Below are 129182 nucleotides of genomic sequence, written 5' to 3' on the forward strand. Positions count from 1 at the left end.
CTGGAAAGGTGTACTTTACCTTGCCTGGGAGTTGGCTGAGCCCCTGACCTGGAGGACATGGCACCGAAACGGGCATCTGTGTGCACCAGACTGTGAGTAAAGCCTTGGAACTACATGCCCTTGTGTCCTCCACTTATTCTTGCGCCTTACACCCGGCTCTGCTACATCTACTTCTTTACACCATCTCCCCACTTGCCAACCTCATCTACACTGCCCTGGGACTACAGCTCCACCTGTGGGGAGCTTCAACATCATTGCTGCACCACACCATCTGTCCCAGAGAAGCAACCCTGCAGCGCTGGTCAAACTGACCAGAAACCACAGGTGGCGTCACGAGTCATCTCAACAACTTTATCCCCATCACTCTACCCTTTTACATTGACTGCCTGAGGCCACTGACCGGGTCACTGCCACTGTGACATCTCCCATTGAAATCAACGGGCCCGGCGCAGAGTACCCCACGGCCTCTGGGGGCGAGTCACAAGCTCAGGCCACTCTTCCATTTTTGAAAACCAAAATGCAAAACGGTCCAAATTTCCCCTGATGCCATGGATACGGAGCTTTAGATACTCCAGCATCATCCTCTCAAGTCGATCACAATGTGTCAGTGTGAACTCTGTTCTGCTGGTTCATGGGCTGCTCTAAAGAAAAAAAAAGTGTGAAATGACTCACAGAAATTGCTTATGCCACTTACACTACTGATACGCCTTATAATGGTGGCAGTTGGGTACTTATTCCTCTGCACCGCTTTTTAAGGCTGTGTGCCCAGGTTGCATTTTTTAAGCGTTTCCGCTGAGCTTTTGTCGCTGCGCAAACGCTTAAAAAACGCTAGTAAAACCGCATCCCATGCAATCCTATGGGATTCCGCAATTCCTGTGCCAATGCTGCGGATTTTTCCATCAGGATATGGTTGGGCTTATAGTGTAAAAGTGTGTGCACACGCTGCAGATTCTGCTGCGGATCCACAGCCATTTTGGTCCTGCGAATCCGCAGCAGTTTCTGCTGCGGTGTACAGTACCATTAAAATCAATGGAAATTAAAAACCGCAGTGCAGACGGTGCAGATTTTTCCGTGCGGATTTGCTGTGGTTTCAGAACCGCAGCATGTCAATTCTTTGTGCGGATTCCGCTGTGGTTTTGGCACCTGCTCCATGCCAGGTGTCAAACCGCAGGCCTTTTGACCTGCGGATTTAACTGCGGTTTTTGACAAATCCACGCGGAAAAATCCACAGGACATTCGCAGCGTGTGCACACACCCTTATGGTTGGGGCTAAGGTTATGGTTGAGGTTATAGCTAGGGATAAGTTTGGGCTAGGGCAAAGGTTAGAGTTGGGGTTATAGCTAGGGTTAGGGTTATAGCTAGGGTTAGGGTTGGGGCTAGGTTGATGTTAGGGTTGTAGTTAAGGCTGGAGTTAGAATGGGGGGGGTTTCCACTGTTTAGGTATATCAGGGGGTCCCCAAACGCGACATGGCGCCCGCCACTGATTCCAGACAATTTTGGGTTCAAAAAGTCAAACGGAGCTCCCTCCCTTCTGAGCCCTGCCATGCGCCCAAAACAGGCGCTTTCCCCTACATACAAGGGTATCGGCGTACTCAGGAGAAATTGCACAACAAATTTTATGGTCTATTTTCTCTTGATACCCTTGTAAAAATAAACAAGTTTAGTTCCAAAGTAAATTTGTGAAAAAAGTAAAATGTTCTTTTTTCCTTCCACATTTCTTTAGTTCTCGTGAAGAATCTGAACGGTTAATAAACTCTTGAATGTGGTTTTGCGCACTTTGCGGGGTGCAGTTTTTAGAATGGTGTCACTTTTGGGTATTTTCTGTAATATTGACCCCCAAAACTCACTTCAAGTGTGATGTGGTGCCTAAAAAATGGTTTTGCAAATTTTGTTGGAAGAATGAGAAATTGCTGGTCAAATCTTAACCCTTATAACATCCTAACAAAAAAAATTACTGCATGTTTCCAAAATTGTGTGCGATATGACCTTGATTTAACCCGTTTCTGACATGAGACGTACTATCCCGTCCATGGGACCCGGGCCCCTATGCCCATGGACGGGATAGTACGTCTATCGCGATCAGCGGCGCCCACGTGGTGAGTGCCGCTGATCGCGGCCGGGTGTCAGCTGATTATCACAGCTGACACCCGGCACAATGTGTCAGGGGCGGTCACGGACCGCCCCCGACACGTTAACACCTTGCACACCGCGATCAAACATGATCGCGGTGTACCGGGGGTTAAAGGGAAGCATCGGCAGGGAGGGGGCTCCCTCCGTACTTCCCTGAGCCCCCCACGGCAGCACAATGTGCAGCGCTGCTGCGGGGGACTCCTTTCCTGCAGGCCCCCGAATCCAAGATGGCGACGGGGCCCTTCGGGGGCCTGTAGGAAGCTGGCTTCCTCAGTGCCTGCAAAGCGCAGGCATGAGGAAGCCTTCTGCAGTGCCTGTGACAGATTGCTGATCTGTCACAGTGATCTGTGATGTGACAGATCAGCGATCTGTCACAGGACAGTGATGTCCCACCTGGGACTATTTAATAAAGTAAAAAAAAAATAAAAAAAAAATGTTAAAATAAATTAAAAAAAATCGCCAAATAAATTAGAAAAAAAAAAAAAATATTCCCCCAAATAAATTCATTTTTTAGAAATAAAAAAAAACAATAAAAGTACACATATTAGGTATCGCCGCGTCCGTAACGACCCACCCTATAAAACTGTCCCATTAGTTAACCCCATTAGTTAACCCCTTTAGCGAACCCCTTAAAAAATAAAAATAAAAAATGAAGCAAAAAATAATGATTTATTATCATACCGCCAAACAAAAAGTGTAATAACGCGCGATCAAAAAGACGCATATAAATATCCATGGTACCGCTGAAAACGTCATCTTGTCCCGCAAAAAACGAGCTGCCACACAGCATCATCAGCAAAAAAATAAAAAAGTTATAGCTCGCAGAATAAAGCGATGCAAAAATAATTATTTTTTATATAAAATAGTTTTCATTGCATAAAACCGACAAAACATAAAAAAACGACCTAAATAAGGTATCTCTGTAAGCGTACTGACCCGAAGAATAAAACCGCTTTATCAATTTTATCGCACGCGAAACGGTGTAAACGCATCCCCCCAAAAGAAATTCATGAAACGCTGGATTTTGTTCATTCTGCGTCCCAAAAATCGGAATAAAAAGTGATCAAAAAATGTCACGTGCTCGAAAATGGTACCAATAAAAACGTCAAATCGTCCCGCAAAAAATAAGACCTCACATGACTCGGTGGGTCAAAATACAGAAAAATTAGAGCTCTCAATATGTGGTGATGCAAAAACTATTTTTACAATAAAAAGCGTCTTTTAGCGTGTGACAGCTGCCAAACATAAAAACCGCCATAAATAGTAAATCAAACCCCCCGTTATCACCCCCTTAGTTAGGGAAAAATAATAAAATAAAAAAAATGTATTTATTTCCATTTTCCCATTAGGGTTAGGGCTAGGGTTAGGGCTAGGGTAGGGTTAGGGTTAGGGCTGAGATTAGGGTTAGGGGTGTTTTGGGGTTCGGGTTGGAGTTAGAATTGGGGGTTTCCACTGTTTGGGCAGATCAGGGGCTCTCCAAATGCAACATGGTGTCTGATGTTAATTCCAGCCAATTCTGAGTTGAAAAAGTGAAATGGTGCTCCTTCCCTTCCAAGCTCTGCCATGCGCCCAAACAGTGTTTTACCCCCACATGTATCAGCTTACTCAGGTCAAATTGCAAAACAATTTTTGGGGTCCAATTTCTCCTGTTACCCTTAGGAAAATAAAAAAATGGGGGCAAAAATATCATTTTTGTGGAAAAAAATGATTTTTTTATTTTCACGTCCGAGCGTTATAAACTTCTGTGAAGCACTTGGGGGTTCAAAGTGCTCACCACACATCTAGATAAGTTCCGTGGGGGGCCTAGTGTCCAAAATGGGGTCACTTGTGGGGAGTTTCAATAGTTTAGGTACATCAGGGGCTCTCCAAACGCACATGACACCCGCAGACCATTCCACCAAAGTCTGCATTCCAAAATGTCACTGCTTCCCTTCCGAGCCCCGACGTGTGTCCATACAGTAGTTTTCTCCCACATATGGGGTGTCAGCGTACTCATGACAAATTGGACAACAACTTTTGGGGTCCAATTTCTCCTGTTACCCTTGGGAAAATAAAAAAAATTGGGGACTAATTGATCATGTTTGTGGAAAAAATACGATTTTTTTATTTTCATGCCCTGGCATTATAAACTTCTGTGAAGCACTGGGGGGGTTCAAAGTGCTCACCACACATCTAGATAAGTTCCCTGGGGGGTCTAGTTTACAAAATGGTGTCATTTGTGGGGGGTTTCCACTGTTTTGGTACATCAGGGGTTTTCCAATCGCGACATGGTGTCCGATCTCAATTCCAGCCAAAAACGTCAAATGGCGCTGCTTCCCTTCCGAGCTCTGCCATGCGCCCAAATAGTGGTTTACCCCCACATGTGGGGTATCAGCGTACTCAGGACAAATTGCACAATAACTTTTAGGGTCCTGTTACCCTTGGAAAAATAAGAATTTAGGGTGAAAAGATCATTTTTGTGGAAAAAATATGATTTTTTAATTGTACGACTGTATGTTATAAACTTCTGTGAAGCCCTTGGGGGTTCAAAGTTCTCACCACACATCTAGATAAGTTCCTTAGGGGGTCTAGTTTCCAAAATGGTGTCATTTGTGGGGGGTTTCCACTGTTTTGGTACATCAGGGGTTTTCCAATCGCGACATGATGTCCGATCTCAATTCCAGCCAAAAACGTCAAATGGCGCGCTGCTTCCCTTCCGAGCTCTGCCATGCGCCCAAATAGTGGTTTACCCCCACATGTGGGGTATCAGCGTACTCAGGACAAATTGCACAATAACTTTTAGGGTCCTGTTACCCTTGGGAAAATAAAAATTGGGGTGAAAAGATCATTTTTGTGGAAAAAATATGATTTTTTAATTGTACCGCTGTACGTTATAAACTTCTGTAAAGCCCTTGTGGGTTCAAAGTTCTCACCACATATCTAGATAAGTTCCTTGGGGGGTCTAGTTTCCAAAATGGGGTCACTTGTAGGGGGTTTCCACTGTTTAGGTACATCAGGGACTCTCCAAACGTGACATGGCGTCCGATCTGAATTCCAGCCAATTTTGCATTGAAAAAGTCTAACGGCGCTCCTTCCATTCTGAGCTCTGCCATGCGCCGAAACAGTCGTCCCCCCCCACATATCAGGTATCAGCGTACTCAGGACAAATTGCACAAAAACTTTTGCAGTCCAATTTCTCCTGTTACCCTTGGTAAAATAAAAAAAATTGAACCTGAAGTATTTTTTTTGTGAAAAAAAGTTAGATGTTCATTTTTTTTTAAATATTCAAAAAAATTCCTGTGATGCACCTAAAGGGTTAATACACTTCTTGAATGTGGTTTTGAGCACCTTAAGGGGTGCAGTTTTTAGAATGGTGTCACTTTTATCATATAGACCCCTCAAAGTGATCTCAAATGTGATGTGGTCCTAAAAATATAATGGTGTTGTAAAAATGAGAAATCGCTGGTCAACTTTTAACCCTTATAACTTCCTAACAAAAAAAAATTTTGGTTCCAAAATTGTGCTGATGTAAAGTAAACATGTGGGAAATGTTAGTTATCAAGTTTTTTGTGTGCTGTATCTCTGTGATTTAAGGGCATAAAAATTCAAAGTTGGAAAATTGCGAAATTTTCAAAATTTTCGCCAAATTTCCATTTTTCCCACAAATAAACACAAGTTATTTGAATGAAATTTTACCACTAACATGAAGTACAATATGTCACGAGAAAACAATGTCAGAATCACCGGGATCCATGGAAGCGTTCCAGAGTTATGACCTCATAAAGGTACAGTGGTCAGAATTGTAAAAATTGGCCCGGTCATGAACGTGCAAACCACCCTTGGGGGTGAAGGGGTTAAGGGCACAAATATTAAAAGCTTTAAAATTGCTAAAATTTCAAAATTTGCCAAATTTTCGTTTTTTTCATAAATAAACGCAAGTCATATCAAAGAAATTTTACCACTAACATGAAGTACAATATGTCACGTAAAACATTCTCAGAATCAGTGGGATCTGTTGAAGTGTTCCAGAGCTGTAACTTCATAAAGTGACAGTGGTCAGAATTTTAAAAACTGGCTTGGTCATTAAAGGGAAGGTGCCACCAGTTTTATTGTAGCTTATTTTTGTGAACTTAAGCTTAAAATAGCAATTAAAATGTGCTAATGCAATGTTCGCACTGTTTGCAAACATTTCAATATGAAAAAATATATATATTTTTTAAAAATATATATATAATTACCACTAGGGGGAGCATTTTCCGTTTTAGACCTCAAGCAGCTATAATAAAACTATATATAAGCTTTACTGTTACCAGAAAAATTGGGGCAGTAACTGCTGACATCACCATTTCCCTTCCCTTTTGAGTGTATAGCATCCCTGGGGCAAAATGAAGAGTAGCAACACAGGGCAGCGCCATTTTGTGTATGACTGCCCTGTGATCTGCTATCACCAGCAGTTACTGCATCAGAAGCACAGCTTGTTTACAGAGGAGCAGTAGACAGTGGACTCAGCAGCATCGTGGACCGGAGGAAGACTGAAGACAGCGGGTGTGTATGGAGCAGCTTTACAGCATTATCGGAGCAGGAGCTGTGACTCATCCCTTAGTAAGATAAGAAGGAGCTGCAGGTCTGCAGTGAATGGTCAGAATGGAGGGGGGGTGAGAGATACATTTAGTATAGCTGAGAGAGACTGATAGGAGAGAGAGAGACACATGTAGTATGATGAGTGAGACACATATGGAGCGTGGTGGGGAGAGAGATACACATAGAATAGCAGGGGTGAGACACTTGGAGTGTCCCACGAGCCATGGTGATCCCAAGACTTATGGAGCACCCCATGAGCCCTTCACCCACAGCCATAAAAGTCACCCATTGCCCAGTCAGAGAAACATGGATTTTTGTGAGTACTCACCGTAAAATCCTTTTCTCCGAGACGCTCATTGGGGTACACATACTGTGGGTGTATGCGTCTGCCGCTAGGAGGCTGACACTAAGTGAAAAAAAGGTTAGCTCCTCCTTCGCAGTATACACCCTCGCCCCTACTGCGGGCGGAAATCAGTTTGGTGCCAAAGCAGTAGGAGGACAACAAATCAGCCTTAATACAGGTACAACATGTCCAAAGGAAAACACCACCCTTATATCAAATAAGTAAACACATTCATTTAAACAAGAGCCAACTGGCTAATAGGGTGGGTGCCGTGTCCCCCAATGAGCGTCTCTGAGAAAAGGATTTTACGGTGAGTACTCACAAAAACCCATGTTTCTCCTTCATCTCATTGGGGGACACAGATACTGTGGGACGTCCTAAAGCAGTCCCTGGGTGTGAGATTGACTCACCGATCCAAGCTACATGCACCTCCTGTTTAAAGGTGCGCCACCGTTGCTTGGAGAATCCTTCTACCCAGGCTCGCATATGCCGAGGCCTGAGCATGGATATTATGTTTGGCAAATGTATGCAGACTGGACCAGGTTGCTGCCTTGCAAACCTGTTCCGTCGAAGCCTGATGCCGAAGCGACCAAGAGGCGCCCATCGCCCGGGAAGAGTGCGCTCTGATCCCTGCTGGAATCGGCGTGCCTCTAATGCGGTAGGACTCCTTAATAGTCAAACGAATCCATCAGGTTATGGTCGACTTTGAGGCAGCGAGTCCCTTCCTGCGCTCTTCAGGGAGTACGAACAGCGTATCCGTCTGACGAAAGGGTGCCGTCCGCAACACGTACCTCCGGAGGGCTCTTACCAGGTTTAAAGTGTCAAGAGCCTTTTTCCACACGGTGCACCGGTGCTGGACAAAATGAAGGCAAAACAACATCTTCATTAATGTGAAAAAGAGGACATGACCTTCGGCAGAAAAGGAGGGGCTGGTCTGAAGACCACCTTATACTTATGGAAAGTGAGGAATGGAGCTCGGCAGGATAGAGTAAATTGGTAGCAACCCTGCACTGGAACAGGACGGATAAGGCCGGTTTCACATTAGCGCTTTTTCAGCGCACGCACGGCCGGGGGTAGCTCCGCCCCCGAGCCGGCTCTCTGCCCGGCGTGCCCGCCCCTTGCTTGTAGCGCCGCCTACTAGCGGACAGCGGCGCCTGCGATCGGCGCACCCTATCTTTAGCATAGGGTGCGCAGATCGTGCGCAGGCCGTGCGCTAGTTGCGCTTTGACCTGCGCTGCGCACTTTTGACGGTGCGCCATGCGCGCCAAAATCCGAAAAGTTTGATTTTGGCGCGCACGGCGCACCGTCAAAAGTGCGCAGCACAGGTCAAAGCGCAACTAGCGCACGGCCTGCGCACGATCTGCGCACCCTATGCTAAAGATAGGGTGCGCCGATCGCAGGCGCCGCTGTCCGCTAGTAGGCGGCGCTACAAGCAAGGGGCGGGCACGCCGGGCAGAGAGCCGGCTCGGGGGCGGAGCTACCCCCGGCCGTGCGCGCGCTGAAAAAGCGCTAATGTGAAACCGGCCTAAGGCCGACATTTGTCTCCTGCGGAAACCTGGGGCAAAGCCCGAATCTAATACTCTACTGACTGAGCTATCCGGGCTCTCTGAACCTGACTGGTGAAAAACCAAGATGTTGGGGATCGAGAATCTTAGCGGAGAAACACCGCGGCCTCGACATCAAGAAAAGAACACCTTCCAGGTGTGGTGGTAAATTAATGCTGAAGCAGGCCTCCGGGCGCTAATCGTTGTAGCGACCACCTTGCTCCCGAACCCTGCCTGGGTTAGAATCCAAGATTCAATGGCCCTGCCATCAAACACAGGGTCCTTGAGTTCGGGTGGCTCATCGGCCCTTGAGACGGTAGATCTGGGAGCTCTAGCAGGTGCCCAGAAACGTCGGCGAGCAGCTGCCTTAGATCTGCGTACCACGCTCGATGGGGCCAGTCTGGGGCCCCCTTCCGTCTTGATCCCTTTGCTGACTCTCGGGAGTAGTGGCAGTGGGGGAAATAGATATGGGAGGTGAAACTGGTTCCATGGCAGAACCAACGCGTCCACCGCGAATGCCTGCGGGTCCCTGGCCCGAGCGACATATGTGGGCACCTTGGCATTCACTCTGGAAGCCATGAGGTCCACATCCGGAGCTCCCCACAGTTGACAAATCTGCTGAAGAACTTCGGGATGTAGAGACTACTCTCCGGATGCAAGGCCCTGCTGGCTGAGGAAGTCTGCCGCCCAATTTTCCACGCCCGGGATGTGGACAGCAGGGCTGTGGAGTCGGAGTCGGTGCTCATTTTGGTGGAGTCGGAGTCGGTATAAAATGGAGCGACTCCGACTCCTAAAATATATAATAAATTGGGTACAGTAATTCAATGCAGGATGTGCTGAATATTTTTTCATAGGAGTTTGGGAAAGTTATGAAATGTCCTATAAATGGCTGTTCTATTCCTGATCTAAGGCTACATTCACACACAGCGTTTTTCCTGTGTTTTTTGAGGATACGTTTTTCAGCTGCAAAAGCTGATCATCTTTTTAAAAAACCGCATCACCTGAAAGGTTTTTGAGCTCATAGATAATGTTTTCAATAGCAAAAGCAGATTAGAAATCTGTTCTATCTATCCATTTATCCATATCTGTCTATCCATATCGTATCTGTACCAAAAAGAATGAAAACCGGGTAGTACACCAATATATATTCTGTTCTATCTAAATATCTTGATTATTGGATCATAAAAATGATTAAATGTCTGAGGTTCACATTGTACTACAATAAATTTTTCACTCAAATATAAGCAATATGTGTGGGAGTCGGAGTCGTGGAGTCGGAGTCGGTGTAAGGGAAATTGAGGAGTCGGAGTCGCAGGTTTGGCTTACCGACTCCACAGCCCTGGTGGACAGCCAAAATCACCGAGTGGTTTGCTTCGGCCCACTGAAGAACGTGCCCCACCTCGCGCATGGTTGTTCGGCTGCGGGTTCCCCCCAGATGAAATATGTAAACCACCGCCGATGGAATCCGGACGGGGCGGCCTGCTAGAAAGTGATGAAACTTCTGCAGAGCCAGCCGAATTGCTCGTATCTCCAATAAGTTGATCGGAAGGCGTGCCTCCTGTGGCAACCACCGTTTCTGGGTTTTGTGGTGGCGAAACACCGCTTCCCAACCGAGGAGACTGGCGTCGATTGTCATTATTAGCCCATGACCTGGGGGGAAAGGTTTCCCCTAAGCCAGAGAGGAACTGGTTATCCACCATCCGAGCGACTGCCTGACTTGAGAGGACAGTTGGCACCGCCGATCGAGCGTGAAAGGATTCTTGTCCCAGGCTGACACGAGGCGTGCTGCAGGGGGTGAAGGCTGGAACTGGACGAAAGGTATCGCTTCCATTGCTGCCACCATTTTCCCTAGGATCCTCATCGCGGATCGGATGGTATGAGGGACTGGTTGGCGTAGTGTCCGGACTCCCTGCCGGAGACTAGCGCCTTTTCCTGAGGGAGAATTACCAACCCTCGGCAAGTGTCGAAGATCATTCCTAGGAAGGCGATCCTCTGAGCTGGCACAAGGGATGATTTCTTTGCATTGACCAACCATCTAAGTGGCAAGAGTATCTAGCGTGATGATGACACCTTCCTCACATGCCCGTATTGACGGGCCCTTGACCAAGAGGTCGTCCAGATAAGGCAAGACGACTATGCCTCGAGAATGCAGTGTGGCCCTGACAATTGCCATAACCTTTGTGAACACTCTGGGAGCCGTGGCTAGCCCGAAGGGTAGCGCTACGAACTGAAAATGTTGAACGCTGATGGCGAAGCGTAGAAGCCTCTGATGAGGAGGAAAAAATGGTAATATGCAGAAATGCGTCCTGGCTGTCAATTGAGGCCAAGTATTCTCACTGCTCCATGACCGCTATGACTGAACGGAGAGACTCCATCCGGAAATGTCTGATCCTGATGAATGTTCAGAAGCTTTAGGTCCAAAACAGGCCTGACAGACCCGTCCTTTTTGGGAACCGCAAAAAGGTTGGAATAGAACCCCTGAGCTCTTCCGTGTTCCGGCACTGGAACAATGACTCCATTGTGCAGGAGCGACTTGATGGCTCCCAATAGAGCCCTTACCTGGGTATCCACCCTGGGAAGCCGGGAAAGAAAAAAAACATCTTGGAGGGTATCTGACAAATTCTATTTTGTAACCTGAGGACACCAATTCTTTTACCCATGCGTCTTGAGCGATGTTGGCCCAGACGTGGTGAAAACAGAGTAGGCGGCCGCCCACTTTGCTGGTGTCGTCTGGTAAAGACCTCGAGTCATTTGGCCGATGATCTTTAGGATCTGGGTCCCCTCGATCTGACCTGTTGAGCACGCATTCTCCCCAATGGGTTTGCTCTATATGAGACCTGCCGCTCCCTATCCTGGTTGGGGCGGCCTGAGGTGGCGGAATTGGGCCCCATAGTCCACCTGGAGTCTTTTAATGCATGACCCCGCACCGGTCTCCTATTCGGGTCCCGGACCAGGCTCAGGCTGCATAGCGGCCGCCACCTGACCAATGCCGTCACGCCCGGACTAGAATGGCCGGTGGCACTGCGCAAAGACCGAAAACGTGCCTGAACCGGGTGACGAAAAAACTGTTTAACCTTCTGTTGAGGGAGAAACCCGATCTTTCCTCCTGTTGAGTCGGAGATAAGTTGATCCAACTTTTCTCCAAATAGGCGGCCGCACTAAGGCAGGGAAGTCAAGGACTTCTTGGAAGTAGAATCGGCCCGTCATGTCCTCAACCATAGGGCTCTTCAGATCGAGAGTGCATTAGCGGCAGCAAGTGCTGAACAATTGGACGCATCCAAAGACGCATTCATTACATAGTCTCCGGCTATCGCCATCTGACCCGCGACCTCCGAGATCTCTGCAGGTAGATCCTGCTCGACCTTGTTTTATGTTTCTGACTATGATATCATAGCCTTGGCTACCCAAGTTGCTGCGAACGAGGGAGCGAGTGCAGACCCTGACGCCTCATATACTGAACGAGCTAGGCTCTCAATAAGGCAGTCTGTGGGATCTTTAATCGAGGAAACCCTAGGGACAGATAACAGGGTCTTAGTGGCCAGGCATGAAACCGGAGGATCCACTATCGGGGATTCCATCCATTGTTTACGGAGGTCCGGAGCAAACGGATACCTCATTTCGAGTGCTTTTTAACCCGAGAAAACGCCGGTCTGGACGTTCTCTGTGCCGCTGCACTATGTCCTCAAACTCAGGGTGAGAGGAAAAAATTCTGTGCGGCCGCTTCACTTGTTTAAATGCCACTTTATGCCCCATAGGCACTGCGGTACCATCCTCAATCCCCAGGGTCTGATTGACGGCATCTATGAGGCTGTCCACTGTTTCACGTGACTCTGGAGTGTACAGGTCAAGGGGCTCGTCTGAGTCGCAATCCGAGGTCTGCCCGCTATCAACCACTGGTGACGGGGAGCGAGAAGCAGATCTTACGGATGCCGAAGGTGGACTGGGTGACACCGTGTGGATTTGTTTCCCCCGGACCTGCCTGGAGCCAGAGCGGCCCCTGCAGGCCGGAGGCTCCTGAGGTGGAGGTTCCCTCTAAAGGCAGCGAGACACTGTCCCTGCCCCTATCTGGGGCTTGAAGGGATTCTATTGCTCTCGTAAGCGACGCTATGTACTGTGGACAGTGATCGTGCCCACTCCAGGGATTTGACACATTGGTCGCGGTCGCAGGGGAGGGTTCCTGGGTGCGTCTCGATTCGCAGGCTTCGCATAAACGCTTGCTTTGCGCCCGCGGAAACGCAGCCCGACAAGAGATGCATGCCGCGTAAAAGAACGTGTGCGTCTTTGCTTTTTCGGACATGCTGTATCTGTCCGCTGCTGGGGATATGGGGAAGAGGTAGCCCCTCATTTTTCCCTATAGCGTGGCCTCTCGGGCAGCACTTACCCCAGTCCTGCGCCCCCCGACCTGGATGCTTCCTTTAAATCAGATGTCGGCGCGCACCAGCCTGTAAAACCGCTCTGGGGCGGTGCTCCCAGTTTGCGGCCTAGCTCGTGCTCCGAAGCTGGGCCTCGATTTTTACCGCCGTCCAGTGCGGGGCGGGCTGCCGGAAGTGACGCGTGGCCCCGAGAGTGGAACTTCCGGCCGCGGCCGGGAGGGAGCGCAGTACCAAAAAATGGCGCTGCTGACCGGCGCGGCGTCCCTGCCACCTGACGGATCCAGCCCTTCTCTTGCATGGCTAGTGGACGCCGAGCTGTGGGCTCCAGCCCGAACTCCTCGCAGGAGCCCTCCCCGACCCCCTCCTCATCGATGATCCTCTTCAGCCTGAGCGCAGGTATGTGAGGGGGTCTTTGATAAAGAATAAGACGGTGCAGGCACCCTAGCTCCATTTAACCCCTTCAGGGGGTGAGGAGAGGGACCGTCCGCCACCTTGCAGCACCGCCGTCTAGCGTTGGTGGAGCAGTGGGGGCCACACAGACTAGTCTTGTGCCTCTGTGCAAGCCCATGGTTTCAATACCTAGGGGTGGACAGGGCTAAGTCTGGCATAATGTCCCACGTCGCAGGAAAGGATACGTGGAGGGATACTCGCATGTGCTCGCCCTTTGATGGTTTGGGGAAATCAGATCCTTTCAATAGGATGCGTTGCCCCTGTCCCATTTTCATAAAATAACAAACAAAAATAGAAGTCTGGGGAAACGTCCCAGATATGTCCCTCGGTGCGGGAAAGTATACGCGGAGACGATACTCAACGTGTGCTCGCCCGTTGATGGTTTGGGGAGATCGGACCCTTTCAATAGGATCCGTCGCCCCTGTCTCATTTTCACAGTAAACTAGAAAAAAATAGTCTGGAGAGATCCAGACTGTGTGCCTCCATAGGACACTAAGCAAAAAACTGATTTCCGCCCGCAATAGGGGCGAGGGTGTATACTGCGGAGGAGGAGCTAACCTCTTTTTTTCACTTAGTGTCAGCCTCCTAGCAGCAGAAGCATACACCCACAGTATCTGTGTCCCCCAATGAGACGAAGGAGAAATGTAACATCCCAGTCCATGTTTTCTCGTCCAGGTGTCAGTGGTGAAATGCACCATGGCAGACAGATTTTTTCAGGGAATGGGTCATGATGTTTGTGCCATGTTAGTGCAGCGCAGGCACAGTTATATCAGAAATAGCGACTGTGCAACTGGTACTGATGGACTGCGACAGCCATCAACTTTCAGAAACCGTTTGTATCCACAGGGGGTAAGGCAGCTTATCCGTGGACAACAGATTGGAGATGGTGGAGTACAAGCTCTTAGCTTTAGCATGTGTAGGAGGAAACTTTCTTTTACGTAACCACAACTGCAGGACCGAGGGCTGTCTGCTGTGCTGAGAGAGGGTGGAGTACAGAGAACAGTACAAACTACTGGACTGTAAGTAAGGTGCATGCGGAGATGTTATGGTGGATTGAGAAAGATGTGTTGTGCTAGTTGACACAAAAACAGCAGGCATGTCCACTTCCGTAAAAGCTGACAGGCTCTCACTCGCTCCGACTGTAGGGGTAAACAAAATTTTATTCCGTTTTTTTAGTACATGACATGGTAAAACCATTGGGGTCGTTCAAAAGTACAACTCGTCCTGCAAAAAACAAGCCCTTACATAGCCATATTGACGGAAAAAAAAAAAAGTTATGGCTCTGGGAAGCAGGGAAGCAAAAAATGAAAACGCAAAACCAAAAAAACTTCCGGTCATGAAGGGGTTACTATAACTTTCATAACAAAATCTTCAATTTTACCTAAATTAGTTGATGCAAAATTAAACAACACACCCCTTCCCCTCTCTCCTGTTCCTACCCCCATTTCATTACAACCATTATATTATGCTTTATTGTTGTTTCCTACAGCCTTACACATTTCCTCCTTTTATCATCTATGTTATCACTTTATATTGGACTCTATTTTGTTCATTATCACTTACTTGCTCTATATTTATTTTATTCAGCCACACCTCAGGCCTGCATACACTTATTTCTTCTCACCAGTAGGCTTGTTATCCAAGCATTTCTCACATTCCTTTCATTTTACAGCCTTTTGGCACTTCACTCACTCATGTGGACCAAATATTCCTCTCACTCTTTTTGTGCTCCTGCTGTCCACATATGGCAATAGTAATCAAGGGTCCCAGTCTCCTTTCTACTTATCCTTCAGGATATATCATGATATGTTCCACATATTTCCACATATGGCAATAGTAATCAAGGGTCCCAGTCTCCTTTCTACTTATCCTTCAGGATATATCATGATATGTTCCTTCATACCTCCTCTATTCCAACTCCTGGCATTCCCGAGCCCTCTCTTCTTACCCCTCACGTAGGCACATTGATTTTCTTGTCCTCTACTTATCCTCAGGTCTTGTGCGCATGCCCGGACCAGACCTCACCCAGGCTTTCGAAATGCGCTGCTGTGTGTCCGTAAGCGATCCCTGCTGCCTAGCAGCGGTGGATTGCTTGCGTTCCTTGAGTGCAGGAGGAAATGCCCCTACGTGCCAACATTGGACCATACTTCACTATGTGGATTGCACATATGATTGGCCCACTACATACTGTGCACGGCATTAGAACAAGCCTTCTGACGAAGACATGGCGAAACGCGCGTATGGGCGTCAGGTCGGGGTTTATTTCTTATACAACCATGTAAGTATTAGTCGAGCATTTGCACTTTATTACCTCTTCTTTATGCACAGCAAGCACTTCGCCTTTGATATATACATATATCTCTAACCTACCCACCACCCCACATGAGGATGTTACCTTTATTATGGATGCTGGGAGCAAATGTTTGGATTTCATTAGGATTTTTGGTGCTCACATTCCATTTTCTAATTGCTGCCCTGCCTTTGCACAACTTTTAACCCTTGATGAACTTTGTTCTTGTACATATCAACTCCACTTATGCAATTTTCGGCGGAGTTCTTACTCTGCATTTATTTAAATTTCATTTATTTTTGTACTCCTTGGCTATACTTTATTACTACCCCATGTGTTTTCCTGCTTTAGAAGTGATACTCTGACACATTTTAATGTGTATTTATGTTAATAAATCTGATGTTAATAAATCTGATTTTATGGTTGAATATACTCTTTGACCCCTTTTTGCTTTATGCTGAGTGGGGCTTTTTGCGTTCAATGCCCTTCAAAACAGTAAGATTTTAATTAATACCTCACTGAAAACAAGAGCAGAATCCAAAATGCTGACAAGGCGCACAGAGCATTTTTTCACCCATAGAATGAAAGATTAATATTATACTGTAACTTTCATTACAAAATCTTCAGCTTTACCTAATGCAAAAATGAATGCACCCCACAACAAAAACAACTACATCTAATATTTTGTATCACTTCTATGATTGCTAAGGACAGCGCCAAGACTTCTAGACATGGAATCAATAAGCTGGTGACATATTGTAACATCTATCTTCTTCTATTCTACCTGAATGACCCTTTCTGAGCCTGGGTGTAGAGCGATTCTCAACTTGTCTCTTCAGAATTCCCCTACAGGTGTTTCGGTTGGGTACAGACAGTGATAGAGCTACTGTGGGGCAGTCGTACTGAAAGGGGGGGGTGGATCCAACACATTTTGTGGCAGCATACTGTGCATATTGTGGATGTGTGAGGGGGCAGCTGTTTGGCATCATACCTTGTGTGTCTGGGGGGACTTCTGGGGAAGCATACTGTGTGTATGTGTATGCGGAGGACTGTGGGGGTACCATGAAATGTGTAGGGTGAACAGTGGAGCCATCATACACTGTGTATGGTGGCAGTGATGGTCATTATACTGTGTGTGGGACGGACCTTTGGGGCATGGGACGTTATAAAAATTAATAAATTATACTCATGTATAAGCCGAGGATTTCAGCCCATTTTTTGGGGCTGAAAGTCCGCCTCTCGGCTTATACACGAGTCATATACCTGGGGGTCGGCGGGGGAGATCATACTCCTCCCCCCCCCTCCTGGCGCGGTCTCTGCAGCCCTCCCGCTTCTCCTACGGTCTCCCTCCCTTCCTTCAGCGGTCACGTGGTACAGCTCATTAAACTCATGAATGTGTATATTCATGAGTTTAATGAGTGGAACCACGTGACCGATGAAGGAAGGAAGGTAGACTGTTATGAGCTCATTTTCTCCTTCACCTTTGATGTCCGATGAACTCCCTCTGCTGGTGAAAGGAGGTAGTGAAATTGATTTGGATGGGAAAAACCTGTCATCTGAACAGGCGGAGTGTGATTTCTGTTATGAATGAGTCACCGGAGGAAAAAACAAAAATACAAGCTAAGTCCAGAAAACCGGAGAGGTTGGTAGCTAGCGGATTGCAGACCCCTGATCCTATTCCCAACAACAGTAGCCGTGGGGTGTTCCTATGGTGGTCCTAGACACCTCGTTCACAGCCGGAGAACTAAATATAAACCTAAAGAAAGGGGAAATCTAAACTGCCCCAGAGCAGACCCCAAAGCAATAGACAGCCCCCAACATGTATTGACGGTGAAAACAGATGAAAACACAAACACAGACAGAAAGACAGGCTGAGCAAACAATGGGGCCTTCACTAACTAGATAGGACAGGAAAGGAAAGCAACTGTCTGCAATCACGCAAAAACCCTGCCAAAAAATAAAGTCCAACACGTCTGATAGAAAAGGCACTGAAGTCACTAGACTTCAAAATCACTATATCAGCACTCAGGTATATTCTGAAAACAGAGCAAAGAGATCAACTGATCAGAGACAAAAATGGAGTTCAGCCAGTCCCAACCAGGGCTGGCTGAACACAAACACTAAGTAAACCAGACAAAATTTCATGGAACAATAGCAGAGCAAAAACTTAGCTTTAGTAGACAGGACTAAACTGGAGGCCAGAGCTCAGAGCAGAGAGGATCACCAGCAACCCAGCAGGGCGTCGGCGGCCTTATATCCACTCAGAGATTCCGGATGTCCAATCACACTCCACCTGTTCAGATGACAGGTTTTTCCCATCCAAATCAATTTCACTACCTCCTTTCACCAGCAGAGGGAGTTCATCGGACATCAAAGGTGAAGGAGAAAATGAGCTCATAACAGAGTAGACCGTAGGAGAAGCCGAGCTGCAGAGACCGTGTCAGGACGGGGGGTAAGTATATCTAATATTCACCTGACCCCGTTCCAACGCTGCTTGCTGCTGCGTCCTGTGTCAGTGACGTTTAGCCAGCAGAGGTGACGTGGTTAGTGCACTCCATGCCCTCTGCTGCCTGAACGCCACTGACAAATGACGCGGCAGACAGCAGCGATGGACCGGGGACAGGTGAATATCTGAGGTGCTGGGTCCTGAGCGAGCGGCAACGCCAGCACCTGTCCCCCCATAGCTCAGGACCCATTGTCCCCGCCTGCTCAGGACCCGGCCCCCAGCGATGAGAGGTGAGCATGTAATTTTTTTGCAGCAGCGGCAATATATGGTGGCATAATCTATGGAGCATTTTATGGGGGCAGCATAAGGGTGGCATAATCTATGGAGCATATTATGGTGGCAGCATATGGGGGTATATTTTATGGAGCATATTATGGGGGCAGCATATGGGGGTATATTTTATGGAGCATATTATGGGGGCAGCATATGGGGGCATATTCTATGGAGCATCTTATGGGGGCAGCATATGGGGGCATATTCTATGGAGCATCTTATGGGGGCAGCATATGGGGGCAAAATCTACGGAGCATCTTATAGGGGCATAATCTAAGGAGCATTTTTATGAGGTAATACCTCTGGAACGCTTCCATGGATACCGGTGATTCTGATATTGTTTTTCTCGTGACATATTGTACTTCATGCTAGTGGTAAAATTTCATTGATATAACTTGCGCTTATTTGGGAAAAAAAAAAGGAAATTTGGTGAAAATTTCGCAATTTTCCAACTTTGAATTTTTGGTGCTCTTAAAACAAAGATATGGCACACAAAAAACTTAACTAACATTTCCCACATGTTTACTTAACATCAGCACAATTTTGGGACCATATTTTTTTTTTTTTTGTTAGGAAGTTATAAGCGATTTCTCATTTTTACACCACCATTTTTTTTAGTGACATCACATTTGAAGTCACTTTGAGGGGTCTATATGATAGAAAATACCCAAAAGTGACACCATTCCAAAAACTGCACCCCTGAAGCTACTCCAAACCACATTCAAGAAGTTGATTAACTATTCAGGTGCTTCACAGGAATTTTTGAAAGTTTAAAAAAAAATGAACATTTGTTTCGCAAAAAAATTACTTCAGGTCCAATTTTTTTTTATTTTACCAAGGGTAACAGGAGAAATTAGACTGCAAAAGTTATTCTGCAATTTGTCCTGAGTACGCCGATACCTGATATGTTGGGGGGGGGGGACCACTGTTTCGGAGCATGGCAGAGCTCAGGAGGGAAGGAGCGCCGTTTGACTTTTTCAATGCAAAATTGGCTGGAATTGAGATCAGATACCATATCACGTTTGGAGAGCCCCTGAAGTGCCTAAACAGCAGAATCCCCCCACAAGTGACCCCTCAGTGACTTTGCAGTGCACTGTGTCAGATCAGCGATCTGACAGGCAGTGAGGAGGCTTTCTCAGAGCCTGCTCAGCAGGCACTGAGAAAACCGCCTCCCTGCAGGCCCCCACGGCCATATTGGATCGAGGGCCCTGCAGGGAGGGGACCCTAGGAGCAACGCGAGCACATCGAGCTGCTCTGAGGGTCTTAGGGAAGCGCGTAGGGAGCCCCCTCCCTGCGTGATTCTTCCCTTTGCCCCAGTACACTGCGATCATGTTTGATCGCAGTGTGCCAGGGATTAATGTGCCGGGTGTCAGCTGACACCTGGCTGATCGCGTATGACATACTATCCCGTCCATGGGACTTAAGTCCCAGGTTACATGGACGGAATAGTACGTCTAATGCAAGGAAGAGGTTAAAGGAAAGAAAAAAAAATATATTACATTTGCCGTATTTAGAGCTTACCTCTTATGTAAAGTGAACTCTTTTTACCAGTCCTGTTTTTCTTTTTTTGGCCCGTTTGTCATTTTGTGGTTTCCTAAAATATATACCAAAACTGATTATTATTCTCATTAACGTACCAGATTTATACATCATCAGAGGAGCATTCTCCACCTCTCACCATGGAAGATAAAGAACCCATTACACACCATATGGACAAAACTATAGGGACACATACACAATACTCTCCGAGGAGCTTTTAAGACATCACCCTTTTTAACTCCAGGGTCATTAACCCTTCGCGCCAGAGCCTGTATTCGCCTTCGTGACCAGGCCAGTCTTTACAATTCTGACCAGTGGCACTTTTTTGTGGTTATAACTCTGAAACACTTCAACATATCCCAGTGATTCCGAGACTGTTTTTTTCGTGATATATTTTACTTCACGGTAGCGGTAAAGTTTGTTCAATATAACTTGTGTTTATTTCTAAAAATATTGGAAATTTGGCAAAATGTTAGAAAATTTCACAATTTCCAAACTTTTTATCTTTATGCCCTTAAACCATCAAGTTATGTCACATAAAAGTGCATAAACAACATTTTCCACACGTCTACTTTACATGAGCACAATTTTTGAAACATGTTTTTTTATTTACAAGGCTAGATTAATTATACGTTGATCAGCAATTTCTAATTTTTCCATAAATTTACAAAACCATTTAATTTAGGGATCACATCACATTTGAAGTGACTTTGAGGGTATGTGCACACGTCAGCATTTTTTTCGCGTGTTTAAGTGTTTTTACTGGCAAAAACGCTTAATAAATGCTTACAAGAAGCATCCCATTCATTTTAATAAATTCTGCACTTTTTGTGCATATTGATGCGTTTTTTTCTACGAAAAAAATGCATCGTGGTAAAAAATGCAGCATGCTCATTAATTTTGCGGAAAAATCTGCATTTCTAACTATGAGCCTGGGGACGCTCCGAAAAAAAAGCATAAAAAAACGGGCGTTTTTAGCAGGGCTGTGGAGTCGGAGTTAGTTTTGGTTGGAGTCGGAGTCGGTAGAAATGTACCGACTCCAACTCCAGCTTTAAAAAAAATGTATTAAGATTTCATAATTGAACTTTCATATGAATTTTATAAATGTTACTCAAATATATATGTTCTATCAAACTATGAACAACAGTGATAAGCAGTTCTGCTGGAGATAGAGACATTTCTTACTTCTTGTGTGTCACTGTTCTCCACTGCCCTTATCTAATCTTATACTTGGTTAACCTCATGCTGCCCCAACCCCCCTACTTACAATGTATGAAACTGAAAGTGAAAATGTGTTGCAAATTCTTAGTAGTAAAGCTCCTCCTCTAGACTAGATCATACTAGGTGTGCATCTTCCAAGCATCTCACAGCTGCCTGCTACTCAGAAGAGGAAGACTGTAAGAAGTATTATCCTTTCAACAAACTTTGCATCAGTTAACTGTGAGTACATGAGGAATAATAACAGTATTACTGACCACTATATCAGTTGTACGACCTGGCAATAATTTTGTACAATTGTTTTTAGGAAAAACAATTGTCATTTGGATTGTGAATGCAGAATTAAAAACCTGAGAATGTCAAAGAAGCATCACATTAAATCAGCTGTATTTGAACATTTCACCATCACTCAAGATAGAAAACATTATGTCTGTCAGTGTATGACAAATGATCCAGACGAAAACAAATGCTGTGAAGCCAAGATGAGTGCATATTCAGGCAAAGATAAAAATGCTCCTACCAGAGCTTCTAATCTAAAGAGACATTTACAGCACTTTCATCCAGAAGTACTGAAAGCAGTGGATGAGAAAGACTGCATCCAAACCAATGAACCAGTGCCCAGCTCTTCCAGCCAAACAAAAGAGCAGAGAACTTTGCAGCCATCAGTTGCAAGATATTTTGTAAGAGACAAAGTTACTGTGACAATGACAGTAGATACATTTAAAAAACAGATCATAGAGCTTGTTGTAAAGGATAGTGTGCCTATTTCATTATTTTCACGACCAGCTTTTATGTGTCTGAATGGGGAAATGGCCCGCAAGCTTGGTGTTTCTCTGGAGAGAGAGAGTATTAGAAAATTAGTAATCGAAGAAGCTTTTAAACAAAAGGAAGAACTTAAAAAAACTCTCAAGGGACGCTTTCTGTTTCTTAAAATGGATGCCTGCACACGTCACAGAGTGAACTATTTTGCCATCAATGTCCGATTTGTTTGTGACAAAAATGAAATAGTTACCAAGACATTGGCAGTAAAAGACACCAAAGCTCATCACCCCAGTGAGTTTCTCCAGGTCTTGGTGGAAAAGATTCTGCAAGACTATGAACTTAACAAAGAGCAAGTTCTTTCTGTCGTAACTGACAATGCTTCAAATTTGATAAGTACTATTAAGCTAATGAATGAGAGTAATGATGGTGACCAGCAGCTAGAAGAACATTCTGGGTCCACAGACACAGAAATGTTTGAAATAGAGGAACACAGTATTGTAACTGAGGAGCAAACTGAAGTTGCTTCAGATGAACAGCAACATGATAGTTTAGATGATCTTGTTGAAACTGTGTCAATATGTTCTTTCATTCATCACATGCGCTGTGTTGTGCATACGCTACAGCTGGCTATAAGAGACAGTCTGCAAGAAGGACATGCTGCTGCACTGATTGGCAAGGTGAGAAAATTGGCTACTGTTGCCAGAACCCCTAAAGTTGACTCAATTTTGAAGAGACGTGCTGGAAAAGGGGCAATTATTGATCAAGCCACACGATGGGGCAGTACTTACTTAATGATTCAGCGCTTGGTTGAACTGAAAACCTTTCTTGTAGACATGGCTAACCCTCAACTGACGCTAAATGAAAGTCAGTGGAATCAGGTGACTGAGCTGGAAAAATTGCTAGAGCACCCATTTACAGTGACTAAAAAATTACAAGCAGAGGACTTAACTCCAGGTATTTTCTTAAAGGAGTGGAAGAACCTGATGTTTCGCCTGTCCCAAAGAGGAGGGTTAATTGCAAGTGGCATCGCTACATCAATGAAACGGAGAGAGGAGCTACTATTACAAAATAACATTCTTTTGGAAGCTGTTTATGTAGACCCAATGCATCGGATTCTTCTAGATGATCAACAGCTAAGTAAAGGAAAAGAAGCTCTGTTTGAAATAGCAGTAAGGATGAAAGGGTTGCAGAACAGTCAGGAGGAACAAGAAGAATTTGGTCGTCCTGCCACATCTTCACCCTCATCATCAACTGATGAAGAATTTAATTTCGAAAAATAGTTGGATCACAAGGACCGTGCAAAGCGTTCCCGCATAGAAGAGTCATCCCCATCAAGGAACACAGCCAGTACATTTCAGCAGAATTTTTCATGTGCACTAAAAGAAATTGAGAAATTTGACCGTTCATCAAAAATAACAGTGCAACAAGCGATTCCACTGTATCCTGACATTGTCAGAGATGTTGCCCGAGTGGTTACTGCTTTGCCACAAACACAAGTTAGTGTAGAGAGGTTGTTCTCTGCTCTCAAAATAATTAGATCAGATTTGAGGGCATCCATGAAGGAGGATCTGACAGAGGCAATACTTTTTCTGAGGACAAATTTATAGATTTCTTCTTGTTAACTGCATAAAAGTGTTTATTGCATATTTACTTACAGTTTAGAAAAGTTTATAAAAGTTATTTGCTATATTCTAATTGTATTCTAATAAATGTAGTTTTTGCTCTAAGTGGTCTGATTACTTATATGATGGTGAGAAACTGAATAAGCACGATGTTTAATATTTTACAACAGTAAGTTTGTTGTTATGAATTGGCCATTTATGAAGGAGTCGGAGCCGGAGTCTGAGTCGGAGCCTGATAAAATCCAGGAGTCGGAGTCGCAACTGTGGCTTACCGACTCCACAGCCCTGGTTTTTAGCGCAAATAACGTGCTGAAAAAAATGCGCGTTTGGGAAGGAGTCCGGTTTTCTCTCAGGAATTTTCTGCATACGTGTGCACATACCCTGATGGGCCCCATATGACATAAAATACCCAAAAATGACACCATCCTAAAAACGTCAAAACCTCATTCAAGAAGTTTATTAACCCTTTAGGTGCTTCACAGGAATTAATGGAATGTGGAAGGAAAAAATGAACATTTACCGTAACTTAAACCCACAAAAATGATACTTTAGCGCCAATTTTTTAATTTTCAAAAGGGTAACAGGAGAAAATGCACCATAAAATTTGTTGTGTGATTTCTCCCGAGTACGCCAATACCCCATATTTGATGAAATACTACTGTTTGGGTGCACGGCAGGGCTCCGAAGGAAAGGAGCACTATTTGAGTTTTGGAATACAAAATTGGCTTGAATAGCCGACACCATGTGGCTTTTTGAGAGACCTAGTGGTGCTTAAACAGTGTAAACCCCCATCCGCCACCCCAGCAAACGACCCCATTTTGGAAACTAGACCCCTCAAAGACTATCTAGATGTGTGGTGATCACTTTGATCCCTCAGGAGCTTCACAGAATCTTTTAATGTTGAGCTTTAAAAATTAGAAAAGTCATTATCCCCAACAAAAAGTTCTTTCAGACAATTTTTTTTTTTAATTTTCACAATGGTAACAGGAGAATATATCATAAATGACATTTGCTGTCCAATTTTACAAAAGCATGCAGGCACCCCATATTTGTTGAAAAACGACTGCTTGGGTGCATGTTAGGGCTGGAAATGGAAAGAGCGCTATTTTGGCAGGCATAGGTTGCAGATACCATGTCACATTTGAAGACCCCTGAAATGCCAAAACAGCAGAAACCCCCACAAGTGATCCCATATTGTAAACTACACCTCTCAAGCAATTCATCTAGGTAGCAGTGAGTATTTTTTAACAAACTTGTATAAAATCGGGCTGAGTTAATGAAATCTTACTATTTTTTTCCACTAAAATGTTGCTTTGACACCAGGTTCGCAATTTTCACAAGGGGTAATAGGAAAAAACAAACAGTACAATTTGTTATGCGATTTCTCCTGAGTACATCATTAGCCCATACGCAGGTCCGGATTGATAATCTGCCGCGTCGGGCAGATGTCCGCTTGTCCGGTGGCTCTGAGCTACAAAATAGGCCGCCGGCCCTTTAAATCTTATGCACAGGCCCTGGCGAGCGCTCTCTCGGTGCACGCGTCGACCAGGGCCACGGTGGCACGCGTCAGTGAGGCCCTCGTTTGTGCTTGCACGCGCGCTGCTGCGGCCCTCGTCACAGTCAGTGCGGGCAAGCAGGAAAGCGCATGCACCAAGGCCTGTACAGCAGTTTGAAAAGGCCGCCGCCACGCGCACATGAGAGGACGCCCGCCTGAGCCTCACTCTGACGCTGGCCAGTACCAGCGTTGGAGAACAGGGCTCTCCTCATCGGCACTGTGCAAATAAGTGGTCGCTGTGCCTGGCAGCAATGTGCAGGACCCTATGGGCACTAATAATCCTCTATGGCCGTGCCCTGTACTCAGGCTGAGCACCATACGAGGCTTAGTGCACTGTCCACCATCATCTCCAGGAGTACAGAGCATGAGTCATCTGTGAGGGGGAGGAAGACCCCAATGTTTGTTCTGTCTGTCACACTGTAGCACTTGTCATGGGACAGGCAGAGATGATGGGGGGATGCCACCATCAGCAGGAGGTGGCATCCCCCCATCATTGACCTAAAGGTCATTGTCGCCAAGGCATCACTGGGAACGGGAGTTGGCAGGAGCATCGCTGAGGCCTGGGGATGGTGCGAGGGCCGCCGAAAGGTGAGAATATCAACGATTTTTTATTTTAATTCTTTTTTAACCAGGGATATGGTACCCAGGGCCTGGAGGACAGTGTCCTCTCCTCCAGACCCTGGGTACCATCCGCATATTTTCCGCAAAAAGAATGAGCCTGCTGCGTATTTTTCCGCGATGCGTTTTGCAGCGGAAAAATACGCAGCATTAGCACAGCATGTGCGGAATGCCATTGAATACAATGGCTTGCTTATTTTATGCGTTTTTGCAGCGTTTTCACTGCAAAAAAACCGCGGCAAAAATGCATAAAATACGCAGGAATTCCGGACGTATGCACACAGCCCAATACAGCAGAATCATGACCCCCCCAAGGCTGGCTGCAGGGCCGGTTTTAGGTAAAGTGGGGCCCTAGGCAAAGTTTAAAATGGGGCCCCAAATGCTAACGTATTGCACATCACACAGAAGCATTTTGGTTGTAGTTACATGCGCTGAGTTCAGGCCGCTAAATGAGTGTGATTGACAATATTGAAGACGTTTAACACTTGTTTCCCGACCTCGTTCCACCATCTGAGAAAGAATGATGGGGACAGAACAATCACTAATGGATCACTAACAGATCACCATACACTATCATGTTATCAGCAGTACATCTATAGTTTACACCCCATAGTCCTCCATATAATACAATATGCCCCATAGTCCTCCATATAGTATAATACACTTCTCATAGCCCTCCATATATTAAAATACATAATACATTGCCCAGTACTCCATACAGTATAGTACACTTCTCATAGTGCTCCAAATAGTATAATGCACCACCATAGTCATCCATGTAGTACAATTCACTTCGTCCTCGATACAGTATAATGAAGCCCACAAATAGTATAATGCAGCCACCCCACAGTGTGTAATGCAGCCTCGCCATACAATATAATGTAACCCCCATAGAATATAATGCAGCCACCCCTTAGAGCATAATGCAGCTACCCCATAGTATAATGCAGCCACTCCGCAGAATATAATGTAACCCCCCATAGAATATAATGCAGCCCCCCGCTCATATAGTATAATGCAGCCCCTCCATAGAATATATGGCAGCCCCTCAGAGTATATTGCAGACCCCCATAGAATATAATGCAGCCCCTTATATAGTATAATGTAGCCCCTCCACAGAATACAATGTAGCCCTCCACATATAGTATAATGCAGTCCCCATAGAATATAATGTAGCCCCCTCATAAAGTATAATGAAGCCCCCATACAACATAATCTAGCCCCCCCCACAGAATATAATGCAGCCCCCCATAGAATACAATGTAGCCTCCTCATATAGTATAACTAGCTGAAGAGCCTTTCGCTGCCCGGGCATAGTAACTAACTGTGGTTAGTTATAACAAATTATAATTATCCTCCATCCCATAGTCCCGTGCCCATATACCCATCATACTTATCCACCATCCCATAGGCCCATGCCCATATACCCATCATACATATCCTCCATCCCATAGTCGAGTGCCCATATACCCATCACACATCCTCCATCCCATAGTCCCATGCCCATATACCCATCATACATATTCGCCATCCCATAGTCTAGTGCCCATATACCCATCACACATCCTTCATCTCATAGTCCCATGCCCATATACCCATCATACATATCCTCCATCCCATAGTCCCGTGCCCATATACATATGGGGCAGCACGGTGGCTCAGTGGTTAGCGCTGCAGCCTTGCAGCGCTGTGGTCCTGGGTTCGAATCCCACCAAGGACAACATCTGCAAGGAGTTTGTATGTTCTCCCTGTGTTTGCGTGGGTTTCCTCCGGGTACTCCGGTTTCCTCCCACACTTCAAAGACATACTGATAGGGAATTTAGATTGTGAGCCCCCATCGGGGACAGTGATGAAAATGTGTGCAAACTGTAAAGCGCTGCGGAATATGTTAGCGCTATATAAAAATAAAGATTATTATTATTATTATTACATATCCTCCATCCCATAGTCGAGTGCCCATATACCCATCACACATCCTCCATCCCATATACCCATCATACATATTCTCCATCCCATAGTCCCATGCCCATATACCCATCATACATATTCGCCATCCCATAGTCGAGTGCCCATATACCCATCACACATCCTTCATCTCATAGTCCCATGCCCATAAACCCATCATACATATCCTCCATCCCATAGTCCCGTGCCCATATACCCATTATACATATCCTCCATCCCATAGTCCAGTGCCCATATACCCAACACACATCAACCATCCCATAGTCCAGTGCCCATATACCCATCATACATATCCGCCATCCCATAGTCCCGTGCCCATATACCCATCATACATATCCGCCATCCCATAGTCCCGTGCCCATATACCCATCATACATATCCTCCATCCCATAGTCGAGTGCCCACATACCCGTCACACATTCTCCATTCCATAGCCCCGTGCCCATATACCCATCATACATATCCGCCATCCTATAGTCGAGTGCCCATATACCCGTCACACATCCTCCATCCCATAGTCCAGTGCCCATATACCCATCATACATATTCTCCATCCCATAGGCCCGTGCCCATATACCCGTCATACATATCCTCCATCCCATAGTCCAGTGCCCATATACCCATCACACATCCTCCATCCCATAGTCAACCATTATGACATCATAATGAGCGGCGGGGCTTGCAACCTATGATGAATCAGCATCGCCATGGCAACCATTATGACATCATAATGAGGGGTGGGGCTTGATACGCACACACTTTTTCCCCAGTATGTAGATAGGGGCAAAATTGTTTGGTGAATTGGAATGCGCGGGGTTAAAATTTCGCCTCACGACAGCCTATGACGCTCTTGGGGTCCAGACGTGTGACTGTGCCAAATTTTGTGGCTGTAGCTGCGACGGTGCGGATGCCAATCCCGGACATACACACATACATACACACCCACATTGAGCTTTATATAATAGATGTAGCCTCCTCGTATACAGTAGTATAATGTAGCCCCCTCAGAGTATGATGTAATCACCCCCCATAGAATATAATAAATATAATACAGCCCCTCATAGAATATAATGTAGCCCCAAATAGAATATAATACAGCCCACCTCCCCATAGAATATAATGCAGACCCCCATATTACATAACACAGCCTCCCCCACAGAATATAATGTAAAATGTACCCCCCCCCATGGTATATAACACAGCCGCACAGTATATAGCCCAGCACCACATGGTATATACAGCCCAGCCCCACATGGTATACATAGCCCAGCCGCACATGGCATATACAGCCCAGCCCCACATGGTATATACAGCCCAGCCACACATGGTATATATAGCCCAGCACCACATGGTATAAATAGCCCAGCCGCACATAGCATACCTCCCCCCGAGAGTGGCCCCACAGTCCAGCACACACAACGATATATATAATAAAAAAAAAAAACACTCCTCACCTTCTCCTGGTGCCCGTGCTGCTCCCGGCTCCTGCTCTGTGCCTGGCACACAGTGAGCGTGATGACGTCATCACGCACCCGCTGTGTCAGAGGCAGAACGGGGAATGATGGGAGAGGGAGCGTCAGCTGACGCTCTCTCCTCCATCAATGCTGTGAACTGTACCGGCGTCTATGACGTTGGTATAGTTCAATGCGATGGCGGGGGGAGACGGCACCGGGGGCAGGTGGGCCCCCGTTTCACAGGGGCCTCATAGCGGCAGCATGATGTGCTGCTAGCTGGGAGCCCCTGGTGGAGCGGGGGCCCTAGGCAGCTGCCTGGTCTGCCTGCCCCTAACGCCGGCCCTGGCTGGCTGCCCACCCTGTATGTCTGTGACTTGCATTTTACAGCCTTGTGTTGCAGATTTGTGGACACAAATATATTTTTAAAGGGAACTTCTCACCAGTGTTTGAGTCTTTCAACAAATGCAGCCACCTTTATCTGCTCTGTGCTGCATTACATCCACATGTATATTGTCTCCTGACCGCCTGTTTAAAACATCTGAGTTGCTCCCACGCTGTTTTTCAGTGAGACTGGTCAGGCATCATCTCTTCGCTGTGTGCCTCCTTTATGCTCCTAAACGCCATCCTTTGACTCTAATAAATATGGATGAACTTGTCATCCACATAGCACAGCAAAATCTTACGCCTGCACAGTAGCATCGCCGTCCCGCACAGGCGCACTTTCACCGATGCTGGAATTACATCTTATGCAATAATGTGCCTTGCTCCAGCCGCAGAGCAAGGCGGACAGGCTGGCGATGCTACTGCACAGGCGTAAGATTTCGCTGCACTATGTGGATGACGCAGGAGGAGTCATCCACACCAATCAGAGCTGGAGAGCGGCGATTAGAAGCAGAGAGGAGGCGCGCACACCACAGATGGTTTTGGGGCTATACACGGGGAAGGGCAGGAGTCAGTATACACATTTGTGTAACGCAGCACAGAGCAGATAACAGTGATGACATTTGTTGAGAGACTCAAAATCTGGTGACAGGTTCCCTTTAAATTTCTAAATAGCTTTAAACCCTTTTTTTTTCTTTTCAGTTTGCTTTTTTTTGTGGGGTAGGCGGGGTGGTCCTATGCCTCTGTCTACCTTTTTCTTAAAATTAAGCATCCTTTTAAAATGCAGCAATTTTCACATCATTTCCGTGTGATTTGGTTGGCTAGGTTTTGTTGCCATTTATGTATAGTAAACCTCGTTCTGGTATTCTGTTATTTGTATTGGTGTAATAAGTTGGTTCTTTTGCCAGATCACATTTTTAGTCGTGTAGTGTTAGGCCGGGATCACACATGCGAGGAATACGGCCGAGTCTCGCATGGTAATACCCGGCACTGCTGTCAGCACACGGGAGCGGAGCGTACGGCTCCATTTATTTCTATGCAGCCGCACGCTACGCTCCCGAGTGCTAGCGCAGTGCCGGGTATTACCATGCGAGACTCGGCCGTATTTCTCGCATGTGTGATCCCGGCCTTAGGGTTTGTGCAGACGCCGTATTATTGGTCCAAGTGTGTGAGAAAAAAAACATTGGATCTCACTCGGACCAGCGTTCGTGTATGGGGCCCTGCACATGTTCGATATTTTACTCAGACAGACGAAGCCATTGCTGCATGTCCGAGTTTGAGCTGATATTCCGATCACACTCAGTAATGCAATTCAATGAGTGCGTGGAAAACATTGGCCTGCACTCTGATGACACAATAGAGAATATTTTGTTATCCATCTTTTCCTCAGTGTTCTCTGATTCTCTCATCCTAGACAATCGGACCGGACCACACTATGCTGACACTCGGGTCAGAGCTTGATCCAAGTGTCAGTTGTACAGTATAATTGGCCGATTCTCTCAGATGAGAGAATATATATGGCAGTCTGCATTGGCCTTTAGAAATACATGTAGCCGCATACTCCAATCTGAGTGCCAGCGGCAGTGGTGCCGGGTGTTATTCCGAGAGACTCGTACGAGTTTCTCACATCACACACGCTAGTGTAACCCCGGCCTTAGAATGATTATTGTATTCATTTGCAGAGTGCTGTAGCCTAGTGTTAGTATCTAGGGTATGTGCCCACAGTTTTATTTCAGTGGACAGAGCTGCTTCAGGAAAGTGTCTCAAGTCCTTTACCTGAAGGCGCCATTTTTTTTGTGCCACCGGCATCTTTTCTCAATAGTTTCTATTAGGCTATGTGCACACGTTGCGGAATTGCCGCAGAAATTTCCGCAACTCCCTGCCACGGGTAAATACGCTAGAATTCTCATGCGTAATTCCCGAGTTTTAACTAGCATTTTGCAAGCGTAATTAGCTTGCAGAATGCTAGCACTTTCCAAGCGATCTGTAGCATCGCTTGGAAAACTGATTGGCAGGTTGGTCACACTCGTCAAACATAGTGTTTGACAAGTGTAACCAACTTTTTACTATTGAGGCCGCCTATGCGGCCTCAATAGTAAAAAGATATAATGTTAAAAGATAAAAAAAAAAATCATGTTTTCCTCACCTTCCGGCATCCCCCGCAGCGTCCCCAGGCCTCAGCGATGTTACCGGCAAGTCCCGTTCCCAGCAATGCCTTGCGACAATGACCTTTGATGTAGCGGTCTCGCGAGACCGCTACTTCATCAAAGGTCATTGTCGCAAGGCATCGCTGGGAACGGGACTTGCCGGGAGCATCGCTGAGGCCTGGGGATGCTGCGTGGGACGCCGTAAGGTGAGAATATCAAAATTTTTTATTTTAATTATTTTTATACAGGGATATGGTACCCAGGGCCTGGAGGAGACTCTCCTCCAGACCCTGGGTACCATACGCACATTTTCCGCTTACTTTACGCACGGTGGGCATAGCCACATGCGGAAAGTAAGCGGAACAATGCATTCCTATGTGTGCGGAATTCTCGCGATTCCGCACAAAGAATGAGCCTGCTGCGTATTTTTCCGCGATGCGATTTTGCCGTGGAAAAACACGCAGCATTAGCACAGCATGTGTGTAATGCCATTGAATACAATGGCCTGCTTACTTTATGCGTTTTCGCAGCATTTACGTGGCGAAAAAAGCGTGGCAAAAACGCATAAAATACGCAGGAATTCCGGGCGTGTGCACATAGCCTTATAGTTACAAGTGACAGAATGTGCTACTTCTTTTAATGGCAGTTAAAAGAAGTAACAGACAGAGCAGGTACAGCAATGTGGTTCATGTTTAGCGGCAGGTTTGTGGCGCTTTTTCAGTCCGCCTGAAAAAGATGTGTGCACATACCCTTAGGCTAGGTTCACATTGCGTTAATGCAGTCTGTTCAATGCATAGCGCTGACGGACTGCATTAACGCTACTGTCATATTGTGATCGTGTTTAGCGATCACGCTAGCGCAGCTTTCCTGTCTGTGCTAGTGGTGAAGGACCCCCAAACGCTGAAGCCCGCGTCAGAGGGTCCATCACAGAATGACGGCACATCGCGAACGCATGCTGATTATGACATGCGTTGGCGATGCACTCATCTATTGCAGTCTATAGGTGCGTTAACGGATCCGTTACATAGCGTTAATGCCGCTATGTAATGGATGAGTTAAACGCTGCCCACAAACGCAATATGAACCCAGCCTTACCTTGGTCCTGCAGCCACAAAATACATGCATCCCAACATGAAAACGATCTCTCCAGTCTCGTTTCTTAAAATTTACCTCTGCTGCTTCTATAAGGAAGGCAAGGCAGCAATAAGCTGGTTAATGAGTCACTACACATGGGCCGGTGATGTGTGCTTGCCCCCAGACAGAAACTTTAGTGATTTTCACATATGAAAAATTAAATTAAAAGCTTCTCCTATACATTACAATGTTAATCAATGCAGAGTGTACACTGGTGCTATCTATGTGGGGTCTGTGATTGGCACAGGTTAATAGACTTGTGTAGGTCATTTTGTCTGTGACAACGATAAAAAACAAAAAGGTCTCTTATTTGGGGAGAGACACTCTGCAAAAACAGAAGCCTTTGAGCAGCACCATATAGACTATAATGGAAAATAAATAATGAAAACCACAGATAGAGCATGAACGTGAGAAATGGACGTCTGAATCAGACTTTACTGTCATTACTGTGCTATAGCATGTACATGACCACCAACCAACCATATACACGTCAGTGTCCTATAGGCCTATTCACACAGGAGGACACAGGTGTCTGTGCACACAGCAACTGGTAATATGATCTGTGCAAGTAGAATGTCCTGTTCTCAGGAGGGCATGTCCTGTTTACCCGGAGCAATGTGCTACTAAGAACCTTCATTTTTAAGCTGGCTAAAAATTGTCTCACATGACTAATAATCATTTTGCTCTTACACCAGGTGATTACTGACCTATTTAAACAAGCCAATAATCAGGAAGAGGCACTCTTATAATCACACATTTCATGATTATTGGCTCATCTAAATTGGCCATAATTCAGTGGCTTTTGGGTATGCAGCTCCGTAACACTAAACGTTTTGATTGTATGCTGCTGACCTGTACTTAGACTATCTAGAGAGCAAGATTACAGAAGTTACATGTGGGCCTGTGTTCTTAAAAAATTCCAGGGCTGAATTTCAGTCCCAGTCCGGCCCTGCATGGAACGGTAATGTGCAGTACATACCTAAACTTCCTGAAGTCATCCTCCGAATCACATTCTGAATCCTCTCCTGTATAGTAATTAAAGGAAATATTGATCAGTCCGGATGATAAAATCATGTATGTAACATGTAGTAGGTGTGCGATATATTTAGGTATGTATACATTATTTTTAGTGCTCAGCATAAAGTGACTACAACCCCTTCAAAAAGTGGGATTTTAAATAATACCTCACTAAAAACAAGAACAGTATCTAAAATGCTGACAAGACGGAGTTTCACAGAACATTCTTTCACCCATAGAATGAAAGGTTAATATCTAAACTTCCAATACAAAATTTTCAGTTTTACCTAAATTAGTTGATGCAAAAATGAACAAAGCAACTACATCTAATATTTTGTATCACTTCTATGATTGCTAAGGACAGCGGCAAGTCTTCTAGACATGGAATCAATAGGCTGGTGACATATTATAACTACTAGCTTCTTCTATTCTTCCTGCATGACCTTTTCTGAGCCTGGGTGTAGAGCGATTCTCAACTTGTCTCTTCAGAATTCCCCTACAGGTGTTTCGGTTGGGTACAGACAGTGACAGAGCTACAGTGGGGCAATCATACTGAAAGGGGGGGGGGGTGTGGATCCAACACATTTTGTGGCAGCATACTGTGCATATTGTGGATGTGTGAGGGGGTAGCTGTTTGGCATCATACCTTGTGTGTCTGGGGGGACTTCTGGGGATGCATACTGTGTGTATGTGTATGGGGAGGACTGTGTGGGTACCATGAAATGTGTAGGGTGAAAAGTGGAGTCATCATACACTGTGTATGGTGGCAGTGATGGTCATTATACTGTGTGTTGGACGGACCTTTGGGGCATGGGACGTTATAAAAATTAATAAATTATATGGCTTTGATTGGTTGCTCTACTAAGAGCACATTACAGTAAACTATTAACAGTGCCAGATGATCAGTTAACTTTGCTTAAGATTTCTACTAATATTCTTAAATTTAGTGTGTTAGTTTAGCCGTGCACAACAGTCACAGTCTCTCATGTGAGCCCTTGAGAAAACTAATCCCCGCTCTCTGTAAAGCCCCCGTCACACATAACGATCTCGCTAGCGATATTGCTGCTGAGTCACAAGTTTTGTGACGCAACAGCGATCTCACAAGCCAGATCGCTGTGTGTGACACTGGCCAGCGACCGGCCCCCCCTGCCGGGTATCGCTGATCGTGCTGGAACAGCCATGACATTTTTTTGGTCGCTGGTCTCCCGCTGGCCAGCACGCATCTCTGCGTGTGGCAGGCGGGAGACCAGCGATCAGGAGCTTGTAACCAAGGTAAACAGCGGGTTTCTAAGCTCCCCGCGGAGCTTAGAAACCCTCTGTGTACCTTAGTTACCAGTGCGCTGATGCAGGGAGCTGGTAACCAAGGTAAACAGAGGGTTTCTAAGGGCCGCGCGGCATTTAGAAACACGCTGTTTACCTTGGTTACCAGCTCCCTGCATCAGCGCACTGGTAACTAATTTACACAGTAACGCCAGCGCTCGTCGTCGCTGGTGTTGATCGATGGTAAAGCTGCTTGTTTGGTAGCTTACCAGCGATCATGTAGCGGACACACCAGCGATCCTGACAAGTTGATATCGTTGTCGGGATTGCTGGTGAGTCGCTATGTGTGACGGGGCCCTTAAAAGAGAATATGTCAGTAGGTTTTTGCTATGTAATCTGAGGACAGCAGGAGATAAAGACAAACACAGAATTCAGGGATGTCTCACTTGTCAAAGTGTGTGCTGCTGTTCACTAACTGTGAAGGATTTATCACAAAGAGATTAAAATTGCAGGACCATACTAGTTTAGCAATGCCCTCTCCTGTGATAAGCAGCTCACTGTCCATGGACTTTGTGCATGGAGAGCCTGGTGTTGGCAGGGGCAGCTTTCTCAGTTCTGCTTCATTCTGAATCTAAAAGCTCTGAGTCAGAACTGCTGCACCCAGAAATCTTAGTGATACATGGTGGGATTCAGCTTCTCTTTGCCTGCATTACATTGCTCTCAGATGAGTATTAAACCCTGCTTACAGATTCCCCTAAAGATTTTATTGGTGGTGTCAAACCATTATTTATATGTCCCTTTAAAAAACCTATAGTATAAAAAAATTTGGAATAAAGAAAATATAAAGTCACATGTTTGATCATACCTTCTTCTGACCAAGGCTCTATTACACTGTAGATTAGAAAAAAAAAACATTAAATGCATGTAAAAAATAATAATTACAATATAAAAATTAACAAAATTGTTATTTTATAAAGTGAAACACTAGTACTGAAATTTACATTATAGGGAAATTGTCAAGTGAAAAAAAATGCAATTAACCTGCAGATATGGGGATAATCTGCATGTTAATAGTGTTCTGAACCTGTCTGTTGCGGGCGCTTAGAATCTCACTACCAGGAGAAAATGAAACGTATTCCTCCCGGTAGCAACTGGATTTCACTCAACACTCTGACTAATAAAGATAATGAATAAAGTTTGAACATAACTGCTCATGCAATAATTTTCCTTCTTTTTATTGGAATGTGCTGATTGTAGATTCAGACTTAAGGCAGCAAAACCACGAAGGAACACAAACTAGGAGTAAAGAGACACACTTAAACCAGGATATGTGCTAAACCTTTACACATCCAAGGCATTGTCTCAAGCAGCTTCTAAATCAAAATGGCAATGGGGGTAGATGAAGCTTACTGAGACAATGCAGCCCTTCATAAGCCAGGAGTGCATAGTTTGGTTTATTTCACAAGTGCTTTTTTTTTACATTTTGTTTCAATAAGTGTCCCTTTGTGGATTTGGTGCCTAAAGTTTAAATCTACAATGTGTAATTTCCAATAAAAACAAGGAAAACCATTGCATAAAAAGAATTCTTCAAACTTTCGATTGGTACTGCACTTAACCCCTTCATGACGAAGACTGGAAAGCATGTATTTGGAAGCCGCCTCGCTACACTTGTAAGGAGAGCTTTAAACTAGAACAACATGGGAAGAGAAGCAAAAGACCAGAAAAAGCCATACACCTGACAAATGCTATTGAGAACTCTGCTATTAGAAGTGGAAAGGAAGAACAAAGACAAAAGAATCTAATTAATAAAAATATTGGAGAAAGAGAAACCAATCACAAACTAAAATGTTTCTATACTAATGCACAAAGCATGGGCAACAAACAAGGAGAATTGGAACTACTAACACAGGAAAAGAAATATGATGTCATTGGAATCACTGAAACTTGGTGGGACAATACACATGATTGGAATACAAGACTAGAAGGATACAACTTATTTGCAAGAAACAGACTTGATAAACGAGGAGGAGGTGTCGCATTGTATGTTAGAAACGCGTATATCTGCACAGAGATTGAAGCTTCAGAGACTGGGAGTTCTGTGGAAACTGTTTGGTAAGAATACAAGGACAGAACAATGGAAAGGACACCATTGTAGGCATTTACTACAGGCCGCCTGTGCAAGCTGAAGATATGGATGAACTCATTATGCATTAAATGGCCAAGTTCTCCAAAAAATATGACATAGTTGTCATGGGAGATTTCAACTATCCAGACATTTGTGGGGAATCTCCCACAGGCAAAACTAACAGGTCAAGGAAATACTTATCCTCTCTTGCTGACAACTTTATCTTCCAAAAGGTAGGGGAGAAAACAAGGGGAACTGCTACCTTGGATCTAATCCTTATAAACAGGGAGGAAATGGTTGAGGAGGTAAAAGTGGCTGGGACCCTAGGAGGTAGCGACCATGCTATTTTAGAATTTTGGATAACTAGAGGAGGAAGACCTGTGAAGACTCAGACGTCAAGGTTAGATTTCAGAAAGTCAGATTTTCAGGGATTCAGAAAGAGAATTGGAGGGATCCAATGGCTGGATATCCTTAAAGACAAAAATGTCCAGGAAGAATGGGAAATCTTGAAAAATGAAATTCTCAAAGCACAGTTGTTAACAATTCCGAAAAGAGGGAAGAATAGGAAGCATTTAAGGAAAACAGGATGGATGAACACAGAACTTAAGCACATGCTAAAAAGGAAGAAAAAAATGTTTATAAAATGGAAAGAGGGAGGCATATCTAAAGAAGAATATAATGCTGTCTGCAGAACCTGCAGGGCACAAATCAGATTATCTAAAGCTGAAAATGAATTGAGGCTTGCAAGAGATGTCAAAAGCAATAATAAAGGATTTTGGGGATATGTCAAAAGTAATAGAAAAGTCAAAGATGCTATAGGATTTTTACAGGATGAAAATGATGAAATGGTAAGACAGGATGTTGAGAAGGCTGAACTTTTAAATTCCTATTTTGCATCTGTTTTCTCTCAGGAAGGAAATGTAACATCAACTGTTCTTCTCTGTCCTATTAAGGGAATAGAAGAATCCAGGATATCTACAAACAGAAAGATAGTGAGGAAACACTTAGCTAACCTAAATAAATTCAAGTCTCCAGGTCCAGATGAATTACACCCCAGAGTACTGAAGGAGATAGCAGAAGAAATTTTTGAACCCCTCTCCATAATCTTTTAAAATTCTTGGAGAACAGGAGAAGTGCCAGAAGACTGGAGAAGAGCAAATGTTGTTCCTATCTTCAAAAAGGGGAAGAAGGTGGACCCAGGCAACTATAGGCCGGTGAGTCTGACTTCTATACCAGGAAAGATCTTTGAACAAATTATTAAACAACATGTATGTCAATTTCCTTCTATGACGGTATCACTGATTGGGTGGATCAAGGAAATGCTGTAGATATAGTAAATCTTGACTTCAGCAAAGCATTTGACAAAGTATCTCATACAATCCTTATTGAAAAAATGACTAAGTATGGAATGGACAAGGCAACTGTTAGGTGGATTCATAACTGGCTTAGTGATTGGACCCAAAGAGTAGTCGTAAATGGCTGCACATCCAGTTGGAAGAATGTCTCAAGTGGGGTACCACAGGGCTCTGTCCTGGGCCCTGTATTGTTCAACATCTTTATCAACGATTTAGATGAAGGAATTGAGGGTAAACTAATTAAATTTGCTGATGACACAAAGCTAGGAGGGATAGCTAATACTAGAGAAGAGAGAGAGAGGATTCAAAAAGATTTAAATAAACTGGAGAAGTGGGCAGCAACTAACAGAATGGTTTTTAACAGGGAGAAATGCAAAGTACTACATCTGGACAATAAAAATGAAAAAAGCATATACAGAATGGGAGGAATAGGGCTAAGTGACAGCACATGTGAAAAAGACTTGGGTATACTAATAGATCACAGACTGAATGAGTCAACAGTGTGATGCAGCAGCAAAAAAAGGCAAATGCAATTCTAGGATGTATTAACAGAAGCATACAGTCTAGATCACGTGAAGTCATTATTTCCCTCTACTCCTCTTTGGTCAGACCTCATCTGGAATAGTGTGTCCAGTTTTGGGCACCAAATTTTAAAAAAGACATCAACAAACTGGAGCAAGTTCAGAAAAGAGCGACCAGAATGGTGACCGGTCTGCAAACCCTGTCTTATGAGGAAAGGTTGCAGGATTTGGGAATGTTTAGTTTGCAAAAGAGAAGACTGAGAGGAGACTTAATAGCTGTCTACAAATATCTAAAGGGCTGTCACATTGTAGAAGGATCAACTTTATTCTCATTTGCACAAGGAAAGACTAGAAGCAATGGGATGAAACTGAATGGGAGGAGACACAGATTAGATATTAGAAAAAACTTTTTGACAGTTAGAGTGATCAATGAGTGGAACAGGCTGCCACGAGAAGTGGTGAGTTCTCCTTCAATGGAAGTCTTCAAACAGAGGCTGGACAGACATCTGACTGGGTTGATTTAGGGAATCCTGCTTTGAGCAGGGGGTTGGACCAGATGGCCCAGGAGGTCCCTTCCAACTCTACAATTCTATGATTCTATATAGGTATGTCATACGTTGTGTCTCCCCCTTTGATGCGGGCTCCGGGCATCTTTTCAGGCATATTGACAGCTGATCTGATCAGCTGTCACATGCTCTTCACAGCCGAGAGCGGAAACACGATCCACCTGCGGCTGTTAACATATTAAATACTGCTGATTTTAACATGAGCTTTTACATACAGCAGTTCTCTCTATGTAAAAGCTCGTGTTAAAATAGCATTGTAAAACGCAACTGGAAACATCTTTTTAATACCAAATAATCTTCAAAACATATATATTTAAAGCAGTTAGATTTATAGATGTCAGTGACTAATACTGTTAGTGTATGTGTAAAATTTGGGACCTGTATGTATTTAATAAAAAGGCGGAATAAAGTATTTTAATGAAATAAAACACAGTTTTCCATCTTTATTCTTCTGGTAATCAAAATGATGCACTCAATCTCCTGTAAAAAATAAAAAACTAAAAAAAACCAGATCATCGCAGGTCAGGCTGCGGGGCTGCGCAGCATCAGTTAACCCCTTCGCACCTGAGCCTGTTTTTGCCTTCGTGACCGGCCAATTTTTTCAATTCTGACCAGTGTCACTTTATGAGGTCATAACTCTAGAACGCTTCAACGGATCCTGCTGATTCTGACAATGTTTTCTCGTGACATATTGTACTTCATGATGGTGGTAAAATTTCTTAGATATGAACTGCGCTTATTTGTTAAAAAAAGCGAAATTTGGCAAAAATTTAGAAAATTTTGCAATTTTCAAACTTTTAATTTCTATGCCCTTATATCAGAGAGAGATATCACACAAAATAGTTAATAAATAGCATTTCCCACATGTCTAGTTTACATCTGCACAATTTTGGAAGCATAATTTTTTTTTTTTTGGACGTTATAAGGGTTAAAAGTTGACCAGCGGATTTCTCATTTTTACAACAAAATTTACAACACCATTTTTTTGGGGACCACCTCACATTTGAAGTGAATTTGGGGGGGTCAATATGACAGAAAATACCCAAAAGTGACACCATTCTAAAAACTTCACCTCTCAATGTACTCAAAACCACATTCAAGAAGTTTATTAACCCTTCAGGTGCATCACATGAATGAATGGAACGTGGAAGGAAAAAAATAACCATTTAACTTTTTTCACAAACATTTTACTTCAGAACCATTTTTTTTTATTTTCACAAGTGTAAAAAGAGAAAATGAACCACAAAATTTTTTGTGCAATTTCTCCCGAATACGCCGATACCCCGTATGTGGGGCAAAACCACTGTTTGAGCACACGGCTGAGCTCAGAACAGAATGAGTGCCGTTTGACTTTTTCAATGCAGAATTGGCAGGAATTGAGATCGGACGCCATGTCGCATTTGGAGAGCCCCTGATTTACCTAAACAGTGGAAACCCCCCACAAGTGACCCCATTTTGGAAACTAGACCCCTTAAAGAACTTATCTAGATGTGTTGTGAACACTTTGAACCCCCAAGTGCTTCACAGAAGTTTATAACGTAGAGCCATATAAATAAAAAATTATTTTTTTCCACAAAATGACCTTTTAGCCCCCAATTTTTATTTTCACAAGGGTAACAGGAGAAATTGGACCCCAAAAGTAGTTGTCCAATTTGTCCTGAGTACGCTGGTACCCCATATGTGGGAGAAAACTACTGTTTGGGCACAAGGTGGGGCTCGGAAGGGAAGTAGTGACGTTCTGGAATGCAGACTTTGATGGAATGGTCTGCGGGTGTCATGTCGCGTTTGCAGAGCCCCTGATGTACCTAAACAGTGGAAACCCCCGACAAATGACCCCATTTTGGAAACTAGACCCCCCCAAGGAAGTTATCTAGATGAGTGGTGAGCACTTTGAACCCCAAGTGTTTCACTAAAGTTTATAATGTAGAGTCGTGAAAATAAAAAAAATCATTTTTTTTCCACAAAAATGATCTTTTAGCCCCCAATTTATATTTTCACAAGGGTAACAGGAGAAATTGGACCCTAAGAGTTGTTGTCCAATTTGTCCTGAGTACGCTGGTACTCCATATGTGGGAGAAAACTAGCGTTTGGGCACACGTCGGGGCTCGGAAGGGAAGTAGTGACGTTCTGAAATGCAGACTTTGATGGAATGGTCTGCGGGCGTCATGTTGCGTTTACAGAGCCCCTGATGTACCTAAACAGTGGAAACCCCCAATTCTAATTCCAACCCTAACCCCAACACACCCCTAACCCTAATCCCAACCCTAACCATAACCCTAACCACAAACCTAACACCAACACACCCATAACCCTAATTTCAGCCCTAGCTTTAAGCCTAGCCCTAACCCTAGCCCTAACCTGCGTGCCTGCTTTTTTTTTCTTTACTCTTTTTTTTTCTTTTTGTGACAAGATCGCTGCCCTGCGATCTGACTCATAGTAACGCCACTTCTCCTCTGATCTCACACTGACAGATGATCAGAGAAGAAGCAGCGCTACTGTGTGACAAGATCGCTGTCTGGCACAGCTGTGCCAGGCAGCGATCAGCTGTGCCAGGCAGCGATCTAGTCACACAGTAAGGCTGCTTTACCTCTGATCATCTGTCAGTGTGAGATCAGAGGAGAAGTCGCATTACAATGAGTGAGATCGCCGGGAAACAAGCAGCTTTCCCAGCGAGCGCTCTCATTGGCTGCTGTGACGCTGACGTCATCAGGACCTGAACCAATCAGCATGCAACCAATCAGCATGCATTGTGCACCGGGATCCCCGCGTTATAAGGTATGTGGGGGTCCCGGGGGGCACAATAACGCCGACAGTAGATAAACGTCGGCGCTGCACAAAGCCTAGGAAGCGCCGTTTATCTACTGTGGGCGGTCGGGAAGCGGTTAAATCAGCGCTAGTCATGGATGCTGCGCAGTGATTAACTTGGGAGCATGGGAAAACCGTGGTCCCTTGCTAAGCTCTTAATATCTGCCCTCAGTCACTGGCTTTCCCTCTCTGGCCCAGAAAATTGCGCGGGAGCCCACACCAGTTTTATTCGTGAACACATTCTTTTAGTAAATACATACAGGTCCCAAATTTTACACACACATACCACTAAAAGTAATAGCCACTGCCATATATATATAAATCTAACTTTTCTGCATGGGTTTACTGTGTGTAAACCACTGGTCCTATCCTGTCGGCTTCTGCAATGATGTTACAGAAGCCGGCAAATGAATTATCGGCTATTCTGCTATCTATCTCTCTATGAAATATATATATATACACACACATACATATACACACACCTATACTATGTGTATATATCTTTGCTATTGTAACCTGTCAGTGTGATTTTACAATATAGCGCACTCAATGGCCGGCTTTTCATAGGACATCGGTGCATATTTCTCGCAAGTCACACTGATGGTCCGTGTGGTGTGCAAGTTTTTCCCGCCTTGCATTGGCGTGTCTCAGCCGATATACGGTGCAAACCGCAGCATGCTGCGATTTCACTCACAAGTGTAATACGGCCAAGAAAAAATACGGTGATGAGAGATGCCCCATAGATTAACAGTGGTCTGAGTGCTAGGATTTTTTTCTCGCATAGCACTTGTCCGTATTCCTCTCTAGTGTGATTCCAGCCATAGACACACCATTTTTTTTCCAAAATTTTGGAATTTTTTTTTAGCACTTAAATAAACAAGTACCTATACATGTTTGGTATTTGCAAACTTGTAATACCTGGCGCATGTGCCGTACTGCTTTTCGGCTTTCCTTGCAGTTGGGCAAAGCATACAGCACACGCGCGAGATCCCATGTGAAATTTCTATGCGATCTGCGATATTCACAGCAAGGAATGCATACAGCAAGTCGAGGAGGGGTGGAGTGAGGGAACCGAAGCAACGCCCATCGGACCGGACACATTACCATACAGCCCAGGAGCAATAAAAAAGGTTTTATGGTTGACACATGGGGAGTCAGAGGGTTTCAGAAGTAGTTGTGGAATGCATAGCTGACACTCAATTAACTGATATTTTTAGCAGGTAGGCCAAAAAAGTGGTGACAGGTTCCCTTTAAGTACAGTACCAATCAGAAAAAAAACATACATTTATAAGCCACCCACTGCCCTAAAATGACAGGCCTCTGCCTATGAGCGCATACAGCCCAAGAGCTGTCATTCCAGGGCAGGGGGTTTGGAAAAAAAGACAGGAGACTGCCGGTCTGACAAGTCCATAGTGTAGCCTTGATCCCCATCGGCTACTAAAAGCCACAGCGTTTCAGAATAAAACATATATGGCTGAGTTCACACAACCAGCACCTGATATAGGCTGGCAACGGTTTAGGCACAATGCATTGTCAGGTTCCCGGTAATAGGAAAAAGCATGTTACTGAATAATAATAAGAGCATATATCCGAAATAGATAAAGCACCTGGCTTAGTCCTAGAATGGTCCAGCTGTGCAAACAAAATATATACACACCTGGTCAAAATTGTTGGTACCACTCTTTTAGTGACAGAAAAACCCACAATGGTCACAGAAATAACTTGAATTTGACAAAAGTAATAATAAATGAAAAATCTATGAAAATGAACAAATGAAAGTCAGACATTGCTTTTCAGCCATTGCTTTTCAGCCATGCTTCCGCAGAATTTAAAAAAAAATAAAACTCACGAAATAAGCCTCGACAGAAACGATGGTACCCCTAACGTAATAATTTGTTGCACAACCAACAATTTTAACCACGTGTGTATGTGGCTGGAACATTCAAATGTTCTCTGTTTCAGGGTTGAGTGCCCCTACATCATACTAATTAAGCAAGATGCTTTATTTGCATGTACCTAATCACTTTTTGATAAGATTCACCTATACATTTCGAGGGGGTCAACAAAAACGGACCTAATACAGACATGACCCGTATTGCATACGGATCCACTGCAACCTTCTAAGCGTCTTTCTTTCCAGTATACATATGAAATACAAAGCACGTTAATATTAAGTTTTACTTTAAGTTTAACTTGAATTCAAAGGTTATATAAATTGTTCATCTTATTTGTATTATTGAAAGTTGTCAAATTAACTTACAATTCTGAGTCTTCTGGGTGCTCAAACAAGAGACCGTCAAACAATACAACTCTGTGGAAACATAGAAATCAAGGTCTCTTTTAGCGTCAAAAAGAAAACAAAAATACAATTTTAAATGATAAAACCATCAACGTGAGGGAATTGTCCTTGCAAATGTGAAGACGTATTAATTGTTACTGGTATACACATGTATGTATACACATATTGTAGTGTCCCAGTACCTCCTCCTATCTGTTGCGAAATATAGTTGTGGGGGGGGTGTTACCAAAACCTATGTCCTGTTATGTGGTTTATTCGATAAATTGCCCTATACTGCCATCTACTGTCCAATTTTCAATTGGCCAGGAAACTGCCACAGCCTACGCCAGGAGGGCATGTTAAATGTCAATCTTCATAGAGACAGAAGAGATAGAGCTATACAAGGGCTCTTCTGCTACACTTCACGCCTTTAATGGTTCTGCCAGCGTGAGGGCCTCATGTTCTGCTGTATTTTCTACTGTTTGCCCTGCGAAAGGAAACGTATCAGGACTTAATCGGGAGTAAGCAATGAACAATATTTCCACAGTGAACCAAACTGTGTAGGCCCATCCATGGTAGTGATATAACTTTACGACTGTGTGAATGAACCCCTTCCCAACATGTGCCATACATATACAGCTCTGTGCAAAGTGCGTTTCAGCAAAAAGCAGTATATCTACAGCGCCACAATCGCACGGCCTCACGCTGAGAGCCACGGCGATCATGTGCAGGTGTCATCTGTACGTGACAGCTGACACCCTGCAACAATGCCCACGATCGGTGCTAGCATTTAACCTTTCAGATTCTGCTGTCACTAGTGACAGCGGCATAGAGAACCATCGCGCAGGGAGAGGGCTCTCTGTGCGCTTCCAACAGCACAACGCAACGTGATCGCAATGTCCTGATGGTCTCCATGGTGACCCCCGGCATCTTGATGGCAGCGGGGTCGTTCCAGGTCCTTAAGGGAAGGTGGCTTGCGCCAGCACGCATCCTTCCTTGCCTGTCAGATCGCTAATCTGACATTACATAGTGATGTCCCATCCTGGGACAACGTAAAAAAGTTAAAAACAAAAAATTACTAACTGTGGGGGCGTAGCGATGTAGTGGAGCGGAGAGGACGTGCTTAGGCAGAGCTCCCATAATCCTGCCTTTAATCCTGTATTTACACCACCCAAACGTGACTTACCTTGGTGACAGTGTGACCTCCTGGAGTTCTCCGGCTTATGAGGTGGTGTGGTGTGCGGCTCCGGTTGGTGTGGATCTGGGAAAATCCGGGCGGGAAACTCAGCCAGCAAAGAACGGTGGCCAGTTCTGCGGCACTCCACAGAAGTTGGGGGCGCAGCACGGAAGAATCCTCTTCAGATGCGGCTGACCAAACAGCACATTGGACTCACGGAGGTACACAGGGAGGAACACGCGGTGTGAGCTCTGAGAAATGAGCCCCGTGTTTCCCCATTAGAGATATACATCGCCTGCTGGCGCCCGCCATTATATATTAATCCAGCGCTCTTACTTTTATCACTGCTGCTCGAGACTGAGACCGTGGATACGGCGGCAATCTGCTGACAACGCAAAACTTCAAACCACATACTGGGGTTTGTTGTGGGACTCTTAGGCTGCGTTCACACTTTGCGCTTTTTTCGCGGTGGTTTTTAACGCGTGATTTTGCCGTGAATACGCAAAAAAAACCCAGCATCCCATAGGATTCCGCAATGCTGTATACAGCATGCTCATTAATTTGCGGAATCGCGGCGATTTCACCAACATAGGAATGCATTGTTCTGCTTACTTCCCGCATGTGGCTGTGCTCAACATGCGAAAAGTAAGCAGAACATTTGCGGATGGTACCCACGGTCCAGAGGAGAGGAGACTGTCATCCGGGCTCTGGGTACCATATCCCTGTAAAATATAGAATTAAATTAAAAAAAATCGTCATATTCTCAACTTCCGATGTCCCTCGCAGCGTCACCAGACTTCAGCGATGCTGCCGGCAGGTCCCGTTCCCAGTGATGCATTGTGGCAATGAGTCATGACCTTTGATAACGTCGTGGTCTCACGACATCGTAGCGGTCTCGCAAGACCGCGACGTCATCAAAGGTCATTGCCGCAATGCATCACTGGGAACAGGACCTGCCGGGAGCATCGCGATGATCGGGGACGCAGCGAGGGAACGTCAGAAGGTGAGAATAACACGATTTTGTATTTTTTTAAATTTTTATCATTAGATCTTTTTACTACTGATGCTGCACAGGCAGCCTCAATAGTAAAAAGTTGGTCATACTCGTCAAATACTGTGTTTGACGAGTGTGACCAACCTGTCAATCAGTTTTCCAAGCGATGCTACAGATCGCTTGGAAAACGCTAGCATTCTGTAAGCTAATTACGCTTGCAAAACGCTAGTTTTTCCGCGGGAAAATCGCGGGAATTTAAAATGCGGTTTTCCCGCAGAATGGAATCCGGAATTCCGCGGTAACTTCCGCGAGAATTCCGCTACGTGTGAACCCAGCCTTATAGTAAACTTTCATTGAACAGAAACTGAAGTCGCAGTGGGTACAACTGCTAGTGAAGTAGCATGTTAGACTGAATGTTGGCAGCTTTGTGCTTTCACTTTCATTTCTCCCTGCTCTGCATGGCTGGAGTTATAGAGGATTTAGCAGCTTGCTGACAGTGCACCATATCATATCTGGAAGGGATCAGACCAAACAAACTGGCTGTATTACTTTGCATTAGTAAACTAAGAAATCAGTGGAAGGGGGGAAAATATACTTGACCAACTAGCTGTTTCTTAAACGTTAATTATGAACCGATCAAAGCTCAAGGGCGGCTGAATAGCTAAAGGAGTTTGCAAGACCTGACCCCTCTGATAACTCTAGGTCCCACAGAAATACTCCATCAAGTGTTAAAGCTGCAGATCAACGTAAAAACTGCTCTTCTGAAGGCGAAGAGGGTGGCGATCAAGAAGATCGGACCCTAAAACATGCATCTGAACAATTAATGCAAGCCATATCTCTAAAACATCCTTGTTGGGGGGAAAAGAGGAGGTGCATTCGGAAGTGGGGCGTCTTCGGCAGGATATGCAAGCAATGAGGGGAAGCATCACGGAAGTCGAAACCAGAGTATCCAGCATGGAAGATAATCTTGCACTTATGGAAACTAAGCTGTCAAAGGTACCTGGCTCCATAAATGCCTGGAGGCAAAAGGCAGATGACAGAGAACAGAATGCGTCGGAAGAACATCTGAATTATTTGATTACCAGAGCATTTGGAAGGTCAGCGACCGGAGCAATTCTTGGAAGGATGGTTCAGAGACACATTGGGAGGTGAGTTCTCTCCAACTTTTTCCATAGAGAGGGCTCATAGGGTACCTACAAAATCTCTTCACCCGGGTAGTCCGCCACGACACAATTGCAAAGACAGACACTATCCTCCGTATGGCAAGGCAAAATAGTCCCATTAAATTCAACGCCACAATTTCAATCATGCCTGGCCCATGTGCTGAACCTTGGTGTTCGTTTTCTAAAAAGCTATCCAGAGCTGCTGGTTTAAGTACGCCACCTGTGTACACATTTTAGAAAGTCAGCTACAGATTCAGCCGCCCTTGCCGTGCTTCAGCAGCGATTGGAGATTCCAGCTCATTGACTGATGTGTGACGTCCCCATGCGTTGGAACGCTACACTGAATGTTAGAAAGGATTTGAGAGCAGAAGTGGGCAGTTGTTGAATACCAGCATCAACAAGGAAGTCGTTTTTCAGAATTCACTCCACACATAAGAACTCAGGAGTGGACATGGATGTCAGACATATGTAGCATCCTCCAAAACTTTGAGGAGTCCACCAAGATGGTGAGTGGCGATGATGCCATAATTAGCATCACCATCTCGCTTCTCTGCATTCTGAAAAGCTCTCTGCTCACAATGAAAAAGGATGCATTGCAGGCGGAGCAGGACATGGATCAAGGAACCATACAGGATGATTATACACAGCCCAGCCTCATGTCATCCCAATGTGGATTGGTTGACAATGAGGAAGAGGAGGAAGAACAGGAGCTACTAGTATGCGCTATAGACGGGACTACAACCACAACTGTCATACCGTCTGTTTAGTGTGGATGGCCTGAGGGCAGGGAAGAAAAGGAAGGGAAGAAAAGGAAGAGGAGGACACCTTGGTCAGTTGTCCTCTTGGTGAGGACACAAAAGGCTAGCCTGTTACCACTCTGGCACACATAGCTGACTTTATGTTGCACTGCCTTTCCTGTGACCCTCGTATTGTCAAAATATTGGGTACCAGTCATTACTGGCTAGTGACACTTTTAGACCCACGCTACAAGGATAACTTTCAATCTCTTGTTCCAGAGGCAGACAGGTGTACCAAAATGGTGCAGTACCATAGGGCCATTGTTGCAGAATTATTAAAAAATTCCCATCTCAAAACGCTGGCAGCAGAGATAACAGTTCGTTGGCCAACCAAGAAGGACAGGTGAGAGAGACACAAGTACACTCCAGCAGAGGCAGGGGAACACTGGCAAAGTTCTGGGACAGTTGACTAAGACACTCCAATCGCCCTGGCACTGAGGTGCAGGGTAATCTCACAAGGGATGCAATGTTTTCTAAGATACTGAGGGAATACCTTGCTGACCGTACCAATGTCCTCCGTGATTCCTTTGTGCCTTTTAATTATTGGGTATCAAAGCTGGACACGTGGCATGAGCTGGCTCTCTACGTCTTGGGACGTCCTGGCCTGCCCTGCCGCTAGCGTTTTGCCAGAGCAGGTTTTTAGTGCAGCTGGTGGCATTATCACAGATAAGCGAAAATGCAGACAGGCTGACGCTTCTAAAAATGAAAAGGGATAGACTGGGCCTGCCTTCTCGACACCACCAAATGATGACAGCGAAGCATAAACTCCAAAGTAGTGGTTTTTTTTGGGAGGTGTATTCCCAAACACATCTTCACAACCAAACATGGGATTATGCTTCCTGATTTTGGGTATTTGGTGACCTCCTCCTCCTTCTCACCGTCCACCACCACTTGAACACCAGGGTGAACGCATTCAGTCATGCTCCGGCCACTCTATGTTTTGGAAAGGGTATTATGATGCCTGTCACCAAAATACACTGCTCAAAAAAATAAAGGGAACACTCAAATAACACATCCTATATCTGAATGAATGAAATATTCTCATTGAATACTTTGTTCTGTACAAAGCTGAATGTGCCAACAACAAAATCAAACAAAAATCATCAATGGAAATCAAATTTATTAACCTGGATTTGGAGTCACACACAAAATTAAAGTGGAATGTAAGGTCCTTAAAACAAGTCAACATGATGCTCAGTAGTGTGTGTGGCCTCCACGTGCCTGCATGACCTCCCTGTGCCTGTATGACTTCCCTACAATGCCTGGGCATGCTCCTGATGAGGTGGCGGATGGTCTCCTGTGGGATCTCCTCCCAGACCTGGACTAAAGCATCCGCCAACTCCTAGACAGTCTGTGGTGCAACGTGACGTTGGTGGATGGAGCGAGACGATGTCCCAGATGTGCTCAATCAGATTAGGTCTGGGGAATGCCTTTATCTTGCAGGAACTGCTGACACACTCCAGCCACATATAGTCTGGCATTGTCCTGCATTAGGAGGAACCCAGGGCCAACCGCACCAGCATATGGTCTCACAAGGGTCTGAGGATCTCATCTCGGTACCTAATGGCAGTCAGGCTACCTCTGGCGAGCACAAGGAAGGTTGTGCGGCCCTCCGAAGAAATGCCACCCTACACCATTACTGACCCACTGCCAAACTGGTCATGCTGAAGGATGTTGCAGACATCAGATCGCTCTCCACGGCTTCTCCAGACTCTGTCATGTCTGTCAGAGGTGCTCAATGTGAACCTGCTTTCATCTGTGAAGAGCACAGGGCGCCAGTGGCGAATTTGCCAATCCTGATGTTCTGTGGCAAATGCCAAGTGTCCTGCACGGTGTTGGGCTATGAGCACAACCCCAATCTGTGGACGCTGGGCACTCAGACCATCCTCATGGAGTCGGTTTCTAACCGTTTGTGCAGACACATGCACATTTGTGGCCTGCTGGATGTCATTTTGCAGGGCTATGGCGGTGCTCCTCCTGTTCCTCCTTGCACAAAGGTGCAGGGAGCAGTCCTGCTGCTGGGTTCTTGCCCTTCTACGGTCCCCTCTACGTCTCTTGGTGTACTGGCCTGTCTCCTGGTAGCGCCTCCAGCCTCTGGACTCTACACACAGACACAGCAGACCTTCTTGCCACAGCTCACATTGATGTGCCATCCTGGATGAGCTGCACTACCTGAGCCACTTGTGTGGGTTGTAGAGTCCGCCTCATGCTACCACGAGTGTGAAAGCACAACCAACATTCAAAAGTGACCAAAACATCAGCCAGAAAGCATTGGTACTGAGATTTGGTCTGTGGTCCCCACCTGTAGAACAACTACTTTATAGATTGTGTCTTAATTGAGAGTAATTTCCATCCAGTACCTAGGTTCAAATGCTTACTGTTGTGCATATGACTTGGTAGCAGGGCAGGCCTTGCAGTCAATGCATAAGAAAACAAAGGGAGTACAAAATGAACTAGATGTGTATTTCCTGAAGGAAGTACAGATAGTGCTTTGAAATGGAGACCGGGGTGCCCATTTAAGAGAGACTTGCCTGCTGCCCCTGCTAGACTTTCAACTCAGGATTCGTTTTAACTGTGGGTGCCTCTCAGGGGCCACGTTGGCCTGTGGGGCCCCTCAGGGTCTGATTTCGTCGGTGGGGCCCCTCAGGATCCGATTCGGTGGCCTGGGCTCCTCAGGGCTTGAAATGGTGGGCGGGGCCCCTTAGGGTCCGATTTGGTGGGCGGGGCCCCTCAGGGTCCGATACGGTGGGCGGGGCCCCTCAGGGTCCGATACGGTGGGCGGGGCCCCTCAGGGTCCTAATCGGTGGCCGGGGCCCCTCAGGGTCCTAATCGGTGGCCGGGGCCCCTCAGGGTCCGATTCGGAGGCCGGGGCCCCTCAGGGTCCGATTCGGAGGCCGGGGCCCCTCAGCCTCCGACTTGGAGGCCGGGGCGGCTCAGCCTCCGACTTGGAGGCCGGGGCGGCTCAGCCTCCGACTTGGAGGCCGGGGCGGCTCAGCCTCCGACTTGGAGGCCGGGGCGGCTCAGCCTCCGACTTGGAGGCCGGGGCGGCTCAGCCTCCGATTTGGAGCCTGGGTTCGCTCAGCTTTCGATTTGGTGTGTCGGCCCTTTAAGACTCATTTCGGTGCGCCGGCCCTTTAACAACCACTTTGGCGCGTTGGCCCTTAAGAGCTAGTTTGGCTCACTGGGCTTCTTCTACATCAACTTTGGCGGACATTCTCTCTCAGGGGCATGTGTCATGTGATGAAGCTAGATTTGCATTTGTGCTGTGGGCTTCGCTTTAAGAGCTGATATTATGTGGCAGAAGCTCTGTCCTGGGGGAGTCATTTGACGTTCGTAGGCGTTGGCATAGTAACTGGGTGTGCCTGCGCATATCAATGAGCTTAACTGCCATTTCAATCGCCTCAGGGCACGTTTTGCCATTTCCCATTGAAAAGCATGACGGGAAAAAAATTTTTTATACGCAAATTGCGCAAAAACTACAAATCCGATCGACACGAAAAATACTTCACACCTCTCATGGATGCTGGCTTCGAAACGACACCTCAACGGAGTCTGTGCATGTAGCGGTTCGGGCCGCATTCATTGCGGAAATCAACTTAATAAGAAGAAGAATAAGTTAGCAGCGTTCGGATTACAATATAGTGTTTTTTTCAAACCACTATAATAAGAAGAATAAGTTAGCAGCGTTCGGATTACAATATAGTGGCTTTTTCAAACCACTATAATAAGTTAGCAGCGTGCGGATTACAAGATAGTGGTTTTTTCAAACCACTATAATAAGAAGAACAACTAGATGTGTATTTCCTGAAGGAAGTACAGATAGTGGTTTGAAATGGTGCCCGGGCTGCCCCTTTAAGAGAGACTTGCCTGCTGCCCCTGCAAGACTTTCATCTCAGGGGCCACTTTGGCCTCAGGGTCCGATTCGGTGGGCGGGGCCCCTCAGGGTCCGATTTGGTGGGCGGGGGCGCACTTTGGCGCACATTCTCTCTCAGGGGCATGCGTCATGTGATGAAGCTAGATTTGCATTTGTGCTGTGGGTTTCGCTTTAAGAGCTGGTATTATGTGGCAGAAGCTCTGTCCTGGGGGCGTCATTTGACGTTCGTAGGCGTTGGCATAGTAACTGGGTGTGCCTGCGCATATCAATGAGCTTTACTGCCATTTCAATCACCTCAGGGCACGTTTTAAGTTTCCCATTCAAATGCATTGAGACAATGCATTCCAATGACGGGGAAAAAAAATTTCAAACGCAAATTGCGCAAAAACTTCAAATCCGATCGACACGAAAAATACTTAGCACACCTCTCGTGGACGCTGGCTTCGAAACGACACCTCAACGGAATCTGTGCGTGTAGCGGTTCGGGCCGCATTAATTGCGGAAATCAACTGAATAATAATAAGAAAAAGAATAAGTTAGCAGCGTTCGGATTACAAGATAGTGGTTTTTTCAAACCACTATAATAATGTGAAGTGGATTTTCCTGGGCCCATCCAGCACCTGGGTTCAAAGGCGTATTGGGGTGCATATGACTTGGTAGCAAGGCAGGCCTTCTTGCATTCAATGCAACATTTATGGAAGCCCTCCTGGACATCTCGTAAAAGGGGTATTTGGGGTGCGTTGTAATTCTTGGCAGCCCATCCTCTCACTGCATAGGCAAAAACAGTTTAGGAGACCCACTGTTTAATAATGGCCCTTTAAGTAGATTAATGCCGCCTGATGCCCCGGTAAAAATAGGTTCTGTGACTTTAAGAGTTCCTCCTTCATAAATGAAACAAGAAGTGTCTGTTTGTGTGTCACCCACCACATGGCCAGTTACATAGCCAAAGTGGTAGAGGAACATTTTGGTCGGGGTTAATTATTTTGCCTTATATACAAGTCATTAATCTGGAAGGCTATACCTTAACATATTTCCCAGCAAAATCTGTTTTGGTATGTTTTTTGGTGCACCGGTAAAAACGGCATAAAACTCCGACAACATTGTTTAAAGCTGTGAACTAGGAGTCAGGTATATGCTTCCAGGGGCGATCCCCATGATGTCATTTGAGCAGTGTTTCCATCATTTTCAGACGTTTTTAGACCTTAAAAGGATCCCCGGGGGGGATAGTGGTAAAATGATTGGGTCTCTCATAGACTTACATTGGGCTTCTTGTTCTGTCCGAGTACCCAAGAATTCCAATTTGCTGGACACAAGCAACGAGCATTTTAGTGCTCGCCCATCACTAATTTTGATCCGTGTACCAATGACTTTTCAAGCTAAAAATCGGATTGCAGTAAAAAGGACAACAATTTAGGACTTTCCTGTCCACATTTAAATTAACTAATTCTGAATTGAATCAATTAAGTTCCATTTTATTTATCTATAAATGGATCCAAAAATGGAAATAAAACTGGATATGTGAATGATGTCTTACAGTACAATGAACGGATACCAGAATGATAGCCGTATTTAGAGCTTACCTCTTCGGTTTCGTTGATTCATCCTTCCCGGATCTCAATTTACCCTTTCCAGCACTCCTTGGCGGAGTTTTGTGCGTTCCTAAAATATATACCAAAACTGATTATTATTCTCATTAACATACCAGATTTACACATCATCAGAGTAGCATTCTCCACCTCTCACAATGGAAGAAACACAATCTATTACACACTATATGGACAAAACTATTGGGATACATACACATTACTCCCAGAGGAGAATTTAAGACATCCCTTTTTAAATCCAGGATCATTAACTCTTTGGTCCCAAAGCCTGTTTTAGCCTTCATAGCCAGGCCAAATTTTACAGTACTATTCACTGTCACTTTATGTGGTCATAACTCTGGAACGTATCCCAGTGATTCTGAGACTATTATTCGTGATACATTGTACTTCACGATAGTGGTAAAACTTGTTCGATATAACTTTATAGTAATAAATATAATGTTTATTTCTAAAAATATCTGAAATTTGGCGAAACTTTTGAAAATTTCACAATTTTCAAACTTTTAATCTTCATTCCAGAGAGTTATGTCACACAAAATAGTTTAGAAATAACATTTCCTACATGCCAAAATTTGCTGTGCAATTTTTCCAAAGTACGCAGGTACCCCATATTTGTTGAAAAACGACTGCTTGGGCACATGGTAGGGCTGGAAAGAAAAACAGCAGAAACCCCCACAGGTGATCCTTGTAGTATAAACTTCTCCTCTTAAGCAATTCATCTAGGGGAGCAGTGAGTATTTTTATCCCTCAGCCGATTCACAAACTTGTATAAGGCTATGTGCACACGTTGCGGAATTCCCGCGGAAATTTCAGCGGGAATTCCATTCCGCGGGAAAACCGCATTTTAAATTTCCGCGAATTTCCCGCAATAGTAAAAAGTTTGTCACACCTGTCAATCATTTTTGCAAGCGATACTACAGATCGCTTGGAAAACGCTAGCTGATGCCTTGCGACAATGACCTTAGCCTGCTGACGCTGCGCGGGACATCGGAAGGTGAGAATTTGACGATTTTTTTAATTTTAATTCTATTTTTTACAGGGATATGGTACCCAGAGCCCAGAGGAGAATCTCCTCTCCTCCGGACCGTGGGTACCATCCGCAAATGTTCTGCTAAGGCTAAGTGCACACGTACTTTTTTGCCCTGCAGATTTTTCCACACAGAATTGAATAAATCAGCAGGTCAAATGACCTGCATTTTTCCTGCGGATTTCTTCCTTTATAGTGCGGTTTTCTTGCGGTTTTCCCCCTGCGGATTTGGAGAATGGAGCAGGTGGAAAACCGCACAAAAGAAGTGACATGCTGCATATTTTGTACGGCAAGAAAACCAGGCGGAAAAAACCGCAGCGTCCGCACAGCGGTTTTTTTTTCAATTGATTTACATGCTACTTTACATCACAATGCGGATATGCAGCGTTTCTGCGTGGTAAAATCCGCTGCGGATCCGCTAGAAATCTGCATCGTGTGCACATGGCCTTACTTTTCGCATGGTGGGCACAGCCACATGCGGAAAGTAAGCAGAACAATGCATTCCTATGTGTGCGGATTGTCGGGATTTTCCCGCGATTTCGCACAAAGAATGAGCATGCTGCGTATTTTTCTGCGATGCAATTCCGCTGCGGAAGAATCCGCAGCATTAGCACATCATGTGAGGAATGCCATAGAAATGCATGGGATGCTTTTTTTTTGCGTTTTCACGGCAAAATTGCGCGTTTAAAATCGCCACGAAAGCGCAAAAAAAAGCTACATGTGAATACAGCCTAAAATGGAGATGAAACTCCTGTAATTCACCGCGTTTTACAAAACACACCTCTCAATGAATTCATCTAGGGGTGAAGTGATCATGTTAACACCACAGGGGGGTCCACAGAATTTTATACTATTGGGTAGTGAAGAAAAAATTATATTATTACCACAAAAATGTGGCAATACCCTATAAGTGGCTGTACAGAACTGTTTAGCCACACAGCGAGGCTTGGAAGGGACAGAACCATATTTGACTCTTGGAGAACAAATTATTCTAGAATAGTTTCCGGACTCCAAATACAGAGATCCTAAATGCCACAAGAGCTGAACTCCCCCCCTCAAGTGACCCCATTTTGGAAATTACACCCCTTTGGGATTTCATCTACAGGTGTAGTGACGATTTTAACTCCATAAGTGTTTTCACTAAACAAGCAGCAGTGGATGTTGCTGACTGAAAATTGCAAACTGCCATTATAGTGACAAGTACGTTGTAGTGCCCAGCCCATGCTTCTGGATACATGCACCCGTAAATTAGGCAGCCTCTCATCGGTATAGAAATGCCAAACATGTGGACGCTAAAAGTGGATTAAACACACTGGGGCTCAGAATAGAGGGAGGCATTTGGATTTGGGAGCACAGAATTTGCTGAATTTCTTCTAGGGTGGTGAGGAGACAGAGCCTTTGTGCTACCAGTAACGTGGAAGCCCTCTATATTTCCGTTAACAGATGACATCTGAGTGGGGACTTACTTTTTTTGTGTATTGAGTTGAAGCTTTCATTGGGAATATTTTACATAACGTTCGGAATCACATTTATCTGGCGCTCTACGCTGAACATTTTACTTTGGGGTTTCCATCTAAATCTCAGCATGACCAGATTTTCCCCAAAGGATCCATTCACTATAATGAAGCAGCAGAGTTACTCTAGACTCCGTCTGACCTCTGTTCTGAGGTTTCCTTCTTTTCAGAGGTGCAAAAAATTGACACTTATGTAGGACTAAAGATGGACACTGCCAGATCACAGGTCAGACGCTGTCCACAGTGCCGCCGTCTGCTTCATTATAAGGAATCTTCCACTGTGGATTCTATCTGAATCACGTATTTCAGAAAGTTACACGATAACCCCGGTGTAAGGGCTCAGCACAGATCATAGGATAAATGGGAGCTGAGCCATGTGATGGCTTGTTTTTTGTGGGATGAATTGATGTTTTTATTGGTACCATTTTCTGGCACATTTCATCGCTTTCTATTCCGATTTTTGGGAGGCAGAATGAACAAACACCAGAATTCAGAAATTGCTTTTTGGGTTATTTTTTTTTTAGTGCTATTCAGCTTGTGGTAAAATTGATAAGAAAGCTTTATTCTTCGGGTCAGTATGATTAAAGAGATACCCAATTTATATAGTTATTTTATGCTTTGCCGCTTTTTCGTAACTAAAACTTTTTTATAGAAAAAAAATGTTTTGCATCACTTTATTCTGACAGTTATAACTTTTTCATTTTTCCACTGTTGGAGATGTATGGTGGCTTGATTTTTGAAGGACAAGATTACGTTTTCATCGCTACTAGTGTTATTTCGATTTGACTTTTTGATTGCGTTTTATTGTAGTGTTTGTTTGGCGATATGAAAAGGCAAAGGTTCTTGCTACTTTTTTTTTTACGGTGTGCACTGAAAAGTAGGTAACTAGCATGACAGTTTTATAGGTCGGGTCATTCAGACTCGATGATACCAAGTATGTACATACAACCAATAAAAACATACGTATTTATTGTTTTCATAAATTTTCTTCCTTCTTTTTAAATGTATTTTGGCACACATATTTGTTATCCCCGCGACCGGAATGTCCCGAACTAAACTGTCCCACTAGTTAGCCCCTTTAGTCAACACCGTAAAAAAAGAAAAAAAAATTGAAGACCAGGCAAAAAAACTATGCTTTATCATCATACCACTGAACAAAAAGAGCAATGAAAAGAGATCAAACAAGAAGAAATGTAAACAGTGGCTAAGAAACACATTTGGCATATGTCAGAAACTAAAATACGATTGGCATTTTTGGATGAACGTATCGGTCAAGCTGAGAAGGATAAGATGTTTGAAAATTTAAGAATGAAACCTGCAAAGAAAAAGGAACTGAAACAGTTGGAAGGTAAAAACCTAGTTTTTGAAGGAAAAGACCTCAGCGACTTTGTTAGGCCGGTTTCACATTAGCGCTTTTTCAGCGCGCGCACGGCCGGGGGTAGCTCCGCCCCCGAGCCGGCTCTCTGCCCGGCGTGCCCGCCCCTTGCTTGTAGCGCCGCCTAATAGCGGACAGCGGCGCCTGCGATCGGCGCACCCTATCTTTAGCATAGGGTGCGCAGATCGTGCGGAGGCCGTGCGCTAGTTGCGCTTTGACCTGTGCTGCGCACTTTTGATGGTGCGCCGTGCGCGCCAAAATCCGAAAAGTTTGATTTTGGCGCGCACGGCGCACCGTCAAAAGTGCGCAGCACAGGTCAAAGCGCAACTAGCGCACGGCCTGCGCACCCTATGCTAAAGATAGGGTGCGCCGATCGCAGGCGCCGCTGTCCGCTAGTAGGCGGCGCTACAAGCAAGGGGCGGGCACGCCGGGCAGAGAGCCGGCTCGGGGGCGGAGCTACCCCCGGCCGTGCGCGCGCTGAAAAAGCGCTAATGTGAAACCGGCCTTACAAGTTAAACAAAGACATTCTTTGAATTCTTTGGGATCCACGGACATAGAAGAATATTGCAGTGATACACTAAGAAGCTCCATCAATGCTCTTAAGGTGGTGAATGACACCTCGGAAATTGGCATTGCTCTGATCAAGAAGTTTAATAATTCAATGAGAGATGAACAACAGAAACAGTTCTTGTTAAGAGTTGTCAAGTATTATAGAAAAGTCGTCACCAAGCGAACAAAAGGAGTTGCATCTTTCACAGCACATTAGTTTAAATCATTTAATACGTATGATACTGCCTATCAATGTTACTCTTTATATTCAGTATTAATCTAAGTTTTTAACTTCTAATAAAAAATACTTAACATTGAAAATCTTTTTTTTGCATACTTTTATTAAACTGATAAAAGTGTGCAACCTCTAAATATTGTTCGATCGCCTTGAAATTTGGCATATATACCGTATATACTCGAGTATAAGCCGACCCGAGTATAAGCCGTTCCCCCTAATTTTGCCACAAAAAACTTATTGACTCGAGTATAAGCCTAGGGTGGGAAATGCTCCATAGATTATTCCCCCATATGGTGTCCCCAGAAGAAGATCCATAGATTATTCCCCCATAAGAAGCTCCATAGATTATTCCCTCATATGCTGACCACATAAGAAGCTCCTTAGATTATTCCCCCATATGCTGACCCAATAAGAAGCTCCTTAGATTATTCCCCCATATTCTGACCCATAAGAAGCTCCTTAGATTATTCCACCATATGCTGACAACATAAGAAGCTCCTTAGATTATTCCCGCATATGCTGACCTCATAAGAAGCTCCTTAGATTATTCCCGCATATGCTGACCCCATAAGAAGCTCCTAAGATTATTCCCGCATATGCTGACCCCATAAGAAGCTCCTTAGATTATTCCCCCATATGCTGACCCAATAAGAAGCTCCTTAGATTATTCCCCCATGTTCTGACCCCATAAGAAGCGCCTTAGATTATTCCCGCATATGCTGACCCCATAAGAAGCTCCTTAGATTATTCCCGCATATGCTGACCCCATAAGAAGCTCCTTAGATTATTCCCGCATATGCTGACCCCATAAGAAGCTCCTTAGATTATTCCATGTGCTGCCGCTGCTGCATGTAAAAATAAAAAAATGACATTCACCTCTCCGTCGCTGGATGTCAGATACTCACCTGTGCTGCGTCCATGGCTGCTCACCGCTATCTGCCACGTCATCGGTCAGTGACGTTCAGACCGCAGAGGGCGCGGCGCGCACTAATCACGTCACCGCTCCCTCTGCTGTCTGAAGTCACTGACCGATGACAGACAGCAGCAAGCAGCCATGGACGCAGGACAGGTGAGTATCGCTATACTTACCCGTCCTGGCGCTCTCTCTTCATGCGTTCAGCTGTCAAGTGATACCGCTCATTAAAACTCATGAATATGCACATATTCATGAGTTTTAATGAGCGGTACCACGTGACCGCTGAAGGCAGGAAGAGAGAGCGCGGAGAAGCTGGGGGCTCAAGAGACAGCGTCAGGACGGGTAAGTATGACCTGACACCCCCGATGTATATGACTTGAATATAAGCTGAGAGGGAGACTTTCAGCCCCAAAAAATGGGCTGAAAATCTCGGCTTATATTCGAGTATATACGGTACTTTATACATTAGTGAGACTTGGGGAGTAAGCAAAGTCTGCAAAAATTTGACATTTTAATTTTTACCATACAAAATGAAACAACCTACCCTTCAGTCAACACCGTAAAAAAAGAAAAAAATAGAAAATCAGGCAAAAAAAACTATGCTTTATCATACCACTGAACAAAAAGTGCAATAAAACGAGATCAAACAAGAAGAAATGTAAATAAAAATGGTCCCACAAAAAACAAGCTGCCATAAAGCTCCGTCAGCAGAAAGATTAAAAAGTTAAAGCTCTGGGGGCGTGGCCTGGGCAGCTGCAGGGACAGACGTGAGTCGTTTGATTTCCCTCCCCAAGGCCACAAAAAACTATTAAAACAGGGGTTCTTGCACGTAAAACCCCCTGAAACAACTTCCCACTGGAGCCCTAAAGGAGGCAGAATGCAGTAGACTTACTGGGGTTGCGGAGCTCTGGTGACAGGGGAGCGGCAGTCGAGGTGGATGCATGACTGGCCAGTACCGGCTCCCTCCCACGCTCCAAGGTTGCAGAGACAAATGACTTCTCCAGCGGACCTGGTCGAGAAAGATACGAGATAGATAAATACATTAGAAAAATATATATATACTAGATTATGGCCCGATGCTATCGCATCGGGAGGATGCGATAGCATCACACCTCTTGCCATGTTAACCCTCAACACACACTCCTCTCACCTTTCACCATCTCCACTCACGTCCACTCACTCTTTCACTCCACATACGACCCCTTCTCTCACTCCGTCTCTCATACTCACGCCGTCATCGCCGCTGCTCCACGATCCCCCACATCATCTTCCGCCGGCGCCATCCTGGATCCAGACGTTGTCCACGCCGGCGACATGTTCTTGCGGCGACGCCATCTTGAGTATCGTGAAATCCCGCGATACTCAAGATGGTGTCGCTGGAAGAACATGTCGCCGGCGTGGACGACGTCGGGAACCAAAATGGCGTCGGCGAAATCTCGCGAGTTTTCGCCTACGCCATTTTGGATCCCGACGTCCTCCACGCCGGCGACATGTTCTTGCGGCGACACTATTTTGGATCGGCGAAATCCCGCGATACTCAAGATGGCGTTGCCGCAAGAACATGTCGCCGGCGTGGAGGACGTCTGGATCCAGGATGGCGCCGGCGGAAGATGATGTCAGGGATCGTGGATCAGCGGCGATGACGGCGTGAGTATGAGAGACGGAGTGAGAGAAGGGGTCGTATGTGGAGTGAAAGAATGAGTGGACGTGAGTGGAGATGGTGAAAGGTGTGTGTGTTGAGGAGGAGTGATGTGTTGAGGGTTAACATGGAAAGAGGTGTGCGGTGACGTCACCGGTTACAACTGGACGGAAGTTGTTACAACCGGAAGCTGCTTAGGGCATTTATTAATATAGATACAGTTGTGGCCAAAAGTATTGACACCCCTGCAATTTTGTCAGATAATACTCAGTTTCTTCCTGAAAATTATTGCAAACACAAATTCTTTGTTATTATCTTCATTTAATTTGTCTTAAATGAAAAAACCCCAAAAAGAATTGTCCTAAAGCCAAATTGGATATAATTCCACACCAAACATAAAAAAGAGGGTGGACAAAAGTATTGGCACTGTTCAAAAAATCATGTGATGCTTCTCTAAGGCTAGTTTCACACTAGCGTTTATGAGCGCAGCGACGGCCTGCGCACGGCCGCCGCTAAGCCCCGCCCACCGGCGCATGACGCTGCATGCGCCCTGCGTCCCCTATCTTTATCACAGGGGGCGCAGGCCGTGCGCAGTATGCGGTTGGTGGCGCATGCGTCCTTTTGACGGTGCGCCGACCAGCGCCAAACGCAACCTGCTGCAGTTTGGTTGCGTCGGCGCACTGGCGCATGCGCCGCCAAACGCATACTGCGCACGGCCTATGCCCCCTGTGATAAAGATAGGGGACGCAGTGCGCATGCAGCGTCATGCGCCGGTGGGCGGAGCTACCGGCGGGGGCGCGGCAGGGGCGGGGCTTAGCGGCAGCCGTCGCTGCGCTCATAAACGCTAGTGTGAAACTAGCCTAATTTGTGTAATTAACAGCATCTGTAACTTACCTGTGGCACCTAACAGGTGTTGGCAATAACTAAATCACACTTGCAGCCAGCTGACATGGATTAAAGTTGACTCAACCTCTGTCCTGTGTCCTTGTGTGTACCACATTGAGCATGGAGAAAAGAAAGAAGATCAAAGAACTGTCTGAGGACTTGAGAAACCAAATTGTGAGGAAGCATGAGCAATCTCAAGGCTACAAGTCCATCTCCTAAGACCTGAATGTTCCTGTGTATACCGTGCGCAGTGTCATCAAGAAGTTTAAAGCCCATGGCACTGTGGCTAACCTCCCTAGATGTGGATGGAAAAGAAAAATTGACAAGAGATTTCAACGCAAGATTGTGCAGATGTTGGATAAAGAACCTCGACTAACATCCAAACAAGTTCAAGCTGCCCTGCAGTCTGAGGGTACAACAGTGTCAACCCGTACTATCCGTCGGCGTCTGAATGAAAGGGGACTGTATGGTAGGAGACCCAGGAAGACCCCACTTCTTACCCAGAGACATAAAAAAGCCAGGCTGGAGTTTGCCAAAACTTACCTGAAAAAGCCTAAAACGTTTTGGAAGAATGTTCTCTGGTCAGATGAGACAAAAGTAGAGCTTTTTGGGCAAAGGCATCAACATAGAGTTTACAGGAGAAAAAAAAGAGGCATTCAAAGAAAAGAACACGGTCCCTACAGTCAAACATGGTGGAGGTTCCCTGATGTTTTCGGGTTGCTTTGCTGCCTCTGGCACTGGACTACTTGACCGTGTGCATGGCATTATGAAGTCTGAAGGCTACCAACAAATTTTGCAGCATAATGTAGGGCCCAATGTGAGAAAGCTGGGTCTCCCTCAGAGGTCATTGGTCTTCCAGCAGGACAATGACCCAAAACACACTTCAAAAAGCATTAGAAAATGGTTTGAGAGAAAGCACTGGAGACTTCTAAGGTGGCCAGCAATGAGTCCAGACCTGAATCCCATAGAACACCTGTGGAGAGATCTAAAAATGGCAGTTTGGAGAAGGCACCCTTCAAATATCAGGGACCTGGAGCAGTTTGCCAAAGAAGAATGGTCTAAAATTCCAACAGAGCATTGTAAGAAACTCATTGATGGTTACCGGAAGCGATTGGTCGCAGTTATTTTGACTAAGGGTTGTGCAACCAAGTTTTAGGCTGAGGGTGCCAATACTTTTGTCTGGCCCATTTTTGTAGTTTTGTGTGAAATGATCAATGTTTTGCTTTTTTCTTCATTCTCTTTTGTGTTTTTTCATTTAAGACAAATTAAATGAAGATAACAATACCAAAGAATTTGTGATTGCAATCATTTTCAGGAAGAAACTGAGTATTATCTGACAAAATTGCAGGGGTGTTGTTCAGCTGCATAGAAATACATTTAGCCGCACGCTCCGGTCCGAGAGCCCGCGGCAGTCCCAGGTTTTCATGCCAGAGACTTGCACGAGAAGCCGCAGCATTTTTGGATGCGCAGAATTGCATCAAATTCTCAGTGTAGTGCGCAACCAATGATAGACTATGGGAATTTAAGGTTTGGTGTGCACATGCTGCGGAAAAATATGCTCGGATTTGCAGCATTTTTTTCCACAACATGTCAATTCTTTTTGCTGATCTGCAGCATTTCTGCACCCATTGACTTGCATTGAGTAAGTCAAATCCGCAGGTTTAAAAAAGATCTGAGGATTTGCGTGCAGGAAACGCTGCAGATAGGGAGAAGGGAAGTGTGTGTTCAGAGACTGTGCGTGTCTGAGTGCGGTGGTCTGTGTGTATCCATTTGTGTTTGCTTGTGTCTGCGGGGGTCGGCAGGTATGTGCGCGGCTGTGTGGGTCTGTGTGTAGTCAGGCATCGTACGATGAGACTACTAGCCCTATCCTGCTATGCCTGCTACAGTGACATCAGTAGCCGATGATGGGACAGTAAGTAGTCCCATCATGCGGCTACTGTGTTGAAATAGTAAAAATAAAAACAAAATACATACATATTCACCATACTGCTACCCACAAACCCCTTGATCCTCTGTAAAAAAAAAAATAAAAATAAAATAATAATAAAGTCAACCGTATACTCCCTGTTGCGACAGAGGCAGCAAAGCAACCCCAAAACATAAGGGAACCTCCGCCATGTTTGACTGTAGGGACCGTGTTCTTTTCTTTGAATGCCTCTTTTTTTCTCCTGTAAACTCTATGTTGATGCCTTTGCCCAAAAAGCTCTACTTTTGTCTCATCTGACCAGAGAACATTCTTCCAAAACGTTTTAGGCTTTTTCAGGTAAGTTTTGGCAAACTCCAGCCTGGATTTTTTATGTCTCGGGGTAAGAAGTGGGGGTCTTCCTGGGTCTCCTACCATACAGTCCCTTTTCATTCAGACGCCGACGGATAGTACGGGTTGACACTGTTGTACCCTGGGACTGCAGGGCAGCTTGAACTTGTTTGGATGGTAGTCAAGGTTCTTTGTCCAACATCCGCACAATCTTGCGTTGAAATCTCTTGTCAATTTTTCTTTTCCGTCCACATCTAGGGAGGTTAGCCACAGTGCCATGGGCTTTAAACTTCTTGATGACACTGCGCACGGTAGACACAGGAACATTCAGGTCTTTGGAGATGGACTTGTAGCCTTGAGATTGCTCATTCTTCCTCACAATTTGGTTTCTCAAGTCCTCAGACAGTTCTTTGGTCTTCTTTATTTTCTCCATGCTCAATGTGGTACACACAAGGACACAGGACAGAGGTTGAGTCAACTTTAATCCATGTCAACTGGCTGCAAGTGTGATTTAGTTATTGCCAACACAGGTTAGGTGCCACAGGTAAGTTACAGGTGCTGTTAATTACACAAATTAGAGAAGCATCACATGATTTTTCGAACAGTGCCAATACTTTTGTCCACCCTCTTTTTTATGTTTGGTGTGAAATTATATCCAATTTGGCTTTAGGACAATTCTTTTTCTGTTTTTTTCATTTAAGACAAATTAAAAGAAGATAATAATACCAAAGAATTTGTGTTTGCAATCATTTTCAGGAAGAAACTGAGTATTATCTAACAAAATTGCAGGGGTGTCAATACTTTTGGCACCATTTTCCCCAAGACCCTCAAGCAAAAACGAATGGTGCGGGGAACTAGTTGGCGAAGTGCCTCGACCCAGTGCCGGAGGGCTAGGGCCTTGTCCCGAGGGAGAATTACCAACCCTCAGGAGGTGTCAAAGATCATCCCTAAAAAGGAAATCTCCTGAGTTGGAACAGGGGATGATTTCTTCAGACTGACTAACCACCCTAAGCGGGAGAGTGTATCTAGCGTGATGTTGACACTTTCCTCGCATGCTTGAAATGACGGGCCTTTGATCAAGAAGTAGTCTAAGTAGGGCAAGATGACTTTGTCCTGGGAGTGCAGGATGGCCATGACGACCGCAATGACCTTTGTGAACACTCTGGGGGCAGTGGCTAGCCCGAAAGGCAGGGCTGCGAACTGGTAGTGTAGGCCGTTGATAGCGAAGCGTAAATATCTTTGATGCGGAGGGAAAATGGGGATGTGCAGGTAGGCATCTTTGGATGTCGATAGAGGCCAAATACTCTCTCCGTCTTATGGCAGATATGACCGAGAGGAAAGACTCCATGTCTGATCCTGACAAATTTGTTCAGGAGCTTCAGGTCCAGAATGGAGACCAGCGATCAGGAGCTTGTAACCAAGGTAAACAGCGGGTTTCTAAGCGCCCCGCGGAGCTTAGAAACCCTCTGTGTACCTTAGTTACCAGTGCGCTGATGCAGGGAGCTGGTAACCAAGGTAAACAGAGGGTTTTCTAAGGGCCGTGTGGCATTTAGAAACACGCTGTTTACCTTGGTTACCAGCTCCCTGCATCAGCGCGCTGGTAACTAAGGTACACAGTAACGTCAGCGCTCGTCGTCGCTGGTGTTGATCGCTGGTAAAGCTGCTTGTTTGGTAGCTTACCAGCGATCATGTAGCGACACACCAGCGATCCTGACAAGTTGATATCGTTGTCGGGATTGCTGGTGAGTCGCTATGTGTGACGGGGCCCTTAAGAGAGAATATGTCAGTAGGTTTTTGCTATGTAATCTGAGGACAGCAGGAGATAAAGACAAACACAGAATTCAGGGATGTCTCTCTTGTCAAAGTGTGTGCTGCTGTTCACTAACTGTGAAGGATTTATCACAAAGAGATTAAAATTGCAGGACCATACTAGTTTAGCAATGCCCTCTCCTGTGATAAGCAGCTCACTGTCCATGGACTTTGTGCATGGAGAGCGTGGTGTTGGCAGGGGCAGCTTTTCAGCTCTGCTTCATTCTGAATCTAAAAGCTCTGAGTCAGAACTGCTGCACCCAGAAATCTAAGTGATACATGGTGGGATTCAGCTTCTCTTTGCCTGCATTACATTGCTCTCAGATGAGTATTAAACCCTGCTTACAGATTCCCCTAAAGATTTTATTGGTGGTGTCAAACCATTATTTATATGTCCCTTTAAAAAACCTATAGTATAAAAAAATTTGGAATAAAGAAAATATAAAGTCACATGTTTGATCATACCTTCTTCTGACCAAGGCTCTATTACACTGTAGATTAAAAAAAACAAAACATTATATGCATGTAAAAAATATTAATTACAATATAAAAATTAACAAACAAAATTGTTATTTTATAAAGTGAAACACTAGTACTGAAATTTACATTAAAGGGAAATTGTCAAGTGAAAAAAAATGCAATTAACCTGCAGATATGGGGATAATCTGCATGTTAATAGTGTTCTGAACCTGTCTGTTGCGGGCGCTTAGAATCTCACTACCAGGAGAAAATTAAACGTATTCCTCCCGGTAGCAACTGGATTTCACTCAACACTCTGACTAATAAAGATAATGAATAAAGTTTGAACATAACTGCTCATGCAATAATTTTCCTTCTTTTTATTGGAATGTGCTGATTGTAGATTCAGACTTAAGGCAGCAAAACCACGAAGGAACACAAACTAGGAGTAAAGAGACACACTTAAACCAGGATATGTGCTAAACCTTTACACATCCAAGGCATTGTCTCAAGCAGCTTCTAAATCAAAATGGCAATGGGGGTAGATGAAGCTTACTGAGACAATGCAGCCCTTCATAAGCCAGGAGCGCATAGTTTGGTTTATTTCACAAGTGCTTTTTTTTTACATTTTGTTTCAATAAGTGTCCCTTTGTGAATTTGGTGCCTAAAGTTTAAATCTACAATGTGTAATTTCCAATAAAAACAAGGAAAACCATTGCATAAAAAGAATTCTTCAAACTTTCGATTGGTACTGCACTTAACCCCTTCATGACATATAGGTATGTCATACGTTGTGTCTCCCCCTTTGATGCGGGCTCCGGGCATCTTTTCAGGCATATTGACAGCTGATCTGATCAGCTGTCACGTGCTCTTCACAGCCGAGAGCGGAAATACGATCCACCTGCGGCTGTTAACATTAAATACTGCTGATTTTAACATGAGCTTTTACATACAGCAGTTCTCTCTATGTAAAAGCTCGTATTAAAATAGCATTGTAAAACGCAACTGGAAACATCTTTTTAATACCAAATAATCTTCAAAACATATATATTTAAAGCAGTTAGATTTATAGATGTCAGTGACTAATACTGTTAGTGTCTATGTGTAAAATTTGGGACCTGTATGTATTTAATAAAAAGGCGGAATAAAGTATTTTAATGAAATAAAACACAGTTTTCCATCTTTATTCTTCTGGTAATCAAAATGATGCCCTCAATCTGTAAAAAATAGAAAACTAAAAACACCAGATCATCGCAGGTCAGGCTGGGGGGCTGCGCAGCATCAGTTAAATCAGCGCTAGTCATGGATGCTGCGCAGTGATTAACTTGGGAGCATGGGAAAACCGTGGTCCCTTGCTAAGCTCTTAATATCTGTCCTCAGTCACTGGCTTTCCCTCCCTGGGCCAGAAAATTGCGCGGGAGCCCACACCAGTTTTATTCGTGAATACATTCTTTTAGTAAATACATACAGGTCCCAAATTTTACACACACATACCACTAACAGTAATAGTCACTGCCATATATATAAATCTAACTGTTCTGCATGGGTTTACTGTGTGTAAACCACTGGTCCTATCCTGTCGGCTTCTGCAATGATGTTACAGAAGCCGGCAAATGAATTATCGGCTATTCTGCTATCTATCTCTCTATGAAATATAGATATATATATATATACATATACACACACCTATACTATGTGTATATATCTTTGCTATTGTAACCTGTCAGTGTGATTTTACAATATAGCGCACTCAATTGCCGGCTTTTCATAGGACATCGGTGCATATTTCTCGCAAGTCACACTGATGGTCCGTGTGGTGTGCAAGTTTTTCCCGCCTTGCATTGGCGTGTCTCGGCCGATATACGGTGCAAACCGCAGCATGCTGCGATTTCACTCGCAAGTGTAATACGGCCGAGAAAAAATACGGTGATGGGAGATGCCCCATTGATTAACAGTGGTCTGAGTGCTATGATTTTTTTCTCGCATAGCACTTGTCCGTATTCCTCTCTAGTGTGATTCCAGCAATAGACACACCATTTTTTTCCCCAAAATTTTGGAATTTTTTTTTTAGCACTTAAAAATAAACAAGAACCTATACATATTTGGTATCTGCAAACTTGTAATACCTGGCGCATGTGCCGTACTGCTTTTCGGCTTTGCTTGCAGTTGGGCAAAGCATACAGCGCACGCGCAAAATTTATATGCGATCTGCGATATTCACAGCAAGGAATGCATACAGCAAGTCGAGGAGGGGTGGAGTCAGGGAACCGAAGCAACGCCCATCGGACCGGACACATTACCATACAGCCCAGGAGCAATAAAAAAGGTTTTATGGTTGACACATGGGGAGTCAGAGGGTTTCAGAAGTAGTTGTGGAATGCATAGCTGACACTCAATTAACTGATATTTTTAGCAGGTAGGCCAAAAAAGTGGTGACAGGTTCCCTTTAAGTACAGTACCAATCAGAAAAAAACTTACCTTTATAAGCCACCCACTGCCCTAAAATGACAGGCCTCTGCCTATGAGCGCATACAGCCCAAGGGCTGTCATTCCAGGGCAGGGGGTTTGGGAAAAAAGACAGGAGACTGCCGGTCTGACAAGTCCATAGTGTAGCCTTGATCCCCATCGGCTACTAAAAGCCACAGCGTTTCAGAATAAAACATATATGGCTGAGTTCACACAACCAGCACCTGATATAGGCTGGCAACGGTTTAGGCACAATGCATTGTCAGGTTCCCGGTAATAGGAAAAAGCATGTTACTGAATAATAATAAGAGCATATATCCGAAATAGATAAAGCACCTGGCTTAGTCCTAGAATGGTCCAGCTGTGCAAACAAAATAATTACACACCTGGTCAAAATTGTTGGTACCACTCTTTTAGTGACAGAAAAACCCACAATGGTCACAGAAATAACTTGAATCTGACAAAAGTAATAATAAATGAAAAATCTATGAAATTGAGCAAATGAAAGTCAGACATTGCTTTTCAGCCATGCTTCCGCAGAATTAAAAAAAAAAAAAAAAAACTCACGAAATAAGCCTGGACAGAAACGATGGTACCCCTAACTTAATAATTTGTTGCACAACCAACTATTTTAACCACGTGTGTATGTGGCTGGAACATTCAAATGTTCTCTGTTTCAGGGTTGAGTTCCCCTACATCATACTAATTAAGCAAGATGCTTTATTTGCATGTACCTAATCACTTTTTGATAAGATTCACCTATACATTTCGAGGGGGTCAACAAAAACGGACCTAATACAGACATGACCCGTATTGCATACGGATCCACTGCAACCTTCTAAACTTCTCTTTCTTTCCAGTATACATATGAAATACAAAGCAAATTGATATAGTTTTACTGTAAGTTTAACTTGAATTCAAAGGTTATATAAATTGTTCATCTTATTTGTATTATTGAAAGTTGTCAAATTTACTTACAAGTCTGACTCTTCTGGGGCCTCAAACAATACATCGTCAAATACAACTCTGTAGAAACATAGAAATCAAGGTCTCTTTTAGTGTCAAAAAGAAAACAAAAATACAATTTTAAATGATAAAACCATCAACGTGAGGGAATTGTCCTTGCAAATGTGAAGACGTATTAATTGTTCTTCCTTCAAACTGACTGTTATACATATGAATATTGTAGTGTCCCAGTACCTCCTCCTATTTGTTGCAAAATATAGTTGTGGGGGGGGGGTGTTACCAAAACCTATGTCCTGTTATGTGGTTTATTTGATAAATTGCCCTATACTACCATCTACTGTCCAATTTTCAATTGGCCAGGAAACTGCCACAGCCTACGCCAGGAGGGCATGTTAAATGTCAATCTTCATAGAGACAGAAGAGATAGAGCTATACAAGGGCTCTTCTGCTACACTTCACGCCTTTAATGGTTCCGCCAGCGTGAGGGCCTCATGTTCTGCTGCATTTTCTACTGTTTGCCCTGCGACAGGGAAACGTATCAGGACGGGATAATCGGGAGTAAGCAATGAACAATATTTCCACAGTAAACCAAACTGTGTAGGCCCATCCATGGTAGTGATATAACTTTACGACTGTGTGAATGAACCCCTTCCCAACATGTGCCATACATATACAGCTCTGCGCAAAGTGCGTTTCAGCAAAAAGCAGTATATCTACAGCGCCACAATCGCACGGCCTCACGCTGAGAGCCACGGCGATCATGTGCAGGTGTCATCTGTACGTGACAGCTGACACCCTGCAACAATGCCCACGATCGCTGCTAGCATTTAACCTTTCAGATTCTGCTGTCACTAGTGACAGCGGCATAGAGAAGCATCGCGCAGGGAGGGGGCTCTCTGTGCGCTTCCATCAGCACAACACGACGTGATCGCAATGTCCTGATGGTCTCCATGGTGACCCCCGGCATCTTGATGGCAGCGGGGTCGTTCCAGGTCCTGAAGGGAAGGTGGCTTGCGCCAGCACGCCTCCTTCCTTGCCTGTCAGATCGCTAATCTGACATTACATAGTGATGTCCCATCCTGGGACAACGTAAAAAAGTTAAAAACAAAAAATTACTAACTGTGGGGGCGTGGCGATGTAGTGGAGCTGAGAGGACGTGCTTAGGCAAAGCTCCCATAATCCTGCCTTTAATCCGGTATTTACACCACCCAAACGTGACTTACCTCGGTGATAGTGTGACCTCCTGTAGTTCTCCGGCTTATGAGGTGGTGTGGTGTGCGGCTCCGGTTGGTGTGGATCTGGGAAAATCCGGGCGGGAAACTCAGCCAGCAAAGAACGGCGGCCAATTCTGCGGCACTCCACAGAAGTTGGAGGCGCAGCACGGAAGAATCCTCTTCAGATGCGGCTGACCAAACAGCATATTGGACTCACGGAGGTACACAGGGAGGAACACGCAGTGTGAGCGCTGAGAAATGAGCCCCGTGTTTCCCCATTAGAGATATAAATCGCCTGCTGGCGAACGCCATTATATATTAATCCAGCGCTTTTACTTTTATAACTGCTGCTCGAGACTGAGACCGTGGATACGGCGGCAATCTGCTGACAACGCACCACTTCAAACCACATACTGGGGTTTGTTGTGGGACTCTTAGGCTGCGTTCACACTTTGCGCTTTTTTCGCGGTGGTTTTTAACGCGCGATTTTGCCGTGAATGCGCAAAAAAAAAACCCAGCATCCCATGGGATTCCGCAATGCTGTATACAGCATGCTCATTAATTTGCGGAATCGCGGCGATTTCACCCACATAGGAATGCATTGTTCTGCTTACTTCCCGCATGTGGCTGTGCTCAACATGCGAAAAGTAAGCAGAACATTTGCGCAGGGCTGTGGAGTCGGAGTCGTGGAGTCGAAGTTAGTTTTGGCTGGAATCGGAGTCGGTAGAAATGTACCGACTCCGACTTTAAAAAAAATGTATTAATATTTCATAATTGAACTTTCATATGAATTTTATAAATGTTACTCAAATATATATGTTCTATCAAACTATGAACAACAGTGATAAGCAGTTCTGCTGGAGATAGAGACATTTCTTACTTCTTGTGTGTCACTGTTCTCCACTGCCCTTATCTAATCTTATACTTGGTTAACCTCATGCTGCCCCAACCCCCCTACTTACAATGTATGAAACTGAAAGTGAAAATGTGTTGCAAATTCTTAGTAGTAAAGCTCCTCCTCTAGACTAGATCATACTAGGTGTGCATCTTCCAAGCATCTCACAGCTGCCTGCTACTCAGAAGAGGAAGACTGTAAGAAGTATTATCCTTTCAACAAACTTTGCATCAGTTAACTGAGTGTACATGAGGAATAATAACAGTATTACTGACCACTATATCAGTTGTACGACCTGGCAATAATTTTGTACAATTGTTTTTAGGAAAAACAATTGTCATTTGGATTGTGAATGCAGAATTAAAAACCTGAGAATGTCAAAGAAGCATCACATTAAATCAGCTGTATTTGAACATTTCACCATCACTCAAGATAGAAAACATTATGTCTGTCAGTGTATGACAAATGATCCAGACGAAAACAAATGCTGTGAAGCCAAGATGAGTGCATATTCAGGCAAAGATAAAAATGCTCCTACCAGAGCTTCTAATCTAAAGAGACATTTACAGCACTTTCATCCAGAAGTACTGAAAGCAGTGGATGAGAAAGACTGCATCCAAACCAATGAACCAGTGCCCAGCTCTTCCAGCCAAACAAAGGAGCAGAGAACTTTGCAGCCATCAGTTGCAAGATATTTTGTAAGAGACAAAGTTACTGTGACAATGACAGTAGATACATTTAAAAAACAGATCATAGAGCTTGTTGTAAAGGATAGTGTGCCTATTTCATTATTTTCACGACCAGCTTTTATGTGTCTGAATGGGGAAATGGCCCGCAAGCTTGGTGTTTCTCTGGAGAGAGAGAGTATTAGAAAATTAGTAATCGAAGAAGCTTTTAAACAAAAGGAAGAACTTAAAAAAACTCTCAAGGGACGCTTTCTGTTTCTTAAAATGGATGCCTGCACACGTCACAGAGTGAACTATTTTGCCATCAATGTCCGATTTGTTTGTGACAAAAATGAAATAGTTACCAAGACATTGGCAGTAAAAGACACCAAAGCTCATCACACCAATGAGTTTCTCCGCAATGCATCACTGGGAACAGGACCTGCCGGGAGCATCACGATGATCGGGGACGCAGCGCGGGACGTCAGAAGGTGAGAATAACACAATTTTGTATTTTTTTTTTATTTTTATCATTAGATCTTGTTACTACTGATGCTGCATAGGCAGCCTCAATAGTAAAAAGTTGGTCATACTCGTCAAATACTGTGTTTGACGAGTGTGACCAACCTGTCAATCAGTTTTCCAAGCGATGCTACAGATCGCTTGGAAAACGCTAGCATTCTGCAAGCTAATTACGCTTGCAAAACGCTAGTTTTTCTGCGGGAATTTAAAATGCGGTTTTCCCGCAGAATGGAATCCGGAATTCCGCGGTAACTTCCGCGAGAATTCCGCTACGTGTGAACCCAGCCTTATAGTAAGCTTTCATTGAACAGAAACTGAAGTCGCAGTGGGTACAACTGCTAGTGAAGTAGCATGTTAGAGTGAATGTTGGCAGCTTTGTGCTTTCACTTTCATTTCTCCCTGCTCTGCATGGCTGGAGTTATAGAGGATGTAGCAGCTTGCTGACAGTGCACCATATCATATCTGGAAGGGATCAGACCAAACAAACTGGCTGTATTACTTTGCATTAGTAAACTAAGAAATCAGTGGAAGGGGGGAAAATATACTTGACCAACTAGCTGTTTCATAAACGTTAATTATGAACCGATCAAAGCTCAAGGGCGGCTGAATAGCTAAAGGAGTTTGCAAGACCTGACCCCTCTGATAACTCTAGGTCCCACAGAAATACTCCAAGTGTTAAAGCTGCAGATCAATGTAAAAACTGCCCTTTTGAAGGCGAAGAGGGTGGCGATCAAGAAGATCGGACCCTAAAACAAGCATCTGAACAATTAATGCAAGCCATATCTCTAAAACATCCTTGTTGGGGGGAAAAGAGGAGGTGCATTCGGAAGTGGGGCGTCTTCGGCAGGATATGCAAGCAATGAGGGGAAGCATCACGGAAGTCGAAACCAGAGTATCCAGCATGGAAGATAATCTTGCACTTATGGAAACTAAGCTGTCAAAGGTACCTGGCTCCATAAATGCCTGGAGGCAAAAGGCAGATGACAGAGAACAGAATGCGTCGGAAGAACATCTGAATTATTGGATTACCAGAGCATTTGGAAGGTCAGCGACCGGAGCAATTCTTGGAAGGATGGTTCAGAGACACATTGGGAGGTGAGTTCTCTCCAACTTTTTCCATAGAGGGGGCTCATAGGGTACCTACAAAATCTCTTCCCCCGGGTAGTCCGCCACGACACAATTGCAGAGACAGAGACACTATCCTCCGTATGGCAAGGCAAAAAAGTCCCATTAAATTCAACGCCACAATTTCAATCATGCCTGGCCCATGTGCTGAACCTTGGTGTTCGTTTTCTAATAAGCTATCCAGAGCTGCTGGTTTAAGTACGCCACCTGTGTACACATTTTAGAAAGTCAGCTACAGATTCAGCCGCCCTTGCCATGCTTCAGCAGCAATTGCAGATTCCAGCTCACTGATGTGTGACGTCCCCATGCGTTGGAACGCTACACTGCATGTTAGAAAGGATTTGAGAGCAGAAGTGGGCAGTTGTTGAATACCAGCATCAACAAGGCCATCGTTTTTCAGAATTCACTCCACACATAAGAACTCAGGAGTGGACATGGATGTCAGACATACGTAACATCCTCCAAAACTTTGAGGAGTCCACCAAGATGGTGAGTGGCGATGATGCCATAATTAGCATCACCATCTCGCTTCTCTGCATTCTGAAAAGCTCTCTGCTCACAATGAAAGAGGATGCATTGCAGGCGGAGCAGAAGGACATGGATCAAGGAACCATACAGGATGATTACACACAGCCCAGCCTCATGTCTTCCCAATGTGGATTGGTTGACAATGAGGAAGAGGAGGAAGAACAGGAGCTACTAACATGCGCTATAGACGGGACTACAACCACAACTGTCATACCGTCTGTTTAGTGTGGATGGCCTGAGGGCAGGGAAGAAAAGGAAGAGGAGGACACCTTGGTCAGTTGACCTCTTGGTGAGGACACAAAAGGCTAGCCTGTTACCACTCTGGCACACATAGCTGACTTTATGTTGCACTGCCTTTCCTGTGACCCTCATATTGTCAAAATATTGGGTACCAGTCATTACTGGCTAGTGACACTTTTAGACCCACGCTACAAGGATAACTTTCAATCTCTTGTTCCAGAGGCAGACAGGTGTACCAAAATGGTGCAGTACCATAGGGCCATTGTTGCAGAATTATTAAAAAATTCCCATCTCAAAACGCTGGCAGCAGAGATAACAGTTCGTTGGCCAACCAAGAAGGACAGGCGAGAGAGACACAAGTACACTCCAGCAGAGGCAGGGGAACACTGGCAAAGTTCTGGCACAGTTGTCTAAGACCCTCCAATCGCCCTGGCACTGAGGTGCAGGGAAATCTCACAAGGGATGCAATGTTTTCTAAGATACTGAGGAAATACCTTGCTGACCGTACCAATGTCCTCCGTGATTCCTTTGTGCCTTTTAATTATTGGGTATCAAAGCTGGACACGTGGCATGAGCTGGCTCTCTACGTCTTGGGACGTCCTGGCCTGCCCTGCCGCTAGCGTTTTGCCAGAGCAGGTTTTTAGTGCAGCTGGTGGCATTATCACAGATAAGCGAAAATGCAGACAGGCTGACGCTTCTAAAAATGAAAAGGGATAGACTGGGCCTGCCTTCTCGACACCACCAAATGATGACAGCGAAGCATAAACTCCAAAGTAGTGGGTTTTTTTGGGAGGTGTATTCCCAAACACCTCTTCACAACCAAACATGGGAGTATGCTTCCTGATTTTGGGTATTTGGTGACCTCCTCCTCACCGTCCACCACCACTTGAACACCAGGGTGAACGCATTCAGTCATGCTCCGGTCACTCTATGTTTTGGAAAGGGTATTATGATGCCGGTCACCAAAATACACTGCTCAAAAAAATAAAGGGAACACTCAAATAACACATCCTATATCTGAATGAATGAAATATTCTCATTGAATACTTTGTTCTGTACAAAGCTGAATGTGCTAACAACAAAATCAAACAAAAATCATCAATGGAAATCAAATTTATTAACCTGGATTTGGAGTCACACACAAAATTAAAGTGGAATGTAAGGTCCTTAAAACAAGTCAACATGATGCTCAGTAGTGTGTGTGGCCTCCACGTGCCTGCATGACCTCCCTGTGCCTGTATGACTTCCCTACAATGCCTGGGCATGCTCCTGATGAGGTGGAGGATGGCCTCCTGTGGGATCTCCTCCCAGACCTGGACTAAAGCATCCGCCAACTCCTAGACAGTCTGTGGTGCAACGTGACGTTGGTGGATGGAGCGAGACAATGTCCCAGATGTGCTCAATCAGATTCAGGTCTGGGGAATGCCTTTATCTTGCAGAAACTGCTGACACACTCCAGCCACATATAGTCTGGCATTGTCCTGCATTAGGAGGAACCCAGGGCCAACCGCACCAGCATATGGTCTCACAAGGGTCTGAGGATCTCATCTCGGTACCTAATGGCAGTCAGGCTACCTCTGGCGAGCACAAGGAAGGTTGTGCGGCCCTCCGAACAAATGCCACCCCACACCATTACTGACCCACTGCCAAACTGGTCATGCTGAAGGATGTTGCAGACATCAGATCGCTCTCCACAGCTTCTCCAGACTCTGTCATGTCTGTCAGAGGTGCTCAGTGTGAACCTGCTTTCATCTGTGAAGAGCACAGGGCGCCAGTGGCGAATTTGCCAATCCTGATGTTCTGTGGCAAATGCCAAGTGTCCTGCACGGTGTTGGGCTGTGAGCACAACCCCAATCTGTGGACGCTGGGCACTCAGACCATCCTCATGGAGTCGGTTTCTAACCGTTTGTGCAGACACATGCACATTTGTGGCCTGCTGGAGGTCATTTTGCAGGGCTCTGGCAGTGCTCCTCCTGTTCCTCCTTGCACAAAGGTGCAGGGAGCAGTCCTGCTGCTGGGTTCTTGCCCTTCTATGGTCCCCTCTACGTCTCTTGGTGTACTGGCCTGTCTCCTGGTAGCGCCTCCAGCCTCTGGACTCTACACTGACAGACACAGCAGACCTTCTTGCCACAGCTCACATTGATGTGCCATCCTGGATGAGCTGCACTACCTGAGCCACTTGTGTGGGTTGTAGAGTCCGCCTCATGCTACCACGAGTGTGAAAACACAACCAACATTCAAAAGTGACCAAAACATCAGCCAGAAAGCATTGGTACTGAGATGTGGTCTGTGGTCCCCACCTGTAGAACAAATACTTTATAGAGTGTGTCTTAATTGAGAGTAATTTCCATCCAGTACCTAGGTTCAAATGCTTACTGTTGTGCATATGACTTGGTAGCAGGGCAGGCCTTGCAGTCAATGCATAAGAAAACAGAATGGGAGTACCAAATTAATAATGTGAAGTGGAATTTTCTGGGCCCATCCAGTACCTGGGTTCAAATGTTTACTGTTGTGCATATGACTTGGTAGCATGGCAGGCCTTGCAGTCAATGCATAAGAAAACAAAGGGAGTACAAAATGAACTAGATGTGTATTTCCTGAAGGAAGTACAGATAGTGCTTTGAAATGGAGCCCGGGCTGCCCCTTTATGAGAGACTTGCCTGCTGCCCCTGCAAGACTTTCAACTCAGGATTCGTTTTAACTGTGGGTGCCTCTCAGGGGCCACGTTGGTCTGTGGGGCCCCTCAGGGTCTGATTTCGTCGGTGGGGCCCCTCAGGATCCGATTCGGTGGCCTGGGCTCCTCAGGGCTTGAAATGGTGGACGGGATCCCTCAGGGTCAGATTTTGTGGCCGGGGCCTCTCGGTCCGATATTGTGGGCGGGGCCCCTCAGGGTCCGATTTGGTGGGCGGGGCCCCTCAGGGTCCGATTTGGTGGGCGGGGGCGCACTTTAGCGCACATTCTCTCTCAGGGGAATGCGTCATGTGATGAAGCTAGATTTGCATTTGTGCTGTGGGTTTCGCTTTAAGAGCTGATATTATGTGGCAGAAGCTCTGTCCTGGGGGAGTCATTTGACGTTCGTAGGCGTTGGCATAGTAACTGGGTGTGCCTGCGCATATCAATGAGCTTTACTGCCATTTCAATCGCCTCAGGGCACGTTTTAAGTTTCCCATTCAAATGCATTGAGACAGTGCATTCCAATGACGGGAAAAAAAATTTTCAAACGCAAATTGCGCAAAAACTACAAATCCGATCGACACGAAAAATACTTAGCACACTTCTCATGGACGCTGGCTTTGAAACGACACCTCAACGGAGTCTGTGCGTGTAGCGGTTCGGGCCGCATTAATTGCGGAAATCAACTGAATAATAATAATAAGAAAAAGAATAAGTTAGCAGCGTTCGGATTACAAGATAGTGGTTTTTTCAAACCACTATAATAATGTGAAGTGGATTTTCCTGGGCCCATCCAGCACCTGGGTTCAAAGGCGTATTGGGGTGCATGACTTGGTAGCAAGGCAGGCCTTCTTGCATTCAATGCAACATTTATGGAAGCCCTCCTGGACATCTCGTAAAAGGGGTATTTGGGATGCGTTGTAATTCTTGGCAGCCCATCCTCTCACTGCATAGGCAATAACAATTTAGGAGACCCACTGTTTAATAATGGCCCTTTAATTAGATTGATGCCGCCTTGTGCCCCAGTAAAAATAGGCTCTGTGACTTTAAGAGTTCCTCCTTCATAAATGAAGCAAGATGTGTCTGTTTATGTGTCACACACCACATGGCCAGTTACATAGCCCAAGTGGTAGAGGAACATTTTGGTCGGGGTTAATTATTTTGCCTTATATACAAGTCATTAACCTGGAAGGCTTTACCTTAACATATTTCCCAGCAAAATCTGTTTTGGTATGTTTTTTGGTGCACCGGTAAAAATAGCATAAAACGCCGACAACATTGTTTAACCCCTTCATGACCCAGCCTATTTTGACCTTAATAACCTGGCCATTATTTGCAATTCTGACCAGTGTCCCTTTATGAGGTAATAACTCTGGAACGCTTCAACGCATCCTAGCGATTCTAAGATTGTTTTTTTGTGACATATTGGGCTTCATATCACTGGTAAATTTAGGTCGATAATTTTTGTGTTTATTTGTGAAAAAAAATCAGAAATTTGGCGAAAAATTCGCAGTTTTCAAATTTTGAATTTTTATTCTGTTAAACGAGAGAGTTATGTGACACAAAATAGTTACTAAATAACATTTCCCACATGTCTACTTTACATCAGCACAATTTTGGAAACAATTTTTTTTTTTTTGTTAGGAAGTTATAAGGGTTAAAAGTTGACCAGCGATTTCTCATTTTTACAAAATTTACAAAACCATTTTCTTTTAGGGACCACCTCACATTTGAAGTCACTTTGAGGGGTCTATATGGCAGAAAATACCCAAAAGTGACACCATTCTAGAAACTGCACCCCTCAAGATACTCAAAACTACTTTCTAGAACATTATTAACCGTTCAGGTGCTTCACAGGAACTAAAGCAACGTGGAAGGAAAAAATGGACATTTTAATTTTTCCAACACAAATTTTCTTTTAGCATCATTTTTTTCATATTCACATGAGTAACAGGATAAAATGGATCCCAAAATTTGTTGGGCAATTTCTCCTGAGTACACCGATACCTCATATGTGGTCATAAACCACTGTTTGGGCGCACGGCAGGGCTCAGAAGGGAAAGAGCGCCATTTGACTTTTTGAATGGAAAATATGCAGGAATATTTAGCGCTTGCCTTGTCGCATTTGGAGAGTCGCTGTGTGTCTAAACACTGGAGCTTCCCCACAAGTGACCCCATTTTGGAAACTAGACGCCCAAGGAACTTATCTAGATGCATAGTGATCACTTTGAACCCCCAGGTGCTTCACAAATTGATCCGTAAAAAAAAAAAAAAGGTACTTTTTTTCACAAAAATTATCTTTTAGCCTCAGTTTTTTCATTTTCACATGGGCAACAGGATAAAATGGATCCTAAAATTTGTTGGGCAATTTCTCCTGAGCACACCAATACCTCATATGTGGTCATAAACCACTGTTTGGGCGCACGGCAGGGCCCGGAAAGGAAGGAGCGCCATTTAACTTTTTGAACGCAAAATTGGCTGGAATCAATGGTGGCACCATGTCGCGTTTGGAGACACCCTGGTGCGCCTAAACAGTGGAAGCCCCTCAATTCTAACTCCAACCCTAACCACAACCCTAACCAACACATTCCTAACCCTAACCCCAACTCTAGCCATAACCCTAACCCAAACACATCTCTAACCCTAATTCCAACGCTAACCACAAGCCTAACCCTAATCCCAACCCCAACACACCCCGAACCCTAATCTTAACCCTAATTCCAAACCTAACCCTTATTCCACCCTAACCGCAACCCTAACCCTAATTCCACCCTGACCCTAATTGCAACCCTAATTCCACCCTAACCCTAATTGCAACCCAAACTCCACCCTAACCCTAATTCCAACCCTAAGACTAATTTCAAACCTAAGACTAATTCCAATCCTACCCCTAATTCTAAAGCTAACTCTAACCCTAATGGAAAAATAAAAGTATTTTCTTTATTTTATTAGTTGTGCCTACCTATGGGGGGTGATAATCAGGGGGGGGGGTTTGATTTACTTTTTATCTCATTTTGATCAATGTGAGATTGATCAAAATGAAAGAATGGAATCTGCAGCCGGCAGATTTGGGCGGGCGCACTGCGCATGCGTCCGCCATTTTCCAAGATGGCGGTGCCCATGATCCAGACCCGCGGGACACCAGGAGCGACAGGGGGACTCAGAAGGTACCAGGGAGGTGGGTGAGGGGGGGGGATCGGAAGCTGGCGGGGAGCAGAGGGAATGGGAGGAGAGGCAGATGATGACAGCGGCGGCAGATCGCCGATGTCATTCAGTGGCGGGGGGGGGGGGGCGATCGGATCGGTGTCTCCAGCCATGTCTGATGCTACTGCAGCATCGGCCATGGCTGGATTGTAATATTTCATCAATTTTCATTGATGAAATATCACTATCGCTGATTGGCTGTTAAAAGTGAAACAGCCAATCAGAGCGATTGTAGCCACGAGGGGGAAAAGCCACGCCCCCTGTGGTGAATTACAAAGCCCCCTGTATCTGCGGGTCATGTGACCTTTCAGTGAGGGGGGCTTTGAAGTCATGACACAGGGTATGTGTCATGGGTCGGATTGGCACAGACTTTCATGACGCTTATGCTGTGTCACAGGTCGGGAAGGGGTTAAAGCTGTGAACTAGGAGTCAGGAATATGCTTCCAGGGGCGATCCCCATGATGTCCCCGTGTCATTTGAGCAGTGTTTCCATCACTTTCAGACGTTTTTAGACCTTAAAAGGATCCCCGGGGGGATAGCGGTAAAAATGATTGGGTCTCCCATAGACTTACATTGGGCTCCTTGTTCTGTCCGAGTACCCAAGAGTTCCAATTTGCTGGACACAAGCAACGAGCATTTTAGTGCTCGCCCATCACTAATTTTGATCCGTGTACCAATGACTTTTCAAGCTAAAAATCGGATTGCAGTAAAAAGGACAACAATTTAGGACATTCCTGTCCACATTTAAATTAACTAATTTTGAATTGAATCATTTAATTTCCATTTTATTTATCTATAAATGGATCCAAAAATGGAAATAAAACTGGATATGTGAATGATGTCTTACAGTACAATGAACGGATACCAGAATGATAGCTGTATTTAGAGCTTACCTCTTCGGTTTCGTTGATTCATCCTTCCCGGATCTCAATTTACCCTTTCCAGCACTCCTTGGCGGAGTTTTGTGCGTTCCTAAAATATATACCAAAACTGATTATTATTCTCATTAACATACCAGATTTACACATCATCAGAGTAGCATTCTCCACCTCTCACAATGGAAGAAACACAATCTATTACACACTATATGGACAAAACTATTGGGATACATACACATTACTCCCAGAGGAGAATTTAAGACATCCCTTTTTAAATCCAGGATCATTAACTCTTTGGTCCCAAAGCCTGTTTTAGCCTTCATAGCCAGGCCAAATTTTACAATACTATTCACTGTCACTTTATGTGGTCATAACTCTGGAACGTATCCCAGTGATTCTGAGACTATTATTCGTGATACATTGTACTTCACGATAGTGGTAAAACTTGTTCGATATAACTTTATAGTAATAAATATAATGTTTATTTCTAAAAATATCTGAAATTTGGCGAAACTTTTGAAAATTTCACAATTTTCAAACTTTTAATCTTCATTCCAGAGAGTTATGTCACACAAAATAGTTTAGAAATAACATTTCCTACATGCCAAAATTTGCTGCGCAATTTTTCCAAAGTACGCAGGTACCCCATATTTGTTGAAAAACGACTGCTTTGGCGCATGGTAAGGCTGGAAAGAAAAACAGCAGAAACCCCCACAGGTGATCTTTGTAGTATAAACTTCTCTCAAGCAATTCATCTAGGGGAGCAGTGAGGATTTTTATCCCTCAGCCGATTCACAAACTTGTATAAGGCTATGTGCACATGTTGCGGAATTCCCGCGGAAATTTCAGCGGGAATTCCATTCCTCGGGAAAACTGCATTTTAAATTTCCGCGAATTTCCCGCAGAAAAACTAGCGATTTGCAAGTATAATTAGCTTGCAGAATGCTAGCATTTTCCAAGCAATCTGTAGTATCGCTTGCAAAAATGATTGACAGGTTGGTCACACTGGTCAAACATAGTGTTTGACGAGTGTGACAAACTTTTTACTATTGAGGCTGCCTATGCGGCATCAGTAGTAAAAAGATCTAATGTTAAAAATAATGAAAAAAAATCAAAAATCGTGTTTTCTCACCTTCCGGCGTCCCACACAGCGTTCCCGATCATCGCGATGCTCCCGGCAGGTCCCGTTTCCAGTGATGCCTTGCGACAATGACCTTAGCCTGCTGACGCTGCGCGGGACATCGGAAGGTGAGAATTTGACGATTTTTTTTTTATTTTAATTCTATTTTTTACAGGGATATGGTACCCAGAGCCCAGAGGAGAATCTCCTCTCCTCCGGACCGTGGGTACCATCCGCAAATGTTCTGCTAAGGCTAAGTGCACACGTACTTTTTTGCCCTGCGGATTTTTCCACGCAGAATTGAAGAAATCCGCAGGTCAAATGACCTGCATTTTTCCTGCGGATTTCTTCCTTTTTAGTGCGCTTTTCTTGCCGTTTTCCCCTGCGGATTTGGAGAATGGAGCAGGTGGAAAACCGCACTAAAGAAGTGACATGCTGCATATTTTGAACGGCAAGAAAACCGCGCGGAAAAAAACGCAGCGTCTGCACAGCGGGTTTTTTTTTTCAATTGATTTACATGCTACTGTACATCACAATGCGGATATGCAGCGTTTCTGCGTGGTAAAATCCGCTGCGGATCCGCTGGAAATCTGCATCGTGTGCACATGGCCTTACTTTTCGCATGGTGGGCACAGCCACATGCGGAAAGTAAGCAGAACAATGCATTCCTGTGTGTGCGGATTTTCGGGATTTTCCCGCGATTTCGCACAAAGAATGAGCATGCTGTGTATTTTTCTGCGATGCAATTCCGCTGCGGAAGAATCCGAAGCATTAGCACAGCATGTGCGGAATGCCACAGAAATACATGGGATGCTTTTTTTTGCGTTTTCGCGGCAAAATTGCGCATTTAAAATCACCACGAAAGCGCAAAAAAAAACGCTACATGTGAATACAGCCTAAGGTCGGTTTCACATTAGCGCTTTTTCAGCGCGCGCACGGCCGGGGGTAGCTCCGCCCCCGAGCCGGCTCTCTGCCCGGCGTGCCCGCCCCTTGCTTGTAGCGCCGCCTACTAGCGGACAGCGGCGCCTGCGATCGGCGCACCCTATCTTTAGCATAGGGTGCGCAGATCGTGCGCAGGCCGTGCGCTAGTTGCGCTTTGACCTGCGCTGCGCACTTTTGACGGTGCGCCGTGCGCGCCAAAATCCGAAAAGTTTGATTTTGGCGCGCACGGCGCACCGTCAAAAGTGCGCAGCACAGGTCAAAGCGCAACTAGCGCACGGCCTGCGCACGATCTGCGCACCCTATGCTAAAGATAGGGTGCGCCGATCGCAGGCGCCGCTGTCCGCTAGTAGGCGGCGCTACAAGCAAGGGGCGGGCACGCCGGGCAGAGAGCCGGCTCGGGGGCGGAGCTACCCCCGGCCGTGCGCGCGCTGAAAAAGCGCTAATGTGAAACCGGCCTTAAATGGAGATGACTACTTAAAATATTACTATTTTTTACACTAAAATGTTGCTTTCACACCAAGTTTGCAATTTTCACAAGGGGTAAAAGGAGAAAACCAACAGAACAATTTGTTATGCGATTTCTCCTGAGTACATCAATACCCCGTAAGTGATCAATAACTACTTTGACGCACAGTGCAAAGCTCCAAAGGGAAGGAGCGCCATAATACAGTGCAGATTTTGCTGCATCGGTTTGGGGGGGCCATGTCACATTGGCAGGGCCTCTCGGGTGCCAGAACAGCAGAAACTCCTGTATTTCACCGCGTTTTACAAAACACACCTCTCAATGAATTCATCTAGGGGTGCAGTGATCACATTAACACCACGGGGGGGGGGGGGGTCCACAGAATTTTATACTATTGGGTAGTGAAGAAATTTTTACCACAAAAAAAAAAAAAATGATTTAGCCCCAGCGTTTGCATTTTCACACTGGGAAATGGGTAAAATTTCTGCCAAAATGGATCACACAACTTCTGCTGAATGTGGCAATACCCTATAAGTGGCTGTACAGAACTGTTTAGCCACACAGCGAGGCTTGGGAGGGACAGAACCATATTTGACTCTTGGAGAACAAATTATTCTAGAATAGTTTCCGGACTCCAAATACAGAGATCCTAAATGCCACAAGAGCTGAACTCCCCCCCCCCCCCCTCAAGTGACCCCATTTTGGAAATTACACCCCTTTGGGATTTCATCTACAGGTGTAGTGACGATTTTAACTCCATAAGTGTTTTCACTAAACAAGCAGCAGTGGATGTTGCTGACTGAAAATTGCAAACTGCCATTATAGTGACCAGTATGTTGTAGTGCCCAGCCCATGCTTCTGGAAACATGCACCCGTAAATTAGGCAGCCTCTCATCGGTATAGAAATGCCAAACATGTGGACGCTAAATGTGGATTAAACACACTGGGGCTCAGAATAGAGGGAGGCATTTGGATTTGGGAGCACAGAATTTGCTGAATTTCTTCTAGGGTGGTGAGGAGACAGAGCCTTTTGAGCTACCAGTAACGTGGAAGCCCTCTATATTTCCGTTAACAGATGACATCTGAGTGGGGACTTACTTTTTTTGTGTATTGAGTTGAAGCTTTCATTGGGAATATTTTACATAACGTTCGGAATCACATTTATCTGGCGCTCTACGCTGAGCATTTTACTTTGGGGTTTCCATCTAAATTTCAGCATGACCAGATTTTCCCCAAGAGATCCATTCACTATAATGAGGCAGCAGAGCTACTCTAGACTCCGTCTGACCTCTGTTCTGAGGTTTCCTTCTTTTCAGAGGTGCAAAAAATTGATACTTATGTAGGACTAAAGATGGACACTGCCAGATCACAGGTCAGACGCTGTCCAGAGTGCCTCCGTCTGCTTCATTATAAGGAATCTTCCACTGTGGATTCTATCTGAATCACGTATTTCAGAAAGTTACACGATAACCCCGGTGTAAGGGCTCAGCACAGATCATGGGATAAATGGGAGCTGAGCCATGTGATGGCTTGCTTTTTGTGGGATGAATTGATCTTTTTATTGGTACCATTTTCTGGCACATTTCATCGCTTTCTATTCCGATTTTTGGGAGGCAGAATGAACAAACACCAGCAATTCAGAAATTGCTTTTTGGGTTATTTTTTTTTAGTGCTATTCAGCTTGTGGTAAAATTGATAAGAAAGCTTTATTCTTCGGGTCAGTATGATTAAAGAGATACCCAATTTATATAGTTATTTTATGCTTTGCCACTTTTAAGTAACTAAAACTTTTTTATAGAAAAAAAATATTTTGCATCACTTTATTCTGACAGTTATAACATTTTCATTTTTCCACTGTTGGAGATGTATGGTGGCTTGATTTTTGAAGGACAAGATTACGTTTTCATCGCTACTAGTGTTATTTCGATTTGACTTTTTGATTGCGTTTTATTGCACTGTTTGTTTGGCGATATGATGAAAAGGCAAAGGTTCTCGGAAATTGGCATTGCTCTGATAAAGAAGTTTAATAATTCAATGAGAGATGAACAACAGAAACAGTTCTTGTTAAAAGTTGTCAAGTATTATAGAAAAATCGTCACCAAGCGAACAAAAGGAGTTGCATCTTTAACAGCACATTAGTGTAAATCATTTAATACGTATGATACTGCCTATCAATGTTACTCTTTATAGTCAGTATTAATCTAAGTTTTTAATTTCTAATAAAAAATACTTAACATTGCAAATCTTTTTTTTGCATACTTTTATTAAACTGATAAAAGTGTGCAACCTCTAAATATTGTTCGATTGCCTTGAAATTTGGCATATACTGTATATACTCGTGTATAAGCCGACAAGAGTATAAGCCGACCCCCCCTAATTTTGCCACAAAAAACTGGGAAAACTTATTGACTCGAGTATAAGCCTAGGGTGGGAAATGCTCCATAGATTATTCCCCCATATGGTGTCTCCAGAAGCTCCATAGATTATTCCCCCATATGCTGCCCCCATAAGAAGCTCCATAGATTGTTCCCCCATATGCTGACCCTATAAGAAGCTCCTTAGATTATTCCATGTGCTGCCGCTGCTGCATGTAAAAATAAAAAAATGACATTCACCTCTCCGTCGCTGGGTGTCAGATACTCACCTGTCCTGCGTCCATGGCTGCTCACCGCTATCTGTCACGTCATCGGTCAGTGACGTTCAGACCGCAGGGGTCGCGGCGCGCACTAATCACGTCACCGCGCCCTCTGCTGTCTGAAGTCACTGACCAATGACAGACAGCAGCAAGCAGCCATGGACGCAGGACAGGTGAGTATCGCTATATTTACCCGTCCTGGCGCTCTCTCTTCATGCGTTCAGCTGTCAAGTGATACCGCTCATTAAAACTTATGAATATGCACATATTCATGAGTTTTAATGAGCGGTACCACGTGACCGCTGAAGGCAGGAAGAGAGAGCGCGGAGAAGCTGGGGGCTCAAGAGACAGCGTCAGGACGGGTAAGTATGACCTGACACCCCCGCCCCCCCCTCCGACCCCCGGTGTATATGACTTGAATATAAGCTGAGAGGGAGACTTTCAGCACCAAAAAATGGGCTGAAAATCTCGGCTTATATTCGAGTATATACGGTACTTTATACATTAGTGAAACTCGGGGAGTAAGCAAAGTCTGCAAAAATTTGACATTTTAATTTTTACCATACAAAATGAAACAACCTACCCTTCAGTCAACACCGTAAAAAAAGAAAAAAATAGAAAATCAGGCAAAAAAAACTATGCTTCATCATACCACTGAACAAAAAGTGCAATAAAACGAGATCAAACAAAAAGAAATGTAAATAAAAATGGTCCCACAAAAACAAGCTGCCATAAAGCTCCGTCAGCAGAAAGATTAAAAAGTTATAGCTCTGGGGGCGTGGCCTGGGCAGCTGCACGGACAGACGTGAGTCGTTTGATTTCCCTCCCCAAGGCCACAAAAAACTATTAAAACAGGGGTTCTTGCACGTAAAACCCCCTGAAACAACTTCCCACTGGAGCCCTAAAGGAGGCAGAATGCAGTAGACCTACCGGGGTTGCGGAGCTCTGGTGACAGGGGAGCGGCAGTCGAGGTGGATGCATGACTGGCCAGTACCGGCTCCCTCCCACGCTCCAAGGTTGCAGAGACAAATGACTTCTCCAGCGGACCTGGTCGAGAAAGATATGAGATAAATACATTAGATAAATATATATATACTAGATTATGGCCCGATGCTATCGCATCGGGAGGATGCAATAGCATCACACCTCTTGCCATGTTAACCCTCAACACACACACTCCTCTCACCTTTCATCATCTCCACTCACGTCCACTCACTCTTTCACTCCACATACGACCCCTTCTCTCACTCCGTCTCTCATATTCACGCCGTCATCGCCGCTGCTCCACGATCCCCGACATTTTCTTCCGCCGGCGCCATCCTGGATCCAGACGTCGTCCACGCCGGCGACATGTTCTTGCGGCGACGCCATCTTGAGTATGGCGGGATCTCGCCGATCCAAAATCGCGTCGCCGCAAGAACATGTCGCCGGCGTGGATGCCGTCGGGATCTATAATGGCGTCGGCGAAATCTCAGTCAAACATGGTGGAGGTTCCCTGATGTTTTGGGGTTGCTTCGCTGCCTCCGGCACTGGACTGCTTGACCGTGTGCATGGCATTTAGAAGTCTGAAGGCTACCAACAAATTTTGCAGCATAATGTAGGGCCCAATGTGAGAAAGCTGGGTCTCCCTCAGAGGTCATTGGTCTTCCAGCAGGACAATGACCCAAAACACACTTCAAAAAGCACTAGAAAATGGTTTGAGAGAAAGCACTGGAGACTTCTAAGGTGGCCAGCAATGAGTCCAGACCTGAATCCCATAGAACACCTGTGGAGAGATCTAAAAATGGCAGTTTGGCGAAGGCACCCTTCTAATATCAGGGACCTGGAGCAGTTTGCCAAAGAAGAATGGTCTAAAATTCCAACAGAGCATTGTAAGAAACTCATTGATGGTTACCGGAAGCGGTTGGTCGCAGTTATTTTGGCTAAGGGTTGTGCAACCAAGTATTAGGCTGAGGGTGCCAATACTTTTGTCTGGCCCATTTTTGGAGTTTTGTGTGAAATGACCAATGTTTTGCTTTTTGCTTCATTCTCTTTTGTGTTTTTTCATTTAAGACAAATTAAATGAAGATAATAATACCAAAGAATTTGTGATTGCAATCATTTTCAGGAAGAAACTGAGTATTTGACAAAATTGCAGGGGTGTCAATACTTTTGGCCACTACTGTATATATATATATATATATACATATATATATTAGCTGAAGAGCCCGGCGCTGCCCAGGCATAATAACTAACTGTGGTTAGTTATAACAAATTATAATTATCCTCCATCCCATAGTCCTGTGCCCATATACTCATCATACATATCCACCATCCCACAGGCCCGTGCCCATATACCCATCATACATATCCTCCATCCCATAGTCGAGTGCCCACATACCCATCACACATCCTCCATCCCATAGTCCCATGCCCATATACCCATCATACATATTCGCCATCCCTTAGTCGAGTGCCCATATACCCATCACACATCCTTCATCTCATAGTCCCATGCCCATATACCAATCATACATATCCTCCATCCCATAGTCCCGTGCCCATATACCCATCATACATATTCGCCATCCCAAAGTCCCGTGCCCATATACCTGTCATACATATCCTCCATCCCATAGTCCAGTGCCCATATACCCATCACACATGCTCCATCCCATAGTCCCGTGCCCATATACCCATCATACATATCCTCCATCCCATAGTCCAGTGCCCATATACTCATCACACATCCTCCATCCCATAGTCCCATGCCCATATACCCATCATACATATCCTCCATCCCATAGTCCAGTGCCCATATACCCATCACACATCCTCCATCCCATAGTCCCGTGGCCATATACCAGTCATACATATCCTCCATCCCATAGTCCAGTGCCCATATACCCTTCACACATCCTCTATCCCATAGTCAGCCATTATGACATCATAATGAACGGCAGGGCTTGATAGGCACACACTGTTTCCCCATTAAGTAGATAGGGGCATTATGACATCATAATGAGGGGCGGGGCTTGACACGCACACACTTTTTCCTTAGTATGTAGACGGGCAAAATTGTTTGGTGAATTGGAACGCGCGGGGTTAAAATTTCGCCTCACAACATACCTTAGGACGCTATCGGGGTCCAGACGTGTGACTGTGCCAAATTTTGTGGATGTAGCTGCGACAGTGCGGATGCCTATCCCGGACATACACACACACATACATACATACACACTTTGAGCATTATATATTAGACATATCTAGTATATAAAGCTCAAAGTGTGTATGTGTGTGTGTGTGTGTGTGTGTGTCCGGTATAGGCATCCGCACCGTCGCAGCTACAGCCACAAAATTTGGCACAGTCACACGTCTGGACCCCGAGAGCGTCCTAAGCTATGTTGTGAGGCGAAATTTTAACCCTGCGCGTTCCAATTCACCAAACAATTTTGCCCCTATCTACATACTGGGGAAAAAGTGTGAGCGCGTCAAGCCCCGCCCCTCATGATGTCATAATGCCCCTATCTACATAATGGGGAAACAGTGTGTGCCTATCAAGCCCCGCCCCTCATTATGATGTCACAATGGTTGCCATGGCGACGCTGTCATCAAGCCCCACCGCTCATTATGATGTCATAATGGTTGACTGTGGGATGGACGATATGTATGATGGGTATATGGGCATGGGACTATGAGATGAAGGATGTGTGATGGGTATATTGTATATGGGCACTCGACTATGGGATGGCAAATATGTATGATGGGTATATGGGCATGGGACTATGGGATGGAGGATGTGTGATGGGTATATGGGCACACGACTATGGGATGGAGGATATGTATGATGGGTATATGGGCACGGGACTATGGGAAGGAGAATAATTATAATTTGTTATAACTAACCACAGTTAGTTACTATGCCCGGGCAGTCCCGGGCTCTTCAGCTAGTATACATACAGTATAAAGATCGACAGATAGTTAGTTCTATAGATGGATAGATATATCTATAGATAGGTAATCTATATATAGATGGATAGATATCTATCTATAGATAAATACTAAGCCTTATGTTTAGTAATAAACATAAAATGGTACATAAAGAGTTAAATAAAGACAAACACAAAATCTGCGCAATATCTGGCTAATTTAAAAAAAAAAAAAAAAAAAATGGTGTGGGCTCCCGCGCAATTTTCTCCGCCAGAGAGGGAAAGCCAGCGAGTGGGGGCCGATGTTTATAGCCTGTGAAGCGGCTATATTTAGCCTTTGCTGGCTATTAAAATAGGGGGGCTCCCAAAAAAAAAAAAAATGATGTGGGGTCCCCCTATAGTTAGCAGCCAGAAAGGCTATGCAGACAGCTGCGGGCTAATATTCATAGCCTAGGAAGGGGCCATAGATATTAGCCCCCACGCCTGGCTACCAACACCAGCTGTTATACGCAACAGAAATGGCGCATCTCTAAGATGCACCAATTTTGGCACTTAGCCTCTTTCTTCCCACTGCGCTGTAGTGGTGGCATATGGGGTAATAAGGGGTGGATGTCACCTTTGTATTGTAAGGTGACATCAGCCCGGTTAGTAATAGAGAGGCGACAATAAGACACCGATCCATTACTAATCCTATAGTTGTTATATGGTAAATTAACACAGCCAGAATAAAGTATTTTAATGAAATAAAACGGTTTTCCATTTTTATTTTATGCCTAATTCCTGCGACACCTCGATCCCCTGTAATAAAAAAAATAAAGTCAACCGGACACTGCCTGTTCCGACGTAATCCTTGCAATAACTAGTGTCCCACGACGATCTCCTCTATAGAGTTGTCACTTCAGGAGATGTGACCGCTCTATTGGGCCTCCAGTGACACACTGAAAGGAAACAATGGCTCCTGCAGTGTTATCACTAAGGGGTCAATGGAGTTCATCCTCTCACTTGACGGCAATGCGGCTTCAGAATTTTCTCACGCAGCGGGGCCACAAGTGACTGGATGAACTCCTGTGACCTGACGGCGGAATGGTACACTGTAGACGGATACCTTCCTCATTGTAGCATCGGAGGCCCCTGGAGAGCGGACACATCTCCTGATGTGACAGTTCTCCACGGGAGATCGTCGTGGGACACTCATTATATGGATTACGTCGCAACAGGGAGTATACGGTTGACGTTATAATTATTTTATTTATTTATTTTTTTTTACAGAGGATCAAGGGGTTTGTGGGTAGCAGTATGGTGAATATGTATGTATTTTGTTTTTATTTTTACTATTTCAACACAGTAGCCGCATGATGGGACTACTTACTGTCCCATCATCGGCTACTGATGTCACTGTAGCAGGCATAGCAGGATAGGGCTAGTAGTCTCATCGTACGATGCCTGACTACACACAGACCCACACAGCCGCGCACATACCTGCCGACCCCCGCAGACACAAGCAAACACAAATAGATACACACAGACCACCGCACTCAGACACGCACAGTCTCTGAACACACACTTCCCTTCTCCCTATCTGCAGCGTTTCTTGCACGCAAATCCTCAGATCTTTTTTAAACCTGCGGATTTGACTTACTCAATGCAAGTCAATGGGTGCAGAAATGCTGCAGATCAGCAAAAAGAATTGACATGTTGTGGAAAAAAATGCTGCAAATCCGAGCATATTTTTCCGCAGCATGTGCACACCAAACCTTAAATTCCCATAGTCTATCATTGGTTGCGCACTACACTGCGGATTTGATGCAATTCTGTGCATCCAAAAATGCTGCGGTTTCTCGTGCAAGTCTCTGGCATGAAAACCTGGGACTGCCGCGGGCTCTCGGAACGGAGCGAGCGGCTAAATGTATTTCTATGCAGCCGAACGACACCCCTGCAATTTTGTCAGATAATACTCAGTTTCTTCCTGAAAATGATTTTAATCACAAATTCTTTGGTATTATTATCTTCATTTAATTTGTCTTAAATGAAAAAACACAAAAGAGAATGAAGCAAAAAGCAAATTATTGATCATTTCACACAAAACTCCAAAAATGGGCCAGACAAAAGTATTGGCACCCTCAGCCTAATACTTGGTTGCACAACCTTTAGTCAAAATAACTGCGACCAATCGGTTCCGGTAACCATCAATGAGTTTCTTACAATGCTCTGCTGGAATTTTAGACCATTCTTCTTTGGCAAACTGCTCCAGGTCCCTGATATTTGAAGGGTGCCTTCTCCAAACTGGCATTTTTAGATCTCTCCACAGGTGTTCTATGGGATCCAGGTCTGGACTCATTACTGGCCACCTTACAAATCTCCAGTGCTTTCTCTCAAACCATTTTCTAGTGCTTTTTGAAGTGTGTTTTGAGTCATTGTCCGGCTGGAAGACCCATGACCTCTGAGGGAGACCCAGCTTTCTCACACTGGGCCCTACATTATGCTGCAAAATTTGTTGGTAGTCTTCAGACTTCATAATGCCATGCACACGGTCAAGCAGTCCACTGCCAGAGGCAGCAAAGCAACCCCAAAACTTAAGGGAACCTCCGCCATGTTTGACTGTAGGGACCGTGTTTTTTTCTTTGAATGCCTCTTTTTCTCCCCTGTAAACTCTATGTTGATGCCTTTGCCCAAAAAGCTCTACTTTTGTCTCATCTGACCAGAGAACATTCTTCCAAAACGTTTTAGGCTTTTTCAGGTAAGTTTTGGCAAACTCCAGCCTGGATTTTTTATGTCTCGGGGTAAGAAGTGGGGGTCTTCCTGGGTCTCCTACCATACAGTCCCTTTTCATTCAGACGCCGACGGATAGTACGGGTTGACACTGTTGTACCCTGGGACTGCAGGGCAGCTTGAACTTGTTTGGATGGTAGTCAAGGTTCTTTATCCAACATCCGCACAATCTTGCGTTGAAATCTCTTGTCAATTTTTCTTTTCCGTCCACATCTAGGGAGGTTAGCCACAGTGCCATGGGCTTTAAACTTCTTGATGACACTGCGCACGGTAGACACAGGAACATTCAGGTCTTTGGAGATTGACTTGTAGCCTTGAGATTGCTCATGCTTCCTCACAATTTGGTTTCTCAAGTCCTCAGACAGTTCTTTGGTCTTCTTTCTTTTCTCCATGCTCAATGTGGTACACACAAGGACACAGGACAGAGGTTGAGTCAACTTTAATCCATGTCAACTGGCTGCAAGTGTGATTTAGTTATTGCCAACACCGGTTAGGTGCCACAGGTAAGTTACAGGTGCTGTTAATTACACAAATTAAAGAAGCATCACATGATTTTTCGAACAGTGCCAATACTTTTGTCCACCCTCTTTTTTATGTTTGATGTGGAATTATATCCAATTTGGATTTAGGACAATTCTTTTTCTGTTTTTTCATTTAAGACAAATTAAATGAAGATAATAATACCAAAGAATTTGTGTTTGCAATCATTTTCAGGAAGAAACTGAGTATTATCTGACAAAATTGCAGGGGTCTCAATACTTTTGGCACCATTTTCCCTAAGACCCTCAAGCAAAAACGAATGGTGCGGGGAACTAGTTGGCGAAGTGCCTCGACCCAGTGCCGGAGGGCTAGGGCCTTGTCCCGAGGGAGAATTACCAACCCTCAGGAGGTGTCGAAGATCATCCCTAAAAAGGAAATCTCCTGAGTTGGAACAGGGGATGATTTCTTCAGACTGACTAACCACCCTAAGCGGGAGAGTGTATCTAGCGTGATGTTGACACTTTCCTCGCATGCTTGAAATGACGGGCCTTTGATGTAGTAGTCTAAGTAGGGCAAGATGACTTTGTCCTGGGAGTGCAGGATGGCCATGACGACCGCAATGACCTTTGTGAACGCTCTGGGGGCAGTGGCTAGCCCGAAAGGCAGGGCTGCGAACTGGTAGTGTAGGCCGTTGATAGTGAAGCGTAAATATCTTTGATGCGGAGGGAAAATGGGGATGTGCAGGTAGGCATCTTTGGATGTCGATAGAGGCCAAATACTCTCTCCGTCTTATGGCAGTTATGACCGAGAGGTAAGACTCCATTGTCTGATCCTGACAAATTTGTTCAGGAGCTTCAGGTCCAGAATGGAGACCAGCGATCAGGAGCTTGTAACCAAGGTAAACAGCGGGTTTCTAAGCGCCCCGCGGAGCTTAGAAACCCTCTGTGTACCTTAGTTACCAGTGCGCTGATGCAGGGAGCTGGTAACCAAGGTAAACAGAGGGTTTCTAAGGGCCGCGTGGCATTTAGAAACACGCTGTTTACCTTGGTTACCAACTCCCTGCATCAGCGCGCTGGTAACTAAGGTACACAGTAACGCCAGCGCTCGTCGTCGCTGGTGTTGATCGCTGGTAAAGCTGCTTGTTTGGTAGCTTACCAGCGATCATGTAGCGACACACCAGCGATCCTAACAAGTTGATATCGTTGTCGGGATTGCTGGTGAGTCGCTATGTGTGACGGGGCCCTTAAAAGAGAATATGTCAGTAGGTTTTTGCTATGTAATCTGAGGACAGCAGGAGATAAAGACAAACACAGAATTCAGGGATGTCTCACTTGTCAAAGTGTGTGCTGCTGTTCACTAACTGTGAAGGATTTATCACAAAGAGATTAAAATTGCAGGACCATACTAGTTTAGCAACGCCCTCTCCTGTGATAAGCAGCTCACTGTCCATGGACTTTGTGCATGGAGAGCCTGGTGTTGGCAGGGGCAGCTTTCTCAACTCTGCTTCATTCTGAATTTAAAGCTCTGAGTCAGAACTGCTGCACCCAGAAATCTAAGTGATACATGGTGGGATTCAGCTTCTCTTTGCCTGCATTACATTGCTCTCAGATGAGTATTAAACCCTGCTTACAGATTCCCCTAAAGATTTTATTGGTGGTGTCAAACCATTATTTATATGTCCCCTTAAAAGACCTATAGTATAAAAAAATTTGGAATAAAGAAAATATAAAGTCACACGTTTGTTCATACCTTCTTCTGACCAAGGCTCTATTACACTGTAGATTAAAAAAAAAAACATTATATGCATGTAAAAAATATAATTACAATATAAAAATTAACAAACAAAATTGTTATTTTATAAAGTGAAACACTAGTACTGAAATTTACATTAAAGGGAAATTGTCAAGTGAAAAAAAATGCAATTAACCTGCAGATATGGGGATAATCTGCATGTTAATAGTGTTCTGAACCTGTCTGTTGCGGGCGCTTAGAATCTCACTACCAGGAGAAAATGAAACGTATTCCTCCCGGTAGCAACCGGATTTCACTCAACACTCTGACTAATAAAGATAATGAATAAAGTTTGAACATAACTGCTCATGCAATAATTTTCCTTCTTTTTATTGGAATGTGCTGATTGTAGATTCAGACTTAAGGCAGCAAAACCACGAAGGAACACAAACTAGGAGTAAAGAGACACACTTAAACCAGGATATGTGCTAAACCTTTACACATCCAAGGCATTGTCTCAAGCAGCTTCTAAATCAAAATGGCAATGGGGGTAGATGAAGCTTACTGAGACAATGCAGCCCTTCATAAGCCAGGAGCGCATAGTTTGGTTTATTTCACAAGTGCTTTTTTTTACATTTTGTTTCAATAAGTGTCCCTTTGTGGATTTGGTGCCTAAAGTTTAAATCTACAATGTGTAATTTCCAATAAAAACAAGGAAAACCATTGCATAAAAAAAATTCTTCAAACTTTCGATTGGTACTGCACTTAACCCCTTCATGACATATAGGTATGTCATACGTTGTGTCTCCCCCTTTGATGCGGGCTCCGGGCATCTTTTCAGGCATATTGACAGCTGATCTGATCAGCTGTCACGTGCTCTTCACAGCCGAGAGCGGAAACACGATCCACCTGCGGCTGTTAACATATTAAATACTGCTGATTTTAACATGAGCTTTTACATACAGCAGTTCTCTCTATGTAAAAGCTCGTGTTAAAATAGCATTGTAAAACGCAACTGGAAACATCTTTTTAATACCAAATAATCTTCAAAACATATATATTTAAAGCAGTTAGATTTATAGATGTCAGTGACTAATACTGTTAGTGTCTATGTGTAAAATTTGGGACCTGTATGTATTTAATAAAAAGGCGGAATAAAGTATTTTAATGAAATAAAACACAGTTTTCCATCTTTATTCTTCTGGTAATCAAAATGATGCACTCAATCTCCTGTAAAAAATAGAAAACTAAAAAAACCAGATCATCGCAGGTCAGGCTGGAGGGCTGCGCAGCATCAGTTAAATCAGCGCTAGTCATGGATGCTGCACAGTGATTAACTTGGGAGCATGGGAAAACCGTGGTCCCTTGCTAAGCTCTTAATATCTGCCCTCAGTCACTGGCTTTCCCTCTCTGGCCCAGAAAATTGCGCGGGAACCCACACCAGTTTTATTCGTGAATACATTCTTTTAGTAAATACATACAGGTCCCAAATTTTACACACACATACCACTAACAGTAATAGTCACTGCCATATATATAAATCTAACTGTTCTGCATGGGTTTACTGTGTGTAAACCACTGGTCCTATCCTGTCGGCTTCTGCAATGATGTTACAGAAGCCGGCAAATGAATTATCGGCTATTCTGCTATCTATCTCTCTATGAAATATAGATATATATATATACATATACACACACCTATACTATGTGTATATATCTTTGCTATTGTAACCTGTCAGTGTGATTTTACAATATAGCGCACTCAATTGCCGGCTTTTCATAGGACATCGGTGCATATTTCTCGCAAGTCACACTGATGGTCCGTGTGGTGTGCAAGTTTTTCCCGCCTTGCATTGGCGTGTCTCGGCCGATATACGGTGCAAACCGCAGCATGCTGCGATTTCACTCGCAAGTGTAATATGGCCGAGAAAAAATACGGTGATGGGAGATGCCCCATAGATTAACAGTGGTCTGAGTGCTATGATTTTTTTCTCGCATAGCACTTGTCCGTATTTCTCTCTAGTGTGATTCCAGCCATAGACACACCATTTTTTTTTTCCAAAATTTTGGAATTTTTTTTTAGCACTTAAATAAACAAGAACCTATACATGTTTGTTATCTGCAAACTTGTAATACCTGGCGCATGTGCCGTACTGCTTTTCGGCTTTGCTTGCAGTTGGGCAAAGCATACAGCGCACGCGCAAAATTTCTATACGATCTGCGATATTCACAGCAAGGAATGCATACAGCAAGTCGAGGAGGGGTGGAGTGAGGGAACCAAAGCAACGCCCATCGGACCGGACACATTACCATACAGCCCAGGAGCAATAAAAAAGGTTTTATGGTTGACACATGGGGAGTCAGAGGGTTTCAGAAGTAGTTGTGGAATGCATAGCTGACACTCCATTAACTGATATTTTTAGCAGGTAGGCCAAAAAAGTGGTGACAGGTTCCCTTTAAGTACAGTACCAATCAGAAAAAAACATACCTTTTATAAGCCACCCACTGCCCTAAAATGACAGGCCTCTGCCTATGAGCGCATACAGCCCAAGGGCTGTCATTCCAGGGCAGGGGGTATGGAAAAAAAGACAGGAGACTGCCTGTCTGACAAGTCCATAGTGTAGCCTTGATCCCCATCGGCTACTAAAAGCCACAGCGTTTCAGAATAAAACATATATGGCTGAGTTCACACAACCAGCACCTGATATAGGCTGGCAACGGTTTAGGCACAATGCATTGTCAGGTTCCCGGTAATAGGAAAAAGCATGTTACTGAATAATAATAAGAGCATATATCCGAAATAGATAAAGCACCTGGCTTAGTCCTAGAATGGTCCAGCTGTGCAAACAAAATATATACACACCTGGTCAAAATTGTTGGTACCACTCTTTTAGTGACAGAAAAACCCACAATGGTCACAGAAATAACTTGAATCTGACAAAAGTAATAATAAATGAAAAATCTATGAAATTGAACAAATGAAAGTCAGACATTGCTTTTCAGCCATGCTTCCGCAGAATTTTTAAAAAAATAAAACTCACGAAATAAGCCTGGACAGAAACGATGGTACCCCTAACTTAATAATTTGTTGCACAACCAACAATTTTAACCACGTGTGTATGTGGCTGGAACATTCAAATGTTCTCTGTTTCAGGGTTGAGTTCCCCTACATCATACTAATTAAGCAAGATGCTTTATTTGCATGTACCTAATCACTTTTTGATAAGATTCACCTATACATTTCGAGGGGGTCAACAAAAACGGACCTAATACAGACATGACCCGTATTGCATACGGATCCACTACAACCTTCTAAGTGTCTCTTTCTTTCCAGTATACATATCAAATACAAAGCACATTAATATTAAGTTTTACTGTAAGTTTAACTTGAATTCAAAGGTTATATAAATTGTTTATCTTATTTGTATTATTGAAAGTTGTCAAATTTACTTACAAGTCTGACTCTTCTGGGGCCTCAAACAATACATCGTCAAATACAACTCTGTAGAAACATAGAAATCAAGGTCTCTTAGTGTCAAATAGAAAACAAAAATACAATTTTAAATGATAAAACCATCAACGTGAGGGAATTGTCATTGCAAATGTGAAGACGTATTAATTGTTCTTCCTTCAAACTGACTGTTATACACATGAATATTGTAGTGTCCCTGTACCTCCTCCTATCTGTTGCAAAATATAGTTGGGGGGGGGGGGGGGGGGTGTTACCAAAACCTATGTCCTGTTATGTGGTTTATTCGATAAATTGCCCTATACTGCCATCTACTGTCCAATTTTCAATTGGCCAGGAAACTGCCACAGCCTACGCCAGGAGGGCATGTTAAATGTCAATCTTCATAGAGACAGAAGATATGGAGCTATACAAGGGCTCTTCTGCTACACTTCACGCCTTTAATGGTTCCGCCAGCGTGAGGGCCTCATGTTCTGCTGCATTTTCTACTGTTTGCCCTGCGACAGGGAAACGTATCAGGACTTAATCGGGAGTAAGCAATGAACAATATTTCCACAGTGAACCAAACTGTGTAGGCCCATCCTTGGTAGTGATATAACTTTACGACTGTGTGAATGAACCCCTTCCCAACATGTGCCATACATATACAGCTCTGCGCAAAGTGCGTTTCAGCAAAAAGCAGTATATCTACAGCGCCACAATCGCACGGCCTCACGCTGAGAGCCACGGCGATCATGTGCGGGTGTCATCTGTACATGACAGCTGACACCCTGCAACAATGCCCACGATCGGTGCTAGCATTTAATCTTTCAGATTCTGCTGTCACTAGTGACAGCGGCATAGAGAAGCATCGCGCAGGGAGGGGGCTCTCTGTGCGCTTCCATCAGCACAACGCGACGTGATCGCAATGTCCTGATGGTCTCCATGGTGACCCCCGGCATCTTGATGGCAGCGGGGTCGTTCCAGGTCCTGAAGGGAAGATGGCTTGTGCCAGCATGCCTTTTTCCTTGCCTGTCAGATCGCTAATCTGACATTACATAGTGATGTCCCATCCTGGGACAACGTAAAAAAGTTAAAAACAAAAAATTACTAACTGTGGGGGCGTGGCGATGTAGTGGAGCTGAGAGGACGTGCTTAGGCAGAGTTCTCATAATCCTGCCTTTAATCCGGAATTTACACCACCCAAACGTGACTTACCTCGGTGATAGTGTGACCTCCTGGAGTTCTCCGGCTTATGAGGTGGTGTGGTGTGCGGCTCCGGTTGGTGTGGATCTGGGAAAATCCGGGCGGGAAACTCAGCCAGCAAAGAACGGCGGCCAATTCTGCGGCACTCCACAGAAGTTGGAGGCGCAGCACGGAAGAATCCTCTAAAGATGCGGCTGACCAAACAGCACATTGGACTCACGGAGGTACACAGGGAGGAACACGCGGTGTGAGCTCTGAGAAATGAGCCCCGTGTTTCCCCATTAGAGATATAAATCGCTTGCTGGCGCCCGCCATTATATATCCAGCGCTCTTACTTTTATGACTGCTGCTCGAGACTGAGACCGTGGATACGGCGGCAATCTGCTGACAACGCACCACTTCAAACCACATACTGGGGTTTGTTGTGGGACTCTTAGGCTGCGTTCACACTTTGCGCTTTTTTCGCGGTGGTTTTTAACGCGCGATTTTGCCGTGAATACGCCAAAAAAACCCAGCATCCAATGGGATTCCGCAATGCTGTATACAGCATGCTCATTAATTTGCGGAATCGCGGCGATTTCACCCACATAGGAATGCATTGTTTTGCTTACTTCCCGCATGTGGCTGTGCTCAACATGCGAAAAGTAAGCAGAACATTTGCGGATGGTACCCACGGTCCAGAGGAGAGGAGACTGTCCTCCGGGCTCTGGGTACCATATCCCTGTAAAATATAGAATTAAAATAAAAAAACCCGTCATATTCTCACCTTCCGATGTCCCTCGCAGCGTCACCAGACTTCAGCGATGCTGCCGGCAGGTCCCGTTCCCAGTGATGCATTGTGGCAATGAGTCATGACTTTTGATAACAACGTGGTCTCACGACATCGTAGCGGTCTCGCAAGACCGCGACGTCATCAAAGGTCATTGCCGCAATGCATCACTGGGAACAGGACCTGCCGGGAGCATCGTGATGATCGGGGACGCAGCGCGCGACGTCAGAAGGTGAGAATAACACAATTTTGTATTTTTTTTATTTTTAACATTAGATCATTTTACTACTGATGCTGCATAGGCAGCCTCAATAGTAAAAAGTTGGTCAAACTCGTCAAATACTGTGTTTGACGAGTGTGACCAACCTGTCAATCAGTTTTCCAAGCGATGCTATAGATCGCTTGGAAAACGCTAGCATTCTGCAAGCTAATTACGCTTGCAAAACGCTAGTTTTTCCGCGGGAAAATCGCGGGAATTTAAAATGCGGTTTTCCCGCAGAATGGAATCCGGAATTCTGCGGTAATTTCCGCAAGAATTCCGCTACGTGTGAACCCAGCCTTATAGTAAGCTTTCATTGAACAGAAACTGAAGTCGCAGTGGGTACAACTGCTAGTGAAGTAGCATGTTAGACTGAATGTTGGCAGCTTTGTGCTTTCACTTTCATTTCTCCCTGCTCTGCATGGCTGGAGTTATAGAGGATGTAGCAGCTTGCTGACAGTGCACCATATCATATCTGGAAGGGATCAGACCAAACAAACTGGCTGTATTACTTTGCATTAGTAAACTAAGAAATCAGTGGAAGGGGGGAAAATATACTTGACCAACTAGCTGTTTCATAAACGTTAATTATGAACCGATCAAAGCTCAAGGGCGGCTGAATAGCTAAAGGAGTTTGCAAGACCTGACCCCTCTGATAACTCTAGGTCCCACAGAAATACTCCAAGTGTTAAAGCTGCAGATCAATGTAAAAACTGCCCTTCTGAAGGCGAAGAGGGTGGCGATCAAGAAGATCGGACCCTAAAACAAGCATCTGAACAATTAATGCAAGCCATATCTCTAAAACATCCTTGTTGGGGGGAAAAGAGGAGGTGCATTCGGAAGTGGGGCGTCTTCGGCAGGATATGCAAGCAATGAGGGGAAGCATCACAGAAGTCGAAACCAGAGTATCCAGCATGGAAGATAATCTTGCACTTATGGAAACTAAGCTGTCAAAGGTACCTGGCTCCATAAATGCCTGGAGGCAAAAGGCAGATGACAGAGAACAGAATGCGTCGGAAGAACATCTGAATTATTGGATTACCAGAGCATTTGGAAGGTCAGCGACCGGAGCAATTCTTGGAAGGATGGTTCAGAGACACATTGGGAGGTGAGTTCTCTCCAACTTTTTCCATAGAGAGGGCTCATAGGGTACCTACAAAATCTCTTCCCCCGGGTAGTCCGCAACGACACAATTGCAGAGACAGAGACACTATCCTCCGTATGGCAAGGCAAAAAAGTCCCATTAAATTCAACGCCACAATTTCAATCATGCCTGGCCCATGTGCTGAACCTTGGTGTTCGTTTTCTAAAAAGCTATCCAGAGCTGCTGGTTTAAGTACGCCACCTGTGTACACATTTTAGAAAGTCAGCTACAGATTCAGCCGCCCTTGCCATGCTTCAGCAGCAATTGCAGATTCCAGCTCACTGATGTGTGACGTCCCCATGCGTTGGAACGCTACACTGCATGTTAGAAAGGATTTGAGAGCAGAAGTGGGCAGTTGTTGAATACCAGCATCAACAAGGCCATCGTTTTTCAGAATTCACTCCACACATAAGAACTCAGGAGTGGACATGGATGTCAGACATATGTAACATCCTCCAAAACTTTGAGGAGTCCACCAAGATGGTGAGTGGCGATGATGCCATAATTAGCATCACCATCTCGCTTCTCTGCATTCTGAAAAGCTCTCTGTTCACAATGAAAGAGGATGCATTGCAGGCGGAGCAGAAGGACATGGATCAAGGAACCATACAGGATGATTACACACAGCCCAGCCTCATGTCATCCCAATGTGGATTGGTTGACAATGAGGAAGAGGAGGAAGAACAGGAGCTACTAACATGCGCTATAGACGGGACTACAACCACAACTGTCATACCGTCTGTTTAGTGTGGATGGCCTGAGGGCAGGGAAGAAAAGGAAGGGAAGAAAAGGAAGAGGAGGACACCTTGGTCAGTTGTCCTCTTGGTGAGGACACAAAAGGCTAGCCTGTTACCACTCTGGCACACATAGCTGACTTTATGTTGCACTGCCTTTCCTGTGACCCTCGTATTGTCAAAATATTGGGTACCAGTCATTACTGGCTAGTGACACTTTTAGACCCACGCTACAAGGATAACTTTCAATCTCTTGTTCCAGAGGCAGACAGGTGTACCAAAATGGTGCAGTACCATAGGGCCATTGTTGCAGAATTATTAAAAAATTCCCATCTCAAAACGCTGGCAGCAGAGATAACAGTTCGTTGGCCAACCAAGAAGGACAGGTGAGAGAGACACAAGTACACTCCAGCAGAGGCAGGGGAACACTGGCAAAGTTCTGGAACAGTTGTCTAAGACCCTCCAATCGCCCTGGCACTGAGGTGCAGGGAAATCTCACAAGGGATGCAATGTTTTCTAAGATACTGAGGAAATACCTTGCTGACCGTACCAATGTCCTCCGTGATTCCTTTGTGCCTTTTAATTATTGGGTATCAAAGCTGGACACGTGGCATGAGCTGGCTCTCTACGTCTTGGGACGTCCTGGCCTGCCGCTAGCGTTTTGCCAGAGCAGGTTTTTAGTGCAGCTGGTGGCATTATCACAGATAAGCGAAAATGCAGACAGGCTGACGCTTCTAAAAATGAAAAGGGATAGACTGGGCCTGCCTTCTCGACACCACCAAATGATGACAGCGAAGCATAAACTCCAAAGTAGTGGGGTTTTTTGGGAGGTGTATTCCCAAACACCTCTTCACAACCAAACATGGGAGTATGCTTCCTGATTTTGGGTATTTGGTGACCTCCTCCTCACCGTCCACCACCACTTGAACACCAGGGTGAACGCATTCAGTCATGCTCCGGCCACTCTATGTTTTGGAAAGGGTATTATGATGCCTGTCACCAAAATACACTGCTCAAAAAATTAAAGGGAACACTCAAATAACACATCCTATATCTGAATGAATGAAATATTCTCATTGAATACTTTGTTCTGTACAAAGCTGAATGTGCTAACAACAAAATCAAACAAAAATCATCAATGGAAATCAAATTTATTAACCTGGATTTGGAGTCACACACAAAATTAAAGTGGAATGTAAGGTCCTTAAAACAAGTCAACATGATGCTCAGTAGTGTGTGTGGCCTCCACGTGCCTGCATGACCTCCCTGTGCCTGTATGACTTCCCTACCATGCCTGGGCATGCTCCTGATGAGGTGGCGGATGGTCTCCTGTGGGATCTCCTCCCAGACCTGGACTAAAGCATCCACCAACTCCTAGACAGTCTGTGGTGCAACGTGACGTTGGTGGATGGAGCGAGACGATGTCCCAGATGTGCTCAATCAGATTCAGGTCTGGGGAATGCTTTTATCTTGCAGAAACTGCTGAGACACTCCTGCCACATATAGTCTGGCATTGTCCTGCATTAGGAGGAACCCAGGGCCAACCGCACCAGCATATGGTCTCACAAGGGTCTGAGGATCTCATCTCGGTACCTAATGGCAGTCAGGCTACCTCTGGCGAGCACAAGGAAGGTTGTGCGGCCCTCCGAACAAATGCCACCCCACACCATTACTGACCCACTGCCAAACTGGTCATGCTGAAGGATGTTGCAGACATCAGATCGCTCTCCATGGCTTCTCCAGACTCTGTCATGTCTGTCAGAGGTGCTCAGTGTGAACCTGCTTTCATCTGTGAAGAGAACAGGGCGCCAGTGGCGAATTTGCCAATCCTGATGTTCTGTGGCAAATGCCAAGTGTCCTGCACGGTGTTGGGCTGTGAGCACAACCCCAATCTGTGGACGCTGGGCACTCAGACCATCCTCATGGAGTCGGTTTCTAACCGTTTGTGCAGACACATGCACATTTGTGGCCTGCTGGAGGTCATTTTGCAGGGCTCTGGCAGTGCTCCTCCTGTTCCTCCTTGCACAAAGGTGCAGGGAGCAGTCCTGCTGCTGGGTTCTTGCCCTTCTACGGTCCCCTCTACGTCTCTTGGTGTACTGGCCTGTCTCCTGGTAGCGCCTCCAGCCTCTGGACTCTACACTGACAGACACAGCAGACCTTCTTGCCACAGCTCACATTGATGTGCCATCCTGGATGAGCTGCACTACCTGAGCCACTTGTGTGGGTTGTAGAGTCCGCCTCATGCTACGAGTGTGAAAGCACAACCAACATTCAAAAGTGACCAAAACATCAGCCAGAAAGCATTGGTACTGAGATGTGGTCTGTGGTCCCCACCTGTAGAACAAATACTTTATAGAGTGTGTCTTAATTGAGAGTAATTTCCATCCAGTACCTGGGTTCAAATGCTTACTGTTGTGCATATGACTTGGTAGCAGGGCAGGCCTTGCAGTCAATGCATAAGAAAACAGAATGGGAGTACCAAATTAATAATGTGAAGTGGAATTTTCTGGGCCCATCCAGTACCTGGGTTCAAATGTTTACTGTTGTGCATATGACTTGGTAGCATGGCAGGCCTTGCAGTCAATGCATAAGAAAACAAAGGGAGTACAAAATGAACTAGATGTGTATTTCCTGAAGGAAGTACAGATAGTGCTTTGAAATGGAGCCCGGGCTGCCCCTTTAAGAGAGACTAGCCTGCTGCCCCTGCAAGACTTTCAACTCAGGATTCGTTTTAACTGTGGGTGCCTCTCAGGGGCCACGTTGGCCTGTGGGGCCCCTCAGGGTCTGATTTCGTCGGTGGGGCCCCTCAGGATCCGATTCGGTGGCCTGGGCTCCTCAGGGCTTGAAATGGTGGACAGGATCCCTCAGGGTCAGATTTGGTGGGCGGGGCCTCTCGGTCCGATTTGGTGGGCGGGGCCACTCTGGGCCCGATTTGGTGGGCGGGGCCACTCTGGGCCCGATTTGGTGGGCGGGGCCACTCTGGGCCCGATTTGGTGGGCGGGGCCACTCTGGGCCCGATTTGGTGGGCGGGGCCACTCTGGGCCCGATTTGGTGGGCGGGGCCACTCTGGGCCCGATTTGGTGGGCGGGGCCACTCTGGGCCCGATTTGGTGGGCGGGGCCACTCTGGGCCCGATTTGGTGGGCGGGGCCACTCTGGGCCCGATTTGGTGGGCGGGGCCACTCTGGGCCCGATTTGGTGGGCGGGGCCACTCTGGGCCCGATTTGGTGGGCGGGGCCACTCTGGGCCCGATTTGGTGGGCGGGGCCACTCTGGGCCCGATTTGGTGGGCGGGGCCACTCTGGGTCCGATTTGGTGGGCGGGGCAACTCTGGGTCCGATTTGGAGGCCAGGGTGGCTCAGCCTCCAATTTGTAGGCCAGGGTCGATCAGCCTCCGATTTGGAGGCTGGGGTTGCTCAGCCTCCGATTTGGAGCCTGGGGTCCTCAGCTTTCGATTTGGCGCGCCGGCCCTTTAAGACTCATTTTGGTGCGCCGGCCCTTTAAGAATCACTTAGGCGCATCGGCCATTTAAGAGCTAGTTTGGCTCACTGGGCTTCTAAATCCACTTTGGCGCACATTCTCTCAGGGGCGTGCGTCATGTGGTGAAGCTAGATTTGCATTTGTGTTGTGGGTTTCGCTTTAAGAGCTGATATTATCTGCCAGAAACTCTGTCCTGGAGAGGTCATGTATAGTTCGTAGGCGTTGGCATAGTAACTGGGTGCGCCTGCACATATCAATGAGCTTAACTGCCATTTCAAACACCTCAGGGCATGTTTTGACTGTGGCAACATTTCCCCATTGAAAAGCATTGAGACAATGCATTCCAATTACGGGAAAAAAAAATTTCTAACGCAAATTGCGCAAAAACTACAAATCCGATAGACACGAAAAATACTTAGCACACCACTCATGGACGCTGGCTTCGAAACGACACCTAAACGGAGTCTGTGCGTGTAGGGGTTCGGGCCGCATGAATAGCGGAAAATCAACTGAATAATAATAACTAGATGTGTATTTCCTGAAGGAAGTACAGATAGTGGTTTGAAATGCTGCCCAGGCTGCCCCTTGCCTGCTGCACCTGCAAGACTTTCAACTCAGGATCCGTTTTAACTGTGGGTGCCTCTCAGGGGCCACTTTGGCCTCAGGGTCCGATTTTGTGGGTGGGGCCCTCAGGGCCCGATTTTGTGGGTGGGGCACCTCAGGGTCTGATTTGGTTGCCGGGTCCCCTCAGGGGCTGATTTGGTGGGTGGGGCCCCTAAGGGTCCGATTTTGTGGCCGGGGCCCCTCAGGGTCTGATTTGGTGGTTGGGGCCCCTCAGGGTCCAATCTTGTGGCCGGGGCCCCTCAGGGTCTGATTTTGTGGGTGGGGCCCCTCAGGGTCTGATTTTGTGGCCGGGGCCCCTAAGGGTCCGATTTGGTGGGTGGGACCCCTAAGGGTCCGATTTAGTGAGCGGGGCCCCTCAGGGTCTGATTTGGTGGGCGGGATCTATCAGAGTCCGATTTGGTGGGCGGGGCCCCTCAGGGTCCAATTTGGTGGGCGGGGACCCTCGGGGTCCGATTTGGTGGGCGGGGACCCTCGGGGTCCGATTTGGTGGGCGGGGACCCTCGGGGTCCGATTTGGTGGGCGGGGACCCTCGGGGTCCGATTTGGTGGGCGGGGACCCTCGGGGTCCGATTTGGTGGGCGGGGACCCTCGGGGTCTGATTTGGTAGGCGGGCCACTCTGGGTCCGATTTGGTGGTCGGGGCCCCTCAGAGTTCAATTTGGTCAGCGAGGCCCCTCAGGGTCCGATTTTGTGGTTGGGGCCTTTCAGAATCCGATTTAGTGGGCGGGGCCCCTCAGGGTCCGATTTGGTGGGCGGGGCCCCTCAGGGTCCGATTTGGTGGGCGGGGCCCCTCAGGGTCCGATTTGGTGGGCGGGGCCCCTCAGGGTCCGATTTTGTGGCCGGGTCCCCTCAGGGTCTGGATTTGTGGGTGGGGCCCCAGGTTCCGATTTTGTGGGTGGGGCTCCTCAGAGTCCGATTTTGTGGCTGGGGCCCCTCGGGGTCTGATTTTGTGGCTGGGGCCCCTCAGGGTCCGATTTTGAGGGTGGGGCCACTCAGGGTCTGATTTTGTGGGTTGGGCACCTCAGGGTCCGATTTTGTGGCCGGGGCCCCTCAGGGTCCGATTTTGTGTCTGGGGCCCCTCAGGGTCCAATTTTGTGGCCGGTGCCTCTCAGGGTCCGATTTTGTGGTTGGGGCCCCTCAGGGTCCGATTTTTCGGCCGGAGCCTCTCAGGGTCCGATTTTGTGGTTGGGGCCCCTCAGGATCGGATTTTGTGGCCGGGGCCCCTGAGGGTCCAATTTTGTGGGTGGGGCCCCTCAGGGTCCGATTTTGTGGGTGGGGCCCCTCAGGATCCGATTTTGTGGTTGGCGCCCCTCAGGGTTCAATTTTGTAGGTGGGGTCCCTCAGGGTCCGATTTTGTGGCCGGGGCCCCTCAGGGTCCGATTTTGTGGCCGGGGTCCATCAGGGTCCGATTTTGTGGCCGGGGCCCATCAGGGTCCGATTTTGTGGCCGGGGCCCATCAGGGTCCGATTTTGTGGCCGGGTCCCATCAGGGTCCGATTTTGTGGCCGGGTCCCATCAGGGTCCGATTTTGTGGCCGGGGCCCATCAGGGTCCGATTTTGTGGCCGGGGCCCATCAGGGTCCGATTTTGTGGCCGGGGCCCATCAGGGTCCGATTTTGTGGCCGGGGCCCATCAGGGTCCGATTTTGTGGCCGGGGCCCATCAGGGTCCGATTTTGTGGCCGGGGCCCATCAGGGTCCGATTTTGAGGCCGGGGCCCGTCAGGGTCCGATTTTGTGGTTGGGGCCCCTCAGGGTCCGATGTTGTGGCCGGATCCCCTCAGGGTCCGATTTTGTGGGTGGGGCCCCTAAGGGTCCAATTTTGTGGCCGGGGCCCCTCAGGGTCCAATTTTGTGGGTGGGGCCCCTTAGGGTCTGATTTTGTGGGTGGGGCCCCTCAGGGTACAATTTGGTGGGCGGGGCCACTCTGGGTCTGATTTGGTGAGCGGGGCCACTCTGGGTCTGATTTGGTGAGCGGGGCCACTCTGGGTCCGATTTGGTGGGCGGGGCCACTCTGGGTCCGATTTGGTGGGCGGGGCCACTCTGGGTCCGATTTGGTGAGCTGGGCCCCTCAGGGTCTGATTTGGTGGGTGGGATCTATCAGAGTCCGATTTGGTGGGCGGGGCCCCTCAGGGTCCAATTTGGTTGGCGGGGAACCTCGGGGTCCGATTTGGTGGGCGGGATCCCTCGGGGTCCGATTTGGTGGGCGGGGCCCCTCGGGGTCCGATTTGGTGGGCGGGGCCCCTCAGGGTCCGATTTGGTGGGCGGGGCCCCTCAGGGTCCGATTTGGTGGGCGGGGCCCCTCGGGGTCCGATTTGGTGGGCGGGGCCCATCAGGGTCCGATTTTGTGGCCGGGGCCCTTCAGGGTCCAATTTGGTGGGCGGGGACACCGAGTCTGATTTTGTGGGTTGGGCCCCTCAGGGTCCGATTTTGTGGCCGGGGCCCCTCAGGGTCCGATTTTGTGTCCGGGGCCCCTCAGGGACCGATTTTGTAGCCGGTGCCTCTCAGGGTCCGATTTTGTGGTTGGGGCCCCTCAGGGTCCGATTTTTGGGGCCGGGGCCCTTCAGGGTCCGATTTTTGGGGCCGGGGCCCCTCAGGGTCCGATTTTGCGGGTGGGGCCCCTCAGGGTCCGATTTTGCGGGTGGGGCCCCTCAGGGTCCGATTTTGCGGGTGGGGCCCCTTAGGGTCCGATTTTGCGGGTGGGGCCCCTCAGGGTCCGATTTTGTGGCCGGGGCCCCTCAGGGTCCGATTTTGTGGCCGGGGCCCCTCAGGGACCGATTTTGTAGCCGGTGCCTCTCAGGGTTCGATTTTGTAGTTGGGGCCCCTCAGGGTCCGATTTTTGGGGCCGGGGCCCCTCAGGGTGCGATTTTGTGGCCGGGGCCCCTTAGGGTCCGATTTTGAGGGTGGGGCCCCTCAGGGTCTAATTTGGTGGCCGGGGCCCCTCAGGGTCCGATTTTGTGGCTGGGGCCCCTCAGGGTCTGGATTTGAGGGTGGGGCCCATCAGGGTCCGATTTTGTGGGTGGGGCCCCTCAGGGTCCGATTTTGTGGCTGGGGCCCCTCATGGTCTGATTTTGTGGCTGTGGCCCCTCAGGGTCCGATTTTGAGGGTGGGGCCCCTCAGGGTCTAATTTGGTGGGCGGGGCCCCTTAGGGTCCGATTTTGTGGGTGGGGTCCCTCATGGTCTGATTTTGTGGGTGGGGCCCCTCAGGTTCTGATTTTGTGGTTGGGGCCCCTCAGGTTGATTTTTTGGCTGGGGTCCCTCAGGGTCTGATTTTGTGGGTGGGGCCCCTCAGGGTCCAATTTTGTGACTGGGGCCCCTCAGGGTCTGATTTTGTGGTTGGGGCCCCTCAGGGTCCGATTTTGTGGCAGGGGTCTCTCAGGGTCCGATTTTGTGGCCGTTTCCCCTCAGGGTCTGGATTTGTGGGTGGGGCCCCTCAGGGTGCGATTTTGTGGGTGGGGCCCCTCAGAGTCCGATTTTGTGGCTGGGGCCCCTCAGGGTCTGATTTTGTGGCTGGGGCCCCTCAGGGTCTGATTTTGAGGGTGGGGCCCTTCAGGGTCTGATTTTGAGGGTGGGGCCCCTCAGGGTCTAATTTGGTGGGCGGGGCCCCTCAGGGTCTGATTTGGTGGGCGGGGCCCCTCAGGGTCCGATTTTGTGGGTGGGGCCCCTCATGGTCCGATTTCGTGACCTGGGCCCCTTAGGGTCTGATTTTGTGACTGGGGCCCCTCTGGGTTCGATTTTGTGGCCGGGGTCTCTCAGGGTCCGATTTTGTGGGTGGGGCCCCTTGGGGTCTTATTTTGCAGCTGGGGCCCCTCAGGGTCTGGTTTTGTGGGTGGGACCCCTCAGGGTCTGATTTTGTGGGTGGGGCCCCTCAGGGTCCGATTTCGTGACCGGGGCACCTCAGGGTCTGATTTTGTGGTTGGGGACCCTGAGGGTCCTATTTTGTGACTGGGGCCCCTCTAGGTTCGATTTTGTGGCCGGGGTCTCTCAGGGTCCGATTTTGTGGTTGGGGCCCCTCAGGGTCTGATTTTGTGGCCGGGCCCACTCAGGGTCCGATTTTGTGGGTGGGACCCCTTAGGGTCTGATTTTGTGGGTGGAGCCCCCTGGGTCCATTTTGGTGGGCGGGGCCCCCTGGGTCCGATTTGGTGGGCGGGGCCCCCTGGGTCCGATTTGGTGGGCGGGGCCCTTCAGGGTCCGACTTGGTGGGTGGGGCACCTCTGGGTGCGATTTGGTGGGCGGGGCCCTTCAGGGTCCGATTTGGTGGGCGGGGTCTGTCTGGGTCCGTTTTGGTGGGCGGGGCTCCTCGGGGTCCGATTTGGTGGGCGTGGTCAATCTGGGTCCGATTTGGTGGGCGGGGCCCCTCAGGGTCCGATTTGATGGGCGGGGCCCCTCAGGGTCCGATTTCGTGGGCGGGGCCCCTCAGGGTCCGATTTGATGGGCGGGGCCCTTCAGGGTCCGATTTGGTGGGCGGGGTCACTCTGGGTCCGATTTGGTGGGCGGGGCTTCTCAGGGTCTGATTTGGTGGGCGGGGCTCCTCGGGGTCCGATTTGGTGGGCGGGGCCCCATAGGATCCGATTTGGTGGGCTGTGCTACTCTGGGTCTGATTTTTTGAGTGGGGCCACACTGGGTCCGATTTGGAGGCCAGGGTGGCTCAGCCTCCGATTTGTAAGCCGGGGTGGTTCAGCCTCCGATTTGGAGGCCGGGGTGGTTCAGCCTCCGATTTGGAGGCCGGGGTCACTCAGCTTTCGATTTGGCGCGCCGGCCCTTTAAGACTCATTTCGGTGCGCTGGCCCTTTAAAAATCACTGTGGCACGTCGGCCCTTTAAGAGCCAGGGTGGCTCACTGGGCTTCTAAATCCACTTTGTCGCACATTCTATCTCAGGGGCATGTGTCATGTGATGAAGCTAGATTTGCATTTGTGCTGTGGGTTTCACTTTAAGAGCTGATATTATGTGGCAGAAGCTCTGTCCTTGGGATGTCATGTAACGTTCGTAGGTGTTGGCATAGTAACTGGGTCTGCCTGCGCATATCAATGAGCTCAACTGCCATTTCAATCGCCTCAGGGCATGTTTTGCCATTACCCATTGAAAAGCATTGGAGACAGTGCATTCCAATGACGGGAAAAAAAAATTTCAAACGCAAATTGCGCAAAAACTACAAATCCGATCGACACGAAAAATACTTAGCACACCTCCCGTGGACGCTGGCTTCGAAACGACTCCTCAACGGCGTCTGTGCGTGTAGCGGTTCGGGCTGTATTAATTGCGGAAATCAACTTAATAATAATAATAATAAGAAGAAGAAGAATAAGTTAGCAGCGTTCGGATTACAAGATAGTGGTTTTTTCAAACCACTATAATAATGTGAAGTGGATTTTCCTGGGCCCATCCAGCACCTGGGTTCAAAGGCGTATTGGGGTGCATATGACTTGGTAGCAAGGCAGGCCTTCTTGCATTCAATGCAACATTTATGGAAGCCCTCCTGGACATCTCGTAAAAGGGGTATTTGGGATGCGTTGTAATTCTTGGCAGCCCATCCTCTCACTGCATAGGCAATAACAGTTTAGGAGACCCACTGTTTAATAATGGCCCTTTAAGAAGATTGATGCCGCCTTGTGCCCCAGTAAAAATAGGCTCTGTGACTTTAAGAGTTCCTCCTTCATAAATGAAACAAGATGTGTCTGTTTATGTGTCACACGCCACATGGCCAGTTACATAGCCCAAGTGGTAGAGGAACATTTTGGTCGGGGTTAATTATTTTGCCCTATATACAAGTCATTAACCTGGAAGGCTATACCTTAACATATTTCCCAGCAAAATCTGTTTTGGTATGATTTTTGGTGCACCGGTAAAAATGGCATAAAACTCCGACAACATTGTTTAACCCCTTCATGACCCAGCCTATTTTGACCTTAATGACCTGGCCATTATTTGCAATTCTGACCAGTGTCCCTTTATGAGGTAATAACTCTGGAACGCTTCAACGCATCCTAGCGATTCTAAGATTGTTTTTTCGTGACATATTGGGCTTCATATCAGTGGTAAATTTAGGTCGATAATTTTTGTGTTTATTTGTGAAAAAAAATCAGAAATTTGGCGAAAAATTCGCAGTTTTCAAATTTTGAATTTTTATTCTGTTAAACAAGAGAGTTATGTGACACAAAATAGTTACTAAATAACATTTCCCACATGTCTACTTTACATCAGCACAATTTTGGAAACAATTTTTTTTTTTTGTTAGGAAGTTATAAGGGTTAAAAGTTGACCAGCGATTTCTCATTTTTACAACAAAATTTACAAAACCATTTTCTTTTAGGGACCACCTCACATTTGAAGTCACTTTGAGGGGTCTATATGGCAGAAAATACCCAAAAGTGACACCATTCTAGAAACTGCACCCCTCAAGATACTCAAAACTACATTCTAGAAGATTATTAACCCTTCAGGTGCTTCACAGGAACTAAAGCAACGTGGAAGGAAAAAATGGACATTTTAATTTTTCCAACACAAATTTTCTTTTAGCATCATTTTTTTCATATTCACATGGGTAACAGGATAAAATGGATCCCAAAATTTGTTGGGCAATTTCTCCTGAGTACACCGATACCTCATATGTGGTCATAAACCACTGTTTGGGCGCACGGCAGGGCTCAGAAAGGAAAGAGCGCCATTTGACTTTTTGAATGGAAAATATGCAGGAATATTTAGCGCTTGCCATGTCGCATTTGGAGAGTCGCTGTGTGTCTAAACACTGGAGCTTCCCCACAAGTGACCCCATTTTGGAAACTAGACGCCCAAGGAACTTATCTAGATGCATAGTGATCACTTTGAACCCCCAGGTGCTTCACAAATTGATCCGTAAAAAAAAAAAAAAAAAGGTACTTTTTTTCACAAAAATTATCTTTTAGCCTCAGTTTTTTCATTTTTACATGGGCAACAGGATAAAATGGATCCTAAAATTTGTTGGGCAATTTCTCCTGAGCACACCAATACCTCATATGTGGTCATAAACCACTGTTTGGGCGCACGGCAGGGCCCGGAAGGGAAGGAGCGCCATTTAACTTTTTGAACGCAAAATTGGCTGGAATCAATGGTGGCACCATGTCGCGTTTGGAGACACCCTGGTGTGCCTAAACAGTGGAAGCCCCTCAATTCTAACTCCAACCCTAACCCCAACACACCCCTAACCACAACCCTAACCAACACATTCCTAACCCTAATCCCAACTCTAGCCATAACCCTAACCCAAACACATCTCTAACCCTAATTCCAACGCTAACCACAAGCCTAACCCTAATCCCAACCCCAACACACCCCGAACCCTAATCTTAACCCTAATTCCAACCCTAACCCTTATTCCACCCTAACCGCAACCCTAACCCTAATTCCACCCTGACCCTAATTGCAACCCTAATTCCACCCTAACCCTAATTGCAACCCAAATTCCACCCTAACCCTAATTCTAACCCTAACCCTAATTCCAACCCTAACCCTAATTTCAAACCTAAGCCTAATTCCAACTCTACCCCTAATTCTAACCCTAACTCTAACCCTAATGGAAAAATAAAAGTATTTTCTTTATTTTATTAGTTGTGCCTACCTATGGGGGTGATAATCGGGGGGGGGGGTTGATTTACTTTTTATTTCATTTTGATCAATGTGAGAGGGATCAAAATGAAAGAATGGAATCTGCAGCCGGCAGATTTGGGCGGGCGAGCGCACTGCGCATGCGTCCGCCATTTTCCAAGATGGCGGTGCCCATGATCCAGACCCGCGGGACACCGGGGGGACTCAGAAGGTACCAGGTAGGTGGGTGAGGGGGGGGGGGATCGGAAGCTGGCGGGGAGCAGAGGGAATGGGAGGAGAGGCAGATGATGACAGCGGCGGCAGATCGCCGATGTCATTCAGTGGCGGGGGGTGATCGGATCGGTGTCTCCAGCCATGTCTGATGCTACTGCAGCATCGGCCATGGCTGGATTGTAATATTTCATCAATTTTCATTGATGAAATATTACTATCGCTGATTGGCTGTTTCAATTTTAACAGCCAATCAGAGCGATTGTAGCCACGAAGGGGAAAAGCCACGTCCCCTGTGGTGAATTACAAAGCCCTCTGTATCTGCGGGTCAGGTGACCTTTCAGTGAGGGGGGCTTTGAAGTCATGACACAGGGTATGTGTCATGGGTCGGATTGGCACAGACTTTCATGACGCTTATGCTGTGTCACAGGTCGGGAAGGGGTTAAAGCTGTGAACTAGGAGTCAGGAATATGCTTCCAGGGGCGATCCCCATGATGTCCCCATGTCATTTGAGCAGTGTTTCCATCACTTTCAGACGTTTTTAGACCTTAAAAGGATCCCCGGGGGGGATAGCGGTAAAAATGATTGGGTCTCCCATAGACTTACATTGGGCTCCTTGTTCTGTCCGAGTACCCAAGAATTCCAATTTGCTGGACACAAGCAACGAGCATTTTAGTGCTCGCCCATCACTAATTTTGATCCGTGTACCAATGACTTTTCAAGCTAAAAATCGGATTGCAGTAAAAAGGACAACAATTTAGGACATTCCTGTCCACATTTAAATTAACTAATTTTGAATTGAATCATTTAATTTCCATTTTATCTATAAATGGATCCAAAAATGGAAATAAAACTGGATATGTGAATGATGTCTTACAGTACAATGAACGGATACCAGAATGATAGCCGTATTTAGAGCTTACCTCTTCGGTTTCGTTGATTCATCCTTCCCGGATCTCAATATACCCTTTCCAGCACTCCTTGGCGGAGTTTTGTGCGTTCCTAAAATATATACCAAAACTGATTATTATTCTCATTAACATACCAGATTTACACATCATCAGAGTAGCATTCTCCACCTCTCACAATGGAAGAAACACAATCTATTACACACTATATGGACAAAACTATTGGGATACATACACATTACTCCCAGAGGAGAATTTAAGACATCTCTTTTTAAATACAGGATCATTAACTCTTTGGTCCCAAAGCCTGTTTTAGCCTTCATAGCCAGGCCAAATTTTACAATACTATTCACTGTCACTTTATGTGGTCATAACTCTGGAACGTATCCCAGTGATTCTGAGACTATTATTCGTGATACATTGTACTTCACGATAGTGGTAAAACTTGTTCGATATAACTTTATAGTAATAAATATAATGTTTATTTCTAAAAATATCTGAAATTTGGCGAAACTTTTGAAAATTTCACAATTTTCAAACTTTTAATCTTCATTCCAGAGAGTTATGTCACACAAAAGAGTTTAGAAATAACATTTCCTACATGCCAAAATTTGCTGCGCAATTTTTCCAAAGTACGCACGTACCCCATATTTGTTGAAAAACGACTGCTTGGGCGCATGGTAGGGCTGGAAAGAAAAACAACAGAAACCCCCACAGGTGATCCTTGTAGTATAAACTTCTCCACTCAAGCAATTCATCTAGTATTTTTATCCCTCAGCCGATTCACAAACTTGTATAAGGCTATGTGCACACATTGCGGAATTCCCGCGGAAATTTCAGCGGGAATTCCATTCCGCGGGAAAACTGCATTTTAAATTTCCGCGAATTTCCCGCAGAAAAACTAGCGATTTGCAAGTATAATTAGCTTGCAGAATGCTAGCATTTTCCAAGCGATCTGTAGTATCGCTTGCAAAAATGATTGACAGGTTGGTCACACTCGTCAAACATAGTGTTTGACGAGTGTGACAAACTTTTTACTATTGAGGCTGCCTATGCGGCATCAGTAGTAAAAAGATCTAATGTTAAAAATAATGAAAAAAAATAAAAAATCGTGTTTTCTCACCTTCCGGCGTCCCACACAGCGTTCCCGATCATCGCGATGCTCCCGGCAGGTCCCGTTTCCAGTGATGCCTTGCGACAATGACCTTAACCTGCTGACGCTCGGCGCGGGACATCGGAAGGTGAGAATTCGATGATTTTTTTTATTCTAATTCTATTTTTTACAGAGATATGGTACCCAGAGCCCAGAGGAGAATCTCCTCTCCTCCGGACCGTGGGTACCATCCGCAAATGTTCTGCTAAGGCTAAGTGCACACGTACTTTTTTGCCCTGCGGATTTTTCCACGCAGAATTGAAGAAATCCGCAGGTCAAATGACCTGCATTTTTCCTGCGGATTTCTTCCTTTTTAGTGCGCTTTTCTTGCGGTTTTCCTCTGCGGATTTCCCCCTGCGGATTTGGAGAATGGAGCAGGTGGAAAACCGCACAAAAGAAGTGACATGCTGCATATTTTGTACGGCAAGAAAACCGTGCGGAAAAAAACGCAGCGTCCGCACAGCGGTTTTTTTTTTCAATTGATTTACATGCTACTGTACATCACAATGCGGATATGCAGCGTTTGTGTGTGGTAAAATCCGCTGCGGATCCGCTGGAAATCTGCATCGTGTGCGCATGGCCTTACTTTTCGCATGGTGGGCACAGCCACATGCGGAAAGTAAGCAGAACAATGCATTCCTGTGTGTGCGGATTTTTGGGATTTTCCCGTGATTTTGCACAAAGAATGAGCATGCTGTGCATTTTTCTGCGATGCAATTCCGCTGCGGAAGAATCCGCAGCATTAGCACAGCATGTGCGGAATGCCATAGAAATACATGGGATGCTTTTTTTTGCGTTTTCACGGCAAAATTGCGTGTTTAAAAAGCGCCACGAAAGCGCAAAAAAAGCTACATGTGAATACAGCCTAAAATGGAGATGACTACTTAAAATATTACTATTTTATTACACTAATATGTTGCTTTGACACCAAGTTTGCAATTTTCACAAGGGGTAAAAGGAGAAAACCAACAGTACAATTTTTTATGCGATTTCTCCTGAGTACATCAATGCCCCGTAAGTGATCAATAACTACTTTGACGCACAGTGCAAAGCTCCAAAGGGAAGGAGCGCCATAATACACTGCAGATTTTGCTGCACCGGTTTGAGGGGGCCATGTCACATTGGCAGAGCCTCTCGGGTGCCAGAACAGCAGAAACTCCTGTAATTCACCGCGTTTTACAGATCACACCTCTCAATGAATTCATCTAGGGGTGCAGTGATCACATTAACACCACAGGGGGGGGGTTCCACAGAATTTTATACTATTGGGTAGTGAAGAAAAAAATATATTTTTACCACAAAAAAAAAAATGATTTAGCCCCAGAGTTTGCATTTTCACACTGGGAAATGGGTAAAATTTCTGCCAAAATGGATCACACAACTTCTGCTGAATGTGGCAATACCCTATAAGTGGCTGTACAGAACTGTTTAGCCACACAGTGAGGCTTGGGAGGGACAGAACCATATTTGACTCTTGGAGAACAAATTATTCTAGAATAGTTTCCGGACTCCAAATACAGAGATCCTAAATGCCACAAGAGCTGAACTCCCCCCCTCAAGTGACCCCATTTTGGAAATTACACCCCTTTGGGATTTCATCTACAGGTGTAGTGACGATTTTAACTCCATAAGTGTTTTCACTAAACAAGCAGCAGTGGATGTTGCTGACTGAAAATTGCAAACTGCCATTATAGTGACCAGTACGTTGTAGTGCCCAGCCCATGCTTCTGGAAACATGCACCCGTAAATTAGGCAGCCTCTCATCGGTATAGAAATGCCAAACATGTGGACGCTAAATGTGGATTAAACACACTGGGGCTCAGAATAGAGGGAGGCATTTGGATTTGGGAGCACAGAATTTGCTGAATTTCTTCTAGGGTGGTGAGGAGACAGAGCCTTTGTGCTACCAGTAACGTGGAAGCCCTCTATATTTCCGTTAACAGATGACATCTGAGTGGGGACTTACTTTTTTTGGTATTGAGTTGAAGCTTTCATTGGGAATATTTTACATAACTTTCGGAATCACATTTATCTGGCGCTCTACGCTGAGCATTTTACTTTGGGGTTTCCATCTAAATCTCAGCATGACCAGATTTTCCCCAAGGGATCCATTCACTATAATGAGGCAGCAGAGTTACTCTAGACTCCGTCTGACCTCTGTTCTGAGGTTTCCTTCTTTTCAGAGGTGCAAAAAAAGGAGATTTTTGTGTACTCACCGTAAAATCTCTTTCTCTTAGCCTCTAATTGGGGGACACAAGACCTTGGGTGTTATGCTTTCCGTCCACTAGGAGGCGACACTATGCTTAATCTGAAAAAGATTTGGCTCTGGCTCCTCCTCCACAGCATACACCCCTGGGAGGCATCCGCCTTACCTCAGTTTTTGTACCCAAGCAGTAGGAGGAGATAACAAATCCAACATAACCAAGCCTATAAACAAAGGCTACTATGGACAGCTCAAGGAACGTAGGAGGAGATAACAAATCCAACATAACCAAGCCTATAAACAAAGGCTACTATGCACAGCTCAAGGAACAATATGAGTACCCAACATAGTAACAGCCCGCAAGGGCAACAGGGTGGGAGCTGTGTCCCCCAATTAGAGGCTAAGAGAAAGATTTTACGGTGAGTACACAAAAATCTCCTTTACTGTCGCCTCATTGGGGGACACAAGACCTTGGGACGTCCCAAAGCAGTCCCTGGGTGGGAAGCAATGGACGAATATTGTGCTGACAGGTCCCTAGGCTTGGGACACTGCCGCCGGCAGTACCAGTCTACCCAGACTCGCTTCCACTGAGGACTGAGTATGCACACTGTATTGTTTTGTAAACGTGTGTAAGCTAGTCCAAGTGGCCGCTTAACACACGTGTTGTGCTGAAGCCTGGCGTCGAATGGCCCAGGAGGCTCCTACCGCCCGTGTGGAATGTGCCGTGATACCGGCCGGAATAGGAGAATTGTTTAGGCGGTAGGCGTCATGGATGGTGGACCTGATCCACCTGGCAAGGGTAGCTTTTGAAGCCGGTAAACCCCTGCAAATGCCTTCTGGAACAAGGAAAAAAAGGAATCAGACTTCAGGAAGGGTGGAGTCCTAGACACACACATACGCAATGCCCTGGCAAGGTCAAGCGTATGCAGGGTCCTCTGCACTCTTATGAACCGGAGCCGGGCAAAGGGTCGGTAATGAGATGCCCTCATTGAGGTGGAAATCAGACACAACCTTTGGAAGGAAGGATGGAACTGTACGGAGAACCACCTTGTCCTGGTGAAAAATAGGAAAAGCTGTTTGCAGGAGAGCGCTGACAGCTCAGACACCCTGCGTAGCGAGGTGATTGCCACGAGGAAGACCACCTTTTGTGATAAAACTCGAAGTGGAACTTCCTTAAGAGGTTGAAAAAGGAGGTGCCTGTAGAGCAGTTAGGACCAAATTAAGGTCCCACGTATCCAGTGGACGTCTGTAAGGAGGGACCAATCTGGAGACTCCCTGAAGAAACGTCCTGACTTGAGGTTTGTTAGCAATACGCTTCTGAAAGAGCACTGAAAGCGCTGACACCTGACCCTTAAGCAATCCTAAGGATAGGCCGGCGTCCAGACCTGATTGAAGGAAACCACGAACTTTCGGAAGAGAGTAAGGGAACGGAATTCGCCCGCGAGAGTCGCACCATGTAAAATACGTTTTCCAGGTACGATAATAAACTTTGGCGAAAGCTGGTTTCCGTGCCCTGATCATGGTTCTAATGATGTCTGGAGCAAACCCTGCCTGGGTTAAAACCCAGGTTTCAAGGACCACGCCGTCAAATTGAGAGTCCCTAAATTCTGGTGGTAGAACAGGCCGTGAGACAGGGGATCGGGACGGTCTGGAAGACGCCAAGGGGTGTCTGCTGTAATGCTGAAGGATGTCGGCGTACCATGTACGTCTGGGCCAGTCCGGCGCAATTAGGATGGTCGGAACTCCTTCCTGTTTGATCTTCCTCATGACTCTGGCCATCAGGGGAAAAAGTGGGAAAATGTACAGAAGCTGGAACTGAGTCCAGTCCTGAACCAGGGCATCCGTCCCGAGCAACCTCGGACCGCGTGTCCTTGCCATGAAAATGGAGACCTTGGCATTGAGATGAGATGCGATTAGGTCCATGTCCGGAGTCCCCCAGTGATAACAGATCCGACGAAAGATTTTTGGAATGGAGAGACCACTCCCCCAAGTCCATTTCCTGTCTGATGAGGTAGTCGGCTTCCCAGTTGTCCACACCCGGACTGTGGACCAGTGAGAGTACTGATTTCTTGTTTTCTGCCCAGCGAAGGAGACGCGCCACATCTCTCATTGCCTGGGCACTGCGAGTCCCACCTTGGTGGTTCACATATGCCACTGCCGTGGCATTGCTCGACTGCACTCTGATGTGAGAGGCCTTCAGCAGATGGCAAAAAAACTTTTAGCGCCAGGAAGATAGCTCGTATCTCCAGAATGTTGATGGGCATGGTCGCTTCTATTGGAGACCACGTGCCCTGTGAAGTAGGTGCACTGCACCCATCCTGTTAGACTCGCATCGGTGGTCAGGACTTTCCATCGACTGGGAAGAAAGAATTTTCCTTTGGCCAGTACGGGTGGTTTGAGCCACCAGTACAGTGATTTCCTGGTTGACTCCGTCAGTCGGAACTCCCTTTCGAGGGAGAAAGGGTTCCTGTCCCAAGATCTGAGAATGGCTAGTTGAAGAGGTCTGAGGTGGAACTGGGCAAATGGTACCACCTCCATTGCTGCTGCCATCCTGCTAAGGAGTTTCCTGGCAAACCGAAGAGATCGGCAAGGTATGTGTATTAACATGCGAACTGCACCGCGGATAGCTTGTACCTTGTCCTTGGGAAGGTGTACCAGACCCCTGGAGGTATTGAATAGGATCCCTAGGAAGATCAGTGACTGACTCGGGAGTAGTTGACGACTTCTTAAAGTTGACTAGCCCGCCTAGACGAGTTAGTGTGTCGATCGTGATCGAGACGCTGTCTTCGCAGTCTTTGACAGAAGGTGCCTTGATGAGTAGATCGAGACATGGGAGGACCACTATGCCTCTGGAGTGTAGGACATCCATGGTGGCTGGCATAACCTTGGTGAATGTTCTGGGAGCCGTGACTAATCCGAAAGGCAAAGCCACGAACTGGTACTGATTCTGCCCTATTGTGAACCTGAGAGATCTTTGATGAGCAGGCGCAATAGGGATGTGCAGGTATGCCTCTTGTATGTCTATGGAGGCGAGATATTCTCCCTGTTCCATAGCCGCAATGATGGATCGAAGGGACTCCATGCGAAACTGCCGAACTCTTACAAACTTTTTGAGTTGCGTTAGGTCCAGGAATTGGCCGAACGCTGCCTCCCTTTTTGGGAACCACGAATAGGTTGTAGTAGAGTCCTTGGAATCTCTCGTTTTCGGGAACCCGTATTATGACTCCTGCTTGAAGGAGAGAGAGACACTATTTCCTTGACCCACCTGTCCTCTGTAATAGGCAGCCAGACTTGCTGAAAGATTAAAAATCGACCGCCTACAGGTGGGGTGTCTTCCGTATTTCGTGAGTCATGACGAGGAGAAATTCTGGAATTTCCCTCCTTTGGGCTTTGCCTGGCCTGATGTTGACCGCCAATTCTTGTCCGTCCTCTGTGCTGTCCTTTGGTTGTCCCTGTGAGGGGGAACGGTTGTAATTCCGTGAAGGACGTGAAGCGGCCTAGCCTGAGAAGTTCCGAAAAGACCGGAACTTAGCCTGGTTACGTCGCTTAAACGTACGTTTAGGTTGCGGTTGGGGAAGAAAGGTACTCTTACCCCCCGTGGCATTGGAAATCATCTTGTCTAATTTTTTCCCCGAAAAAAATCTCCCACTGACGTACGGGAGATCCGTAAGAGGCTTGTTTGAAGACACGTCCGCTTCCCGTTCTCACAGCCAGAGGATACGTCTGATTGTAATTACATTCGCTGCTATACCTGCTACGCCTCTTGCAGAATCAAAAGCTGCAAGGCGTATGTAATCTGCCACCACCGCTATCTGAACTAGTTGATCGAACATCTGAGGAGCAGACTTTTGGAGGCTCTCCTGCAATCTTTTGGCCCATGCCAGAATGGCAGTGGCTGCCCACGTTGAGGTGAACGCGGGAGCCAGGGAGGCTCCTGTAGCCTCAAAAAATTGAACGAGCCATGCGCTCAACCTGCCAATCTGCTGTATCCTTCAGGGTTGACCTATCTGGCAGTGAGAGGAGAGACTGTGCTGCAAGCTTAGAGATAGGGGGATCGATTTCCGGTGGATCTGTCCACTTCTTGGTCTTTTTGAGAAAAAAAGAGTATCTAGCCCTTTTTTACGGTTTTATTTACGGTTGGCGAATTTTTTGGCAGGCTGCGAAAAAAGCTTATCAAGGATGTCCTGAAAGCTTAGGTGATCAGAAAAAAAACTTTAGGGACTTCAGGGACCCCTCAAAACAGATCTTATGTTTTGGGGGTTCTTGGGGAGCATCGGATAAAACCAGCACCCGATGAATAGAAGTGATAATGTCCTCAACTAGGGCTGTATTGCTAGGAGGACATGGAGCCTGAGACTCCTATGTTTCCTTTTCTGATTCGGAGTCACAGATGCCCTCTGAATCCTGCGCATTGGTGAGGCGTTGCCTGGAGGGAAATCTGGACCGCCGCTTTTCCATGCCCGAAGATCTTTGTGGAGATCTGCAGCGCCCGTCTTTGGAACGAGACGGTCTAGGAGACCTAGAATTACGGTGTCTCTGCCTAGAGCGGGACGACCGTGAGCCACGGGAGGACGTAGCTGAACGTGACCTATGGGGCCATTCACTACTAGCATTGCCAGGGACTGCCTGTCCGCTTATAGCTGGGATATGACCCTGCATAGCCTGAAGCAATGTGGAAGTCAGTGTATCTATGGACTGTGACATAGATGCGGCCCATACCGGCATGTCAGTGGAGTTGAAACAGTGACAGGAGCCTCTTGGGGCACTGACCCAGCATTTAGGGAACAACTCTAGCAGTACGGTGCATGTTGCCACTGGGAAGATTGGCTTTACAGGCTGAACAGACTGCGTAACAGCAGATAAACCTGTTTTTTTTTTTTCTTTCTTCCTTCTTTCGGACCTGGAGACCGACATAGTGCACTGAGTGCCGGCAGGTTATTCTGACCAAAAACCTTACTGGGGTGGCTATGCAGAGGAGCGCTATAGGGAACCTATAGGGGGTCTGCGTCCACAGCAGGATAATATCCTGCAGTGCCTTACCCCACCGGTGTGCTCCTAGATCCGGCGCCAGCAGAAAAACTTCGTTTCTGCGCCCCCTGGAGACTGTGCAGCGTTCTTGATTAATATAGCAGCGCTGCTGTCTCACTGAGGTAAAGAGGAGGGAGGGAGGAGGGGCGGAGAGCAGGAAAAGGGCGCGCAGCCAGGCAAAAACCGCGCCTTCCTGGCTCGATCCGCCCCCTGTATGACGCTGTGCAGCGTCATTATCATCATCCAGGGGGGCGGGCCGGGGGCGGTAACAAGGGCGGCGGCTTCGGCTTAGGCCGAAGCCGCGGTCTAAATTACAAAATCCTGCCCGGGAAGGGCTCCAGAGCGGCGCGGTAGTCCGGAGGGGGGCAGAAAACTAACCAAAACCCCCCCCGGTTGAGTGCCATATCGCCCGGACGCCCCTATATACGCAGCGCAGCCCTGTGAAGGGTCTTTTTGACCCCTTTAGAGGGCTGACGCTGCCGCAGGGACAGGAATCCCTGCATACTGTGGCCCAAATATGACAGCCCCCGGCCCCATAGCAGACCACAGCAGTGCTGGGGCTACAATAAAGTTAGCTCTGCGAACGCAGCTCCTACCTGCGGCGTCTCAACCTAACATCCCTAGAGGGGGTTAGGGAGGGCGCTTCACCGCCATCAGGAGGAATTCTTCCTCACCTCAGCCTCAACCCAAAAGGCCCAGGGCCTGGGGAAGGAGGGGGGTTCTTGACATCGAACCATGCACCCGAAGGGCTGGGGAGGGAGCGACATGGGGAAGAGCCATCTCTACCTCAACCGGGTACCGCTAAAAAGAGGACCGAGGAGGGAGCCATGTCGGGAGTCTCAGAGAGACCCTCTTTTCTTCATTTGTGTTAAGAAGAATCTTCTTATGGTGTGCCTCCTTGCGACACTAAGCAAAAACTGAGGTAAGGCGGATGCCTCCCAGGGGTGTATGCTGTGGAGGAGGAGCCAGAGCCAAATCTTTTTCAGATTAAGCATAGTGTCGCCTCCTAGTGGACGGAAAGCATAACACCCAAGGTCTTGTGTCCCCCAATGAGGCGACAGAGTAATTGACACTTATGTAGGACTAAAGATGGACACTGCCAGATCACAGGTCAGACGCTGTCCACAGTGCCTCCGTCTGCTTCATTATAAAGAATCTTCCACTGTGGATTCTATCTGAATCACGTATTTCAGAAAGTTACACGATAACCCCGGTGTAAGGGCTCAGCACAGATCATAGGATAAATGGGAGCTGAGCCATGTGATGGCTTGTTTTTTGTGGGATGAATTGATGTTTTTATTGGTACCATTTTCTGGCACATTTCATCGCTTTCTATTCCGATTTTTGGGAGGCAGAATGAACAAACAATAGCAATTCAGAAATTGCTTTTTGGGTTATTTTTTTTTAGTGCTTTTCAGCTTGTGGTAAAATTGATAAGAAAGCTTTATTCTTCGGGTCAGTATGATTAAAGAGATACCCAATTTATATAGTTATTTTATGCTTTGCCGCTTTTTCGTAACTAAAACTTTTTTATAGAAAAAAAATGTTTTGCATCACTTTATTCTGACTGTTGGAGATGTATGGTGGCTTGATTTTTGAAGGACAAGATTACGTTTTCATCGCTACTAGTGTTATTTCGATTTGACTTTTTGATTGCGTTTTATTGTAGTGTTTGTTTGGCGATATGAAAAGGCAAAGGTTCTTGCTACTTTTTTTTTTTTTACGGTGTGCACTGAAAAGTAGGTAACTAGCATGACAGTTTTATAGGTCGGGTCATTCAGACTCGATGATACCAAGTATGTACATACAACCAATAAAAACATACGTATTGTTTTCATAAATTTTCTTCCTTCTTTTTAAATGTATTTTGGCACACATATTTGTTATCCCCGCGACCGGAATGTCCCGAACTAAACTGTCCCACTAGTTAGCCCCTTTAGTCAACACCGTAAAAAAAGAAAAAAAAATTGAAGACCAGGCAAAAAAACTATGCTTTATCATCATACCACTGAACAAAAAGAGCAATGAAAAGAGATCAAACAAGAAGAAATGTAAATAGTGGCTAAGAAACACATTTGGCATATGTCAGAAACTAAAATACGATTGGCATTTTTGGATGAACGTATCGGTCAAGCTGAGAAGGATAAGATGTTTGAAAATTTAAGAATGAAACCTGCAAAGAAAAAGGAACTGAAACAGTAGGAAGGTAAAAACCTAGTTTTTGAAGGAAAAGACCTCAGCGACTTTGTTACAAGTTAAACAAAGACATTCTTTGAATTCTTTGGGATCCACGGACATAGAAGAATATTGCAGTGATACACTAAGAAGCTCCATCAATGCTCTTAAGGTGGTGAATGACACCTCGGAAATTGGCATTGCTCTGATAAAGAAGTTTAATAATTCAATGAGAGATGAACAACAGAAACAGTTCTTGCTAAGAGTTGTCAAGTATTATAGAAAAGTCGTCACCAAGCGAACAAAAGGAGTTGCATCTTTCACAGCACATTAGTGTAAATCATTTAATACGTATGATACTGCCTATCAATGTTACTCTTTATAGTCAGTATTAATCTAAGTTTTTAATTTCTAATAAAAAATACTTAACATTGAAAATCTTTTTTTTGCATACTTTTATTAAACTGATAAAAGTGTGCAACCTCTAAATATTGTTCGATCGGCTTGAAATTTGGCATATATACCGTATAAACTCGAGTATAAGCCGACCCGAGTATAAGCCGATCCCCCTAATTTTGCCACAAAAAACTGGGAAAACTTATTGACTCGAGTATAAGCCTAGGGTGGGAAATGCTCCATAAATTATTCCCCCATATGGTGTCCCCAGAAGAAGCTCCATAGATTATTCCTCCATATGCTGCCCCCATAAGAAGCTCCATAGATTGTTCCCCCATATGCTGCCCCTGTAAGAAGCTCCAGATTGTTCCCCCATATGCTGCCCCCATAAGAAGCTCCATAGATTATTCCCTCATATGCTGACCACATAAGAAGCTCCTTAGATTATTCCCCCATATGCTGACCCAATAAGAAGCTCCTTAGATTATTTCCCCATATTCTGACCCATAAGAAGCTCCTTAGATTATTCCACCATATGCTGACCCCATAAGAAGCTCCTTAGATTATTCCCGCATATGCTGACCTCATAAGAAGCTCCTTAGATTATTCCCGCATATGCTGACCCCATAAGAAGCTCCTAAGATTATTCCCGCATATGCTGACCCCATAAGAAGCTCCTTAGATTATTCCCCCATATGCTGACCCAGTAAGAAGCTCCTTAGATTATTCCCCCATGTTCTGACCCCATAAGAAGCTCCTTAGATGATTCCCGCATATGCTGACCCCATAAGAAGCTCCTTAGATTATTCCCGCATATGCTGACCCCATAAGAAGCTCCTTAGATTATTCTGGCATATGCTGACCCCATAAGAAGCTCCTTAGATTATTCCATGTGCTGCCGCTGCTGCATGTAAAAATAAAAAAATGACATTCACCTCTCCGTCGCTGGGTGTCAGATACTCACCTGTCCTGCGTCCATGGCTGCTCACCGCTATCTGCCACGTCATCGGTCAGTGACGTTCAGACCGCAGGGGGCGCGGTGCGCACTAATCACGTCACCGCTCCCTCTGCTGTCTGAAGTCACTGACCGATGACAGACAGCAGCAAGCAGCCATGGACGCAGGACAGGTGAGTATCGCTATACTTACCCGTCCTGGCGCTCTCTCTTCATGCGTTCAGCTGTCAAGTGATACCGCTCATTAAAACTCATGAATATGCACATATTCATGAGTTTTAATGAGCGGTACCACGTGACCGCTGAAGGCAGGAAGAGAGAGCGCGGAGAAGCTGGGGGCTCAAGAGACAGCGTCAGGACGGGTAAGCATGACCTGACACCCCCGCCCCCCCCCTCCGACCCCCGGTGTATATGACTTGAATATAAGCTG

At 45.8% G+C, this 129182-nt stretch overlaps 1 protein-coding gene across 1 annotated transcript; it reads right to left on the reverse strand.

Moving 5' to 3' along the window:
• Nucleotides 1-19871: 19871 nt before the first annotated feature.
• LOC141087859 (uncharacterized) lies at nt 19872-116992 on the reverse strand. The gene is made up of 14 exons (XM_073573684.1): nt 116980-116992; nt 116858-116936; nt 99943-99990; nt 96508-96533; nt 88532-88648; nt 82457-82535; nt 70510-70557; nt 67072-67097; nt 60912-61028; nt 54377-54455; nt 44774-44824; nt 36007-36032; nt 33844-33889; nt 19872-20063 (listed from the first exon to the last, which is right to left on the reverse strand). Exons 1-14 carry the CDS (start codon nt 116990-116992, stop codon nt 19994-19996), a joined length of 825 nt encoding a protein of 274 aa, XP_073429785.1. The 3' UTR covers nt 19872-19993.
• Between the last annotated feature and the right edge of the window lie 12190 nt (nt 116993-129182).

Source organism: Dendrobates tinctorius, unplaced genomic scaffold (genome assembly GCF_039654945.1).
Source record: "Dendrobates tinctorius isolate UK_male_01 unplaced genomic scaffold, ASM3965494v1 ptg000036l, whole genome shotgun sequence".
Lineage (NCBI taxonomy): Eukaryota > Metazoa > Chordata > Amphibia > Anura > Dendrobatidae > Dendrobates > Dendrobates tinctorius.

Excerpts from the sequence above, each read along its gene's own strand:
- LOC141087859 (XM_073573684.1), bottom strand. Across the intron at positions 96,534-99,942 it reads GCCCCAGAAGAGTCAGACTT|TGTAATAGAGCCTTGGTCAG; the intron begins GTAAGTAAATTT and ends TTTAATCTACAG. Across the intron at positions 33,890-36,006 it reads AGAGCCTTGGTCAGAAGAAG|GAGAGGATTCAGAATGTGAT; the intron begins GTATGATCAAAC and ends ATTACTATACAG.